This window comes from Sphaeramia orbicularis, chromosome 17 (assembly GCF_902148855.1).
Source record: "Sphaeramia orbicularis chromosome 17, fSphaOr1.1, whole genome shotgun sequence".
Lineage (NCBI taxonomy): Eukaryota > Metazoa > Chordata > Actinopteri > Kurtiformes > Apogonidae > Sphaeramia > Sphaeramia orbicularis.
The window spans coordinates 23,904,553-24,048,731 of NC_043973.1; the positions used below are offsets into that span (position 1 = coordinate 23,904,553).

The following is a 144,179-nucleotide window of genomic DNA, read 5'->3' on the forward strand; positions in this document are numbered from 1 at the left end:
ACATGCCCAAGGAATAATTTAGTTCGGAATTAAAAGGGGATTAAACCAGTGACTTTATTTGGATTTAAATTTATTCTGAACAATTCTTTTTCAACTGGAATAAGGTGTTTACATGGGCATCTTAAATAGAATCTAACGTTTATTCAGATTAAACCAGGAATAAAAGTTGTCATGTAAACGCACGGAGTGTTGGGATCCAAATACTAGTTGCTTGTAGGAACTGAGGCACTCAGAGTAGGGCTGAGATTAAAAAGCCTTTATTTCAGCATGGCCAAACAAGTGAAAAACTATAGCCGACACGTTGCGGCCTATGGGCCTTCATCAGGGCTGATATATAATAATCTGTTGAAGTGTCCTTGGGCAAAACGTTGAACTCTATGTCACTTGTAGAAGCTGCTCTGTTGCCTCGAGCTGGTGTTTATGTGCATGTACGGTATATGGCGAATAAAGCTCCATAAAGTTTGAGCACCAATAAGAAAGAAAAGTGCCGTTCATTTACAATTTACATCTAAATGTGACATTCCTAAAAGAGTTAACAACGGGACTTGTGTTTGTCATGGTGTTTATCTGAGATTTCAAAGCAGATGTCCTTAAATGACGCTTTGGGCGTTAAGACACACTAACAGTTTTTTAAATGAATAATTCCCTTTGTGACAGTTTCTTTCTCTGCGTGGATTGCTCCAGGCCTATTGTGCAAATAAAACCATTTCTAAAAGTACCGACTGAAACAATCCATTATCTGTCAAATGACTCCTAGCTTTGGTGTTACTACCAGTAACTGTAGATGATTCAGCTGTGAGATATGTTAATGGTTGCAACTCAAGGCCTGAGTGTGTCTGCTGACACACAAAGGCCCTATTGTGTTGAGTAAAAGAAGGTCATTGTCTTATTTTATACAGAAAGTCTATTTTTAAGGCTAGAGAGGGGGGATATATCTATTCTGAGATGAATTCAGAGATACAGAACAGAAAACAAAAATCATTTGAACCAGTTAATGAGAAGTCAGACTGTGTATTGACCTGGATAGATAAAGTGGTCAGAGGATCAGCTGTGTCTGCTAGTTGTACGCAAAATCTCTCTATTATCTTGTAATTTGTCCAAATTGACACTGAAGCAATGGTGTAATTGTTTGATTTAGAAACCTTTCATAATCTTCACTTGGTTTCATGAACGCCAAAGCTGTCCAAGCATCATTGACAGAGAACATCTGTCTGCGTGTCTGATTTACAGCTTTAGTTGGTGACTTTTATTTCAGAAAATAAATTATGATCAACATCCTTTTCTTATCTCAAAAGCCTCTTTTGTCTAGTTTAGTGGTGTGGCCTCAGTTACATTACATTTGTTACACTTTTTAACCCATAAAGACCCAGTGTTATTTTTGTTGCGCTTCCAAAATATTTTTTTCCCCTATATTTGACTTTTCTTAAGTGATTTATCACCATTTATTAGAATATCCTCTGTTTTTTTTGTGTTTTTTCAGTGTAAATCATGTATTTTCCTATATTTAATTCAATGATAATGTATATGTTTATACAAGCTCAAATGAACCCTTTCATGTATAATGGTCACTACAGTGGACAGCTATTCTACAGCTCTTCTCTTGTATATTCATGGGTTTTGTTGTTTTGTTTTTTGCACGTATCTTTATTAAAGTTTTAACACATTACATATATTTTCTGCCATGAATTGGTAACATTGTATAGATCTCCCCTGAGCGTAATAGTTATAGTTTTCACGCAATTTATCAGTAAATACATGTTTCTTTGCTTCAAAAATTAAACACATGGTCTCCAGCCGAGTGGACATTTTTGCAACTTCATGAAAAATAGGTTCATAAGAATTTTTTTATTATTATTATTACTATATTTTTTATGTATTTTTTTTTACTTTTTAATTTTTTAAAAAATTTTTCATAGAAAATTTTCAATCGCATTGTTTTTTTCATGCATAAAGAGGAATAAAAATACTCAGGAAAAAAATCTTGATTAAGGTTCTCATAATTCGTGCATGAAAGGGTTAAATTTGAGAGTTATATCAAAACCAGAGAGAACTAAAAAAAAAAAAAAAAAGTGACATTTTCAGCAAAGATATCAACGACTGAATGCAAAAACAAGCATCTCCATCTAAAGTCACTGATCCAACTCCATGGGTTTTACCTGTGAATAAATGTTGTAGAAGATGACTGTGTTTCCACGTTCACTATGGAACCCCTGAACGTCCAAATGGGTCATATGTGATGACCATGAAAAGATGACAAACTGCATTTTACACCAATTATTTACATGGATTGATAGGATTAGTGGATCAACAGTAATTAAACAGTTTAGATCAGTAGATGGTTTGGGTCGACGATAGATGTTTGGGTCTTTATGGGTTAAATTCATTTGGAACAAATCTATTCAGAGAAACAAAATCATCCACATACAGAACTGATTTACAGATGTATCATGACACTAACGACACCTTTATACTGACATGACCCTATCTCAGCTCCCATTATATGAATATAGGCAAACATTAGTTTAATAAAACCATCTGCCGAAGAGGTTTAAGAGTACAGTGAGAGGTAAAATGAAAAGACTCAGACTAAAACAAGCAGTGAAAAAATAATTTTATTCAGTTAAATAAATTTATAACAAAAAGTTTCAATGAACAATGCAACACAAACTAAAACAAAACAGAATTACAGGTTTACTAGTGTTGTTTAAATGTTGTCTAATGGTTGATGTTGTGTAAGACTAAAATTTTTTTACACAACATGGAGGCCTTAACCCTTTCATGCATAGCGGTCACTACAGTGGACAGCGATTCAAATCTGTTTCACTTGTTCCATTAGCAGATTTTTCTTTTTTACTTAATTCAAGATTTTTTGCTTAATTTAAACAAAAAAAATCTGCCAATGGAACAAGTGAAAACGATCTTGGTAAGAGTTCTTGAAATAACATTTTCAAGATCTATGGTCTAAAAATCAGTTCTTATATCTCACTGAAAAGTTACTCTTTAGGTGATTATGTCTTATTTTAAGTGTGATGAGGTATTTGGAATTGAGAAAAATACACTTGGTATGATTTAGATTTTTACAGTGAGGTGCATTATTCCTACACTGACATTCACACCATTACTGTAACTTTGCTGCTCTTGATAAATCGGATCTGCACTAACATATTTGTGTGTAAATCAAATGCTAATTGTTATTAGAGTGTAATTAAGAAGTTTTTGTTTTTTTTTTTTTTTTTAACAAGAACTTTTTTTTTTTCATACTATCTGACTAATAACTAGTATTATAGTATAGTATGTTAAAATGTGAGAAAACACATCATGCATGTCATAGTCTTCACACTGTATGCCAGTAAATGCATGTTTTTTGTGCTTCAAAAATTAAATGTGTGATATCCAGCTGAGTGGATATTTTTGTAACTTCATGAAAAATAACTTCATAAAAAATGATCAATCACATTGTTTTTTTCATGCCTAAAGAGAAATAAAAATTCTCAGGTAAAAAAATCTTGATTAAGATTCTTATAATTTATGCACGAAAGGGTTAATAAACAGTGTATATATGTAATCATGAAAATAACTACTTTATAAACCACAGTCAGAAAGCAAACCAAATCAATATAATAAGTCTAGTGAAAGCAAACTACAACAAAAGCTGAAACGCTCAAGATTTCTTTGGCTTAGTTCGACCATTAGACTCTTTTTATAATAAACATACACACTTAGTCATTTGTTTACAGCAGCACATTTATTATAGTAGCTTTAAAAAGTTTATATGAACAACCTTTGTATGTTTATACTCAAATCTGTTATATTATACGATCACATCAGATATGAGACTGTAGAAAAAAAGAGCATACAACCACAGTCAGTGTCACATAAGAGGTAAAAACTGTGTGAAACTGCTGATGTACCTGCATGTGACAGGACTGTCCAGTTCACAGCACGGTGAGGAATGCTCCACATCTGCTGGCTTTCATTCCCCTCATATAATTCTCACTCAGGACAGGGCCATGATCACAGGCAGTGCTGTTAGCGCCGCTGTCCCAAAGGAAGAATGCAAACACCAGAGGAGCTCTTCCAAGAATTCCCAGTTGAGGATCTTTCTGGAATGTCCTAACGAGCCTCCTCTGCTGTGTTTACAGTCCCAGACCGACGGCAACCCTGCAATCTGCCCTGGCAGCGTATCATTATCTGACCTCCTCAGGGGACACAGAGGGAAACAGTGAGAGTCAGAGGACTTTTCTACTCCCTAAACAGTTAGTCTTCAGAGCTGACCGTATTAACTTTAAACAGGCCGAAAGACGAGGCAAGAGACAGGAGGCGACCACAGACAGTGACCTCATGAGTTTTAATAAATTGCAGCAAACCACATCAAATTAGTGAGACGTCTAGACAAATAGCACAATGCAGGGGAGCCTCTGTCTTGTTAGATTAAGATCATTGCTGGGTGGTTGATCATTACGTTAGCCCCTGCTTTGTTTCTCAGTGGAAAGGGTGTTGATTCCTTAGAAAGCTGAGTAAAAGTCAGCATAGTTTTGGCATAAACCCAGAGTTAGCTTACAAAACCACAGGTGGTAAGTGACAAACTACAAAAAACTTTGTAGATTTTTTTTGCGTAACTCTGCTTAATGTGTTTTTGTTTTTTTGTTTTTTTTGTTTTTTTTGGGAAAACGTTGGACTTTCACCCCTTTATTTACAACACAGGTGTCAAACATGTGGCCCGGGGGCCAAATCAGGCCCGCCAAAGGATCCAGTCTGGCCCGTGGGATGGATTTGTGAAATACAAAAATTACACTGAAGATATTAACAATCAAGAATGTCAAAATAATTTTAATTCTGATTCTACATGACCCATTAGATCTCAAGTGGGTCAGACCAGTAAAAATACTTTCATGTTAAACCTATAAATAAGGAAAACAGCAAATTTTTTATCTTTGCTTCAGTGTAAAAAAATTACATGAAAAATGTTTATAATAAAAAAAAAACTGATATTTTACAAAAAATGTGAAAAAACCTGAAATGTCTTAAGATAAGTAAATGCAATTTTACCAATATTCTGCCTGTTATTAAATGTTTTGTGAATTTGTAATTGTAATATAAGTTGTAATGCACATGTGTAAAGGATAAACTAATAATCTGAGGCATAATATTGTTAAAATTGCACTTGTTTTTCTGAAGACATTTCCAGTTGTTCATGTTATTCAGATTTTTGTAGATGTTAAAATTATCATAATATAATTTTACTTTTTTCACTATTATTATTTTACTGGTCCGGCCCGCTTGAGATCATACTGGGCTGAATGTGGCCTGATTTACAACATAACACAAATAATATGTACTTTCTACCCCTTATATTTCCAAAATGGGCTCATTATATCAGGGAGGATTACAAATCATTTTTATTTTGCATCCTTCTCAACACTAATTTCAGCCTAAACTGATGTGACATGGAGATAATCTATCTGTGTTTCCATCAGTGCATATCAATCATCAAAAGTGTAAGTCAAAACAGTGGTGAAAGGGAAGTTAGCTCGCACTGTGTCGTAATGTTTTGAGATCTGTTGTGGACACTTCACATCTGAGTGAAATAAAGGTTCGATTTTATTTCAGTATGTTCTTATTCTTTTAATTTTATTAGAAGTTGGTCTAAAAGTCTTGCATTATTTTAATATGATGTAAATTTCAGTTAGTTTCTCCCTTTGAGGCCTAATTATTTTCATTCATAGTAGCGCTATACAAAACTCTCAGGCCACCTTTGTTTTGTGTGATATCTGCAGGGTTGTAGCATACGAATTGATTTAAATGAATTTAAAACAACTGAAAAACATTAAAACTAACCAACTCCTCCACATCACCGTGTATATACACCCCCATTTGGCACAATCCAGACTTCCGCATCCACACCATCCTTCTTCACTATCACATGGGAAAAAAGGCATCAATCACCTACTATTAATTCAATAATGACAAATTCATAACATTCACACGGGTAACAGAACAATACAAAATTAACAGTAATAACAGCTTCTAATTTGTACAAATTAAATCCATAATCTAAAGTAAAATAATAAATTCAAATTTAATTAAGTAACAAGAAAATACAAACAAAATCACTCTTCACAGACAACAAAATGTGAACAAATGGGAAAAAGTTAGTTTTTATTGTGACCTGACAAAAAGTGACGTGAAACAAGAAGTAGTAGAACAATATGATAATAGTCTACTAAAAGAGTTACCAACATGTTAAGTGCAAAGGCAGGTCACATTAAATACTTCACACTTCATGTAAAATTCAATATAAATATATAAATGATAAAATGTATATATATAATATAATACCAGGAGCGTAACAGTGCATTTCAGTTCATTTAAAATAACTTTATTTATCTGCAATACATTGGTGCAACCACAAAAAACACACAACTTTCACATCGTATTTGCATACATATGTGCATCTAAAAGAGACATCTCCAACATCGTACTGTGCAAAGAACAAATTTCACTTTTTACTCTTACTGCAGTGAAGAATCAGTACTTCAGTCCAGTACTGTGTAAAGCAGGGCTCTCAAACTCATTTTCTTTCAGGAGACACATGCAGTCCGATTTGATCTCAACTGGGCTGGACCAGTAAAATAATAACATAATAACTCCAAATTTTTGTCTGTGTTTTAGTGTAAACACCCCCCTCCATTAAATTATGAAAATACTTACTTTTATAAACTATAAAAAAAAAAAAAAAATCCTAAAAAAACTGAAATTTATACAAAAAAAATGTTTAAATAACCTGAGAAAAAAAAAAGACATTTCTTGAGAAAAATAAGTACAATTTTAACAATATTCTGCCTCAACTTATCATTTCTCCACATCAGATCTACAAAGACTCTAAACACTGAGTAACAGGCAGAAAATAGTTCAAATTGTGCTTAATTTTCTTTAGACATTTCAGGTTGTTCATATTTGTTCAGGTTATTCACATTTTATTGTTACAGGATAGTTTGTAAATGTAAATATTTTCATAATTTAATGTTATTTTTTGCACTAAAACAAAGACAAAAATTGGAAGTTGTTAATTCTAGATTATTTTTGGCTCAATTCAAGATTTTTTTTACTTAACTGAAGATTTTTTTTTACTTAATTGAAGATTTTTTTTTGGCTTAATTGAAGATTTTTTCCTTAATTCAAGCTATTTTTTTTTTTTTTTTTTTGCTTAATTCGATTCAAGACTGTGGAATTTTTGCACTTGGCAGGGGCCAGATTTGAACCTTTGTCCCCCGGGCCGCATGTTTGAGACCCCTGGTGTAAAGGTTTAAGTCCACCTTTAGCTTTATTGTTTTTGCAGGTTTGAGATGAGCACACAAATTTATTTTTCATTCTTTTTCCTTCAAATATAACAAAAAAATACAGTCAATATGTGCATAGTCTTAGAAGACACAAAAAAGCTCCGAACTTCATGAAAGGTTAAAGTTACTATTTAGTGTGACCCCTGACCCCATGACAAGAAGTAGCTCAAATAATTACAAACATCTGACATTTGAACAAAACCAGCTATAAACCATCAGAAAGTTAATGCATTAAAACTCATAAGTCACACTAAATATGACCATTTTGGTTTATAGAAGCTGTTTTTTTCCTTGAAACTTTAGTTTTTAGTGCTGTACATACTTCACATATATCCAGATCGTTAATACAAGCAAACTTAATGTTGGCCTGAGACTTTTCCACAGTACTGTATTTGTACTTCTGCTTGAGTAGGGAATGTACTTCTGTCACCTCTGTTCAAACAAATCCCTGACACCAACATTTTTCTAAAAGTGGAAACTTCTTGTCAGGAGAAAGACGAGGGGGGGTAAATGTTTCTGGTAGAATGAGAAAAGCATGTGACACAGCTGTGTTGTTGGTGGTGGTAGTGTGTGGGTCGGGGGTTGGTGTGTGTGTGTGTGTGTGTGTGTGTGTGTGTGTGTGTGTGTGTGGTGTGTGTGCTGGCAGTGTGCTCACCTCCATCTCACAATATGTTCTGATCCACTTCAGTGCGATCAGCAACACAAATAAGAAGTCAGACTGAGTTGCCTTCAGGATTCTCTTATGCAACTCTGGAATGTTGGAACGGGACCATCGCGCTAAACGTTACAAAAAAAAAGCACACGTTACAGCAGTAAAAGTGATCTATCAAAGTGGTGGGTGGGCAAAACAAAAGATGACACCGTATTGAATCCATTTCATACTGAAGTAAAAACTGATTTACCCCTTTGAGGAAAGTTATTGTTTATTATTTTCAGTATATTGTTTCTGTATTGTATGAATTTGTTTATTTGAAGTTTTAATGGTCGCATAATCTTTCATTGTCTCAGGTTCAGGCAGTCTTCTGTAAAAAAAGACAATAGAAATATCCTTTGAAGGGCAGGTTTTTTTTTTTTTACTTTTTTGCTTTGACTATTTCAGAACCTTTACATCTTTTACTGTACCAGAGAGGTTTGATCAGTTCTGCTCTTATCCGAACAAACATATGTGCTTTTTTTATGTTATCTTGTCTCTCAGTAATATAGATATAAACTTTTTTTATGTGAAGCGTCACCTGTTGGCAGCCAGTATACGCTCCTGCATATTCTCAAAGATGAAACAATTCTAAACTAAAAATGGATGAATGGCTAAAATGATTTTTTTTTACTTTAAAGTTGATGGAAAGTCAGACTGTGCATTGACCCAGATAGATAAAACAGTCAGTGGACGAGCTTTTGTCACTGATACACCAAGACATGCCGTAATTTTTTGACTTAAAACATACTGATAATCTTCGCTTTTTATCGTCATAACTGAACACAATTGGCCTATGCATTTGTGTTATGGGGAAAATGTATCCATATCAAAATAAATCATCCATGGCTTGTGTCTCACTGTAGTGTTTTTATTAGATATGATAGTGACAAAGAAAGACACTTAAAGGAGTATGATGTATGTATATTTCTACTTTCAGATGTGGAAAAATGACCTAAAATCATCGAGTGTTTAGAACATGGGTGTCAACCATGTGGCCCACCAAAGGTTCCAGTCCAGCCCGCGACATGAATTTGCAAAGCGCAAAAATTACACTTAAGATATTAACAATCAAGGATGTCAATCTTGTATTAGTTGAGGTTTCACATACAGAACAATGTGATCGCAACTAAAATAATAGCATAATAACATAATAAGTTTAATGTGAAAAACATAATACTACATTACACCTATAAAAAATGAACTCCAAATTTTTCTGTTAGTTTTAGTGTAAAAACTTAAATTAATTAAATTATGAAAATATTAACATTTACAAACTATCCATTAACAATAAAATGTGAAAAACCTAAACTTTTGAAAGTCAAATTTTAACATTATTCTTCCTGTTAATAAATATTTTGTGCCTTTGTAGATCCAATCTGTAAAATGCATGTATAAATGGTAAGTTGAGGTGTAATATTGTTAAAATTGCACTTATTTTTCTCAAGAAATTTCATTTTTTTCAGGTTATTCACATCATTTTGTTTGGATAGTTTGTAAATGTACATATTTTCATAATTTAATTTGGATTGCAGTAAAACAAACAGAAAATTAGAGGTCGTCATTATTTATAGGTTATTATGCTACTGTTTTATTGGTCTGGCTCACTGGAGATCAATTTGGGCTTAATGTGGCCCCTGAACTAAAATGAGTTTGACACCCCTGGTTTAGAATAAAGAGCTTTGATGCAATGCTAAAGACACCAGTGGGTTTGGCCATAGAGATATGAACTGAATATACTCAATTGTGCCATTCAAACTGTCTTTAACAGATCAGATACAGGTCACATATGGGAAAAAAAAAAATGTGGGCCACATTTGCCTGCGGTCCTGAACGTAACCTTAGCGTCAAAGAAAGTAATAAAGTTGTAAAAGCTTGAAGCGCTGTTGTTGTTTTCACCACTGGGCATGGCTCTAAATGAAAAGAATGGGTTTGTACATAGAGATATAAACTGAATATACTCATTGTGGTCAGATGGAGTAATGTGACCACTAGAGGGAGTAGTGAGTCACTTTGCTGGTCTTCCATGGTGAGGAAAACTAACACTACAGGGCCTTTGACCAAAACTTCAGAGAGTAAGCAGATAGGACGAGAACCGCCAAGAAACAACTTTTAGGCTACATTCAGACAGCAAGTCATAATGCACAATTCGGATTTTTTGGTGAAATCCGATTTTTTTGTGTGCTTGTTCATATTACACATTAAAGGTGAATTTTATCAGTTTTGAGGATGAACTGTATGTGACCCTGAAGTGACCCACATGCACAAAAGTGGTCCTGATGTAACACGTGACTATGCAGGCATGTACAGGGGTTGGACAAAATAATGGAAACACCTTCACCTCAAGATGATAATGCCCCAATCCATACAGCTAGAATTGTTAAAGAATGGCATGATGAACATTCTAATGAAGTTGAGCATCTCGTATGGCCGGCACAGTCCCCAGACCTCAACATTATTGAGCATTTATGGTCAGTTTTAGAGATTCATGTAAGACGTCGATTTCCACCACCATCGTCTCTAAAAGAGTTGGAGGGTATTCTAACTGAAGAATGGCTTAAAGTTCCTTTGGAAACAATTCACAAGTTGTATGAATCAATACCTCGGAGAATTGAGGCTGTAATTGCCGCAAAAGGTGGACCTACACCATATTAAATTATATTTTGTTGATGTTTTAAGGTGTTTCCATTATTTTGTCCAACCCCTGTACTGTGATTATAATAATAATAATGGGTTGGATTTATATAGCACCTTTCTAGACACCCAAAGCGCTTTACATTATTGATCCATTATTCATTTGCTCTCACATTCACACTCTGGTGGTGGTAAACTACATTTGTAGCTACAGCTGCCGTGGGACAGGCTGACAGAAGCATGGCTGCCAATTTGCGCCTATGGTCCCTCCGACCACCACCAAACATTCATATACCAGTGTGGGTGGCACTGGAGGCAGGGAGGGTGAAGTGTCTTGCCCAAGGACACAATGGACTTACTAGGACAGAGCGGGATTCGTACCGTCAACCCTTCGGTTATTGGACGACCCGCTCTGCCACCTGAGCCACAGCTGCTCCCGGTAGTAAATATATTTTTCCCACTGCTCCTCCTCCTGGGATGGAGAATTGTGATGTTTGTCACATTTCAATGACATAAAGGTCAGATAAGTGTGACCTTCTCATTCAGACTGAAGTGGCATTGCAAAATATCAGATACGTATTGGATTTAGGGCCACATATGAAAGTGGCCTGGGTCAGATGTAAAAAAATCGGACTGGTGCTGTTCAAACTGTCTTTAACTGATCGGATGCAGGTTACATATGGGAACAAAAATCGGATTTGGGCCACATTTGCCTGCAGTCCTGAATGTAGCCTTAGAGCACAGGTGTCAAACATGCGGCCCAGGGGCCAAAACCGGCCCGTCAAAAGGTTCCAATGCGGCCCGTGGGATGAATTTGCAAAGTGCAAGTTAGGGCATCAAACTCAAAAAAAATATTGTAATAATCTATAAATAATGACAACTCCAAATTGTTTTAGTGCAAAAAATAATGTTCAATTATGAAAATGTTTACATTTACAAACTATCCAAACAAAAAGGATGTGAATAACCTGAAAAAAACAGAATTTTTCAAGAAATGTATGTGCAATTTTAACAATTGTCTGCCTGTTACTAAATGTTTTGTGCATATGTAGTAATGATAAGTTGAGGCATAATACTGATAAAATTGTACTTATATTTCCTAACAAATTCTGTTTTTTTCAGGTTATTCACATCCTTTTTGTTTGGATAGCTTGTAAATGTAAATATTGGCATAACTGAACGTTATTTTTTGGACTAAAACAATTTGAAGTTGTCATTATTTATTGGTTATGATGCTATTATTTTACTGGTCCAGCCCACTTCAGATTAAATTGGGCTGAATGTGGCCCCCCGGAAGAAAATGAGTTTGACACCCCTGCCTTAGAGTCAAAGAAAGAAAGTGATAAAGTTGTAAAAGCTTGAAGCGCTGTTGTTGTTTTCACCACTGGACATGGCTCTAAATGAAAAGAATGGAGTTTGATGTTGAAATTACAGTGTTTCTTCTACATGGGTGAGTCTAATTATGAGGCTTATGAAGATCTAATATTATTACACAATGTTTTTACATTTGCTATGTTCACTGTTTGTTGATCTACAGTTCAGACTAAACTCTGACAGTTCTGACTTTGTCTTTGTTTAGTGCAGTTATTGACAAAAAAACCCAAAAACAAAACTATACTTAAAACAGAGGTGATCTGTGGTTTTACTCTGGCTGTTTTCTGTCTAAAATGGGAAGTAAGCTAACAGAGCAATAATGTAAGCTATCATCTGATGCAGCGTGTGAAGATTATAAGACACTGTTATTTTTACCAGCTGTCAGAATGACCAGCTAAGAGTTTTTGTTTGAAGAAGAAAACTTAATGATACCATGATACAAATGTATGTTTGAAAAGTCAATATAACACATAACCCCTTTATCTAATTTAATAAATAAATTGCAATTGTGACCTTAAATCTTTGAAAGTGAGGCCTCAAGTCATGTAAAATTTCATAAAACAATATGTTGTATGAACAAAGACCTTTAGCAATGCAACACAAATGTCTGTTAAGTGTAAAATCTTCAGAATGATGTCCGCATGTCAAAAAAAAAAGACAAAGTATGAGGTAATATATCTGATGAATTCAATATAACAAGATAAAAGTAATTGGTATGTGTCATGTACAGTTTACATTTAGGAGGATTTAAGTGCAGAAATGGTATATAATATTGATCATTTGTTTTAATTAGAATATACTGACCTGAAAATATCAGTAGTTGTGCTTTCATTACTTTACAATAAGCCACTGCAGGTGAGGGGGTTGTGGATGTTATGATCTGCAACTTCACCACTAGATGTCACTAAATTTCATACAGTGAAAGTTTAACCCTTTCATGCATGAATCATGAGAACCTTAGTCAATATTTTTTTCTTGAGTGTTTTTATTCCTCTTTAGGCATGAAAAAAACAATGCAATTGATTTTTTTTTATGAACCTATTTTTCGTGGAGTTACAAAAATGTCCACTCAACTGGACACCATGCGTTTCATTTTTGAAGCAAAGAAACATGTATTTAAAACTCATCGTCAGAAAGTGATATACTGTGTGAAAACTATGAGATAAAAACATTTTTAATGCCGCTAATCTGATGTTGTCTCACATTTTATCCTACTCGGATACTAGTTATTACTCATTTCATGGAGATGATATCCTCTGAGACCCAGGAAATTGACAATTTTAGCTTTTTTACACTAAAAAATTGTCTTGATTGGAAACTGCATAATGCAAGTTTTTTCAGATACATTTTTAAAATAATTTTTATTGATTGATTGATTTTTTTTAATGGAATGTCCTTTGCAATGGACTGCATTTTTTTCAGTAAAACTGTTAAACTTTTGTCCCCTACAGAGGACACATTGCATTGCTGGGTCTCAGGAAGATATGCAAAAAAACAAAACAAAAACAACTTTTTGTTTCAGAAAATGGTTAATTACAGTGTCATAACAATTATAAATTGATTTCCACTCAAACATGTTACTGCAGATCAGATTTATCAAGAACAGCAAAGTTACAGTAATGGTCTGAATTGCAGTGTATAGGATGATGCATAAGTGTCCACTGTGTTGGCTGATATGGAACTAAAACAACAAAAACTATGAATATACAAGAGAACAGCTGTAGAATAACTGTCCATTGGAGTGACCATTATGCATGAAAGGGTTAAAGGAAAGTCGTGCTGGTAAAGCGAGGAAAGAAAATATATCACATGTTTGAACACTACTGGTAGAGAAGAAATATTTTATTAAAGTCATTCTGAGTGGGTTGTACAGTTTCGATGGTGTGTTAACAGTCAGACCAGTTTTCCCTGATGCTCAAAAGCCTGTGCCAGACTTTATCCACAGTGACTTTAAATCTGCTTTTGTAATAAAAGTCTGTTCGACTGCCAGTTATTAGAGTGAATAGGAAAATAATCAACACTTAAATACAGAAAAAGGTTTCTGTTTCTTGTTCATACCACAACAAAACTAAAATACACTTTTATTGTCATCCATAAAGGTTGTAAATTGTTGTAAAAATTATATTATCAGCCCTTAAAAAGTCAAGGAAAACATCTGAAATGTCTATAAAAAAGCGTGGGAACCCTGAACATACTTCCAGTGCAATAAAGCAACCCATGTGTTGTTAAATCCTTGTGTTTAAAACATTTCAAACATTCTGTGAAGCCTCATGTGACGACAGTGCAGGCTCCTCAGTATTTCCTGCTGACAACAATAGCATAAAGAGAGAGTGACTGGAAGTTATACAAGTTTAACTTCCTTAGATACTCTCAGACCAGCTAATGGTCGAGCAGGAGCATGCTTTGGAACCTGGCCCACAATTATGAAGTGCCAAAATATGCGAAAAGAGGATGCCCAAAGCGTGGGAATTTCACCTACCTTAATTTTCCAAGAATTCCAAGACTGTGACCAGTAGAGTCGTAACAGGATGTGTGTGTGTGTGTTTGAGGAATTTCATCCTGTGATTTCACATTGACACAGAAAACTGAATGTTATGAATGTGCATGTATATTTGTGTAATTTTTTTTTTTTTAATACTCTTTCTCTAAACCTCTAGCTATGTGATAAACTCTCAAAGATAACAGAGATAAGCTAGTTTTCATTTTAGATTTTAACTCAGGTGAACTTTTTACCAGTCACCTAATCCTTTATGTGAAGTGTTAAGTACATTTCAGTTTTATGTCATAATGTTGGCATACGTTGAAATGAGTGTCATTTACCCTGACTCTATAATCTAATAATACATTTCACTGGTCTTCATATCTTATCATACTTCACTAGTCACTAAGATTTAAAAGGACTCAGTAAAATATTGCCTGATTCACATGTTGACTGTTTACTGCATTCATCTCAGCTGGGTGCCACCTAGTGGGAATAAAAAGGGTCTGCATTTTTAGACATGATGTGTTGATCAGTTTTTCCATGTGGTCTCTCATGTGGTATGCAACTAAAAACAGGAGACAGCATTTTAGAGACACTGAAGCAGAAGTCAGTATACTAACATGTAGAATTAAATTAAATATACTTCATATGCAGGATATTTCTTTTATAATGAAATGAGTCATAGTTACCATGTTAAAAAGTTAAAAACTAATGTTAAAAAGTTAATAACTAATGTAGATATTTTATGCAAGTTTTTGCATTTAATCACTTTCTGATAGCATTTTCTGTTTTTGTTTTTGTTTTTCTTTTTTTTTTTTCCCAGTGTTTGTTCAGAAAATACCTTTACCAACATAGAGATAGTTCCTCAAACTATCTTACACTTGATTTTGTTGCAACTGCTCTTGTTTGGCTTTGATGACCCACATTTTCTAGAATTCTGCCAAAAGAAGCTGTTACTGCACAGTGAAGAGATGCAAAGGAATGAAATATTATGTAGTGCATACATTTAAGCATCATATATTCGGACATAACTCCTTTGTAATCATCAACATTGTCTGGTATTTGGTCTTTGGTTTATATTTATATTTTTGATGTCTTATAAGCCCATGTAAGGGCTGGGCATATTCTTATGCAGGACACAATAATAAAAATGCATCCATCCATCCATCAGTCAACATTTGAATCAGTAACTGTTCTTTGGGGTTTTCTCAGTAATAGGAAAAAAATTACAATTAAATCCAGTTTCTTAATTAAAAAATGCTGTTGCATGTAATTCCTGTCCATGGCCTCTCAGCTGATAGTAAGTATTCTGTGCAAACATTGACTGAGTTATGGGTGATTGTGTTTTGAGTATCCCCTCAGAGCCTGAAATGCTCATTAATTTTTCTTGATGATAATTTCCTAAAGCTGTCTAGATGTTCCTTTGCCTGGAAGGATACAAAGCCCCCGAGCATGCAAAATGTCTCATGAACCATTTAAAAAATGGCTTCATAAATAAACAGACACACATGCATGGATACTCTTATTGGAACGAGTGTGTTTCTCATCCTCTGTTTTGGGCCTGTAGGAGCAGGGTGTCATGGCAACCGAATACCAAGGGGAGAAAAATCTGTGTGCAGCCTGGACGAACTCCATCCCTCTGGCAGTCATGCTAAAACTCTCGAATCCCATGACAAAAACAACATTCCACATCTAAGTGATAGTCTTCAAGGAATTCCTGTTAAACAGAGGCATTTCTCAGTGTGCATGCCTCATTGTATTGAAACCATCTGGTGAGACGTGTGAATTCTTCTCCAGATCCACACACTATGTCAGAGACATGAAGAAATTATGCTCATGTGGACACTTTTATTGTTTCTTTTTACTGCTATACATTTCTGCATTTCCTGTGATGGGATCTTCCCGGTTTCTCATCTTCTGCCCTGATCAGGTGAACAGCATACTCCATTATCCCAAATAACAAGGTTTTAAGAGATGTAAACCCATACACAAAAGAAACACAAGAAGAAAACGTCTACCTGGATCACACTGACTTCATTTTATTAAGTGTCCATATGTTGACTCATTGCACCACATGAGCAAACTTTTTTTTTTCCGAAAAGAGCCATCCATTAGACTCAACCAGATTTTCCACATCCTAGCTGGTACATCATGGGCTGTGGGGGTTCATGAGTTCTGGAAGTATTATTCTTGGTAGCACAGACTGAATATTACCAAAAAGTATTACTTGGAAAATTTGCACCAACTTCTCCTTTAACCCATAAAGTCCCAAACATCCACCAACAACCAAAAGCATCTATTGATCTAAACTGTTTAATAACTGTTGATCCACTAATTCAGTCAATACATGTAAATAATTGGCATAAAATACAGTTTCATGGTCATCAGATATGACCCATTTGGAAGTTCAGAGGCTCCATAGTGAACGTGGAAACGCCATTGTCTTCTACAACAATGTTTTCCCAGTAAAACCCATGGAGTTTAATTAATGACAGTGGATAAAGACACTTGTTTTATGTTCAGTTATTGTTATCTTTGCTGAAAAAGTCACTTTTTTCTTCAGTTTTATCTTTTTCTGACATAATAACCCTCAACTTTAATCTGAGCTTTAAGGAAAAATCTATGTGATCAGTGAATTAAATATAGATAAATATCTGATTTTCACTGAGACAAATCAAATGCAAAATACAGAAGATAATTATATAATAAATGGTGACAAATCACTTAACCCTTTCATGCATAGTGGTCACTACAGTGGACAGTTATTCTACAGCTGTTCTCTTGTATATTCATGGATTTTGTTGTTTTACTTGCATATCAACCAACACAGTAGATACTTATGCACCATCCCATCAGACACTGCAATTCATACCATTACTGTAACATTACTGTTCTTTATAAACCTGATCTGCAACAACATATTTGAGTATAAATCAATTGCTAATTGTTATTAGACTGTAATTAACAGTTTTGTTTTTGGTTTTTTTTTTTAAGTTGTTGTGTTTTGTTGTTTTTTGCATATTATTTGAGTGAGTAATAACTACTATTATAGTATGTTAAAATGTGAGAAAACATTAGATTAGCAACATTAAAAAAGTATTTATTTCATAGTTTTCACACAGTACGACAGTAAATGCATGTTTCTTTGCTTCAAAAATGAAATGCATGGTGTCCAACTGAGTGGACATTTTTGCAACTCCATGAAAAATAGGTTCATTAAGAAAAAAAAAAAAAATCAATCACATTGTTTTTTTCATGCCTAAAGAGGAATAAAAACACTCAGGAAAAAAATCTTGATTAAGGTTCTCATAATTCATGCATGAAAGGGTTAAGAAAGGGTCAATATAGAGAAAAATTAATTTAAGAGCTGCCACAAAAGTAGTACTGGGTCTATAAGGGTTCAATTTCAGTTAATGTCAATAATACAGTTGTAGAAAAACAGGTTTGGGACACCCTTAAAATTCTGCAGTCTTAAATATTATCATTAAATATTTGTGGAAACATATTTTTTGTGTTTCAAAAGTTATGGTTGGATCAGACAGACACAAACAAATGTAAATGTTATTTTCTTTTTTTGTTCTTAACAAGAAAAAAAAAAAAAAAATTCTTGACAGTTTGATCATGCAATGGCCTGAATGTGTTTCAAGGGACACAATCTTTGGCAGAATTCAGCGACTTCATGTGTGTGAGTGATTCATGCAATATATCCCAAATCCATGGGGTGTCTAAAAACTTAACAAATTAGCAAATTTGTCTCAATATGATACATGAACAATTTTGCTGATGTACTTATGTTTGTCACCCTTTTATGTCACAATGAATGAGCATAAACTCAATCAGACAAATTAATGAAACAACCTTTGAAATAAATAAAATGACAGATCAGCCAGTTTCATCATGTGAGCGTCTGAGAGTCTATGGCATATAAATCCACACGTGCATGTTGATTTCTGCACCTGTGTGTTCACCTTGTCGACCTTCACAGTGAAAATACAACAGACAGGTTGTGTAATACATGCTCTGTCATTGATTTCTGTGCATTCTATCAAATTATCACAAGAATAGAAATCAACTTAGGCCAGTGCACTAATACCATTTTGCAGCTGTTATATACAGGGTGGGGAAGCAAAATTTACAATGAACATTTAGTTGTTTTTTCTCAGCAGGCACTACATCAATTTTTTTGAAACCAAACATATATTGATGTCATAATCATACCTAACACTATTATCCATACCTTTTCAGAAACTTTTGCCCATATGAGTAATCAGGAAAGCAAACGTCAAAGAGTGTGTGATTTGCTGAATGTGCTCGTCACACCAAAGAAGATTTTAAAAATAGTTGGAGTGTCCATAAAGACTGTTTATAATGTAAAGAAGAGAATGACTATGAGCAAAACTATTATGAGAAAGTCTGGAAGATACTATTAAAGAAGAATGGGAGAAGTTGTCACCCCAATATTTGAGGAACACTTGCGCACGTTTCAGGAAGCGTGTGAAGGCAGTTATTGAGAAAGAAGGAGGACACATAGAATAAAAACATTTTCTATTATGTCAGTTTTCTTGTGGCAAATAAATTCTCATGACTTTCAATAAACTAATTGGTCATACACTGTCTTTCAATCCCTGCCTCAAAATATTGTAAATTTTGCTTCCCCACCCTGTAAGGCAAGGAAAGTTTATTTATATAGAGCATTTCATACACTAAGTGCGCTTTACCAGAAGAAGATAAAAACAAAATGCTTAAAAATAAAAGATCACAGCATTATTAACCTTTTCATGCATGAATTTTGAGACCCTTAGCGAAGATTTTTTTCCTGAGTGTTTTTATTCCTCTTTAGGCATGAAAAAAGAATGTGATTGAATATCTTTTAATGGACCTATTTTTTGTGGAGTTACAAAAATATCCACTCATTTGGCCACCATGTGTTTAATTTTTGAAGCAAAGTAATGTATTTAAATCACAATATCAGAAAGTGATATACTGTGTGAAAACTATGAAATAAAAACATGTTTAATGCCACTAATCTGATATTTTCTCACCTTTTATCATACTCTAATACTAGTTATTACTCACTTCATGGAGATGATATGCAAAAAAAATATTTTGTTTAAGAAAACTGTTAATTACAGTCTAAAAACAATTAGCAATTGATTTACACTCAAACATGTTACTGCAGATCAGGTTCACTAAGAACAGCAAAGTTACAGTAATGGTATGAATTGCAGCGTATGGGATGGTGCTGTGTTGGTTGATATGGAACTAAAACAACAAAACCCAGGAACATATAAGAGAACAGCTGGAGAATAGGTGTCCACTAGTATGCATGAAAAGGTTACGAGGGAGTACAAGATACATAAACTCATAATAGAAAGGAATAAAGGTTAAAATAAAGCATTAAAGCTATAACCTCACTAGAAACCACGATGTACAGAGGAAAAAAAAACAGTAATAATAATAGTCTGCTCTTAGCTTTATGTATTCGGGATGCTAGTGGTCGAAGTTGAATTGAGGTAATGCTTTTACAAAGTATTCAAGCCCGGTTGTTAGTCACTGGTAGCACCCTTGAGAGTCAGGAAGAGGCCGAGAGATGCTGTGGAAAGCCCACTGTAAGACGCTGTCAAAGGAACCCTGCCGGGATAGAAAGAGCAGAAATTACACACAAACTGTGGGGTCAGTCCATAGAGGATTTGTGATGCATTTTGTTAACGTGTGGACAATGATATCACACAGCAACAACCTTCAATGAAGTCTTATCGCACTTATCCAATGAATTATTCATCATTTGAGGGCATTTTTGTCATTTTATTCTCTCAGGAGTCAAACAATAAACTAAATAAACTTAAATCCGACTGCAGTTCAGAAAGGTACTCATTTTATGCAGCAATTAATTAAACACTAATACAGACACAATCCAAAGGTAAATATAAGAATTCCCTGAGTTGTTCTTATAATAGTGACTCATAAATATTCATCGTACTACTTTAGTGCATATGTGGTTTCCCCATACATTCAAAAAACAGAGGTTTCACTGCCTAAATTGTCTTAGATTATGTAAAATGTCTAAATCTGACAGAAAAATTTAACAAAAAAGAAAACTATTTAAGCGAGTTGTGTTGATGCAAGTGTTTAATACACAGTTATTTAACCTCCTAGGACCCAGCTATGGGTTTCCTGTCCTCATTTGTGGACAAGAGTTTCACAACTTTATACAAAAAAAAAGATAAGAAAACTGTCCACCACCAAGGACATTCCATAAAAATTTCAAAAACTGCATCTGAAAAAACTGTTGCATCATGACGTTTCCAATATAGGCACTTATTTAATAAGAAAAAACAAAAAAGCTTGTACTTTGCTGACATTTCCTGGGTCTCAGGAGATTAAGAGAAACGTATACGTCTTGAACTAACAGGTTGTGAGTGATCTCACTCGGAATAAGAAAAACAAACCTGTTATTTTCTGAGACATCATATAAATAACTTTTAGCTTGATACAGTTACATTTACATGAATATTAGCTGGAAAATCAAAACAATGGTATGGATATTTTCATAAAATTGGATTACTTTTGTCATTATATTTTTGTGAAAATCCTTTATGGAGTGTACATAAATATAATCAAAGTGAGGTAAATCTTTAAGTAGAACACACACAGAGTCACACACAGAAAATACACAATTACACGCTGGTCTGTGTCAGCTAATATTTCATCCTGAAGCCTGGGTATGATCATGGTAACTCAGTCCTTGTCCGTGTGATGATAAGTGAAGTCATTATTGACATGTAACTGAGCCCCACTCACGTCTCCCAGGATGGAGTCCAGTTCGTCTTTATGGGGGACGGGTTCAGGGACAGAGGAGCTCTGGTCATGGATGTGTGTGTTTTGAACCACAGGGGCGAGCTGGAGTGACACACACCGAAAAACAGAAAACACACCCAGGACACAGGGGACACACATGGAGACACTTTACTCAATAAGATAATAAACTTCACTTTTTCTTTTGTTTATTTACACAGGATACTAGAATCATGTCTGTGCTGACACACCTGCAAACATTCGGCCTCCCTCTCTGCAGAACTGCCCCAGGACCTGGAGCAGGACGAGCAGACTGATCTGCTTCTGGAAAACACAGATATATGGATGCTCAGACTATTCCTGTGGCGTATAAAGTTACTGTCAGTCAGAGTTGGTTTGGATGAAAATATCAATACACTTGAGTATTATGATTTTATGTTTTATGATACTGTAATGATTAAAATAAACCGTTTATGTTTAATTAAAGCAGGGGTGTCAAACTCCATATTCAGCTAAATTTGAGCTGAAGTGGGCCGACCCAGTGAATTAATAACACAATAAAATATAAATAATGTCAACTCCAAACTTTTCTCCATGTTTAAGAGCGAAAAAAATAAATTTGCATTCTGAAAAGGTTTACATCTACAAACTATCCTTTCAAACAATGTGAATAACATGAACAAACTGAAAAAATAAGTGTAATTTTAACAATATTATGCCTCAGTTTATCATTTACACATGTACATTATAACTTACAGATCACAGCGGATCTACAAACACACAAAACATTTAGTAACAGGCAGAAAATTGTTAAACTTGTACTTACTTCTCTTAAGACATTTCAGGTTGTTCATATAGGTTATTCACATTTTTTTTTTGTGAAATTATACTTCGTTTTAGTGTAAATACATAAAAAATATTTACAATTACAAAGAGAAGAATTTGGATTTGTCAGTATTTATATGTTATTATGATAGTATTTTACCGATGTGACCCACTTGAGATTGAATTGGTTTGAATGTGGAACCTGAACTAAAAGGATTGTTAATGTCTTCAGTGTAATTTTTGTATTTCACATTGCATTTGTTGTTGTTGTTTTTTTTTTTTACACTTTTTCATCTTATTGTAAATCAGTTTATCTGAGAGGGAACTGGACTTCTGGGCCTCTTCTTATTGTTTTCAGGCTGTAGAAAATCTAACTCATAATAGATTTTGGCCAATCAGAGGTGTCTTTTCAGACCAGGCGATTAAAAAACATTAATGGTGAATGGCCTGACACACAAGCAACATGGCAGCAGCTCAGACAGTGATATTATGGCTTTACTTTTCCACAGTGGAATGAAATGATGTCATATGATCGAGTGTATCTTCATATCTAGTCTATGACTGAAACAGAGAGGAGTTGATGCCACTCTTACTGACTGTCAGAAAAAAAATGTTCCAGAATTCTGAGAAAAAAATCTTAATTCTGACTTTTTTCCTCAGAATTCTGACTTTTTTTCTCATAATAATAATAATAATAAAAAATATACTGGACCTTAATTTAATTTTTTTTTTTCTCAGTGGCCCTAACCCTCTTCTGTACCCTTATGTAATACATACAACACAAAAATCTCGCATATTTTGTAGCTCATGTGACACTAAAACATTGAAATAAACTGGCATCTATGCTGTAAATCTTATCTCCAGAGCAGAAAAACTTGCTGTTACATGCCTGAGCCTGTATGTCTAGAGCCATTTTGTAAAAGGGATGATCCTCACTAACACTTAATGTGTATTACTCTGTGGCAGGGGTCCATTTACAATCCATTAGTCACCATTAGCAAGACACGATGACCAAAAGCTCACCCTTAATGCATAGCAGTGATCAATACTAACAGTGATCCACAGGAAGTTCTTGGCAGTAGGAGCATATCCTCATACTCTGGGATGTGTCTTTACATCAGCCATTGAACGTGAAGCTAAAGTCAGGGCTCAGCTAGAACACCTCTGCATGTGGGATTATGTCTGATTATCTGTCATTTTATGCAAATATCTCATAATCAGTGACAGTCAGAGAAGTGAGAAGATGCCTTACTTGGAGAAATGGCATTGTAGGTGGTAGCGCTTCAGACACTGGCGGCAGTGAGTCAGGTCTCCTCCACCGAGGCGACAAACGTCACAAACCTCCTTCACACTGACCACGTCTCCACCTGAGAACTGATCATATTTCACACAGAAAAATATAAAGTGTGCCAAACAACTCTAAGTCAGTAATTATCAAAAGATAAAGGAATACAAAATGATAGAGGAAGAGCTCATCAGGATGCTCTTTATCATTTTTTTTTTTTTTTTTACCTGATTTCTTCCATTTATGGAGGCTGTGACACCAGGAAGAGACGATGATGACAGGGGGGAGAAGTAGGAAACATTTAAGACGGTGTTGGTGGAGCTTGTGTTTGTCTGCTCAGGCTGGGACATAAGTGTCTGGAATATTATAATCATTATAGAATTAGAAAGTACAGAACATCACTCAGACCTACTAAAAACAAAACAGGTCAGAGATCGAAAAAAGCAGCACAACAGCCATTTATACAAATAACCATACATTAATGTTTTAGTGTTATTTTTGTTAAACTGTTTTATTGCCTTTATTTATCACCTCTTAACTATGATATTGCCTATGACAGCCAACTTGAAGACCTTTTTATTAATCGTGCACATTTGGTTTTGTGTTTACAATGGTGACATTACAAATAAGAAACTCTTTTTTTATGCCTCGTCTGGTAAAAGGAAAGTTAAGCAGTAAAAATACCACTAGATATATGACTGAATCTGCACACTGACCTAATAATGACACAGAAAATAATAATAATAATAATAATAATAATAATAATAATAATAATAATAATAATAATAATAATAATAATAATAATACCACTACTACTACTACTACTACTACTACTAATACCACTATTATGACTACTACTACTACTACTACTACTACTACCACTACTACTACTACCACTACCACTACTACTACTACTACTACTACTACTACTACTACTACTACTACTACGACTACTACTACTACTACAACTACTTCTACTACTACTACTACTACTACTACTACTACTACTTCTACTACTACTACTACTACTACTACTACTACTACTACTACTACTAATAATAATAATAATAATAATAATAATAATACCACTACTACTACTACTACTACTACTACTACTACTACTAATAATAATAATAATGGATTCGATTTCTACAGCTCACCCAAAGCGCTTTACATTATTGATCCATTATTCATTTGCTCTCATATTCATACTCTGGTGGTAAACTACATAATAACCAACCATGTGCAAATACATCCAATTTACATGAATATCCACCAAAGTCAAACTAAATTCTTTTAGCTTCTTACTTGTAGTGGTTGTAGAGCTTTCTCTTTTTTCACTTTGTTTCCACAGCACCCCTCACACTGCCATGAGCCACTGCAGATTAGAAATGTACTGAATGAAAAACAAGCAATAAAACAAAAATAAGATTCCACTCACTAAAAAATAAATCAAAGTTATTAATTAGAAAGACTATATCAGAATTAGGTGATTTTTGTCTCCAACCACAAAGTGTTTGGGGTTCATTGAAAGATAGTGATTACATTTTTTTGTGCTGTGTACCTTGGTATGGATGTGAGAGGAGGATTCAGGCAGGTTAGATGAAAAGCACGAGGACAGCCATCACAACATATCAGCTCCCCTCCGTCCTTACACACTGCACATTCATCATCATTATAGTGGATCTGAACACACACACACACACACACACACACACACACACACACACACACACACACACACACACACACACACACACACACACACACTGAGTACACACAAAAGCTGACACACACAATCCCAGAGGTAAAACTATGTGGCTTAAGTCAGAGTGAACACAGATAGGACCTCTACCATTCCTTTTACTGTCTCCTCCTTGTGGTGAGTTGTAGTGCTTGCAGTTTTGCTCTCTCCACTTGTCTCCACTGAAGGGCCACATGAGTAATACTCCCCACCAACTTTAATGTATTTTCTGGCAGTTCCTGCAGAATAAATTTAGTATATATCCTCTTGAGACCAGGGGAAGTTTTGACTTTTTTACAATAAATAATTTTTGTGTATGAAAACAGCATACCGAAGCAGTTTTTTCAGATACAATTTATATTTTTTGCTGTAATGTTTTTTTTTAAGTAAAGTTATGAAACGTTTGTTCTCCTACAGAGGACAAAAATGCATTGTTAGGTCTCAAAAGGATATATTATTATTATTATTATTATTATTATTATTATTATTATTATTATTATCATTATGTTTGTGCATTGACATATTTTAGATCAGTGTTTCCATGATGAGCCTGCTTCACCGTCTGATCCAAACGTATTTTCTCGGGCTTCTTGGCTGGATGGCTGTTCAGCAGAGGAGGCTGAAGAAGACGAATGGACTGAGGATGACACTGCCTGCACACCTGTAACAGAATACAGGGATTAAAGAATCGTAGCATGATTAAATTAAAAGATGCATTTAATTTAATTGTCGATTTGTCCGTATTTACTATTTCCAGACGAAAGATGTGGAACTGATGCTTCACTTTTTACCCTGTACAACTTCACTTTACCCCCTGGAACAAACCGAAAAGAACAGATTTTACTGTTATGTTACGTTACGTTACGTTACGTTATGTTATGAAATTAATCCATTTTTACTCATATCCTAAGAGAAAAAAGCAAATGTGTTAAAAGACATAACCTGATGTACCACTTGTCTTGGCATGATACTGTGAATGTAAGTTGTGGGAGTTTGTTTTTCTGTCCTCATGACTCCTTTTCTTGTTGTGAAAAATTTTGTGACCTCCAGGTGATGTCTCCTTAACTCTGGCACCTGCCGCATCTCTTCCTGTCAAAAAGTCAAATCAGTAACACATTAAAATAAAAGCTTAGGTTAAAAAGTAAACTGTGACATGTCGCATTGAAAGATTGTGCGCTAAAATTTAATGCTCAGGACTGTGGGGATGAGATTAAAGTCTCAGTGTTGGCTCCCTGAACAGTCACAGATTTACCTGAAATCGACTAAAGAATGAGGATGGTGGAATATTATAGGAAAAAAAGTACAAAGGTTTCCAACACTGTTGCTTACTGCTCAGAAAATGTAGATAATGTAGTAAATTTAAACCTGAAATAATTGGAATTCTGAGAAAGGCAAGAATAGGATAAAAAAGGTGACAGGTTAATTAATATCTATTTGGGGTATATATAAAAATACAGTCATAAATGTAAAGACCCCCTAGATAACACAATATCAAAAAATTCTAAATAATCATCTTTTACTGCCATGTATTGTCAAATGTCTTTTATCATCACATACGAGCATGCAGTTTCCTGAGCAGCGTCTGCAGCTTTGGGTAGCTGTCCACATTATAATCTTTAGTCAAGTTACTCCAGAATGCCTGGATGGTGGATCTGTCCTGCTCCAGGACCCAGGTCAGGAGACAGTATATGGCCTTGTGGATCCCTTCCCTGCCCTCCTTCTCCAGAGTTTCCTACAAATCCACACAAACAGCAATGAAATTTTAGCAGTCTATAGTCCTAACCCTAGATTCTCCGACATCTCTGTCTGTATTTTTGATTTAATTTTTTTATTTCTGCAGAAAACGCTTGCTAATATCTCAGTAACTCACCTGTAGTTGTTGGTCGGTGATGACATTTTTGTCTGCCAAACCATAGACAAGAGGAAAAGGATCGTCCACAGACATGGCGATGTCAGTGCGGAACTCCCTCAACAGGGAACGAAAGTTTGTGTCTCTAAAAGCCTCCACTCTGGACATGATTTAGTTTTTTTTGCAAATGACTAAAATGACTGTGCACTTGCGATCATATTAATGGGATTTTGGATGGAGGAGGTGTGTCCTCCTCAGGTAATTATAATGTAAATATTGTACAGTTACACTGTTTCTTGCAGACTGGACGTTTTATAGTATCAACAATAACATGTACAGGTATCACCATGCCTTCTCTTAAATATCCCTGTTTTTTGTTTATACAAGCACAATCATATTTGCAAAATTTCAAACTATCACATCTTGTACTGTACACGAACTGTCACCTCCACCCTTGAGGAAACCCAATAGAGGCCCCCACACGACCTCTAGTCTCTGAGGGGTTCAGATGTCCAGCATTAACTGCCTGTGTCCGTCCTTTGACCCTCAGTTGGATCAAATGACATGCTGTCCATGCAGGGGAATACCTGTTCTCTTACATCAGGTAAGCTGAGTCAAAGCAAACTGGCACATGACAGTTTTTCCTCTTAAAAGGTTCTTTCCACTTCAACTTCCCCTGAACTTTCAGGTTTTCAGATGCTGAGTCACTGCAGGCAGGTCGTGATTAGAGTGACAATTATGACTTAGCAACAGACATGAGGAAATGAACAGCACAAACAATGGACTGACTGACAGTTTGATTATAGTCACAAACTCAGCCCGCTTTCTTTAGCTGTGGTTCTTGTGTCAGAATTTGTCACTGAATAGACTGCAGTCTTGTCAAGTCGTCTCATTAAAAAGATTGAATAAGCAACCACATCTGGGCTTAAAACATATAGTTAGTTTTGCTGTAGCCTGTTAATCTACAACCTACATTAAAAAATAAACTGTCAAACTGATTAATGAGACTTGGTTTTAATTCTAAACGTATCAGTGTTTCTTTGACAACTACAAGAGCACTATACCACTCTCATAAAAGTTCCTACACTACAGTGGACTGTATATACAGCCATGGAAAATTAAGAGACCACTCCAAACCTCCAGACCTGAACCCCATTGAAAACCTCTTTAATATAATTACTGGGAAGATAAATGGTCACAAACCATTAAACAAAGTTGAGCTGCTCACATTTTTGCATCATGAGTGCCTGCAGTGTCAAACACTAATGGACAAAATGCCAAAACTATGATTGATAATCAGTGTTATCCACCACATATTTATTTATGAGGTCCTCCTCTGAGTTAATGCATTAGTATTCTGATGTTTAAAAATGAATGTGAACTTGTTTTCTATTCAAGGTCTGAGAACAAACGTTTTCTGCAAATAAGAAGAAAAAACTCATAGTGGTCTTTTGAAATTCTTCCAAGGCTGTACAACATCGCAGCAATCTTTTTGAACACTTATTTCTCAACTGTTTGAGAGAAAAATAACAAAATGACATCTTTTATCTCTTACTGCTGTCTAGTAATCATCTGTTACTGACATTTTACTCTCTTCAATTTTATTTTCCCAATAGAATAAATCTATATTTATATTCACGTCTTAAAAGAAGCTTTTTTTATATATATATATTAATTCAGTAAAATGACCATAGAGTAGACCATTTTGCTACCAGGTAAGTGTTGATGGTTAGGAGAGTGAAGCCCTTTAATCTGTAATTTATTAATCATTAAACATTATTACATTTTTCATACTGGTGAACAAGGACCACTTCTACAGAGGGACGTTCACAACATACATATTACATTATTATATACAGTGCAGTGCATTACAGTGGATCATTATATGTGTATTACCGGGATGGAGGGGTGGGAAGACTGAAGGAGAAAGGTAAAGAAGGAAGAGAGGGGAAGAGAGGAGCGGTTTCGAGGGAGGGAGAGTTGTGTGATAGTAAGTTGTCTTTTTTATTACTTCTTTTTTTAACCACAGTACAGTTTGTTCTATAAAAGTTAAACCCATAGAGAGATAGAGTGCCACATTTTCACAGCTACTGTTAGGTGAACCTACTGGAAGTTGACTCTTGTGGGAATATCAAATGAGATACGTTTGTCATGAGATGCTATAGAGAGATGCTATAAAACATTCTAAGATACTCAACCTCCGCCCAGAGTGCAGACACCCTGGAGGGCAGGTCAAAGGTCAAAGATCAGATCAGCGTGCATGCGTGCTGTAGACATTCAGACGTGTTTGGCCACCTAGAAAAATGGCTGACCCCCCCCCCTCCCCCCACTATTTCTCCTTCTATGTTTAGGCATCATTTTTGGTGCTTTCCCTTTTTATATAAAAAAAATACAAAACATAACAGCGAAAAGAATTCTGTTGGTTGTCTTGGTTTTCTCTCTTTTTCGTTTTTCCAAAGCTTTTTTTTTTTTTGTTCGTCTGCATTTCGACTGTGTCCCCCCTTTTCTCCTCAAGTCACTTACATATTGACAAAGTATACAATATTTTACAACTGAACAAGACTGAAAGATAACATTTGATTTGTCCAATCAGATACAAGGCCCAGATCCTATATCCAATTAGAGAAGTCAACTGGAAGCTAACCAGTAGTAAGCAACACAACAAGCCTATGGTGTGAAGGGAGCTGTCCATTTGCAGCTCTGCATTAACATGAGCACCCGCCTTCGGGCACAGTGGGCTCTGCTGGTTTGTCCAGCTTGATGTCAATCACTGGGAAGTGTCCAGTTAAGGAAAAGGTGATGTCTTACTAGCCTTCACATCTCACACTCAAACAACAATTACTATTATTAAAAACAAACAAACAAACAAACAAAAACAACCTCACATCTCATAGTTTTCTTACATTTCTTTTCTCAGCTACTGTAAACATTAAGGATCTCCATTACTGAGCCTGACATGAAACACTCAATTCATTAAAGATACACAAGAAGCAACTGACAGTGCAATATGATGCAATTCACCTCTAATGCAGCTCAATGAAATTTAACATCATTTAATTCAACATAATGTGATTCAGTGTGATGCCAAATAATATGATGCTGTGAAATTCAATATTGTTCAGATAGTTTGATATCTCTGGTTCTGGGTCAGACAGTAAACCATACATAAACCATACACCAACAAAACATACATAAAGTTACAGTTTCACCTCTCAGATTTGCTTCATATTTATGCTGGTTTTGTCTAACTTAAAAAAAAATCAGTGATTAATGAAAGCCTGGACTTCAGCTTGATCCAGTATTCCCTTCCTGTGGTGCAAGGTTATAATAGTTTTGGATTTTTCATTATAGTTTAGCTTTATTTAGTTTTGACTTTTTTCTTCTCTAATTCAGTTAGTTTTAATTCATTTTTAGAGCAAGTTTACTAGTTTTTATTAGTTTTTGTTATTTTTTAAATGCTTAGTTTTAGTTTAGTTTTTTTTTTTTTTTTTTAATATATCTTTTCTCTTCTTCTTCGTTGTATTCAAATAAATCCCAGACAGGACTCTACTGCTTTCTCCTAACTTTAGTCTCCATATTTCCAGGTAGAGTGGGGATGAGAAGACGACTGTAAACAACTAGTGACGACAAGTGACGGACCATTAAATATAATACAGTGCCAGCAGCTAAAATTGCTTGAGGGAAATAAATTGCTTTAATATCAATCCGACATTGACAAAGACGAAAACGAAGGGAATTTTATCCATAACTTTTATCTGTTTTAGTTAGTTTTGTAAGCACACAATACAGTTTCAGTTAGTTATCGTTTTTTTTTTTCGTTTAATTATAGTTTTTATTTATTTCAGTAAACGAAAATGTTTTTACAATTCTAGTTTTTGTCATTTCATTAGTTTTCGTTAATGATAATAACCTTGCTGTGGTGTCACCTGTTAAAATGCTACGACACACCTCAGCCGAAAGCTTTTTTATATGACGGGAATGGGCCAGTGACAGCAGCAACAATGAGGTGGATGAGGGTAACAATCAACCAATTGGTTTGTAATATAAAATTATTAATCATAAATTATCCGTTTCTCCTTGAACATAGAGTTTCTACTTGTAATTACACATAAATTAATTAAATTAGCCCTAGAGCAAAAAAATATATATATTAATAATTTTGTCAAGCCAAACTGCATTTTATTTTTTATTAGGGAGCTTACATGTTGTATTTCTCCCTTTTTGCGAAACATCATCTTCCACTTCACATCCTCAGCCCTTGTCATCTCCCAGACGGCCACTAGGTGGTGCTGTAGCTGTGCATCCATTCTACCTCCCTTGCTCAGAGCTTCTCCTCTCTATTAAGCAAAAGAGGTTTAATGGCTGATGTCTCAGCTGACAGTAGGTTGGCATGTCTGTTTGTCCTAACGCCAACAACCACTAAGAGATTAAAAATAAGCTTCCTATTTCTCGGTTGTTTGGCTCATGACATGGTGAGTCACGGTAGCTGTAAAGGATACTGCCTTCAGGATTTGCATCGTCCAAGCTTTCCATTCCAGGTAGGGCTGCTGCAACCCGACGAAACAGCTAGGCAGAGAGAAAAAGAAGAGGGTAGGTGTCATGGGAGGAGAGGTAAAAAAGATGTACAGAAAAATATGGGAGAGCATTCAAAAGCAGCTGTAAACCAGAGGGACAAAAGGTACAACCAAACCACTTCCCAACACTCATTTCAGATTTAGTGGGTCATTTCTGTGACTCCTTGAAGGGATACTGAATGGCTGACACTCTGAGAGCCGCTGACACTCAAAATGCTGTAAAATATGGTGAAACTGCAGGTATCACCTGTTTGACATTGCAGCCCGTCTTGGCACTGGTCTCGATGAACATGACGTTCAGCTCTTTGGCTCTCTGCTCTCCTTCCTCGATCGTGATTTGCCTACAGGAAAATCAGACCAGACTCAGCATCTCATTTTGAAAGATAAATTATTCAGGACTGACATGTTGCTCCTAGTTTTTAACTCAGTTTAAATGTATTCACATGATGAAGACTAGCTTTATATGACAGTTCTATGTGATTTGATGAACTGTGCTCACCTCTTTTCCTCCAGATCTGTCTTGTTGCCGACTAACATAATGATGACATCACTTCCTCTCTCTGTCCTGACATCATCAATCCATTTACAAGTCTGCTGGAATGAGTTCACATCTGTGGAGGCCAAACATTTCATGTTTTTTTTTTTCTTTTTTCAATTAAAAAAAAACATCTAGTGGTTGTCTTTGAGCACATTCTAAATTCACTTTATGACATTCAGCTAGTAAAAATGTCTGCAATGCCTAGGCATAAGCATTTAATTCTGAACCACAATATATATTATATTTTGTTGAGTGTTTACGTTTTATTTTACTGTTATATGTTCCACAAGTATGATCATATCTGCAGTTCAATACCTATTTGTGTGTGCATTAAACTTACAAAACTTGGAATGTGACTCTAGTACACCATATGTGACTATGATGAGCCTTGTAACATAGAAGAATAATATGTTAATCCAGCGAGAAAAACAAAGACAAAACCAAGAAAAAAGGGTGAAAAAACAACAATGTGATTTACCACCACTAATATGCACTGAATATTTCTGTTACAAAACTTACAAAGTTACAAAACTAATCTAATTGATGCCTTTTGTCAAAGTAATGGTAGATTTTTCTTCTTTTGGAGCTATTAAAAGGGTCTTGAAATGCATTAAATGTGTACTTTACAGCATGCAGAAAGACTGGAATTAAACACTGCTCACTTGTAATGTCATAGACGACCACAGCTACTGTCGAGTCTCGTATGTAACTGGGAATGAGGCTCCTGAAACGCTCCTGTCCAGCTGTATCCCACAGCTGCAGCCTTACCTACATTTTCACACACAGAGGAACACACACAAACCTTCATCATCTGATTCAACTTCATACAACACACAAACTATACAGACAAAACGCTTTGTAAGTACACTTGCAAAGGGATAAACTCATATCAGCTGGTGTGCAGACTCACAGAGCATAATATCTTAACAATGTAATGGTATTAATATTAGCTAAAGGAGATGATCCAGGGAAAGGCTTTAACTTCTTACAGGGTTAGAAAAGCCAAAGCTATTACTACCAGAAATAACCTTAGGATAATCATGTTAGTCTGTGAAGAGAGCAGTAATTAAGCAAATCAAATCAGGGATTAGTCAAAACAGGCTGGAAATTGGGACATTTCTTACATAGGACGCTGGCTAAAATGAATCAAGTTGTGTCTCTATGTGTGAATTCAACTAAATGACAATCAAGCCGTCTTACTGTTCGGTCCTCCAGGTACATTGTCTTTGATAGGAAGTCAATTCCAATGGTCGCCTGTGTTGAAAAAAAGGAGTGAAAAAATCATCAGTGTAGCCCGGATGTCGGAAGCTAAAATGATTTTCTGCATCATCTGTTGTTTCCAGCAGAGTGGCTATTGTTTAAGTGAAGGAAAGGACAAAAAGCTGATGGGAAAAAAAAAAAACAACAGACAATCAGGGCTGAAATTGAATTGGACTAATTTAATTTGTGTCGCCCTCGGGACTCAACCATTCTGACTTGTAACATTTGTAAGTTCTAAGAAGGCAAGGGGCAAACGTTATTTATGCCCTAAAGGTAGGAGAATCTTTCTGCGGTGACATTTATTTTAACAATAGTGAAATGACATTATGCAAATTTTAACGTACATGCAAACCCTGATTAGAATTTCTTATCAAGCAAGTGTTTTTTTTTTTTTACAACAGCACTGAAATTATTCCATTATAAATCAATCACTATTACACCACAAAAGGCCTAATATACTGTATATTGTAGGCAAAAATAATGCTATTACAGAACAGTGGAAAGAAAAATGTTAACAATCAAAGATTTTCCATGATATAATAATAAATAGCTGTAAGTTAGGGATAACAGCTATGAAGGATAAGTGGGATTAAAGCTGTTCTTAATGTCCTAAGGTTTCAGGTTTGCTGATGATTTTATCCTCACCTGATATGTGTTGTCAAAGCTGTCATACATAAATCTAGTGATGAGAGATGTTTTCCCCACTGTAAGAAAACACACAGACGGTAATATTCATTAGTGTTAGTTCAGGAAAAAATAAATAAAAATAGTGTGTCATGATGAAAACGTCGAATCTGGTTATTTGTTTTGCCAGTCTGGTAATGACAAGTCAAGAGTGGAACATTGATCTACAGACACTTTTCCATCACTGTCAAAACAAGAACAATCAGAATTGGACAGGGAAATAGAAAAATACATATTTAAACAGGAGACTGACATTTCAGGTGTAGGAACATAAGCCTTGGAATGAAATGTGTCTGAGTGAAAAGCACTGAAATGTGAAAAAGTGGTTTAAAATCTTAAGCCAAAGAATAATGAAACATAATGGGTATTCTATGTTAATTTGTCACTATGGAAACACACTAAAACTAACATCAGTATCTAACACTAATTTTCATTTGTCGAACATGACACAATTGGATCAAATGTAGTATCAGCACTTTCTTTTAGAATCACTAAATGTACCAGGATGCAATTTGAAGATTTACATCATTTTTTTACTTTCGGAAATGGATGCCGATTCCTGAAAAGCTGCAGGAAAAGATCACATTGAGGGAGAATGTTTTTAGTGACTAGCTGAGATGACAAAAGGCCATACAAATACATGAAGATTTGAGAATGTGAGTGGTTTTCTGGCTTGAAGGTGAAGCCTGGTGAGCTCCATTTTTTTTATTTACATCCCACCCAGCACCATCTTTGGTCAATTTTACTCCAAATATAAACACAAGTGAGGACAGGACTTTGTTTGGTTGTTCTGTCCTGCACACAACATGGTTCTTCTGAAGCCTGGGGTGTCTGCTGCCAGCGATGGGCAGTGGCCACACCAGGCCTCCATTCAGCACCATGGACAGCAACATTGAAAAGCACTGAAATGTGAATAAGTGGTTTAAAATCTTAAGCCAAATGAAACATAATGGGTATTCTATGTTAATTTGTTACTATAGAAACATATTAAAACTAACATAAGTATCTAACACTAATTTTCATTTGTCAGACATGACACAACTGGATCAAATGTAGTATCAGCAGTTTCTTTTAGAATCACTAAATGTACCAGGATGCAATTTGAAGATTTTAATCATCTGTTTGCTTTCGGAAATGGATGCCGATTCTTGAAAAGCTGCAGGAAAAGATCACATTGAGGGAGAATGTTTTTAGTGACTAGCTGAGATGACGAAAGGCCATACAAATACATGAAGATTTGAGAGCGTGAGTGGTTTTCTGGCTTGAAGGTGAAGCCTGGTGAGCTCCATTTTTTTTATTTACATCCCACCCAGCACCATCTTGGTCAGTTTTACCCCAAATATAAACACAAGTGAGGACAGGACTTTGTTTGGTTGCTCTGTCCTGCACACAACATGGTTCTTCTGAAGCCTGGGGTGTCTGCTGCCAGCGATGGGCAGTGGCCACACCAGGCCTCCATTCAGCACCATGGACAGCAACATTGCAGTACAGGCCACACAAATACACACACAGGAGGCGAAGGAGAAGACACGCACACACACATACACACACACATTCAGCCATCATGATGTGACACACAAGCACCAGCTTTTCTCATATCAGGCCTTAATGTTTGTATTCTGCTGCATTTTATGGGATATTGGATCCTGTGCTGCCACTCTGGATGTCAGATGTCTGAACACGTATCCAAGCTCTGCTCCACAGCGCTAAACCATTATCGATCAGCACCTCCTGAATTTGTGCCATCACATCAAAGCACATACACAGTCATTCTCCCACCAAACAAATGGATTATTGAATATATAGTATAACGTTGTGGTGCTGTCATGGCCGTTTATATTTGTTTATTTATGGGACGGAACCGGAGACTGCGAGGTTTTAGAGACGCTACAGACATCGCCAGCCTAGGGTGTGTCCCGAACTGACACATGGGGGACTGTTTGTTATCTCCGCCAATAACACGAACAGCGGAAAAATAAAGAACATATTGCATGTTTTTGCGATAGATGAAGGTTCAAATCAGAAATTGGCAATCCAAGTGGAATAAAGCCGTTATCTGTAAACAGACCGGAGCATATTTGTCGGTCACTGCAGCACATCAAAACATCTCAATTCACAGCGCCTGCTCCGATGCCAGTCATGACAATTTAGAATAAAGAATAAATAATGCACAAATGATATCCACTAGAATTAGCTTTTGATTCTGTGTATTCACATGTGTGCTATTTAATCCAAGGGTGGAATTTATGTGCATGCGTCTTTTTTTTTTTCCCCTTCCTCGACTAATCAAATTTTCTACAGCTACAGATATGTGCCAAGAGCTACATGGGCGTCAAAAATACACCAAAGCAAGCCAAAACATCCTCTGGATTGACTTAAAACTTTAAAAAATCAACAAGGATTACATACTTGGCCTTCAACATATGCGCATGTTTTGGCATTAGGGGAGGATAACCAAACCTCTCCAATACTCACCGCTCTGTTCTCCCAGAAACACGAGTTTAAATTTCCTCAGGGGGTTCCCTAAATCTCCTCCAGCTGACATGGTCGCAGATAAAGAGCTCAACTTGGATTATTTTATAGATATTCTTATGGTTCGGCGTCTCCTCCGTTGTGGGTGCGCAGGGGGATCTTCCTCACAGAATGATGGGAATGCAGCTCAGCATCCTCCTGTCAATTTAAGCAGCGTGTGCGCCTGCGCGACCTCACCTATTTCAATCCCTCACCTTTATATTAGACCCGGACCTAAGCGATGGTTTTATGTTTCAGGTGAAATAAAATTCATGACTCTAGGGAAAAGATGAATATATAAGGTGTGTCGATTTATAGTTGAAGTCGACCTACAGTACCTGCAACATGAGGTCTTCGGCCAGGGGTCTCAAACTCATTTTCTTTCAGGGGCCACATTCAGCCCGATTTGATCTCAAGTGGGCCGGACCAGTAAAATAATAGCATAATAACCTATAGATAATGACAACTCCAAATTTTTGTCTTTGTTTTAGTGCAAAAAAACCTATTAAATTATGAAAATACTTACTTTTATAAACTATTCAAAAAAAAGATGTGAATAACCTGAAAAAAAACTTACATTTCTTAAGAAAAAATAAGTTCAATTTTAACAATATTATGCCTCAACTTATCATTTCTACATGTGCATTATGGATCAGATCTACAAAGACACTAAACACTTAGTAACAGGCAGAAAATAGTTAAAATTGTGCTTAATTTTCTTTAGATGTTTCAGGTTGTTCATATTTGTTCAGGTTATTCACATTTTATTGTTACAGGATAGTTTGTAAATGTAAATATTTTCATAATTTAATGTTAATTTTTGTAGTAAAACAAAGACAAAAATTTGAAGTTGTCATAATTTATAGACATAATGTAATATTTTTTTGACATCAAACCCAGAAGAAACTAGAAGCACTCGGAGAGCGCAGACCTCCGCCGAGGCTGATCAGTGGCCACCCCCGTGGGCCCCCCCACCCCCGATCACTACCAAAATTTAATCATTTCTTCCTTATCCCATTTCCAACAAACCCTGAAAATTTCATCCAAATCTGTCCATAACTTTTTGAGTTATGTTGCACACTAACGGACAGACAAACAAACAAACAAACAGACAAACAAACAAACAAACCCTGGCAAAAACATAACCTCCTTGGCGGAGGTAAATATGGAATCATTATTTTTTGTAGGTTATTTTACTTGAGATCATATTGGTCTGTATGTGGAACCTGAACGATAATGAATCTGTGGAAATTTTGCACTTTGCAAATTCATCCCACGGGCCAGATTGAAACTTTTGGCGGGCCACATTTGGCCCCCAGTCCGCATGTTTGAGACCCCTGTCTTAGGCCAACATTAGGTTTGTTGGTTTACATATGTGTTTCTCATTTTCTGTATTAAGGTCAAATCTGGATACCTGAGAGGTATGTACAGTGTTAAAAACAAAAAAAATTCAGAGAAAAAAATCAGCTTTAAAAAATCAAAGTGGTATTCAGTCTGACCTTCCTTTGCATTTAACATGTCTTTAACCCTTTTGTTCAAACAATATGACATTTTTTGCATTGATTTTCTGATGTTTTATCCCAGATTTCATTCAACACATGTTTCCAACTGTTTGTTCTGCTTCGTCATATAATGTCGGGGATCATACTAAATAGTGACTTTATTTAGTACACATTCATACTGTTGCCTATAAAATTGGGCTGAGTTTGTTTTTGAGGTGAGGCAGATTTATTTGTATATAGAGCTGCAACCGATTAATTGATTAGGTTCTTGAAGCCGATTCAAAAATTCCCAATTTGATTAATCGACTTGAACTGATTGAAGGGGGATATTCCATTGCAGTTTTCCTGAATTGAAGCTTCTTTGTGTGTCACAATAAGCATCCATGTGAAACACAACAGTGGAACCAATCTTTAACAGCAGAGAAATGAAGGAAACAAAGCTTTGATTCAGGAGAATTGTGGTTGAATGATTTTTTTGGATCACTTTAAGTCGATTAATCGGTTGCCGCTCTATTTGTATAGCACAATTCATACACAGGGGAATTCACAGTGCTTTACAAAAATGGGGAAAAAAAGACAGGTTAAAAACACACAATTACAATTAAAACATAATCAATTAAAAAAAAAGAAAAATCAATTAAAATAAAGTAAAAGGTCAGAGTGCAGATAGAACCCTTTCAGTTGTTCTATGCACAGTTAAACAGAACTCATTCACGCTTTCATAACATCTTGTTTGGACTATTGTAATGCTCTCCTTTCAGGATTACCTAAAAAAAGTTTCCGAGTCCTGCAGATGGTGCAAAATGCTGCAGCTCGGGTTCTGACTGGAGCTGGGAAATATGATCATATTACCCCAGTGTTGGCCTCTCTTCACTGGCTTCCATGTCAGGTTCGCGCTGATTTTAAGGTGCTTTTATTGACTTATAAAATTTTAAATGGAGTGGCACCTTCTTACTTGATGGAGCTGGTTAGACTGTATGCACCTTCTCGTGCCCTTCGCTCACAAGGATCTGGCCTCCTGACTGTGCCTAAAGTCAGGAAAAAGACTGTTGGTGAGCGAGCCTTTTCTTTCTGTGCGCCAACACTCTGGAACAGTCTTCCTCTGGACATAAGGCAGGCATGCTCTGTGGATGTTTTTAAAGCAAAGCTCAAGACCCACTTGTTTACTCTGTGTTTTATGTCTTGATTTGTTTTTACTGTTAATGTTTTTAGTTTTTATGTTTTATTGTGATTGATTTTATATCTGCACAGCACTTTGATTGAAAGCACTTTACAAATAAATTATTATTATTATTATTATTATTATTATTATTATTATTATTATTATTATTATTATTATTATTATTATTATTATTATAACTGTTTTCATTCTGGACTTAAACATTGTCAGAGTGGAGGTCTGTCTCACATCATCCGGAAGACTATTCCAGAGTTTAGGTGAATGGAACTGAAACCCAGCTGTTTAGTCCTGACTCTGGGCACCAGCAAAAGACCAGTCCCTGAGGTTCTCAGGGTCCCAGATGGTTCATATGGGACCAACATATCAGAGATGTACTTTGGTGCTAGACCATGGACAGACTTATACCCAAGCAGAGCTGTTTTAAAGTCTATTCTCTGAGCCACAGGAAGCTGGTGCACAGACCTGAGCAAAGGACTAATACGGTCGTACTTCCTGGTTCTAGTCAGGACCCGAGCAGCAGCGTTCTGGATGCACTGCAGCTGTCTGACAGCTCGTTTAGAGAGTCCAGTGAGAAGGCCGTTACAGTAGTCTAACCTACTAAAGATAAATGTATGGATAAGTCTGTCTAAGTCTGGTTTAGACAGTAGACCTTTGACTCTAGCAATGTTTTTGAGATGGTAAAAGGCTGATGATGTTATTGATCTAATGTGGCTGTTAAAGTTTAGGTCTGAGTCCATTGTTACCCCTAGATTTCTAACCTGATTTTTAGCTTTTAACCCATGAAGTCCCAAACATCTACTTGCAACCAGAACCATACTGATCTAAAATGTTTAATAGCTGTTGATCCACTAATCCTATCAATACATATGAATAATTGGTGTAAAATGAAGTTTGTCATCTTTTCATGCTCATCAAATATGACCCATTTGGACATTCAGAGGCTCTGTAGTGAACATGGAAACACTGTCATCTTCTACAGTATTGATTCAGCAGTAAAACCCATGGAGTTGGATCAATGACAGTGGATGGGGACACTGGGTTTTATGTTCAGTTAAGGACTGAAATAGTCACTTTTCTTCAGGTTTCTGTTTTTTATATAATAACCCTCAACTTTAATCAGAATTTTTATGAGCATTTACATGATCAGTAAATTAATTATAGGAAAATACCTGATGTTCACTAAAAAAACCACAAAATACAGAGGATAATATTACAAAAAAATGGAGATAAATCACTAAAGAAAAGTTAAATATTGAGAAAAAAAAAATACTTTGAAACTGCCACAAAAGTAGCTCTAGGTCTTTATGGGTTAAAATATGAGATTCAGGATGACTGCTGACACTATCTTGGATTTTGTGGGCCAAAGACAATGACTTCAGTCTTGTTACACAGACACATTCCTCCTTTTATTCCTATTTTTACACATCAGTAATCACTTTTAACCAAGGGAAATGATTACATACTGAGTCCCAGATATACTTTATTTAACAAGAATAAATCACATCATCACAATCATTTCATGAGAAGATGTACAATATCTTATTCCAGCTTTATGAGCAACAGTGTAGTTCAGTTTTTATGTGTCTTTTAAGGTTGTACACAAATTTCCTGAATTGTCTTGTATTTGAAGAAAAGAGAATGAGAAATAAATATATATACACATTTCAACTCTATAAAAACAGTAAAACCAAAGGTGGCCTAAGACATTTGCATAGTAATGTGTGTGTGTGTGTGTGTGTGTGTGTGTGTTTATATATTGGACTTTTAACATTTAGATGCAGTTGAAAATACTCTATTAATCAAAGGTGTCAGGGCTGATATTTTCCTGCAAAATACAGATGTTTTCCCCCAGAACATATTTTGGCAAATTAAATTTAAAGGTTTACATCAGCTATTTATCGCTGCCTTTTCAGACAGTGTCAAAGAGATATACTGCATCTCCCATAATGCATTGCACTTGTGCCTGTCATTAGAAACTCAGACAGTGGATTAAATACAAAGTTATTCTCCAGTTATTCTTTTTTTTTTTTTTTTTTTTTTTTTTGCTAAAAATGTAAAATATAATCTGAAACTTCATTATAGAAATATCTTAAATAAAGAAACATCTTCATTGATCTTCTTCACCTTTATGTGGCTAAACTCAGTGTCCTCCACAATCACAGAAAATGCATATTTTGACAGACTGAGTAGTTCTCTCTGGGTGAATTGCTGTTGAGCTCCAATAAAACCCTACCTAATGATCAACAACCCACTGAGATGTTAAGATTTAATGGACTCATCCTCAGCAATTCCTGTTATGTAGAAGGTGTATAAAATGTCTCTTTGGCTCTGTTGGGAGATTACAAACATTATAACATGCGGCTTTTGGAAGTATCAGTTTCTACTTGCAGTGGCTTTGGGTCCGTCATATGGAACTTGAGATGAGGGGAGGTGTGGATGTGGACAGGGCAGAATGTGAAGTTGGAGGGTTTTATGTGGAAGTGAGAGTGCTGCAAAAAAAAGCATTTTTTTAATAACAGTGCATCAATAATCCATTCATTCAACAGTATTTTATTTTGCTGCTGTCCATCTGCCAAAAATCAACACATTAACATGTCATTTTCTGCCAAATTGTCCCATTTAACCTTTAGATGAAGGGTCAAAGTCAAACAGCTCTGCCTCCTTCTCTTTCCAGAAAGCAAAGCTGCGATCAATATATTTACAAATGTCTTCGTTGTTGAAACATGAGAAGTCTGTGTCACTCACACACTCATCTGGAGTAGCAGTTTGAACTATTACCTTGGGTACTAATCTGGAGTCCTGCAACAACAGCGGGGATGATGATGATGGGGATGATGATGGGCAGCAGCGTGGTTTCGAGTTACCAAAGAAATGAGCTTTGATGTCCTCAAAACCATCGCTCCACTGTCGCCTTCCGGCCTGAATTTCCTTGAGAACTGCTTTGTGAAAGTCTCTTACTGTTTCCCAGGGGAAACTTCCAACATGGTCAAAAACTTCAAAGCATAAAAGATGCCTCATTTTTCTCTCTTCAGGTGTCAACTGCTGCTCTAAGATGTGAAAGTATCCCAGCATGAATAGATCAAGGGTTAGGCTTTCATAGGTCGCTGCAACACCGTCCACTTCTGGAAGGAATTGCTCTGGGGAGTAAACCACTTGTGTGAAGTCAGAGGGGGGCACACTTGAGTTTTCTGTTTCTTTAAGTTCTAATTTAGTCTTCCAGGAGTTTAACATCCTGTCTACAGCTCCTTTTTGTTGGCAGAACTGAAACATGGAGGTGATTTTCTGCTGTGGTGATGCCGCTGTTGATCTTCCGGACACTCCCTGATGTCCCTGTTTCAGTCTGGCTGTTTTCAACGAAATAGCATATGCGGACTTCTTCCAGTGGCTCAGAAACAGAACCACAATGCGCTCTTTCCTTAAGCTGGTGGTCTCCATCACAGATTTGTTGGGAGTGTTGCAGTGGTTCATTTCACCTGTGTTCAGGTTATTAACAACTACCTGGTTCTTCAACATGTGGCCTTCTTTGAGAATACCAGCGAAGGGGTAAATACCACCAATCTGACTCTCAAAGTTGGATCTAAGACTCCTTACTGATACGCCTGACTGTTGGATCTCCTTTTCTACCCTCTCCCTTCGAGCTCTGCTGTAACTGTTGGTCTCCAGACGATGGCTGAAAGCTGATGCCATCCCTATGTGCGGTATCCTACACCCACTTGAAGTCCCCACATCTGCTCTCATTGTCTCTTGTCTGTCTTGTGTCAAATCCTGGCTTGAATCAATTCCTAATCTGTCTCTTATGCCTTGCAGTCCCTTCATGCCCTCCACCATGCCTTCTACCATCTGTATCTCATGACCTTCTTCTGTGGTTTGGGTCAAATTAGACACAAGCAGCGACATATTCTTGACCATCTCCGAGAAACGACTGCACCACATTTGTAAAGTCAGGCGTCCTTCTGCGTCCATCTCCTGCAGGATTTCTTTGTTCAGGGAAATGTTTACGATAGGGTCGGGTAAAATGGCCCTCAGCTCCTCTGTCAGCCTGGTTAGCTCCAGCTCATAGGCCTGGCAGCGTTTCTGCAGGGAGACGCTCTCGATCTGCTTCTGCAGGTAAATTAAGTCCTCTTCGGTTAGTAGTTCACCAAAAGGCCCCAAAACTGCATTGTGGGTCTGGGAATATCTCCAACCATCTACTGACGAGTAGCCATTAGTCATGTTCTACAAGCAGGACAAAACAACACAAACTTTACACTCATGCACTTATCGTCACATACAAACTGCAGAAGTGTAGATGAAGAGTACCTGTCTCCTCTGCTCCTCTTCATCCTGCAGTCTGACCTGCAGCTGCCGCACCATCACCTGACGCTTCCACTCTGCTATTGGCCGACCACCTTCATCATGAGTGGGAACCAGGGAGTCAATGTCGGCCAGAATCACATCCATAATCGGCACCTCCTCCTGCACCTCCTCAAACTCAGGCCTCTGTCAGTGTGTAACAATGTGTTGGTCATTATCACTGTAGAAGGTAACACTTCATATGAAGGCTAACGTTTACTAATAACCAGTTGCACGTTAATAGGAATATTAGCTCTTTATTTGTCATTGCAAAGCATTTATTGATTCCATATTCTGCAACCATGAGATCATTAACTAACAGTTTCCCCTCAGTAACATCTTAATTACAGCTTAATTAGTTGGAAAATATGGAAGTTACTGTCCCTTAACCCTTTCATGTATACTGGCCACTACAGTGGACATATGTTCTCCAGCTGTTCTCTTATACATTCATGGGTTTTGTTGTTTTAGTTCCATATTAGCTGACACAGTGAGTGGACACATATGCACCATCCCATAATACACTGACATTCATACCATTACTGTCACTTTGCTGTTCTTGATTAACCTGATCTGCAGTAACATGTTTGAGTGTAAATCAATTGCTGATTGTTATTAGACTGTAATTAACAGTTTTGTTTTGTTTTTTACAAAATGTGTGTGGGTTTTTTTTTTTTTTCATATTATCTCCATGAAGTGAGTAATAACTAGTATTAGAGTATGTTAAAATATGTCAAAACATCAGATTAGCACCATGAAAAATGTTTTTATGTCACAGTTTCATAGTAACTACATGTTTCTTTGCTTCAAAAATTAAATGCATGGTGTCCAGCTGAGTGGACATTTGTGCAAATCCATGAAAAATAGGTTCATAAAAAAATTTCAATCACATTTTTTTTCATGCCTAAAGAAGAATAAAAACACTCAAGGAAAAAAATCTTTTAAGCTTAAGCTTCTCATCATTCATACATGAAAGGGTTAATTATAATAATACTCCATGATATGGGTTCAAATTGCCAAACTGAAAGTGTAATAATGTCTGAATAACTTTCAGTCAAGCTGAAAATAGTTGTGGGAATCATTTGGACACCATTACCGCTTTACATTTTGTGCTTTGTTACATAAGAATAGAACATATTTATTAAGTATTAGTAGTGGAGAAAGAGTATCCTGTTATAAAAAACAAAAAATAATACTGTGCAAAGTATTAAGATTGCACAACTTCCTTAATCTCTATTAATAAGAAAAAATTTGAGAGTTACAAATAGCTAGTTTTATAGCTCTAATAGATGTGGAACATGGTCAGAGAGATTATATTGCAATAAAAACAATAACTTATGCTTATCATATTTACATAATAAATTCATGTGTATCATATTTATTAAAAAAGCCTTTTATTTTTACTTATTAATATTTCCGTTACTATAAATTCAGTGGACTTAAGCAATTCTTTACCATTTTTTATGAATGAATTCAGTTAATATACGGTACGAGGAGCTTTGAATCTTTTATATATCTGATTCATAGATACATATTCATGATTTTAACAATTATTAATGTATTAAGTATGTTTTATAGTCGCATTAGCATATGTTTATTAGCTTTACAGGGTGGGGAAGCAAAATTTACAATGAACATTTAGTTGTTTTTTCTCAGCAGGCACTACATCAATTGTTTTGAAACCAAACATATATTGATGTCATAATCATACCTAACACTATTATCCATACCTTTTCAGAAACTTTTGCCCATATGAGTAATCAGGAAAGCAAACGTCAAAGAGTGTGTGATTTGCTGAATGCACTCGTCACACCAAAGGAGATTTCAAAAATAGTTGGAGTGTCCATAAAGACTGTTTATAATGTAAAGAAGAGAATGACTATGAGCAAAACTATTACAAGAAAGTCTGGAAGTGGAGGAAGCAACAAAAAACGTACCAAAGCTTTTATTAAAGCTCTCAAATCCAAAATCCTAAAGGATCCAACCAAATCCATGAGAAAAATGGCAATTGAACTTGAGTTAGACAACAAGACCATTAGAAATGCAGTAAAATATGATTTGAAGTTAAAATCTTACACAAGAACACCAAAACACTTGACAACAGCAACAAATCCAACTTTAGCAATTTTTGGTAATCATGTTTATGTCCGCCTTCTAGCCCAGATCTAAGCCCTCTGGATTCTGCTATTTGGGGCGTTTTAGAACATGCTACCAATAGAACATCACACAGCAATGTCGACTTTCTTAAAGATACTATTAAAGAAGAATGGGAGAAATTGTCACCCGAATATTTGAGGAACACTTGCGCAAGTTTCAGGAAGCCTGTGAAGGCAGTTATTGAGAAAGAAGGAGGACACATAGAATAAAAACATTTTCTATTATGTCAATGTTCTTGTGGCAAATAAATTCTCATGACTTTCAATAAACTAATTGGTCATACACTGTCTTTCAATCCCTGCCTCAAAATATTGTAAATTTTGCTTCCCCACCCTGTATATTGTATATAAAAAAAGTAATTCTTCATCTTTTGTTTGAATACGTGGATTCTGGTAAACCAACACTTTGCATGTAAAGATGCAGTATAGTGGTATAAATATTTACCATAATACAAAAGTATATTCACCAGAGATAACGATATATGCACATTTATGCTAATCAGAAGCTAGGTGATGGTGAATAAAGTGCCCTCTTGTTAAATGTTTTACATAGTCAGAAGGGTTACATTAATTATTTTCTGTTGTTTATCTCAAACACCATGTAGGTTGTAAAAGTCAGGGCAAAATAAATAATTACAATACAGTACATTAAAATTAAATAAGCAACAATTAAAAGGTTTGACGCAGCCAGGTGGTTTTATCTCTCTTGTCTTGTTTCATTTCATCGCCTCGTCACACTGTTTGCTAACCGTCTGCACCAAATACTGATTTCCAATCAGTTCTAAGCAACCATAAATAAGCAGGTGTCAGACACAGACACAACTGTCAATCTTCAGATCCAGAAACATGTCAAAGCAGAATACATCAATATGTCAAGTCAATAAATTACTGAGGGGGTGGAACTCAAGAAAGGGTCATTTATCCAGAATAAATGAGGACACTTGCACATGTAACCTTTCCCTGCTTGTCCTTGGGGCAGTATTAACTGCCTTTATAGTGTGAAAATAATTATGTGCATATCATATGGGTCTAGTGTTGGTCTCCGAGCTTGTGTTTTAACTCACATTTTGTCCAGTGAAAACTGCGGTGAAGCCAGCGTGTCTCAGAGATTTGATCGACTTCATGTGGGATGTCAGTGTGAGATCTCTGTCCGGAGGCTTCAGATAGTTGAACGATGACACCACTGTTAATGTAAAAAAAAAAAAAGGTCAGACATATAGAAGATAACCACTTTTAGATATAATTATTCAACTATTTTCTGTACAGCCCTTCAACATGACCTTGTGATGTCCCTTTCTTGGAATAAGAAAAGGCTGGATAAGTTGGATAAGTTGAGTTTACTTACAAAAATTGAGAAAACTGGTTGCCTTTAAAAATATTAAGTAATAATTAATAAGTACATTTAACTTACATTTTTACTAAGATTTTAATTACTTATCTGGGCTTACAGTCTTGCCCACTGGGAGTAGAGAAAATGTCCGTGGAACTGGTTGACAATAAAACAAAACACTCCTCTCAAGGTTAAAACAAACAATCGTTGATAGCTGACAGCTGCTTAGAACTTTTTGAGTTGTATCTTGAATGATAAGCACGAAAACTCCTATAGCAGCTACTCTTTGAATGAAAGCACTGAGACTGACATGTCGGTGACAGTTTACATCAGGGGTGTCAAACTCATTTTAGTTCAGGGGCCACATGCAGCTTAATATGATCTAAAGTGGGTCGGACCAGTAAAATAATATAAATAATAGCATAATAACTGATAAATAATGTCAACTCCAAAGTTTTTTCTATGTTTTTGAGTGAAAAAAGTCAAATTCTGTCATGAAAATGTTTACATCTACGAACTGTACTTGAACATAACATGAACAAATATGAGCAACCTGAAAATTCTGAAGAAAAATAAGTGCAATTTTAACAATATTACGCCTTAGTTTATCATTTATACATGTACGTTACAACTTACAGATCACAGTGGATCTACAAATAAACAAAACATTTAGTAACAGGCAGAATATTGTTAAAATTCCACATACTTTTATTTAGACATTTCGGGTTGTTCGTATGTGTTCAGGTTTTTCACATTTTTTGTAAAAGGCTAGTCTGTCAACATTTTTGTGTAATCTAATTTTTTCTTTTTTTTTTTTTTTACACTAAAACCAAGAAAATAGTTTGTAGTTTTCATTATTTATAGTTTATTCTGATAGTATTTTACTGGTCTGACCCACTATAGATTGAATCAACCTAAAATGATTTGAACATCCTTGATTGTTAATATCTTCAGTGTAATTTTTGCATTTCACAAATTCATCCCAAGGGCCGGATTGGATACTTTGGCTTTGACTTTGGTTTTGGCCCCCAGGCCACATGTTTGACACCTGTGATTTACATGGTCAAAAGAAAAAGAGGTGTGGCCATAACTAAAACTTATTAATTTAAATCCATCTAACTTAAATTTATTCACATATTCGATGATATCTACAAATGAGTTGAACATACTTTTTTAAGTCTGGGCTCACAGTGTTTTAATTATTTCTGGATAGTTCAGATGGTCTGAACTTATAGGTTACATGAGATACAGAAAATTGTTTTTGGTGACATAAATTAAACAGTTGATTTTTGCGTTAAATATGAAAAGTAAAGAATGTTTTGCTTTACATTTACACACAAGAAAACTCTCAATCCTTTACAAATCATATTATGACAAATGATGATACTTCACTGCTTCTCATTGCATTTGACACAACTGGTTATCATCACCAATCCTCCTGTAATGTTGATGAAATTGCTTGTACATTGTATAACTAAATGAATGCCTCTTTCAGACACATTATAATGTATGTTCCAGGGTTAAACACACCTGAGGAGGCCACCTGTACATGCTGAATGGAGCCTGGGGTGGGTTTTTTTGAAGCCGCTGCAGGGGTCACAGGATGTTGGGCAGGAGGTCGAGGCAGGGGGAGCACCTCCTTCACTGGCTGCTGGGGACACACACACATACACACAGCATGGGGGAGTCACCTTTAAAGGGACAGTTCACCAAATTAAATAGGTTTTACATTTTCTTCAGAGCAAATGGAATCAAACTGATCCCTGTTTTCTGTGCTCTCTACAGCTGCCTTTCCCAAAATGCAACTTAAGTAACTATTACTTAACTTAAGTGACAATTTTTACATCTCTCCACAAGTAAATAAGCTGAATACCATCTCTGTGATCTTTTTTGGTGAACTCATCTTTTCCTCACAGTGGAAGAGTCAGTGAAAATAATAGTGCAGTGGAAGTTCGTAATGAGTTTTTGCAAGTTTGGGTCCAGAGGAGACTGAATGCTCACCTTGCTGCTCTCCATGTCGACTCTGCCCTGGTTATACGATGATTCAAAGCAGCAGATTCTCCTCGTTCTGAAACTGACCACAACCACAAAGTAATGCAACAACAGAAGGAAGATAAAAGCAGCAAAAGGGGGCCCCACCGATGGGGAAATGTGACACAGAAGATCACCAGGAGTGAGTGTTCACAGTAATTTTCTAATAGACTGAGACCCCCCTGATGCAAACACACATGCAAGCACGCACGCACGCACACACACAAACACACACATATATGTTCAGTGTACACAGCACAATCAACAGTCTGTAGTACTTGGAGCAAAAACAAGAAGTGGTGAAACAGGAGCCTGGTCAGTGAATGTAGCGTAGCCCACACAGAGTGCAGGAGAAAGCATGTTTGAGTTTGGAGAGACCTGATATCTTGCTTCAGGTAACCTGACAGATTCACAGGATTTTTTAACAAAGCTCTGTGCCATTTAGTAACCTAAGTACTATGCACTAAACTGGTGTTTTTACTAATTAAATGCATGCCGTAGTAAAAGAGATTAAAGCTTCATACCTTCAGAGTGGCGCCCTTTTAAATGCTTTACATCTAACACTTAAAATCATTTGGGGTTTTTTAAGCCTTAAGTATATCATGAATTTGTTCAATTAATATTGTTAATTATCTAACAACTTCCATGTATTTGTAATTATGGCTAGTAATATGTATAGTTCACATTACTATGATTACATCTATCATAGATAACAGTTTGCTACATATTTTAGAATCCATAAAAGGAGTAAAGCAACAACATGTGACACATATAGAACACATAAAAATGATTTTTTTTTTCATAAATACAAATGTATTTAATCATTCATTCAAAAGTTGTTTGATAAATACAAATATTTTTTAGTATATAGTTCAGTTATATAGTACATTTCTAATTAAATAACATTTCCAAACATCATTACTGAAACAAACACAGTACTTACGATATTTTCATGCAGCGACATCAGCTGTATGAAGGGAAATGAATAGTGAGTGAATGAGCAAAAAATAACTATAGAAGAAAAACATATAAATATAAGGTTGAAAATCCAGGAGGTGTTGCTTCGCTTTACCTGGAAGCAGCTAAAAACACCAAGACTAAGGAGCAGAATCATCTGGATCCAAACCACAGGTGGGGGTCCTTCTTAGTGTGCATAATTAAAGAGGTGGGATAGGGTGACCCACACCTGGAAGTATAGAACGATGACTCTGTGAATGTATGTAGGAGACAACGTACTGTTAGCCTGTGTGGGGGTGAGGGACACTTTTACAACACATGATACATGCCATTTAGTTTATCTCATGATGTACTGTGTCAGATGAAAGTTCGCTGTTGTCTTACTTTTTTATTATAAGTAACAAAGTGAATGAGTGATGCATTCATATTAAACTGCTGCCTAGAGTGAACTGAGAAGTTATTCTGAATGTATAAGTATATGAATGCTTATGTAAAGAAAAGAAAAGAAAAGAAAAGAAAAGAAAAGAAAAGAAAAGAAAAGAAAAGAAAAGAAACTAATTTTTCCTTGACCTTTTGTTTTCAAGTTGTAAGTGAAAAACAGTAAAGACTGATGCAAAAATAGGTATGTTGATTCATAGCCCCATAGAAGAACATTGTTTTTATTTAGTTTCTGAGGCCTATCTTGTTTGAAATGAAATTCTTAATATACAAAATGGCCCCAGAAAAGGCATTGTTTACCTTCTGTTTTCACAGTGAGAAATAAGTGAATAAATCTAATATTGGCTTTTGCAGGGGTTTGATGAGAAATAATAATGTGGTTCAGATTTCAGACTAAATAAAGCAGACTTTAAGACATCTGATGACTTCAAGAATGTAAGTCTATGCTAAATACTATGACTTTAATTGTAAAAACAACTAAATACAGTATCTTCTTCTGAACATGTGATGTATGTCATGTTTTCTCAGATGCTCAGATCTACGGTGGGTTCATATTTACAAGTCACCAGGTTTTTGTGATACAGAATTTTCCATGCATAATTTGGTTTAATGTTCGTGATGTAATGAAAGTTGGTATAAAACAGCCCTGTTAACATGACCAGACGTCTCAAACTGCTGAAGTGGGCTTTAACCCCATTGTCTGACAGAAGACCGCCGCCCCTCACTCAGTCCAGAGCCTTTGTGTCAACCACAGTATTTCTGCCTCTGTTATTAGAGGATTAGCCTGACTGGCCCTGCTCCAGCTGAGCACATGGTGAGTGCATAATCAATAATGGAAGGCTGTGCAATTGGTGCAGAACAACCTCATACAGGCAAGCATGAGCACAAACTGTCAGAACAGACACATAAAGACCATTCAGTTACATAATATTAGAGGTTTATTGTGTTCTTCTCTCTCGTCAGGTCCATGTTGTTTCTCTTTGCTAAACATGTTGAGGTTGAGCAGAACAAGTGCTCTGTTATCTCATATTTGGACATGAAAAGGGATGAGAAAGGCTTTGGATTTAGAATACAATGGATTTGTGTGGACTATTAATTTCTCATGTGCTTTTATGTCGGTGCTTGAACGGCCTATGTCTCCTCTGAGGCTCTTTCCATGGTTTCTTCCATTTTTTCTTCTCCCTTAACGGTGTTTTCAGGGGAGTCTTTCCTTCCTTGAACTAAGGGTCAAATGAAAGCGGTTGTTTTATGTTGTGCAGACCTTGAAGTCTCCTAAGGCAAAATTGTGATTTGTGATATTTGGATGTAAATAAAATCAACCTGTTTTTCAGACAGTTTATTTTACGCATGAACATCATTCTCATGTGCGTATGCAGTGACCTATATTTTCATATTTTATTGGGATTTTCTGTTTTTAACGCTATAACGGCAAACGTATCATATTTGATACATGAGTTTTGAAGCCCTCTACATGATCAGTGCGATATTTGTTTGTCTTGAAAAACCTGATGTATACAATTGAGTACATACAAAACACAGATAATCCACCAGGGGGGAGGAATTCATTCACCAGAGGCCATTAATGACAAGACTGTCATTAATGAGGAAGGAGGCAGAACTTTGCCAGTTTTGAAAAGGAATTACCAATTTGTTTGACATGTCTGTTTTATGTTATGTTTCTTTGTTCAAAAATAATAATATTTGAGCATTGAGACCCGATGTATCAAATATGATACAAAATATGATGGAAATTGATAGTTGAAAAAACTTTTTTTTGATTGTTCAGAAGGACCAATAAACGCTCCAGTTTCAAAGAACTGGAATTTTCTGTCAATGATTTAATGGTTTAGGCTTTACAGGGTTAAATGACTTTTACTGTTAATCCAGCTGAATTGTTTCTTTCATGTAAGATGGTTTATCGTAATATTGAAACTACACACAGTGTGTTATGGTGGTGCAGTGAACACTGTCACTTCACACAAACAAGGTCTGGGGAGTGAAGTTTGCATGATTTCCCCATGTGTTTGTTTTGTCCAGGTAACCAGTTTCCTCATGTACTCCCAAAGCAGGCTCTGTAATAGGATAATGAGTCACTCTGAATTGCTTGTAGGTGTAAATGGTTGTCTCTTTGTATTAGACCTGTGATGAACTACAACAGACCCATATGTCAGCCCACAGTCCTACAGTGGATGGAGAAGTTACATAAAATGAATGACGAAAATTATGCTGAACTGTACATATCATACATTTTAACATTGAATCTATTATTATTTATTATTATTTACAATGACAGCTCAAAACATCACACTTAGCTGCTGCTTAAGTTTCAACACTCATTTATTTATTCGCCTTATTTTTTTCTTGACAACTTTTGTTACGTGTCCACAGACATGAGAAAGAACTCCAGAACACTCAAAAGATAAACGTGAGCACTGAGATTAAGATTTCATCACAGGCTGGGGCCTGTTTCTGTTTCTGTCAAGCAGCGCAGAGCTCCGAGTGCAGACTTGGGATCAACGACCCGGTCCGTGTCAACCACCTCGACCACACTGAGCTGAAATGTGCAAAACTGAACCCAGATCAGCACTCGTAACGCTTCAAGTGACACTTGACAAAGCAGCAGGCCAGTTTCTTATCATCATGGTATAGAGAGGAAGAGAGAGTTAATATCATCTGTGTGATGAGACCCAACACAGAAATCTCCATTTATATACAAGACAGAGCCAAGAGGAAGGTTTCCAGTTAGTCATTACAAGGATCATGGATGATAATACTTTACAAGTAGCACTTCAGGGGGGGAAAGCTGTTGTCATTAGCAAGCGGTAAGGCAGGAGAGAGGGACAGAGGCAAAATCAGTACAGTAGAAGAGAAGAGGACCTGCATGCTTCGATCCAAAGCTATGACAGTTAAAAAGCAGCCAAATATAAAATAATCAACTCATTTGCCTTTCAACAATTATTGGCCAATGCACTATAACTGTCTCACAAAGTATTTTTTAAACGTGATACCCTTGGGCTGGAAGCATTGTAAGTCATCTGCTAGTTGTGAAAAAAAAAAAAAAAAATCTATGTAATTCGGTGCAGTGGTTTGATTGCTGAAGCAAAAATGGCACCGGAATATAATCTTCTCCTCCCTTCATATCTTACTGTTAAACTCACCAGTCTTTTCCTTACATTCTTTAAACATGAGCATAGAAAATCATAAAAAATAAAAATGCTTTGTACATAATATGAACTTAAATAAACAGTGCAATATATTGTAGAAACATAATCCATCTGTCAGGACTCAAATAAATAAAACTTTCCATTTTGTCTTCTGTTCCAGCAGGCAACTCACAGATTTTATCTACAAGCATTTTATAACACAAACAGAAAGAGAATACACCAAGATGACCCAAAACATTCAGATGTCATCAATATTGCATTACACATTCATTTTACAAGGACACACACACACAAAAAAGCACAACCAAAAAGCCCTAACATCACATTTAAAACATAACTTTGGGTTTGCTTTGTAATATTTAGATAAAGCAGATTTTCTCAGTATCAAGCTGCATTGCTCAGCAGGTTGGCTGGCCTGTGGCTTACAGTCCTGCATACTAAATCTCCACTCATCATAACCAGTTAGAAAACAAGAGGAAATAGGAAAGACAAATTGGCTGGTTGGCCAAGTCTTAAACCTATGATTGAAACCACTTAAATCTATTAAAATGAAAAAGCACAAAACAAAGCCTCATATTTTCACTTAAACAAAAGTGAGGCAGGGCTTTTTTTATTCAATTTACCACTCTGATAAAGTGATTAAATTATTTTCACACCAGTTTTGGGTCATCCTGGTACAGTGTAGACAGGTACAAACAATTATAAACCATCCTTGAACATAAATGCCATAATAACACCGAGCTTTACTTGTTTCTGTCACAAGCGTCAGGCAGTCAAATATCTAGCAGCTACAGTACAAAAAGCAAGGAGGGAAATTGCTTTTAAGTAATGAGAGAGACGCTGTACTGTACCGTTACAAACTACATAACATCAGTGATAATACTCACTCTCCAAAACGTTAAGAACATAGATCAATCAATATAAAAAAGATAACATCTACTTTTTCCTCTACGTGAAAGCTTCAGTTTGTAACTAAATGCTATGGTGACGATAAGACGGTGATATATATATATATATATAGATACACGAGAAAGAAGAGACAGAGGTGAAGAAAGGGAGGCACTATCCGGTGCATGGACAACACACTTGCCCACTCAAAGCAATTGCTCTCATAACGACTGGAGGTCCACGATCTCTTACAACTTTCCATTTAGCTACTAGAGGAGCAAAGACTTAAACAGTAAACTCATAAAATGCAATGCAGCAACTCTGCTCGCCCATAACGGACACAATAAGTGCTTTGTCAACTGAAAGAACAGGTCCGTTCATCATGTAAAACATCTTAAGTCAATTTAGGTTGACTACTTAAGCTCATTTTCTAATATTCTGCAATGTCTGGTAACACAACTGCACAGTGGAAACAAGTGAAACAAGGAAACAATGCTTTGGTTAAAAACAACTGAGTAAATGATACAACACATTAACTCAATACAATAAAGTGCCATGCAACAAAACTGGTCGGTGGTCCTGTCACAAATAATAATGCAGAAATCCTACAAGAGCAACAATAAATAAGTTTATCCGTTTTATATACACACACACACACACACGTTGGATTATGTAAAAAATACAGAAACGGAGGCGAGAACACGAGTTACATTTTTGACAGTGGATTATTTTTGCCAATGTACTCAGTTTTCAGAGAAAGCAGTTAAAAAATTACACAGACACAGGTACGACAACTTTTACCCTTAAGTCCTAGCAATTCCCTCATGCTACTTTTATGTTAAAATGACGAGCTGTCTGGTTGCTATCTGAAACCTCTGCAGTGAAACAAATACTCTATGCTGTAGAGCACCAAGCCATTACAAACTGAGGTAACGGTAGATGATGGATGTAGGAGGAATGCGGCGCTATTATCCCTGCACTTAACACACTTGTGCACAGAGAAACATCTGGTTTGATGGCAACAAGCCAGATGTTTTCATTTTCCACCTCCACTGATGGCATTGTTTAGGAATACATGGATGGTTGGTCTACAACTGGGCCTTATGAAGGAGGGACTCATCAACTGTTTACCACTATATTTCTACAGGAAAAGATCTACATGTACATGAAAACCTAAGACTAATCCGAGCTATAGTCCCGTAGCCCAGCAGAGGAGCGTTCCTTAACAGGTTTTGGGTGGTTAGTTTGTCTTATGTGTTCTTCTAAGGGTTAAGGAGGGAGCACACCATGCAGGGGTTTAAGGTGGCTACTGAGAGCGACTGCAAAAAGAGAGATATGACGGTTTTCTTGGGTTTCAGGATGAGCAATCACGTGATGTTTGGGACTGGGGCTGGACTCGTCATATACAAGGTTATTTAAATGATTTTATGTACGAGTTTGTATATGTTCATTAGAGCAGGATGGTAAGTTGTGGAGCTTTAAGATTGGATTGTTTTGCTTTTGTTTGAAGTTTTCCACCAGTTTCACATCCTCTGAGCAGACGGCACAGACTGGACCGACTGGACAGACTGGATCGACTTTCTTCTCGACAGTTTTGACCTAAGAACGACACAAAAAAGAAGAGAGAAGGGAAATGTAAGCATTGTGTTTGTAATGTTTATGTGCTGTACTCCTTATCACACAGATATTGCAACACAGTACTGTAAATATGCAGCTAAATAAATGACAGACTCTGATTTTGGAAATACTTTCTTAATATACAGTCACAGAAAAAATTATTAGACCATCAAAAGTCAACAAAAACAATGATTATACAATCAAGTACTAACTCCTGTGTGTATCATGTGACTAAAACAGACAGAAAAGAAAACACGGGATGCCTAAAACCACTGTTTTTGTCAGTACAATGCCATAGCCAATGATGTAAGAATTAAAGTGATTTTGGTTATTATCAAGAAAACATGGAAAATGTCTACACATAAGCTCTTAAATTAAACTCTTATGAGCTATTTTTTGTTGTTATCATGATATTTGTCCAAACAAATGTACCTTTAGTTGTACCAGGCATTAAAATGAACAAGAAATTGAAGAAAACAAGGGGTGGTCTTATACTTTTTTTCCGCGACCATATAGTGTGTGAAGAAAATGAAAAAGGAACAATCTTGTTTTTGCTGATATCAGCCAATATCAGTATCAACATGCAAGTCTTTTCACCAATGGCAGCAAAAGATACTTATCTAAAATGTTATATTAAAGAATTTTTCATATATTTTTATGTTTCAGTCTATGTCCATTCAAAAATAATGTGACGGAGGGCTGAAATGCCTTAAAATAGTAACTATTTTTTATCCTTAAGAGCGATTAACAACAGGAACAAGAAAGTAAAGAAACAGAAAATAACACTGGTATGATGTTATCTTAAAATTAGTATCGATAAAGACAAGAATTTTGCGATCTGTGCATCCCTAGTCTTTTTCAAGGGAAGAATTCAAGTAACATGCAGGATTTAGAAGGTATAAATCATAGGCCCTTGTTATAACAATTCAGATTATTCAGTTGCTTTAGAGAAGATGGGGGATTAAAATATGAGAGCGTCCATTTTGCAGCCACACACTGCAGTACTGAAATGCTCAATTCCAGTATCGTTTAAATGTTGACTTTTATTTTAATGTGTTCATGCCCTGATGATAAGACACACAGTATTTAACCAAAGAGGCTTTTTAACAAACACATCACTTTATATTTGTGACAATAATGAGCCATTTTCAGCTGAAAATGTGCAGCTCACAGAGATGTTGTTCAGCTGTATTTGGGATGAATCACTGCAGAAAGGAGCTCAACAAACTCTGCAGAACAGGCTGTTTGAAAAGGACCAATCAAACAAAATGTATTTGACAGATTGCCTGAAAACTCAGGATTGAAATGGGGCTACTGGATCAAGATTGAGATGCCTAATAAAATAGGAATGTTCTGGTTGAATGGTCGTCTTTTGTCTGCCTGATAATCAGCACCTGTTGCTCTAAATCAGGAAATAAACACTGTTATCAAAAGCTATATATAAGAGAAATTGGACATAGTAATTGGGGTATCACTTTCTGTGTACAGTTGCAAAACAGAGGGTGGGTCACATTATAATGCCCCCTTCTGTACAGAAGACACTGAAAGATCCATTTTTCTTTTTTTAAAGGAAACACCTAATATACTTTGCATGTTGCTATTTTTCTTATCCTGCAGTCTTCTTGAAAAATAAAAAAAATAGATGCCCTGTATAAGGGAGTTCAGATTTACCTACTTGTACTAATCAGTGAAGAAGTAGTCATCTCTGTATGTATATTCAAAGTATTGACGAGTGAATCATAACTGAAGTGAATCATGAAGCCAGTGAAGATTCACACCTCTAAAAAATACTGCATCTCATTTTCTGGAAGCATATTATCTAACAGATTGCATATTTACTAATCGTCACCTGATATACTTGGCTGCACATTCATACCAATTAAAGAAAAATGTTTGAGAGACTGAAAGTTGTTTGTTTTACTGATTGGATGTAAAAAAAAAACAAAACAAAAAAAAAACAGAGCCTCTGCCTAAATGACTTTCTATAAGTCTATATGTTTTAATGCATGAATAAAAATAAACTGTGATTTACCAGTGCTGTTTGTAATATATAACACTGGTCTACAAGGAAATTCCTACTGAATAAAAATAATGAATTTTTACCACATGAGAGTCACTGATAAAGAAAAATCAAGTAAAAAATGCTGGTTGGCTGAACTTTCCAAGATACAGCCTTGGGTCAAAATGTGAAATTCAAGAATTAACGAGAGAATGGGTTTGACTCAAAAGGAATATTTGTCTCAGAGCTACAAGATCTACTTCAAAACACTGTCTGCACATTAGAATACATTCACTTTACAGGTTCTGTTTAATGGAAGATTTATAAAACTATTATATAAATGTACATAAACCAATATATATGTGTAATAACACTTAATCATATACCTTGAAAACATCAGCAAACCGGCACTTTTGTCATTTATTTTCCAATTAATCTTATTAAAATATGTAACATTTAGCACATTTAATCTCTGAACCAAATCATTTCTAAAAAAAATTGTAGACCAGTGTAATCTACTTGAATATTTAAAATAATGATATAAGCTGAGTTCGAAAGAGCAGCAAAATTGTTCAGAACCAGCAATTTATGCACAAATCCATTCTTTTATGATAATAGATTAAGGCCTATTGAGAACTGGGTCGCTATCATTTGTCATTTCTAAAAAGTAGGTCCAGAGAAACAAAGCTTGGGAAACACTGGTCTAGGAAATTAGAAAATAATACAGTTCAGACTTTACCACATTTATATTTTGAAGCTGATTTGACAGCTTTTGCTTGAGGGTGGAATTGACTTACCTGATGGTACCAGCTAAGAGAGGGTTAAAAGCGTACAGCCAGTCATGCATCTCTTTGTCATTGGTGGCCTGGAGCAGTATCCCACGATGCTCGGTGCACACAGCAAACGTGTTAGGGGTCTGGAGACATAAAGGTAACTTAAATTCATCCTCATGCATGGTAATATTGTTTGTTCATTTAATAATATTAGAAAAAGACTCATACCCGCAGTAGGGTCTGTTTGTCTTCGCTGTATTCCACCTTAGCAGATGACAGGTTGATGACGGCTCTCTCCACGCTGTCCCTCTCACTGCGGTACAGGTAGACGTAGGGCCGCCGCACCACCACGTAGCGCTTCACCCAGCCGCTGGTGTGGGGCTCCAGGAAGTGTAGGTAGCCTTTCTTTGACACGATAGGGCTGCAGATAAAAACACATGAATAAGAAAAAGGATCATATGAATGAATATCCAAAAATCAAGGAATTTTGGAGAGAAGTTAGAGGTATGTTACTAGGGCTGTGTATTGGCAAGAACCTGGTGATACGATACATATCACAATACTAAGATCTCGATACAATATATCATGATATATCATGATACTGTTAAAACGGCAATTTTTTGTTTGTTTCTTTTTTTATATATGATTATTTCCTTGAAGAATTTAATTACACCAGAAATACGCACATATACTAAACACATTTTTATTTGATCAGAACAGGATCTAATGCTACATCGCAAAATGTTCCTGTGTTCACACTTAAATTATGTTTTATAGACATTACAGTTTAAGATCCTGTTCAAATTTTCATATTCTATTAGTTCATAACTAACATCATTACATTATTTTTGTGCAATCCCAACAAAGGAATGAACATTATTTAATAAAAGAGTATTAAATAATAATAAATAAAATAGAAATAAAAAAGAAAAACAAAATAACAAAAATGAACCTCCACAATTTCTGCATTTGCATAAATACCTAAAATATCAATACAGTACTTTTTAATATCGATACAGTACTGTGAAATGAAATATCACGATATATTGCAGAACCGATATTTTCTTACACCCCTATATGTTACAGGAGATTTTATCAGTGAAACTAGTGCTGGAACCCCAAGTTTTTTATAGTGGAATTATACCCTGAAGAAATTAACGTAAATCGCTATGAGAAAATCCTCATAAACCTGGAAATATTACAAGCAAAGAGAGTGGCCGCTCTGTCATGGAAAGAAATGGTTAAACCGAGCAGAGCAAAACGACTCAAAGAATTGTCTTTATGTTTACCACTTGAAAATATCACATACACTTTAAAAGACAAACAAGACACTTTTGAAAAAGTGTGGGGCCGTTTCATTAATTAAGAACAAAGATTTGACTTATCTGTTGTGGGTATCTGGTACATCCTAATTATTCCCCGTACAGGTCCACAATCATATGCTGTATTCTGACAATTCTACTCATCATCTGGAAGAACTATCATAGATTCAAGCATTCATTTTAAATGTGTCTTTTGTTTGTTTTTTTGAATGTTTATATGTTTCTATTTTGTATATATAGCCTGTAAAAATCTCAATCTCGATATAATATATAAAAATGAATGAATATGCCTCACAAACCCTCTTCCTCTGATAGAAAGAAAGAGCTTGCAGGGTTTTCTGACAAAAACTTTAAACCTTTATAGTCTCATATTTCCAGACAATGTATGTTAGACATCTGAGTACAGATTTATTATTTTGTAACGTAAACAATCTAAATGTTATGTGTTAGATGTTATATGTTAATATAATGCCATATAATAGCTGTATATCTTAGGCAATATAATTATCTAGTTTCCCATTACTTTACCTGTGGTTTTTCTTGTTTAAGCTGATTCAGTTTCTTTTAATTTCAGTTAACATTTAACACTTCTACCGTTTTATTGAATTGCCTCTATTAGCTTTCCTCAAGTGTCTTGTTGTAATTCAAATTATTTTTTTTTATTATGTTTTGTTATCACGGCTGCGTTCTGAATTTTTAGGATATATTTACCTCAGTATATTCCCAGATTAAATAATTGTTGCTTTTGTAAATCCATATACTGTATCTTACAACTGTCACCTCCCCAATGATGACGTTAAACAATTTTACACCTTTCTGTTTTCATTTGGGATCCTTAACCAACTAGGTTTTGTTGTCAACCCAGTGCTTGGAAAATCTGCATTCACCCATGGCCGAGGCTGCTACGTCCATACTTTTACACAGAAGGTTGTATTATGTTCAGGTATCTCTACATAAGAGTGTGTCTATGGTCAGACACCACACTTGCTGGTATGACTGATTTATTCAAAGAAATTCTGAATGTTAAATTTTAGAGAACAGAAAAAAAAAAAACAATAGGAATGACTATAAAAAAAAAAATCAAAACATTTCCCTTCCACACTGTGTAGCAACCCTGTAAATACGTAACTTTACCTACATAAAGTGATTTCAGACATATTCATCTGCAAAGTGAGTGTGATCTGACCTGACGCGGATCTCCTGTATGTCAGGAACAAACGTGCATCCCCTGAGGGTTTTCTTTCTGTCCACAGGGCTGTAAGGGTCCAGATCTGGAGTGGACGCTCCTGAACTGGGCTCAGTGTGTCTTTAAATTATCAAGAAAACAACAAAAACACAATTTTAATGTGACAACAAAGGTGGAAATGTTCACTTGACTAATAATACTTTCACTCAGTCACTTGAGATTATTATATTTCCACAGAAAGCAGAAAGGTACATGTGTGAGAATGCAAGTATACATAAGTTTAGTATTTTTTTTTGTATAGTTGTGTACCAGAATTTCTAAACACTTGAAATGCATCCCATGGAACAATAAAGTCAATTATGAGGAGTAAGTGTAAAAAAAACTTTGCATGTGTTGAGCACCATCCTTCACGTGAGAAGGAATAATTCAAAAAACAACACATCAGATTACAACTCATACTAAATACTCTTGTCACACACAGTGGTGCAGACAGCTTTAAAGGAGTGATATGTTGCTTTTTTTTAAAAACAATACATTTCCTTGTGGTCTACATAAACTGTAAATGCTATGCTTGGGTCTGAATTCTTCATTAATTCAACTCCACACGTCCATTTTCAACACTATTTCTGACTAATGACACGAGAAAGGTGGTTTTGAGTGCTGGCACTTTAAATGCAAATGAACCACTTCACACCCCACCCCCTCCAGGTTGCTCTGCTGCTCTGTCCTATTCAGCCACTTGTGTTCGTTAATACAACCATCAACTGAACATTTCAGGTAATTGGCTCAAAGTTTGGACATATTTTCAGTTTTTACTACAACCGCTGCTGCTGACAAACAATTATGTCGTACTCGGAGAAATGTTCGTCGGAAGTCTTGAACATATATGTGCAAATGTCGTGACGTAACTAGTTATAGACGTAACAAATTAAGCAGGAATTAAAATGGGTTGTAGAAATCCACACGATTTGTTGCCAAAATGAATATAAAGATAGCTTTGCAGCACCTGGAGGCTTCAAATTCAAACTTTTTGAACTATTAGGGTCCAAATACACAAATAAATGTACCAAAGACTAATAAAAGTGGGTTTAGCAGAATATGACCCCTTTAAGTGAATAGATGCAGTTACACACCTGATGTCATAGTGTCCCTCGATCAGTGAGGGGCATGTGGAGGACGGAGTGAGCGAGCTCAGAGCAGAGGAGGACGAATCTCTCATTAGCGATGCCGACATCTCCGAAAGCTAAAACACATACACGCACACACGCATCACACGTGGACAAACACACAAACACACACACACAAGACCGAACAGAAGGACGAATACAGATACAGACAAAACAAACCAGCAAACAATTGAGCACGTACAACACAGACATGCATTCAGAGAACACTTCAATCAGACGATGTGTATTTTTTCTAGCATTGTATTGTAGACCATCTCTGAACAACACAAATCCTTATCATGTCTAAGAGCCCCTTGCTGATTAACATGTTAAAAAGGACATGCAGGAGTAACAGTAGGGAAAAGGAAGCCTTGCAGTTTCTAAACAGGTGGGAAAGTGATGGATGAAGGTTTAAGAAGAGGAAAGTAAATATGTATTAAGGAGGAAAGTGTGGGTGCATGTGTGTTTTAGGCAGAAGACTTGGGTCAATAGGATGAAGAAGTCATCTGGAATGTACAGGGCCTGTCAAAACTCTGGAAATCCCTATTTTTTTTAGCATTTTTGAGAGACACATCATGTTCCTATTTTTCAGATTTTGAGCATTTATTAGTGCATGTATTCACTATATATCACTTGGTCAAAATGAATCTTCATAGTGTTAATTGACACAGCTTATTGTATATAAATACTAGTAACATGCGTGTGTCTCTCAAAAACTATACAATAGTGGGTGTTTCCAAACTTTTGACAGTACTGTGTATGATGTATTTACGCAGACTGAGGAAGAACACTGCATTTTTTATAAAATAACCCAGGTCCACTGTTGTTAATACGACAAAAAAACATAAGATGAACTGACTTTTGGGCCAATTAACACCACAAATGTCTTAAGGAAATGTTAAAAAGAAAAGCAATCTGTACAGGAGAAATGAAAGAATGCTGAAAATGTAAAGTGGAGGAGAGAGGGGCTTGAAAACTTTGTAAATTTACAAAGGGCTGCAGGTTCACAAGGATTAACGGGCCGGGTTAGAGGGCCTAGGCTGGGGCTCACCTTGCTCTCACTGGCACTGCTGCTCACCTGGCTGTACTCCCTGTTGAAGGTGTGCATCAGCAGACGCAGACACTGCAAGCGACAAGAGAGTAGAAACAAGCTTTTAGATGATGTAAGAAATTCAAACAAAAGCTAAGAAAGCTAAACACTGAGATGAAGATGATCAGGAGGTGCTGTAGCCTAGCAGTCACCTTGGCAGCCAGCTCCCTCTGCCTCTGGTTGGGGCTCTCAGGGACAGGGCTGCTGCCAGGACTGTGGCTCAGGACAGGACTCTTTGCAAAGTCGCTGATATCATTGTTCTTGTAGAGCGCGTCCTGTCCAGCCTGAAGAGTGGCCTCCAGCTTCTCCCTCAGTAGCAGGTAATGTCTGGTCTTCTCCACCTGAACACAAAAGATCAAGCAATGTTGTCATGTAGCTCAGCAGACATTTACTGTCAAAAAGTGACTCATATGTCACCTATTCTGCTAAACTCAGGGGTGGACAATCCTGGTCCTTGAGGGCCGGTATCCTGCATATTTTAGATGCTTCCCTCTTCCGACACACCTGGTTCACATGATAAGCCCATCATCAAGCTCTGCAGAAGCCTGATAATGACCTTCAGGTGTGTTGGAAGAGGGAAACATCTAAAACATGCAGGATACCGGCCCTCGAGGACCAGGATTGCCCACCCCTGTACTAATAGATAATGAAAATATTGCACTACGGGTAAAAGCTGGGCATTCCAAACCTTATGTTTCATCTAAAATATGATACTATCTGTGTGCATTGTGCAATAAAAAGGTCCCTGTCAGTGTTTTACTATTATATCTGATGTTTTGGATTCAACCTACTGCTGCATTTGAACTATTTTATAACATGAAAATGACTCAGTACAAAGTACAGAGTTGTTGATCAATCGTCATTTAAAATGACATAAAAATTGCATGAAATCGGATCTGATTGTTCAGACTAAAGTTACAATTAAAAAGATCGGTTCTGAATCTGATTCAGGACCATGGATGTGGACCAGATCAGACTTGAAAACTGACCTCCTGCAGTAAACTGAGTTTCTCCAGCTCCCACTGGTGGTCGAGGATGAGGCTGTCACTGCGGGGCCTCCATCCAGCCAGGTTCTCCTCTCCTCGGACGTACGCCACAGAGGTGTCCAGCACACGTCTGCGGCGACGCTGCATTCCTGAGGAAGACACAAAAAAAGAACTCTTGTAAGAAAAAAACCCTTTTTGGCAAAACCTCTGAAACCTGATGAAAGCATAGGGCATGGGTCAATTAGACCAAATTTGGAGCAGATCCATAGAAAGGGGCAAATCCTGGACATGATTTTCACTTTGAGAGCTTAAAGGTGGGATAGGAGATATTTTCCTGGAGCATTTTTTACTATATTGCTTAAAATCCAGCTCACACCCTGATGGCAACCAATTAGTGGAGGAGAATGAATGAGGTATGCATTCATGGACGGGGGCGACAAGCATTGCGCGTTCTGGTACTCTGGAGGCATGGCTTTGGGGGGAAGTCTGAAATAAAGAGGTTTGGACTTTTGAATTGTGTATTTTCAAAATGTAACTTGCTCGAATCATTTTTCCAGGATCTCCTACCGCACCTTTAATTCAAGGTTCAAGATACAATATTCAGTGTATCTTTATTATCCCTTTATAACAACTAAGTAGCAAGTCCACCACCAACAACAAATATTAACACAATTACACTTACACGGTGTCATTTACAAGGCTAAAAGCAACAGGAACAAATGACTTTCTTTCTGTTCTGTATCAAACCAGACTGTATTTGTCTAAGTTAAGAGTCTGTGTCTATACTGTGGAATGAAAAGACAGCAGTTCTAGTTTTTAATCATTATTCTATGTACATCGTCTTCAGTTCTCACCTGGACTGCCATTGTCGGCCACGTGGCAGAGAGTGACCTCATAGACTCCTGTGACACGGTTACTGAGAAAAAAATAGAAACAAACTGATTATAAATGATTTTACTTTGGTGTGAAAGCAGTTGTGTCCTCACTTAAGAGCAAGAGAATCAGACTAGATGAATCCGTCCGTCTGTACCTCTCAGATGGCCTGAAGCAGCCGGTGCTGAAGAGGTTTCTGATGGAGCGGGAGGCTGGAAGCTTGGTGTCCCGGGAGTAAAACACCATGCAGAAATCTTTGGTGATCACCGTTGGCTGAGTGCAGTTCTCCATCTAGTTCAAAAATATGTAATGCGATCAAATCAGAACCATAGTGTTTTAGTTAGAGGGCAGCTTAAGTTCTCTCAGAATCCTTCTTCAGTACCTCTAGGTAAGCAGAGAGGGTGATGTAGATCTTTTCCCCATAGGGAGTGACTCTGTTCAGGAGGAGAGAGTTGTGCATGGAGCTGTCCCATGCCGCCTCAAATCGGTAGAAAGTTCTGCAGCATTAAAAACAAAATCATCATCTATATGAACCTTCTTAAAAGTTATAACCTCATGAAAAGCCTGTGAGGAAGCAATCATTGAGTTGTGAGAGAAAGTAATTAAAATGATAGAAAAAAAAATGATTGTCTTTATACCTATGGTCAACTCCCAAGGAGACGCTGCCATTAATGAAGGATAAAGAGAAACAAGAGATGAGTTAGAAAACTTTTAACTGTAGCTGTTAAAAGCTCAAATTTAGCAAACAGAAGTGATCTATGCGAACTGCAAAATGAAGCAAAATTGCGTGTGATTATAAAAAGCTGTTTATGTTTCTATGTAATGAAAAAAACTAGTTTTCTAATAAAAGCAGTGAATATACAGAAAAATAATATTATTGAGTAAATTAAAATCAGCCCGTGTCACATACTTGTCGTCATGTTTTGGCCAAAAATATCCAGAAGACAGGATGTTGAGAGACAGGATGTTTGGATCTACGATAGTCTCATCAGCCTCTGGAGTGTTTCGAATACGACCTGACGACAAACAGGATGCAGAAGTGAGATCAGTCAGGTGATAAATGACACTGATTTGGCCAAAAATGCTTTTAAAGGCTGGCTCATTACTCACCGATAACCAGCTCCTTCACCTCCTTCCACTCAATATCGTTTCCGGTTTCATGAGCAATGGTAACTGTAATCCTCCGCTGAATGCCCTGTGGAGGTTTGTTAAAGTTTAGTTACTGATTGCATTGCAGGTACATCATCATATGTGGCTACTGAAGTTGTGTAACTACAACATATGCAACAATTATTAGAATTAAATAAAAAAAAAAATAAAATAAAAAAATAGATCAAGCAACTGATGCCAGACCTGATGTAACAGGAACGTCCCGTGGCAGGGCATCCCCCCTCGGTGGTCAACAACAGCTGGGATGTAGCTGTGGAGGGGAAAATAAACCCCACATTGACTGACAATACTTCATATATTTTAATATATCAACGCAACCTGTCAAAACCAGCACCAAGAAATATAATCTCTGCATATGTGGCCACTCACTCTCCATTTGCCTCCAGCTCACAGATCTCAAAGAAAACCATGAGGTCATATTTGGCGTGACAAGGCCCGGCGGTGGAGCGGGTCAGGGTGCTGAGTTTAGTGGCGGGGACTGAAAGAAAGTGAAGAGTTAGAAGTAAATACGGTATTTAAGTGGAATCATAAAGACACATGATGGTATACAGAACTGGGCTGACATGCAAATCATTTAAACTGCAATTATTAGAGAGTAATAATTTCATTTATCACTTAATAATTATAAAAAGGTTTATTTTAATATTTAGCACAGCTGATCTGGAAAATATGAAGATTCTTCTTATTTTTTATAACATCTGAGTTTCAGATTTCTTTTCCATTTCTGCATTACTTTCAGTTCAGTTTGTCAGCCGAAAAATTCACCAATCTTATTTTTAGGGGGAATTTTATAACTAAAATAACTATCAATTAATGACTTGAGTCATTAATGATTAAATCAACCAATACAGTTTTGTTTCATTTGAAATAAATAACACATAACTTAACAATAATTTCTAATTGTCATAGATGAATATAACCTAAAAATTCAAAGGACAGGTTTGCATAATTTTTAAGTTTGGGAGTATCATGAAAAAATACTAATCATGTTATGTGCAGTATATATATTTTTACACACCTGGTTTGGATAAAGGCATCACTCTGGGGAACTGTCTCCTCGAAGGCCTAAGTGGACTAGACACAATGACAAAGAAAACGTGAATATTTAATTTAGAGGAAATTTCCATCCACCACTATTGAATAATCACTACTCCTCATGTGGTGAAAAGTTGTTGCATTCTTCCTGACCTGATCAGGTCTTTGCAGAGCGGAGGGAATGGTTGTTTCTGATAGTGACCGAACACCTCGAAGACGATGGGCTGAGTCTTGATGTACTCCACAAATGACTTGGTCACTTCCACTGTGATCTAACAGTCAAGAGAAGGGATATTTACACATGAAGTAGTCAGTATGAGTCATAAATATTCAGTCTCAGCAGTAGTGGTCCTTCAGGGACAGCAAGGCCTTATCTGCCTGCCTAAAGAATCACAATCACGGACCTACATTTAGACTCTACATTTGTATATTTGTTCCATGAAGATGTATCAAATCATTCCCAACAGTCTGGGTTTTTTTTAATATTTCATAGCTTTTTCTCTTGGTTGCACTGCTTCCAGTAGTGTCTGTGTATGTTAGAGCATTTGTCCAATCATATTTCAGCCATCATCTGTTGCCGGGTGAATACAGATCTGCCTTGAGGCCTTCAGAAACAACAGTGCAGTCTCTGGAGCTGAAAATAAATGGAATGAGCATATTGCTTTAACATGTTAGAGTTCATGTTGGCCACACGGGGTCGACCTAGCAGGCGTATAATAACATCTGCGTCACAAACAGCATACTAATCAGAGCAATACTGGGTAGCAACCATATCTGCAGCTCCTTGCATATGCTAAAATAACATGGTTTAGATTTAACAGGTGTTTTCCCAGCACACAATGGCAGACAGAGAAGAAATGGATTTGGCCACAGACACAGTAAAAAATGAGCTGTAGTTTAGGCGATTACAATGCATTTCTTTAACATTTTTTAATGATTTTGTCATTTTATTAATGATTTTGCTTGAAATAATGTCTATGGTGTGCTTGTTTTAGTGAAAGGTGTTGCTGTAACATGCTGAGTTGTGTTAATTGTTTCTTGCTTTAGCACTTGGCATTCATTTTTGCAATGTGTAATACCTGTCTGTGATGCAACGCCCTGTTATATTGCATTTTTCTCTATAGTATTGATATTAAATGGTGGATTGAGCCAGGTAGAACACCACTGAAAGCCTAGATGTGAAATACACGTCCCACCTCTGTATCTCAGGTTACTGTTCGGTATATTTGGTGCTTACATTTTGTACATGGTAGAAGCCCAGAGGTGGTCCTCTGCCTGTGTTCTTCAGCGGTTCAGTGGAGAAAGCTTCATCATGACGATGGATGAAGCTGAAATGACAGAAGTTGAAGATTTTGATATATTCCTCAGTATGTTTTCCAGAAAATGTCAGGAAATGGTGAAAAATATTGATTAGTGTATTAAAAGCACATGATGATTTCCTCAAAGGTCATGTTTAGTTCAGAGTCCTTACATATTGAATTTACATTTATAAAGATTCAAGAAACCAGAAAATATTTTAAATTAAGGAAGTGCAGTCAGAGAATGTTAGTCTTTTTTCTGTAAAAAAAAAAAAAAGTCAAACAGATTACCTGATTATAATAGTTAACATCAGCTTATCTATATGCATACATTACCTGTTAAATATCACTTACTGCCTCTGAGAAGTTTTGTTAAAATCAGAATTACATCTTATATGAGCTGTGGACATAGAATATTATTCACAAGATTTTGTTGGAGAAATTAAATACTGTTGTTGTGTGACACTTGACTCACTTGAACTGGCAGAAGATGTCAGCGTACTCTGCAGAGATACTGGACGCCTGCAGGACTGTGACCCTGAAGGTGAATGTGCTGCCGATCTTCAGGTGGGACAGAGCTTTCTCGGGGGACAGATCCAGAGGAAGGTCCAGACCTAAACCTAAGGTCTTCACAGGGCTGTTTGGAGCCTCCTGAGTGGCTTCAAGACAAATAAGACGTTTGGTGTCTTTGTAAAATTATTATTCTACCACTGAAATGGAGAATTATTCCCACACTTCATCTAGTTTAAGATGTACAGGGTGGAGAAATAATATTTACTTTGTGGATTTCTCACCTAGATTTCAACTGATGTACATCCTCTCAACTTAAAGCTGTAATATTTACAATTTCTGCATAAAATGATCTGAAAACAACAAAGCTTCAGATATTTTGTTTACCTATCCTCTTGCATTATATTACAGCTTGCAACAACGTTAATCCATTAAGCATCAAAGTCACAATATTGCAACAAGCAACATAACTGAATAAAACAGACCATAGCTCCAAATAGAGCTGCCAAATCTTGTTACCACCTCCCACCAATGAATGGCTGACATGTGCCCCTTCAGTCCTAACACCATTTCAGGGCATGTTTCTATTCAAAGTGAAGAAGAAAATCCAGTTTAAAAGGTGTGGTCCCAAGCTGGTTTAGTAAGTAAATAAATAAAGTTTGTATAGTTTTAGTTTTGACAGATAAGGACAGACTTGGCTACTCTGCTGCTTGGCTAAAAAGCAGCTAAAACTTACTGTATTTTACTTTTCACTAATGTTTAAGTTCATTTATTTTAAGGATAAGATGACAAAAAAATCAAAAACACAAGAAAACTTAAATATGTTCACAATTCAATTTTACTAAAAGTTACACAATCCAATATGGTCGCCGCCTTGTCGCGTCACACTATGTAAATTAGATGAGTACATTTACTCCTATCATAAACTTTGTGTCTTACCAAATATTTTTCTCTTTACAGTATGCCTTTATCTCTAACCACTTCCAAACTAAAGCTTTTTGAAATCTTGATATCAAAATTGAATTTTTTTTTTTTTTTTTTTTTTTTTTTTTAAACTCCAACACCTAAAGGCTTAAAATTCAGTGAAATATGTCATTTTAGTCAATATTTAACTACTGTTATTGTAGTTTTAAGATTTTGTTGTACAGGATAACACTAATCCCTTTACTTTTAAAAACAGTGTTTTTTGCTAAGTGTATTCCATCTCTGTTACAAATACACAATGTTTTATTATGACATACTCTAGTTTTACATTCTCATGAGTCCTCACTGTCACAAACACAATTTTTCACATTCAAGTTGTTTCATCTTTACTAAGCTACTATTCACACATTAGTCATATTTTTAAGCTCTCGTCTCACCTGCACAGGTGTTGTTGTTGACTTCATCTGCAGATATTCCCATCTCAGCGTTCTGTCCTTCTCCCTCGACGATTCGCAGCTCCTCTTGAGAGGTGTTGGAGTGCGACAGACCACCAGGGCACGACTCCGTCTGGAACTGAAACAGGGAATCAGACCATCAGCTTTGTCCTCAGTTACACTTGACATTACCAACCAAAGCATATTGTATCTCAACACTTTTTTCCACTCTTTTCTTAAATGATAAGTGTTACAACCCTGACACTATGTCTGACTTTGATTTGTTGTTGAGGGGAAAAAGAGCTCCAGGGTAACACAATGGTAAGGTTTTTTTTTTCTTCTTCCTTCCTTTGTCTTTTCCCCACCCCTTCATTTAAATTCTTATACAGCGCAAATTATAATTTTAATTGATTCTGTTGGTTTTGTTACTGTTTGTTTGTTCTTGTTAAATAGAGAAAAGGAACATGTCTGCTAGAGAACAAAAACCTTTTCAACTACAAACTAGAACTGATGGTTTTTCATGTGTTTGTTCACCTAGTTGTTTCCTCTGTATGTTCACCACTTAGTCTCATCATATTGCAATGATGTAAAAATAACCTGAACGTACCTTTTCAAACTGTTTATCTTCAAATGAGATCTTGGCAGTGCCTGACTGCCTCACACCAGAACCATAATCAGGAGCCTCTTCATCAGCTGCAAATGAGACAAAATGAGGACAAGCTGCTAAACCACAGTGTCATAATTATTGCTCATATACATAATGAAAAACAGAAAAATCACTTTAAACAAATGGAATTAGAATTAGAACAGAGGTAAAAGGCCCATATAATAATGAGAGCTGTGAGCAGGAAATGAACAATTAATCACTAACATCCTTAACACACAGATCCACGACTGTATGAGACAGTGGATACCTGTTGAAATGAATATTGAAGTGAAATTATGACTGTAAGCACACAGATATGTTTTTAAAGAGAGGAAGAAAATATAAGATTGTTCTTATTTCTGTTCCTTTTCATTCAAAATGTGCACATGTTAAAGCCAAATTTATTTTTCTGTGTCTTTCTCTTATTTTATGAATGAAATAAACTAAACTTAAATGACGGTAATAAAGACATACATGAAGATAAAACTGAAAACCAAATCCAAAGTAACTCAAATCATGTTTTTCTGACCTATGCAAAGAAAGATTTAACCCCTCAAGACTGATGAGCATGGGCATAAAAATCCAAAATTTCTTTGTGGAAAAAAAAGAAAGAAAAATGTACTATTTTATGGGTGAAAACAGCTCAACTTCCTGTTTCTAAATCTTCTTGAGCCTTCACACCTCAATGATGATGTAAAGTCATCTTTACGCAATGAAATGTGTATTTAAAAAAATCAATATTACTGTCTCTAATCAGAGGTTTGGAGTTCGTCTGAGTTAGTCTTGTGATTCTTTGTTATACACACGTCACTGAACTCCTATCACACATGCATATTGTACATTCACACACTTAACCCCATGGTCTCAGCCTGTTTATGACTTTTCAGAGCAGTGTAGTGGGTAGAGTTAAAACAGGGGTATAGTTACGCTTAAACACTTTACTAAAAAAAAAAAAAAATTAAATCCAGTGCTAAATACACACTAACCATTAGCTACCAGTAAAGCCAAGTTCTGCCAATACGATACCTTCTAACATCTGCTTAGATCAGGGGTGTCAAACTCATTTTAGTTCAGAGGCCAGATTCAGCTAAATTTGATCTGCAGTGGGCCAAACCAATGTTATAATAACATAATAATATATAAATAATGTCACCTCCAAACTTTTCTCTATGTTTTAGAGCGAAAAAAGTAAATTTACATTATGAAAAGTTTGCATCTACAAACTATCCTTTCAAAAGATGTGAATAGCATAAACAAACTGAAAAAATAAGTGTAATTTTAAAAATATTCTGCCTCAGTTTATCATTTATACATGTACATTATAACTTACAGATCACAGTGGATCTACAAAGACACAAAATATTAAAATAATACTTACTTCTCTTAAGAAATTTCAGGTTATTCACATTTTTTTTTGCAGAATTATACTTTGTTTTAGTGGGAATACATGAAAAAATTTACATTTACAAAGAGAAACATTTGAAGCTGACATTATTTATATGTTATTATGATAGTATTTTATCAAATGCTGCCCACTTTAGATTGAATTATTATGAATGTGGAACCTGAACTAAAAGGACTGTTAATATTTTGGTGTTATTTTTGCCTTTCACAAACTCATCCCAAGGGCCGGATTGGACCCTTTGGCAGGCCGGATTTGGCCCCCGGGCCGCATGTTTGACGCCTATGGCTGAGATGAACCATCCATAATCTGTCCCTCTTTATGATAGATATTTTTTATACTAGACAATAATGAGAAGACACAAGAGCACAGAGAGGGAAATGACATGCAACAAAACAACAAATCCTTCTTCCACTGAACTCTGTGGTTCATGTAGTCAGTAGTACCTGAGATGGCCTGCACAGCCACTCTGAGGAAGCCTTTCACTTCTCCTTTTTCACTGACGATGGCCACACGATGCACCAAAGGCACCGGGTACAGCAGGTTACTCAGATACACAAAAGCCCTGAGGAACAACAGAGCAGGGTAGAGCTTTTAACAAACCTATATTATCCAAAACGGAATCATATTCTAACTCAGAATAGCTGTTTTTGTCTGACTGTGACTGACCTGCCGACCAGGCGGAACCAGGGGAAGCGGTCGTAGAAGGGGTCTCCTCCTGTGAGGGCGTGGTCACAGTCCTCCACTGCACTGCTGGGCAGCTCAGCAGCTCGATCGTACATTTCCCTCATCAGGTCCAGCCTCTGCCTGCAGGGGGCAGCATGCAAACAACAAAAGCAGTAAGGGTCTGCATACAAATGGATCAAAACAGGGGCAAAACGCATGTGAGGGGCAGATAAGGTCCCAAAGATAAGGCTCAAAGGGTGATATTAATGTTTCTCTAATATGTAGTTTAGAACAAACTCATGATAAGATTCATTGTCATTTAATCATGTTCATGTGCATCTCTCACTGTTTTTAAGCAAAACTTGGAACAAATTTTAGTTGACTGTTGCACCTGTTGAGTATTTGTCTTTTACATGTCTCACTGTCATTGTTGTAAAGTATTTATTTATTAACTATTTGTTTTTGTAATTGTTTAACCTTGTTTTTACTTTTTACTTTTAGCCTCCTCACCCCCTTCCCCTCAAGGAGCCATTGCTCTTTGATCAGGCTGCATTTGTAAATAAGAATCTGTTCTTAATTGCTTGCCTGGGTAAATAAAGGTCAAATAAATAAAATAAATAAAATGCTTTGTTTATTTTTATTTTTTTTGAACAAATGGATTAATCCCAGAGAAAATGTAATTGTAATGTTTTAAACAGTGTTTGATTTTACTAATCTATTGAGCAACCAAAATCCAAAACAGTATTAAAGTCACAAAACAAAGAAAACCAGCGAAATCTCACATTTGTGAAGCTGAAACCAGCATTTGAGCATTTTTGCTTTAAACAGTTTACTGACTATCGAAGTGGGAGCAGCTTAATTTTGGATTAATAGACTCATTTTGATCTATTAATCCTAACAGTTATTAACCTCCATAACTCCACCACATGAACGGATTAATAGTTAAAATAAATCTGCCTATCATTAGTATAGCACATGATGTTGGATTTTTCTATCTCTATGGTGTATTTTACAGGTTTTTGAATACCAGTCATATTTGTGTATAAATGTGTTTGTTCTTCTTATTCTTAATTTTAAATATCCATACAGATCTGTGGTTCATGTAGGAATGTGTTTCAGGTCTTTTAAAAAACAGCCTGTTACCTGAGTTTCTCCAGAGTCCAGTAATGTGTGGCTCCATTCTTTTGATCCTGTACTTCAACTGCTACAATCGTCCGTGGGAAAGGTCGTCTCTCCCTCTCTTTGGCCACACTGGGGGGCAGCAGGTCGGGGGGTAGTGGAGAGTAGAGAGTGTCTGTCAACAGGACGAACTGGAACTGAACCTGTGGACGACATGAGAATAAAACGTGAAACACAGTGTCAAGAACCTTCAACAGAGTATGATCCGCTGACTGGACTCAAACACTGTGAGGCTCCAAGGGTTTGAAAAGCAGCCAAATGATACCTGTTTATGTGCATAAACCTTTTATTAACTGGATAGTTAAACAGACTGACTAAGACAGCAGGTCTTAATGCACAATTTGGATTTTTTGGTGAAATCTGATTTTTTTTGTGTGCTCATTAAATGCAACTTCTACCAGTTTTGAGTTTGAACTGAATGTGACCCTGAAGTGGCCCGCATGACCATGCAGGCACGCACCGTGTTTACGGAAGTAAATATGTTTTTTCCACTGCTCCTCCACCTGGGATGCAGAATTGTGACATTTGTCGCATTTCAATGACATTAAAGTCGGATAAATGTGATCTAGCAGTTCAGACTGGAGTTACATTGCAGAATATCGGATATGTATCAGATTTAGGACCACATATGAAAGTGGCCTGGGTCAGATTGGAAAAAATTGGATTTGTGCTGTTCAAACTGTCTTTAACAAATCGGATACAGGTCACGTCTGGGTAAAAAAAAATCAGATTTGGCCACATTTGCCTGCAGTCTGAATGTAGCCTTAGTTTCTTCATGTAATGTCTCACAGCTGTACATTACTGTCATGTCCAGACTAATAATGATTTTTAAAGAGACTCAAACAGATACAAATGTAATTAAATTCACTAAAGTCAATAGCCACTGGCAGACACTTCACTGCCACTAGTCTGGACTGAAGAGCCGACCGTTCATCACATCACAATCACATAAAAATAAAAAGGTATTCTAACAGCAACTACTGCTAACAGCAACAACAGACAACTTCAGACGTTTTGTTAGTCGTTAAAATTCACATACAGATTAAACAATACATGAAACATGATGCATGAAAACATAGACACATTCATGTATCATATCAGGTTTCAAGTGCTAAATGACGAAAATGTTTTTAATATCTCACCTTCTTCTTCAGCTCGACACTGATAGCATTGGCTTCTTTAAGAAAGATGGCGTTGCCCCACAGAAGGTCCCTAAGAGAGGTGAACTGGTAGAAACGCCACTTTCGGAAAGCCCACAGAGCCAGCTCAGTCTCACGTTTGGTCCATGGGACTGGAGGGTTAGAAACAGGAAAGGTGAGTACTCTTTAAAGCAGTGGTTTCCAGCCTTTTTTGGCTCGTGACCCCATTGTAATGTCACAAATTTCTGGCGACCCCAGACATTCAAAACGGAGACATTTTTTTGCTAAAATTAATTTGTTTTTGATCATGTAATAGTTTGTTATACTATGTTGCAAATAAACGTTAATTTCAGACAACATTTAGTCTATATAATGTAGATTATTATGGACGGAGGCAGAAAAGCCAGGTGTAGATTACTGCACAAAGGGAGAATTTTATTTTCCTTGGTCAGGATATGTACAGTCAGTCCAGTTTGCATTTGCAAGGCTGACAATTAACACTGAACAAACAATAACTCAAACTATGAATTATGAAAGAGCTGCAGCATCTGAAACCGACCACAATGAACATTTGAAAGATAAACAGTACCACAGTGCTTCAGTTTCAGACTCACAGTTTGTCATGTCTTTTATGTATTGGGATTGTCTCTCTCAACTCACCATATATTTTTTATTAATATGGTTTTTTTTAAATTTTTTAATCATTACTAGAAATTTCAGGCAACCCCATTTGAATTCCAGGCAACCCCACATGGGGTCCCAACCCCAAGGATGAAAAACACTGCTTTAAAGGGATACAGTGAAAACAGACAGCTGCCTCCTCAATATAAAAGATGAGGTTCAAAGCTACACTGACCTTCCTCTTCAGGCTCCTCCTCTTCCTCTGGTGACTCCAGGTATCGAGAATCCACTTGTTTCTGAAGTGCTTCCAGTTTACTCTCATAGTCCTATGAGCAAACAAATCAAACAGTGAGCTCATGCTGCTTTTTCTTACCAGTAATTAAAGGAATCGTCTTCTTAGATGTTATTAAATATTGTTCCTCTCACCAGTCTCTGCTGTTCCAGCAGGTTACTGGCTTCTTCTCTTTCTTTTCTGTACTGATCCTCAAGCTCCTGAAGTCTGAAGGGCAATATGATTTATTTTTAGTCTGTGTCAATATTCTGTTCTTATAATAACAGAAAATGTCAAGTAGGAATAACAATCTTCATAAATTTAATATCCCTTCCCACACACCTCTGCTCCATCTCCTGTTTCATGTCGATGCCTTGTTTCTCCAGCAGCTCCCTCTGAGCGAAGGCCCAGTCCACAGGCTCCACCGGCGTCTCAGCACACGGCGTCCTCTCACGCTCCAGCCGAGCCTGCTCAGGGTCGTTGAAACGGAACACGTGGCTCTTGCCCATAATGATACGGTTTCCTTTAAAAACAGACAAACAACATAAATGTTTACTGAAGGTCTTATTGATGATTTTATCCTATAAAGATGACACAGACTTTCACTTACCTGACCGCAGAATAATTGGTGAAGTGACCCTCTTCCCGTTGACATATGTCTCCGACCCCTCACATGGCTCCAACACGACACATCCTGTTAGAGAACAGAATAGATTTTTAACATACACACTATTAGCCTCTGCATTTTTCCACTAGTTTTCCTTCAGAGCAGCCGTCCTTTACCTTCTCCATGTGGACCTGTGGTGCTGCTAAAGGTGCAGTGTTCGTCTCTGATAAAATGGCCACTGAGAACAATGTCTTGGCGAGTCTTTGCATTTTCACGGCCAACTCTGAGAAAAGGTAATCAAAGTTAGAAAGAAATCTATCTAAAAAAGTTTTCAAAATGTAAAAAGTAGAGCAAACCCATACTTGGTAATGCCATCTTTAATGTAGTAGAGCAGACACTCAGACATCAGTGGGTCCTCATTCAGATTTACCAGATGAGGAGTCTACAAGAAAAATAACAAGAATATGATGTTTTTACTTAATCATAGCCATTTGTGATGTACATATTCTAAACTACTGTGCAACGTATTTACATGTTACCTTCTTGGGAGAGAAAACACCCACAGTTCCTCCATCTTCTCTCATGGCAACACCCATCTCTGCCAGCAGGGCCTCCCTGCAGAGAACACATAAGGTTCACCGTCTCCATGTTGTAGGCATGTTTCAGTATTTTATTTACTCTTCAAAATGTTTATTTCCTACTAACAGCTTGAGAGGACAGTATTATTTTGGCACGGCTGGACAGAAAATCTGTAATATCCTTCTGTCATAGTGTAATTCAGACTGTCTGAAACTAGATTTCTGCACCTCCACCTGACTCTTTTTTCAGGTTTTACAAAAAATATGGATCAAAACAGAATATTTTTTGGCATAGATGCAGGTCAATGAAAGGTGTAATGACCAATCACTATTAAATGAGTGATAGTTTGCTAATTTAAAAAAAAAAAAAAATGTAATTATGCATTTTAAAACATTTCCCTGTGGTCTACATAAACTGCAAATGCTATGCTTGGGTCTGAATTCTTCATTAATTAGACTCCGTAGGCCCATCTTCAACCCTATTTCTGAGTAAATGCACATGAGCCACTTCACACCAGGTTGTTGGCTGTGCTGCTCTGTCCCGTTCAACCAACAACTGAACATTTTAGGTAATCAGCTCGAAGTTTGGACATATTTTCAGGTTTTACTACAACTGCTGCGCCTGACAAGCAAATATGTCGTACTCAGAGAAAGTTTCGTTGAAAGTCTTGACCTAATATGCGCAAATGTTGCGATGTAACTAGTTATAAAACGTAACAAATTAAGAAGAAATTGAAACGGGTTGTAGAAATCCACTCAATTTTTGCCAAAATGAATATAAAGATAGCTTTGCAGCACCTGGAGGGTTCAAATTCAAACTTTTTGAACTGTTAGGGTCCCCAAATACACAAATAAATGTACCAAAGACTAATAAAAGTGGGTTTAGCAAAGTATAACCCCTTTGAGACACCATCAGACGTGCCTCTACTGTACAGCCTTCATGATTCCTAAATAAAGGCAACATGGAGGCTCCCATAGTCGACATATTTTGGCTTCACTTTTCCATAGTGACATGAAATCTGTCTTGTACATCTGTTCACTCATAACATATGCATATAACATAATGCATACCTTTCCATACGAATTGCTTCAGTACGTCGCAGTTTCTCTTCCCAAGTTTCATTGAGCTCTGCAATGATTTTCTCTGTTTCCTGTTGGCAAAGGTAAACACATATCTAAAAACTGCGCAAATACATTTTTTTTAAATCATTTTCCTCATTAGATGCCTACACTGATTCAATCATCCACCTTCCTATCACCTCTTACTTCATCATCATTATCTTTATTTAGGTGGGACAGTGCACATTAATGAACACATTTATACATTTCATTTCAGTATAAACATGTAAATATGCCAGAGTTAGCGCCAATGCTAATTTTCATCCGCAGTCCCCACATAATAAATAACAGAGATCCGTGGAATACAAAACAAAACAAAAACAACACAGTGTAATAAGTGCATTTATCATCATTATATACCAACAGGCTCTATTTTTGTCCACTAATAACATATTTTTAATACAGGGATCTCAAATCTCTGGTACCTTGAGCCTCTCAATGGCTTCTTCGCTGGCTGGGCTGAAGATGCGGTCGTGAAGGTTGGTGATGGAACCGGCGCGACTGGACAGGGCCGAGAGCGAGGGGGAGGGGCTCATTCCCGTCATGGCATTGGTCACTGTGGAGAGATCACCCCTTTGATTGACAGCCTGGCGATTATTCACAAAGTTCTTGTAATCGCACAGGTCTGCCAGAGAGAGAGGCGTCGAATGGAGGTAAGCAAGAGAGAGGGAAGAACAGGAAGGAAGGAAGGAAGGAAGGACAGAAGACGAAATGGTAGGAGTAGACGCCAGGTAATTAAGGTGAGACATCAGGGATTGAGAGAAACACGCAGAAAAACGTATAAAAAGGAAAAAAAAAAGGGGGAACAACAGGGAGGAATACAAAAAAAGAAGAGAAAGCTCAAATGATGGGTCAAAGAAGCAGTCATTTGCTTACCAAAGCCATCACAGACAGAGAGAGAAGAGCAACGCAAACTGATGAGCACAAAATGCCAAAAGACTGAAAGTTTAAAGCTTTTTCTGATATTTAAAGAGACACACATTCAACAAGCTTGCAAGCATGAGAGAGAAAACAAAAAAGTACATCACTACAATGCATCTAGACCAGTTCAGGCTTAGGATTTGTTTTTTCGAGGCATGTCCTCATATCTATGAGCTGTTTAGCACAGCCTCAGTGTTTCTCCTGGCAGTGCAGGCGTCTAAGCACCTGACTCATAGCTTCAATCAGCTCCACACACAGAGAACCAGGAGGCTAAAACACAAGCGCTCCTCAGCAATCTAAAATGGCGTCCTCACAGTCAGTCCTTTCTTCCATGATTACTAATTTTCTGGATCAAATCGAGCCATTCAACCTGCTTTTTTTGCAAGCTCTGCCTTTGGATTCCTAATGGATCACAGTGCAAAGCAGCAAATGCTAGTCAATTTAACATTATCAGGATTATCGGGTTTACAGCATCGAGACGAAGCTTATATTACCGTGGAAACTGGAACTAATGGAAAGAAAAAGGAGGCCATTTTACAGGCTATGAGAACAAGGTGAACAATTAAAGGTGATTTTTGTCTTCTTTTAACCAATATAAGGTTTATAGTTTGTCATTTAACGTATACTGTCTGATTTTACAAATGGTCTCCTGAGGTTAGTTTCTCTGGTGTGGTGGAGGAGGGAGGCCGGCTTGAGGTTCATTACTATTAGTTGCAAAGCGCAGGCTTGCAAGAATTATCATACACACATTTCAAACCAGTGATGACGGGGCCAGTGCAGCGATACGCTGATAGGACAGAGGAGAAAAGAGAATGTGTGTGAGACACACCCACACTCCATCCTCTGTTTTGAATGTGCAAAGAGTAAAAACCTGTATAAATGACATTAATGCAGGTTTGTTTGGGTGTAAATATACATCTCACTAAACTTGAGAGAGATTCTGTGTGACACTCACTCTCTATGATGTCTCCCAGTCCCTGTGCGTACAGTAGGTCTTTGAGGCGAGCCACTTCCTCCTTCAGCTCACGCACCAGGCGGTTGTTGGGGTCCTCATTGATCACAGCGTTGCAACGGATCTGTTTGGCGCGGTCAGCGTACCTGGAAATACAAAAGTCACTGAAGTCAGAAACCATGATGACAAAATGCTAAAAAAGAGAGGAATCAGAAAAAGGGGGTGTGCTACAAACATGTCATTGCATTCAAAAATATGAGACTCAGTCTTTGCAATGAGTAAAAGATAACAAGGCATACGGAGGTACAATTCATCCCCAAGACCAAGAACATCATATGTGGATAAAATGGCTTTTTCCTCAAAAATGTTCAATAATTTTTGAACAATTAATCCTGCCCATATTCTTTAAAAATGGTAACACATATGTCCTATTTGCACATTCAGAGGCTTCACAGCAAATGTGTTCAAGCTCTAATACTCTGCAGAATTAATTCATCAGAATTTGAAAACATGGTACATTATGGTAAATGGGTCCATTCTCAAACTAAGTACGTGTAAAATTGTAACATTAAATGAACCAGAAGAATTTTGATGTTGTCTTGAATCATATGATGTTAGACACTTGATGCAGCCTCTCTACAGAAGACAAAACAACAAAATAAGGAAAATATGGCTCAGACAGAACATCTGTCCAATGTTTCAGAGGGTTAACATAATGGAACTGAGCTATAGTTGAGGCTGAAAATTTACAGCCTCAGCATACCCTTCTGCCCCTGCAATATAATGAAATGAAACCTTCTGGCTTCTTTTACTCTGAAATTTCACATAATCCAAATAAAATAGTTGTTCTAACTGAACTAGAAGAAGAAGAAAAAGGAATGTGTATTGAAATAAAATCTTCATATTTGTGACAAGTTGCAACTACTGCAATGTTAGTCTGTGCTAATATAGTCATAAAAGTCTAAATTTTTTTTTTTAAATGTACAATAAAAAAAGAAAAGAGAAATGATCTGTCAGACACTGTTTATGGGGTGAAGTTTGTGTCAACATGAAGTTCTTCTCAATTTTTCACTTCCTCGACGCCTCAATCCTCAACTGTGACCTATAAATCAATCTTGTTATGCCATCAAGAGGGATGTCTAAAATGCACATTGCACTGAAGACAGCGGAAGTTTGCTAATTGGCATATGAAGGAGGATACACAGCTGTATCCATAACGGATCTTTTCAGCAACTGGATCCTTGACGCATCAAAAGATGTGCAATAAGCATATGGTTTATACAAATCAAACCACAGCAGGAGCAAAAAAATTATTTTTTTTTCCTCAGTCTGATGCATGATATTTAAAGTGATGCTATTAAACTTGTGTGTGTTAAATTAAAAAAAATCTATGACACCCCTGCATCACCTACTGTACATTATGCCACATTGTGAACTGAATTAAAATCAATCATCAGTCATCAATCATAAACACTCATCTGACAGTGATCATTAAATGTAAACAGTCACAGTTAGATAAGATGATGCAGCTGTTGAACACGTCATATTTAAATAACATTTCTTTAAATTGATAGCTCTGAGGCAAGGATTTCCTTAAATGTCTATTGTCTCAGCTCTCCTCTACTCGCATCTCACATACAAGGGACAAAGACATGAGGCGAGGACTCGAGATAAACTACAATTAGACAATTGAGAAGAAGAGCGAGGGAAATTCATCAGGCCATAGATGAGCTGGTTGATAAAAAGCTAAAAAGGACCACTGTTGTACAGTATTATGTTACATTCAATGACCCTGACTTTGATAAACAACCCCTATATTCCCCTCACTTGCAAATTAAAATATTGTCAATATGATTTTTTTCAACAAAATGCAGCTCCAGATTGAATTCATTTTGTTGAGGTGAATTTAATTTAATCTAACATCAACCATACACAGTACATGAAGCTAATTTTACTTATGAATATGCAAAATAATGCAGCAAAGTGTTTCAGCATCTAATTGGTTCATCTTTCCTACAGGGAGACACTGTGGAAAACGAGTGTTCACATCTTCATCCTCCTATTCCTGTAACACTTCTAAAAAGCGGTCATTGACATTAGTCTCACCGGAGGGTACTGAGGGTCTCATCATAGTTAATATCTGCAGGGCTGAGAGCAGCAACCATAGCTGTGCGAGAGTTTCCTCCTAAAAGATAAAAATAAATAAAATGAGTGATACATTTATCGCTGCTGGATCATTTTATTGTGGAAAAAGTGGTTTATTATTATGTTAGCATACCCAAGTTTTCCCTCAGTAGCCAAGTCAGGACTGAGTCTCTGTATGGAATAAAACTCTCCACCTTCTTCTTTTTCTTGTTCTGGACATGAAATAATGACAATTTACTTGCCTGTCAAGTCTGTAAATGGGATTTTGTCCTTTAAAATCTGGGATAATTACTGTAACTAACCTTGTTTGGTGCTGAGTCCTAAAAGGTGAAAACATAAATGCAAATATTAGTTATTTTTGATAGCAGGAAATCACATTTTGTAACAGGACATGTTTGTTCAGACAAGTGCTAAAATCTTACCAGTTCAGCCAGAGCAGAAATAACTTTTCCTAATGTGGTCAGAGATTTGTTGATGTTTGCTCCTTCCTGAAAAACATATAGGAGTCAGTGATATGGAGTGCTTGTCCATTTATTCATGAGGATTTTCCCTTTATCCTATTTTTTTTCAAATATTTATTTAGTTTTGTATATTAACATGTACAAGAAATATTATCCAAAATGAACAAACAACTAAAAAAAGGGGGAAAGGAAGAAAGATGGGGCAGAAATAGTCATGCAGTTGAGTGAGCACTGTCCATGTCTTTGAATAGTGTCCATTTCCTCGATTTTTATTCAAAACCACCTGCTTTGATTCACAGGTAGAAAGTCATTTTCTCCATACTGTAGATGTTGTCCATAATGTCCATCCATTGCATTTGGTTTGGAGCATCACTTTTTAACCAGTTTCTGGTAATGACCTTCATAATGGCCACAATCATTATTTTGAAGTGATACATGTCATATTTCATAATTAACCCTTCTGGGATCAATCCTAGAAACAAGATCTGGGGATCAATAGGAACTTTATGCCCTCCAGAGTTCTGATAATGTTGTTCCAAAACGGCTGTAGTTTGATACACACCCATAAAATCTGACTGTGACTGGCATCCATGTGACTGTTGTTGTGTTCCCATCTGTTGACTTTTTATTTGAGGTGTAACAAAGACACGTGTTAAATTCTTCCAAACAAATTCTCTCCAGTGTCTGGAGCTTGTACTGCAATGTTGAATTTTACACATTAAATGCCAATCACACTCTGAGACTTCAGTCTGTAATTTTTCTTCCCATTTCAATTTAATATATAATGAAGTATTACCATTGCATTTCTGTAGCCCTGCATACGATTTAGAAACAATCTTGGTAGGCTAGTGCGCCAATAAGGGGGGGTAAACATGACAAATTCATGGGGCCCAGCATTTGTGGGGGGCCTATAGAGTAGTGGAGGGGGTCCAGTGGATACAGGTTAGAAGTTGTGAAAATTTTGGGTAAGATCCAGTGTATAAGAGAGGTGTAGAACTCGATAATCGGATGTTAAAAGTATGTTAAGTTTCAGTTTTGTTTCACGCTAGCATAAGTGACGGTTTGTGAGGACCACAGCCCCACCTTCCTGCTCCGACAGATCGACAAGATACTGAATTTTATGAAAGGTCCACAACGTTTACCTTTCATGGGGCCCACAATTGGTAAGTATTTGCTTATAGGCTTCCGGCAACATCTTCAGCAGCACATTACATTCTGCTCCCTTTATCCTATTTACATTAACATTAAACTACAGATTCCTCTCACCTTCAGTCGGGTTCCTTTGGCTCCTGTTGAGTCGGCCCTCTCGCTGCCAGCCAAGTCCACAAGACTGATTTTGCTGACCTATGATGAGACACCATATTTTTAACTAAATTGCTCTGTATTAATAGAATAAACACCCACAGCTCACATTATTCACCAAGTTCTGTACTGGGAAAACAGCAGCAACACTTAGCAATTCATTATTCAGTACATTTATCATGCAACCACAACTGTAATTTGCCTGACTGAAACGACCTTCAACTCAAGAAAACGATGTCTGATATTGATTTGTGGAGGATCATCATTGCAGTGACATTTTAGGAACCTTTTCTGATGTGTTGTCTGTCTCCATGTCGTGTTTCTTCTGTGTGAAGATGATATTGAAGACGGCGTGCGAGCGACTGCTGGTCTCATTCATGTTGGTTGCAGCCACCGTCCTGGAAAAGGCAACAATTTAAATATAATAAATACACAAACAACTTCTATTAAGCAGAAAAATGTGCTATTTGCAGAAAATTTTGAATATAAATTTGCTAATAGGATTCAGCAACCATGGTCTAATTTGTGGAAAGTATAAATTGTGGCTGCTGAAAGATTATAAATTACGAAAAGTAGGAAAAAAATGCCAAAATGTAAGAAAGTAATGCTTCTTGTGAGCAATCTAAACACTTTACTTTAGGTAGACTTACAATTCCTAAACTAAAAAGCTGCACAAAAATCTCACTCTTGAAATATGCAAAACAATCTTCTTTCTCAGCTAAGACATGATGCAAATTATTATTTTAACTAATTATTGGTTAAATCTGGTTATTGGTAAGAACTAGTTAAAACTGGCTCAATGTAATGTTCTTATTAAGGACAAGTTCTGACATTTAGATTACTTTTCTATTTTTTTTTTCCAGGCTTAAAAAAAAGTAAATTACTTATCTTAAGAAAACATATTGGACTTGATCACTTTCCCAGAAATAAGCCTTTTCTTAACCTCCTTTTCTTTCTTCGGTTCTGTTACCTGGCTTTGTTTCCAGAGTCCATCAGGTCCTGGATGTCGTTGTAGGAGGTGACAGCCAGTTTGGACAGGTCTTCAACGTAGGGTCCCATCAGAGGGTGCTCCCTGACGCGCAGGTTTCCTTTGTTTTTGGGGTTCAACAGATCACGAACACGTTCACAGTAGATCTCCATGTAACTCACCTGGAAGACGCAAAGAGACAGTAAAAGAATATTTTCATATCCTTATTAATCATCGGTTATGTTAATGGTTTAATCAATATTCAGTCTAACTTTATAGTTGTGATGGCATAAGGCCAAATTCTATTCTGCACTTTTGCACTGTTTTTATTTTGTGTATCATTTTGATTCATGTGTTTAAGACTTGTCTGTTTATGTTGAGTCACTAAAACTATTTGGCAGGTATTATATTATTAATCCATCTATTCACTCATTCATTCACGTTTCATGTTAGCACTGTAGTAGAGCTTTCCTTTTATATCCTGCACTTTCCTTTAACTGTTTTTATACCACTCATTCATAATTTTCTCTGAGTAACCATAATAATAAACTTGATAACTTAATGTTTTTGCCCAACAAACTACAATTTATGCTTCTTGGATTAAAAAAAAATCATTTATAGGCTTGTTTCTAGATTGAGACATGTAGCATGAAAAAGCCTAAAAATACCATATGAAAATACACTATATTTAGAGAAGTCTGACTCACCTCCACAGAGTACGACATGCTGTTATCATTATTGCTGTCATTGATTTTGGTGAAAAGGTCCTCACACAACTGTAAAAAAAAAAAAATGCCACTGTCACTGTCACAGTACAGGTTTTTCACAATAAATAAAAAGAGTTCTGCAACCAACTCTTTACATTATGTACATTTTCTGTTGCAATTTAAAAGATGCTCTTCATTTCTTGCATAATGTATTTGCATAATAACTATTTGTGAGTCCAGTTTTACCAGGGGTATGATCCCCTGCTGGTCCTTTTCCTGTCGTCCCATCATGGTGTAGCTTTTGCCTGCTCCTGTCTGACCATATGCAAATATGCAAACGTTGTATCCTTCAAATGCGTGAAGCAGCATCTCCTCTCCGATGTCTTTGTACACCTGCATCTGGGACGCATAGTTGATGTCCTCAGGCTAGAGACAAGGAGTAGGAATAGAGAAAAAAAACAAGAGAAAAACAAGAATAAGAGAGTTAGAAAGTCATATTTTTCTGCATGAATCCGTTCTATCTATTAATATTGGATAACTTTATTCTAGATGCTTGAAAACATGTTTTAAAATGTTACAACATAAAAATGCAATTAAAAATACATGAGTCATATGTATTACTTTGATTTCAGCAACCAGTTGTTTAAATAAATAAATATAGAAAAATATCTTTGGGGTTTCTTGGATTTTCAGTACAAAGTTCAATGCAATCAAATGAAAAACAGGCACAAAATAGTAATGAAATTAAGCTCTGAAATCTTTTGAGATTTAGAGTCAACGTCCCATACATTGTTATGTAAGGTAATAGTTCAGGTTTTCAGCTGTTGAAATCTTACCGTTGTGTGTGACCAATAAGAAAAGTCAAAGTTGAAGCTCTTGTTTTCCTTTGGCTGTTTAGGGTTGAGAATCGCTAAAATAAAACATAACAGACACAAGGAAATTAGAGAAATCAAAATACACTTATTCTCACTGTGAGACATTCACAAATGCACGACTATTTACTGCTACATACCAGCTGGAAGATGCAAACCCTGTAAATACCTAAAATAGAGCTGAGCAATATGGCTAAAAACATAAATCTGTATTTTCATCAATGTTATGGATGATTGATGTCTGGCTACATGCAGTGAAGACAAAACCTGATTCAAGAATACACTTTAGTAAAACTATATACCATATCTGACAGGATTCACAGTTAATATATTAGAAGAAGGAACAGGTTGCAGTTAAATTTTGCAATTTAAGCACTTATCTTGATTGTCAAAGCCAGCTCTAACCTAAAGTCTAATTAAGGCAATCTTTCTCTTTGTGATTAACTTTCTCTGTGTACACATGCACACTCACTTCAGATATGTAAATAAATCAATGTCAGTTTGATCCAGTGGTGTTTTATTTGGCTATTGTGATGTAATACCATCACCTAACATAAACTCAGTTAGCATCATGTTAATCTATCAGACATATACTGTATACTGTAAACAGGCCGTTGACAGATCCCATCACTCAATTGCTGTTACCTCTCAAATAAAGACAAAATGCACCAAACATCTACAATCTGTCATGAAATACTGTCTAAAAAAGGAACCATGCCCTACAGCTCAAATGCTGCCTCAACCTTTTATACCACGGTTAAAATTTACTTAGGGGGTCAAATGAGTGGCCACTTTTGTAAAAAAACAAAAAAAACAAAAAAAAAGTTGTAAGAAATGCATAGAACTGTGTTGAAATAATGCTAATACATTTGTGCACAGACTACTGATATTATTTGACAGTGGAAGCTATATTTTCAGAAATATTGGATTTTGAATAGCACGTGTATGTGAAAACTTTTGCTGGTGGACGGACGTGACATTACCCATGATGATCTGGTCAGTACCAGTACTTTATCAGTAATAAACTTATAGACTTACTATTGCTAATTATCCTCTTATTTATAAATGTTAGTATTGTGGATCTAAAACAATAACAGCTGACACAAAAACACAAAATGTGTCAGTGGACGGATGTGACATGGTTGTTACAGATCCCATCATACTGATGCTCGGCAGCCATGTCACCGTTTCCACAAATGATCCCTGTGCAAAAACTAGGATCATAATTATTTATTGTATAGTTTATCATCATACTAAAGAGTAAAGAACAATATAGAATGATTATTTCTTTAAAAAAATGCTTATTATTAGAAAACTGTTGATTTAAAAAGCGACGTGTGACATTCTTAATGTATGTATTGGCGTAACATAAGCAGGATGGATCAGCACCATACTCCATACTGAACCTGTAAAAATAAAACATGTGATATGTAGTATATAATCTTGTAAGAAAAACTGAGGAATCTAAAAGAATAGATTATTTGGTTTTCACGTAAATTCAGTTAAAATATAATTTGGCCATTTGTGACATGAAAATATAGCATTAATGGTGATTAAATTGGACATTTTTGACCTGAAAACATAGTTCATATGACCATCAACATGTTGCAACAGAACTGAAATCCTGCAAATTTGCAGAACTTGCATTTACCAACACAAAGTTCCTTTGGGGATTCACTTATATTGATTTCTTATGCACGAAGACATAAATAAGACCTCTAAGCAAATTTTAGCCGACCAGCACTAAAGCAAATGCATTAACATATAATGTGTGAAAAACCGCAGCATGTATGGCCTTCACTTTGAAATGATTTCACCTCTGACTAAAAAACAGAATCAGAGAGGACTTTGTAGATCAGAGTTCGCATCAAAAGCAACAGTTCTGAATTCAACACTCATGCTTTTTCAAGACAGGAGGGGTGTTTTCAATTGGAATATGAAACAGGAACTGAGCAGGTGCATTTGCTCTTTATGGGTGTAAATTTAGCCCACTGCATCACCCCCCGTGAACAGATTCAAAACAGCAGCAGCAGTGGCAGCCTGCTGATGTCTGTATCAAGCGCAGCCGATGAAATATGCACTCAGCCAGAACATAATGTGACTATAATGAATAAAAATAAAGGAGAATGAGAAGGGTCTGACAATATTGAGGGTTCACAATCAAATGCAGTGAAAATAACACAAAGAAATAATAAAACATTAAGCCCTAATGGGGTTCTTCAAAAAAAATACCGACAGGCACAACAGGCCAACATTCCCCTTCTATAAACTTAGATCAGCTGACCCCTGTGTCTGGGCTCGACTAGAACAAGGGGCTCTTTCTGGTTCGTGCAGCTCGTATGATGAGGAAAGAGAGAAGCGGCGGCGTCTCTCCATCCCACACACACTGCCAGGCTTCAGTCGCCGGGTCTGACTGGAGCTTTTGTCTCCTTCCTCAGCCGACATGAAGCTGCATGCCTCCTTGCCTACTGTCTTGTTGCTAAAGGGGAAAGCTGCCTGCAGGGAGAAGAACTGAAGTGGAATGCTAAACTTGCCTAAATGTAGGTCACAGGAATTTGTGGCCAAAAATCACTGCATTTCTGGGTTTTACTCCTTACAGACACAATGATGTTGTTATTATTGCTATTATAAGGCTAAAAAATATGTCCAAAAAAATTAAATCTCAATTTTTTTTATCAATGTTATTTCTGCAAGAGCTGAAGACAAAACATGATTGAAAAATACTAATACATACTAGATAAAACTATCTGTCATACATAGAGGTGTAAAACAATATCGGTTCTGTAATATATTGCGATATTTCATTTTACAATACTGTATCGATATTAAAAAGTACTGTATCGATATTTTTAGGTATTTATTAAAATACAGATATTGTGGAGGTTCATTTTCGTTTTTCTTTTTTTTTTTCATTATTATTTAACACTCTTTTTTTAAATAATGTTAGTTCCTTTGTTGGGATTGCACAGAAATAATGTTATGATGTAGTTATGAACCAATAGAATATGAACATTTGAACAAAATCTTAAACTGTCATGTCTGTAAAACATAGTTTAACTTTTAACACAGGAAGATTTTGTGATATAGCATTAGATCCTGTTCTGATCAAATAAAAATGTGTTTAGTATTTGTACATATTTCTGGTGTAATTCAATTCTTAAGGAAATAATCATTTAAAAAAAGAAACAAACAAAAATTGCCTTTTTAACAGTATCGTGACATATCGTGATACATCCTATTGTGATCCTAGTATTGTGATTTATATCGTATCGCCAGATTCTTGCCAATACACACCCCTAGTCATATATGACTGGACAAGCATGAACACAATTAAAATTATCACAGAAAGCAAACAGGTTGCATTGTAAATTTTTGTAGCGCATGAAAGGATAATCTCATCTTTGCCATTTTGGCCTTTTTCACTGTTTTCAGAAAATAATACCTCAACACCTATATTTCCCAACCTAATATCAGACTGTAAAATATCTGTCATATTCCAGCAATCAGTTCAGAATCTTAACTGTACATGTCTCCTTCGTAGGTGTGGTGCGAAAAGAATAATATCACACATAGAAATCATTCTCTGCAGTATTTTACAGACTTAACTGCATGTATATCACTGAGATTATGATACTAATCATTTTAAATTTAAGTATACAATAAAGTAGGTGAAAAGAGGGCTTCCTAGACTCAACATGGATTTATTGATTATATATTTATTTAATGAAAAGCCAAAGCTTTCCTTTTAATATAGCAAATACTTTTACTGACAAGTATGATGAAAAAAAAAAAAAAAGATATTCAACTATTTTGGTAATTTAGTATGACATGTGTGACAATAAAGATCTTGTATGCTTGTCAGTGAAACATAAAATAACAATGAATTGCATTTTCTTTTGAGCAGACACATGTAGATTTTTAACAAGTTCCTGTGGTGAGTTTTATATCATTCTGTATGCATATGTTTGTTTTTAACAGAAACATTAAAGAATTCAGTTTCAGGTTGTTATAGGATGTCTGCTCAGACCAGTAATCATGCATTAATCACAGCTGACAAATTCATCCCAAAGTGGCTTTAGTTGAATTATAAAAAGTGCTATTTTGAGTAAGCAGTTAGACAGCAGAAATGTCGGAGGGAATGTGGAGAATTTGATGTAGATCACACACGTTTTTTGGAAATGTGATGAAATAACTGGGTTCTGGGAGATGGTGTGTGGAGTATGACAACAAATAATAAAGTATGAGATTCCAATGTGCTGTGATGTTCTGTATTTGTGTAACTTATCTGATGGAAATGTAGCAGAAACGACTTGGTTAAGGTACTTTGAGTGGCTTGCAAAAAAGCAATTACAAGGAACTGGGGAAAGACAGAACCACCAACACAGGACCAATGGATCACAATTATTGAAGGAATATATACAATGGAAAGAGTGACTCACAGACTGCGACTACAGGAAGCTCAAATGGACAAAAAGTGGAATAAATGGACTGTTTACAGAGCTCGGAATGGTGGAAAGTTTGGATAACGTGAATGTAATGAAATGTGTGTAATGTACCCAAGCAATGTTGGATTGTTTGTTTTTTGTTGTTTTTGTTAAATATGTAGAAAATTAAAAAAACAAACAAACATAACTTAAGTGAAAAAAAAGCGCTGTTTTGCCACAAATATAAGAACACAAGGCGCTGGTTAAAGTATAAAATGACAGATCTCTGAATACCATGTAAACATTCAAGTGCACATCCATCAGAGTTCATTTATTATCATGCCCAAACATTCTGAAGTCACATCAGCTTCATAACCCGTCACACTCACTTGTGGTGTTTCCTGACATCTGAATGATGCACTTGCTCTCCTTGCCGATCTCTCTGGAGTTGAAGGGTCTGACCCTCACCGCCACCTTCACCGAAGCCCCTGCCATGCTGCCGGTGGCCGAGCGTATGAGCAGAAGAGCTGGAGATCTGTGTGGTTATACGGGCACACACCTGTCACCTGCACACACACACAGTAAAAAATGACTGTAGAATTAACATCAAAAAGTTGTAAAATTGCAACATAAAAAAACTGTAAGGGACAATACAATGCAAAGTTGTTTATTTGAAAAGATTTTTGTGTTAACGATTAAATCAAATATAGCTATAGTTCTGACAGGAACAGTGTGTGAACAAAACCAGATTTGGATGTAGAAATAATGTATTTCTATTGTTTTTAGAAAATAAAACTGTAAATTGAAATACAATGTGGTCCCGTTTAAATTGCTAAGACTGTAATGTTGAAATAACAGCGTATTTGCTTTTTTTTAATGTATATAAAAAAGTTATAAAAAAGTAAACGTTTAACAATGTAACATTTTAAACTTGTGAACTAATGGGTTGGTAGAGTTGGTAGAGCGGCTCGTCCTGTAACCAAAAGGTTGGTGGTTCGAATCCTGGCTCTGACTATCCATATGTCAAAGTGTCCATGGAAGACACTGAACACTAAATTGTTCCCAGTTGGACCTGGTGGCTTCATAAAGTACTTTGGACACCATGAAGGTGTAGGAAATATTTTAAATAAGTGCAGTCCATTTGCCATTTAAATCTACATGTTTAAAATGTTAAATCTACAAGTTACTCTGTAAATATGTTTACAGTTGGATGTGTTTTTTACAGTATTGATCTGGAACCCACATCTGCCAGTTTTTTCCATAAAAACAACAGGATATTTTTTACAGTGCACACATACACAGAAGATGCCAGTTTGTTTTGGGCTGTGTGTGAACCCCAGAAAAGACATTTTAATACCATCACGTGAATCAATTCTTGGCCTCAGCTTCAGGAAGAGCTGCACAGCCACTAAAACATGCTGAGTAAATAGATGATCCATCATTTGGCAGGAGGATCAACAGCATCCTTCCTTGCTATTCTACAGTAAAATGGCTGCTTATTCTCCGGGCATCAACCCCTCGCCTCAGCTATCACAGCAGAAGGCCTTATGATGAAAAACTGCTTCACACCACCGAATAAAACAACACATTCATGGACGTCTAGGTTGACTCATCCATCCATACAGCATCTTTGAGCTAATTTGGCTATGACGGATGCTGTTAACCCCTTAAGAGTGTTTTGGTTTTTCTATGATCAGATCATGTAGGTCGTTTTGAAACCCATCTCATCCATTTTCTCAGCATCACCGAATGAAAAACACACACCACTGACTATGACTTTAAATAAAACACAGAGTCAGGGCTTTGAGGACAAAGAATTGGCCCAAAATTCAATAACTGGACACGACTTTGTGCTATTGGCTGCAAATATTAATAATAATCCCTGTAAATATTATCTCCTCCATCTTGCTTTGCCTGCCGCACCTCAAAAACAGGCCGCGTAAACAGAAACGACACAAACACCAAATCATCTAACACTGCGTCAGAAAGGAGGTCAGCGCACAGGAACACAGCTCATTGACTTATTATTGACTTCATATATTTATAACATCCTCACACGTTTAACACATTGATCCTGACAGTAATCTTTTTCTTAGAATATATGGCGTTTAAGACAATTGTTGACAGCAGAGGAATCATCCATCCAACATCCTGACGCAGCGTCCTTATTTACCACCTCACATAGACAGAAGGCCTCCAAACCTCTCTAAGGCGTGACACCCAAATGGTGCTGATGCTGTTCCATGAAAAACATCTCATCACAAAGCACAGGATGTGTTTCTTACCTCAGCAACTCAGACTCAACGACCGCAGAGGCTGAATCCTCTGGCCATTCAAAGCAGCGCCAGGATCCTCCGCTGCCTCCTCTGCTTCAATCTCCTCTACAGCCTAGATTTTTTTGCTTTTCACTCCGTCTCCGGGCAGCCTACAGCATCGCTCCACTTGGCGCATCCATACATGGAGCATCCGCCGGGGAAAAGCGTGGCAGAGTGGTTCAGAATCACCAGCGCTGGGGTGGGCTCAGCGCGCAACAGAAACGGTGCGTCCGTTACGCACAAGGACAGGGAGAAAGGAGGGGGGTGGGGGTGGGGGGGCAGGCAGACAGATAGATGAACGGAAGGATGGGTGCGGGATGCTCCAGCGGCCCCCCCGTCGTCACTCAGTCCGTCAGTCACTCACTCTGAAAATATAACGAAAATGGCGGAGCTGCTGTGCCAGGGATGCTGGGAGGCGGCGGTGACATCAGCATCAGCATCATCACAGCCCTGTTGGCAGAGAGCGGCCATGAAGCACAGCGATGCAGCAGAAACAGCAGAGGAGAGAGAGAGAGAGAGAGAGAGAGAGAGAGGAAGGGAGGGAGGGAGGAGGATCACAATAGGCCTCAGACTCACGCAGGAAAACAGGAAAAGAAGACAGACTAATATAATAAGACTGAAACTGGACTGCACTGTAAAAAATGACTGTAGATCTAACACCAAAGAGTTGTAAAATTACAACTTAAAAAATTGTCACCCCAGATAGCAAATATTTTGGCAGTATTATGGCATACATTTGGCATTTTTGGCTTTCTTTTGGCATTATGAAAACCTTTAGGCTTAACTGTGGTATGATTAAGGTTATCCATCATAGATATGGAGGCACCAGCAATATATGGCTGAGTTATGGCATATGTCTGGGCAAAGAGTGGGATCAAGTATAGGGATGGTATGGCATGCTTATGGTAAGCCAGAAGGTTGGTTTAAGAGCGGCAACATCTTATTCCATATATGGATGTGTTTTGGCATATTTCTGTAAAGCCTAAGAATGGGAATTTCTACCCAGAAGAAAACCCCACTTCATTTTAAAAGCATGATCAACACAAATTTTGGGTGAATTTTGGCCTCCTTTTGGGTCAGATTTGGCTACTTTTTGGCTGGATTATGGGGATTTGGGGCTTTTCTGTGACAATTATGGCTATATTTTGGAAGTCCGCAATTAGTTTTGGGTGAATTTTGGCTTCCTTCTGTTTTGATTTTGGCTTGCCTGTTTTGGGCCATTTAGGGCCCATACATCTGCCCAGAACTTTGCCAAAATGGCATGCCAGTTTTGGGCTTAATGTGAGCCATAATGATTTTGCTATCTGGGGAGTGACAATACAATGCAAAGTTGTTTATTTGAAAAATTTTTTGTGTTAACGATTGAATCAAATATACCTGTAGTTTTTATAGGAAGAGTATGTGAACAAAACCAGATTTGTATGTAGAAATTATGTATTTCTATTGTTTTATTGTTGAAATAACGGCATATTTTCTTTTTGTTTTGTTTTTTTATAAAAAAGTTATTAAAAAAAAGTAAACATTTAACAATGTAACATTTTAAATTTGTAAATGAATGGGTTGGTAGAGTTGGTAGAGTTGGCAGAGCGGCTCGTCCAATAACTGAAGGGTTGGTGGTTTGAATCCTGGCTCTGACTGTCCATATGTTAAAGTGTCCATGGCAGACACTGAAGCCTAAATTGCTCCCACTTGGACCTGGTGGTTTTGGAAAGAGCTTTGGACACCATGAAGGTGTAGAAAATGTGCTAAATAAGTGCAGTTCATTTACCATTTAAATCCCGTGTTAAATCTACATGTTTAAAATGTTAAATCTAGATGTTTAAAATGTTAAATCTACATATTTAAAATGTCAAATCTACATGTTTAAAATGTTAAATCTAGGTGTTTAAAATGTTAAATCTACATGTCACTCCGTAAATATGTTTACATTTACAGTTTACATATGAAGATAAAAACAAACACTATAAATAACACAGATTGTAAGGTTTTATAATATACGTCAGACCTCTTAGGAGAATCTTTCCATGTTGTTTTTCTACATTTTTTGGATTATTCAGCACATTTTTAAAGTCAGTCAGCACGTATACATGGAAACCATTGTAAGTACTTTAATTATCATATATATATTAATGTATATCTATATTATAAAAGCCAAGTGGCCTCTGTGTGCATGCGTGCTTGTATGTGTGTCCGGGGATTCCCACAAAATCTGGAAAGAGCTGACTGCTGCAGTTTGGCATACTTATGTATTTCTGGACAACAAACAGACTAGCAAAAATGGCAAGTTGATCGGTCCAATATTTTGGGAGATTTTAGTAATTTTGGAATACAATAGCCCTACAATCACGTTGCTATGACCAGAATGCTTTGGCAGTGACTGCTGGACAAATGCAGTACAGCATGCACAAATACACAATAACATAAAAACTACCACATCTAGAACCCGTGGATCCCCACAAGTCAACGTTCTAGTAAGAAATTAAGCTGACAGTTAGATTTACTGATGGTTTCATTGGAAATGCCCATATTGTTTTATTAACAAACACACTTGATATGATAATTTGAGTATTATATGATAAGGTTCTCAGTTCTGTGACTGCCTGTTGAGGGATTTCTAAACATGTCTCCCTGTTATCCTGTTATCCCTCCCCAGCTCCTCCTCCCTCTCTGTTTGGGTAGAATTTTACTTTTCAGTCCAGTGCAAAGGTCAGTGAGATGGTAACACAGAGTCACATGTATTTACGCATGGTGCAATCATTTACCCAACCATACTGAGAGATCAACACCTTTTGAGCCTGTTACATAACCATTAAAAAGGTAGAAATATAACATCCCACTCAACTGCAATACAAAGAATGAATAATAAGAAGCCATTTTTTAGTTAAAAAATAAAACAACATGCTTCATTTTCTGACCAGGCTTTTTATTAAGTGAAAAAAAATCCACTTTAATGATACAAAACTAAACTGTAAATGTTTGACAAAAATGTTATGAATAGCAAAGTTTATGCTGAGTGTCTGATGAACATTAATCTTTAACTGTATAAGTTCTCATTTGCCCAGGTCATTGTTCTTCTTGGGTCAACTTGAAAACATTTTGTCTCTCATTCAAGAGACCTGAAGAATTCTCTTGGATGAGAGACGTTTTCAAAAGAGCTAAACCAGTCCAGCTGAACTGAGAAGAAGAAAAATTAATCTTTAATATCTCTAAATAAAAAAAATAAAGACTGTAATGATCTACCATTTTGATGTCATGTTTACAAATCCATTAAGTCTAAAACTTGATATAAAAATATCTGAACATTTGGTCACTGGTTTACTATCTTCTGCAGCTGAAAGGTAAGTTCATAACCTACAGTGTTTGAAAATCACAGAACACTACAGCTCCACTATTATTAATATTAGGGCTTGTCTTGAGTATAAAGGCTCTAAACACAGACAGGGACATGCGACCACATTGACAAACTGCATTTATATACATATTAATTCAGTCACACCACTTAAACTTTCCTATTTTAATAGAGAGGTGAGAAATGATCCAATGACATCCACTGAGATCAGTTATCAGAACATACTAATGTCAGAATTTAGATAGATACTTTTGATGTAACCATATGTACAACTGTAAATCTGAAAAAAAAAAAAAAAAAAACCTGCACTGTGTATGATGTGTCTGTTCTGTGTGTGTGACTTAACATGGGCCTGCCCCTGTCTTTCTCTGAGAAAGCAGATTGGCTCTTTGAGAGGAGGCACCTCTCCAACAACCTGATGTGACTGAATCCATGGACAAAATCAATAAAGGACCTGTAACTAACCTGAACCAGTTCAAAGCTGCCACATGCAGGTCCTGCCAACCAGTGCTCAAGAGACAAAACTTATACATCTGTGAGTCACAAACACCAGCCTGATGGATCCATAATAAGTTTAACAAAACACATATGTGTACTGATGAGGTTCTGTATTAAATATATATTCATCATGAGTTTATATACAGGAGATTATGTTGTTATTAAGGAATAAAACAAAACCAAGACCTCTCCCTGCACATTTCTTCTGGAAGAGTTGCACACACATTTTTATGTACTGTATAAATATATGTTTTATGTATTTGTATACGTTTATATATTCATAAAGGAGCTCATCATACACCATGAACAAAAACTGATGGATTACAAAGCAGGTAACAAAGTAAATTTTAATTAAATATAGAAAATCAATTATCTATCAAATACAAACATCTACTTCACTTGTTAAAACGACATTTGGTCTAATGATAACACAGTGGCCAAGTGACGCACACCACCCCCTACCCAACAGGTCAAAGACCTGTTTATCTTCAATCTTCACCTAAAACTCCCAGTCAGGCTCAGTCTCTCCCTCTGTCTGTAGTAGCCTCACTAGGTGCAGGATTCTCAGGACACCAGCCGTGATGCAGCGGGCTTTGTTTAGGCGGAGCGCGCTGCTTTCCCAGCATGCAGCAGCGGCCCTCGACGGGCCCCTGGCAGCCAGGAGCGCGCCTCTGCTGCAGCGACTGGAGCGCTCCATGTCCTCTGTCACTATTCCGCCTCCACCATGCATGCTCCGGCCACTCGAGGCGCCTCTGCGTTACCTTTTCGGACCGGGACCCTCAAACGTCCCTCCACGCATCTTAACTGCAGGGGGCAGACCTATTATAGGTCACCTGCACCCAGAAATGTATGAGGTAAATGCGCAAGACCCACTTACTCTTACGTTCAAAGTGTTTTATGGTGGAAAAACTCTACTTTTTGAACACGTTCTCAGGGTGGAGGTGACTTTTGTACGTTGAAGTTAATTTTAGAAGACAAAATAATCGCCTTTTTATAGAATATTTTTGTCTGTACACTCAAGTGTTTTTTTTTTTTTTTTACCAATTTTCCTCTCATTCCTTACTTGTTACTTTTGGATTTTTTTTTAAATAGAAAAATCGATGTTTTTTTCGTACCTGCATACAACTTTCAATGTTCACCCTCACTTAAATAACTTTACAGAGCTTCATCCTTACAAAAAGACACTTGGGTTAAAAGTTCTTTGCGTTTATAATTGTAGATCATGAATGACATCAAGCAAGGGATCCAGTACGCCTTTCAAACGGAGAACAACATGACCATAGCTATGAGCGGCTCCGGTCACGCAGCTATGGAGTGTGCGGTTTTCAACACGGTGGAGCCCGGGGAGAGCGTCCTCGTAGCCATAAACGGAATCTGGGGAGAACGCGTCGCAGAAATAGCCGAAAGAATGGGTACGTGTTTACGCACGGTTTTACGCACGCAGCCAGCCAGTACAGTCACGCTGATTTTCTTTGTTTCTATGATTTTCTGGAGTCATCCTTTGATTATCTTATCAACTAACAAATATGCTTTCTCATCACAGGTGCCAATGTACATACGATGGTAAAAACACCTGGAGGATATTTCAGCAATAAAGAAATTGAACAGGTCAGTAACTGATCCACATGGGTAATGCAATTTGTTAAGACCTGTTTGGCATAACTGATGAATAAGTTTTGGAGAGATCATCTTTTTCTTATTCAAGCACTGCAAGTAAATATGGAGTTAAGTATGGGTTTCATGTAGGAAAATGGAAAATAAATTTATTAAATTTTAAGACAGTATTAGTTTCAGTGGTAGATTTTTTTTTTTATATCAGAAATGTGAAGTTGGCTCACATTGATAAATAATTAAAGGTGGCAGTAAAAACCTCCCACATTCAAAAGTAGTTTATGACCTCTAAGGTTAATAGACCAAAAAGAGAATTAAACAGCTCCTTCGTCCTCTTTTTAGGCCATGGAAAAATACAAACCTGTCCTGTTTTTCCTCACACATGGAGAGTCGTCTGCTGGTCTCTGCCACCCAGTAGATGGTATTGGAGACATCTGCAGAAAGTAAGGCCACGACTATGTCTGTCTTTGATCCTTAAAATAATAATAACTGTAAAATATGGTATTATGTCACACTTTTGTCCGTTATATCCCCACAGACACAACTGCCTCTTCCTGGTTGACACAGTCGCATCTCTTGGAGCAGCACCTATTTTTATGGACAAACAAAGTAAGATGATGATAAAAGGCTAATACACTTCTGCTCCCTCTGCTTTGTTTTTGTGTTTAATACAATGTGTCTGATTATTGTGCTCTCAGACATCGACATCCTGTACACTGGTTCTCAGAAGGCTTTGAATGCTCCTCCTGGCACTGCACCCATCTCCTTTAATGACAGAGCATGGTAAGAGGGGGAGGCTGTGGTCTGTGTGGAGCACATGTATGTTTCATAAAACCTAAGAGCTAAGCTATGAACTAATGCCTTTTTTCCTCTATTATTCTTTTCTGTGTTTTGTCTTGGTTTCATCACACAGCCACAAGATGTTTAACAGGAAAACCAAACCAGTGTCCTACCTCTTTGACATGACACATTTGTCAAACTACTGGGGCTGTGATGGAAAACCGGCCAGAGTGTAGGTCCAAATATGTTTGTATATCCATGTATATGTTACTTAAAACTTTATACAAATATGACAGGCACTGTACCTTCTTGCAGTTTTCACTTCAAATAAAAGTCTTATCAAGGCTTTTAAAACCTGAAAGTTGCATAAGAGTAATGATTTTATCTGTGCATTATAGATACCACCACACTGGTCCAGTGTCTGGATTTTTTGCCCTGAGAGAAAGTCTAGCGATTCTTGCTGAGAAGGTAAAGAAAAACTTATTGACATGAGAAGTTACTGCTACTGAAGGGGTTTGGACAGTGATAAAAAGTAGCATAATCTAAAAATGTGGGAATCAAAATACAGTTTCAGCCTAATAATTAAGAAATTATTCTTTAATGTTGAATGATTCACTCAAAACTTTTAAAGACATCACTAATTCCCATAAGTTCCTGTTTTAAAACAAAAATCAAGCATTTTCCTGTACTGTATAAAATGATGACACAGTCCACACATGAAATATAGGATGGGATTACAATGTACAATCAAAAAACATGTTAGATTAATTAGTCAATTAACATTATGAAAATTAATAGTTATCTGACGTGGTAAGAAATACCTTTTGTGGATCAGTGGAAAATAGGGACAGGCATTTTAATAACTTTTTCAAGTCTAATAATCAAGTCTTGATATTACTGCGAACATGTGCCATCCACTCAAAGGAAAAAAAAAACATGGATAATAATAATAATAATAATAATAATAATAATAATAATAATGATAATAAGAATAATAATAATAATAATAATAAACAGAGTAAACAAGGAGTGGGTGAAACAAAAACATACCATTTTATTTAATGCTTAACAGAGCTTTTCAGACTTTATTTTACATATGCATTATTCAAGCAGAACTAGTGCCATAACCATTAGCTCTGCATCCCTTTGAGGTAAAACATTATCTCCTTTCACCCTGAATAAAAAATGAATGGTGTATGGCTAGTAGCAAAACAAAAAAAACTAATAAACTAAGCAAAAATGACATATTGTACTACGAATCTTTAAATTTGCAAAGTTTTATTTTTTATCCTCTCTACTGGTTTTCATTTCAATTTGATAGTGTGGAAAATAAAAGGTTAGATGCAGTAAAAATGAGAGACAATAATGAACTAAATTTGATTTGAATGGAACAGTGTAACACATTTTAATTATCAATTTGAGCATCTAATGCAATTTAGAGTGTACAGAGGCGGATTAACTGTTTTTAATGTATTGTTGCAGCATAAATAATCCGTATTGATGTGTTCCTCAGTGGAAATAGGTTGCAAATATATTTAAGCTGATGAATAATGTGTAATGAAATGCATTTTACAAGTAAGCTTCCCATATATATAAGTCATTGAGTTATCTGGCTGAACAGGAAAAGCCTCCAATTGAAGATGATCACAGAACATCGATCTCTGTCTCCCTCTAGGGGCTGGAAGAGTCCTGGAGGAAACATAAAGAGGTGGCTGCCTACCTGTACAGGGGACTGGAGGATTTAGGCCTCAAGCTCTTCATCCCTGAAAGGGTGAGACACAGAGACACAATAAAACATTATGCTGGAGTAGGGGCCCGAAGACTTGCAACTTAACAACAACAAACGATATTGAAGAACAATAACCGTGCATGTTAAAGATAACAGCCCCATGTACAGTATGTGTTACACTGCATCAGTCTGTGTTTGGCTGTGTTACTTAGTGTTGGTGCCCTGTTGTAAACGCAGACATTTTAATATTATGTCCCACAGGATTTGAGGCTTCCCTCTGTCACTACTATTGCCATCCCTGAAGGCTACAACTGGAGGGAGCTACTGGCCTACATCATGAAACACCACCAGATGGAGATGACTGGAGGCCTGGGCCCGTCCATCGGCATGGTGAGTTACTGCTGGAGAATTAAGTCTGTGACAGCAGACCCATTTTACCCCAACACTCTAACACAGTCACTGACCCTAACCCCTGGCCATAAGACTGTTAAACAGCCAAAGAAAATAGGACTTGTTCCAAACCTGCTGCTGCCCTGTTAGTGCAATAATTTGAAGCACTTTATTGCACTACGCACTTTAGTTTTTAGTCTTCTAGTCTTTTAAATTTTTATACCTATACATATATATTTAAAATGTTTACAGTATTTTAGGCTACTTTTATATTTCCCAAGTTGTGTTTTTATTTATTTTTCTATAAACTGACACTGTGGTGAGCCAAGCACCAACATTTCGTTTAATAAGGTACTGATGGTGCATTTATTGAATGATAATAAAGCAAGTCTGAAGTCTGAACTGATGATAGACAAAAAAAATCATGAACTAATTTTTGTTTTCTATTTCTGTGGCCTTGTTAGTTTATAATTCAAAATGTTATATAAATCAACCCTTTCCAACGACCAGAAATAATGTTCTAACTTATATTGTAGCTGCTAATATTGAGTTTCACACCAAATTAAACCATATATCCAGAGTGAATTCATGTCTACACTTAAAATAAGCTCAGTCTCATCAGTTTGTGGTTTTTACAGTGTTCTGAATCATCCTGCTGAGTCACTGCAGACTCTCTTTCACTCACAGCTTTCTGATGCCCTGTTCTTTTCACCACTCTTCATTAGGTGATGCGGATCGGACTGATGGGATACAACTGTGAGAAGACTAATGCTGACATGGCACTGCACGCCCTGGCAGACGCTCTCAAGAACTGCAAAAAGAGCAAAGCTTGAGAGACTGGATTCCCGGACAGAAATAAAAAGGAGAGAAAAAAAAAAACATTGTTTCCAGTCTCACAGGATGTCTGGACCAGGGTGTTTTAGGAATTTAGATTATCTGTACTGAAATTTTGTAAAGGTTGGGCCATGTGGCTTCCCTGTTGTCAGTTACACTGCCATATGGTCAAAGAGTACACTGAAAGAATAAAATGTGCATTTATTTTACCAAACTACATCCAAGAGTTTTTTTTTGTTTGTTTTGTTTTTTTAAGAATAGCTCAAGCGTTCACACTACATTTCCCAGGATCCCCTTGTGTTTTACGTCATCACTAAAAGTACGTCACATAGGTCAATACTGTCGCAGTTATAAATAGTACAACATCTAATTCAGTGCCTTTAATTTCTTGTATTTCAGTGATTCCAAGCCAATCCCGATTTATTCCAGGTTTATGTAACAATGACGTGTCCTGTAAATCACACAGGTAGGACAACAGCTGGAAAAAAAAAAAACAGATTTTTGTGACATTGTGACTTTTGGTAGCGTAGCTGTATTAATATATGCATGGTTAGTAGCTGCATGTTGTATTCACAAACACAGCATTAACGTATCTCTGTGAAGAATTTGACCTTAAAGCGTTTTTGCTTAATCGTTAAACAATATGAACGTAAAACGGGCCGTTTCGCTAACACTTTTCACAGTACCTAGCAGATGAGTTTAATGAAAACACAGATGTAACGTTAGCTTAATATTTTTAATTTAGCTTAGCTTAGAAAACGAAAGGAACCTAGCGTCCTTGACGAGTTGCTGCATATTTTGCAAATGCTGGATCTTAGAAATGACTTATTCTTTTTTAATTTCATTCTAAAAATTTCTTTTCGACTTGTGCTATTTTAACCAGCATATCCATTGCCATAAAAAAAAAAAAAAACAAATTTCACCTTGCTCTGTCTTCTGCAACTTACGGATATGCTTGCACATCACTGCCACCTACAGTTGAAGAATAGACATAACACAATGCACTTCAGTCCTTTTGACTTCATTCACTGTTTATTTCATTTTAAAAAAAAGTTGCATGCACATTAGTACTCCTTAGATACTCGCTTCAGTCATGTTGTAAGATAAGATAAGGCAAGGCAGGTTTATTTATAAAGCACATTTCATGTACAAGACAATTCAAAGTGCTTTACGTAAAACATTTAAAGCATTACAGCAGAAGCAATAAAATGTATAGGCATAAGAAAAACAAACAAACAAATTAAAACAAAATTAGGTAAATAGATAAAACAGATAAAAACTTTAATCTTAAAAGAATAAAAACTACTCAAATGCAGCTGAGAACAGGTGGGTCTTTAACCTGGATTTAAATAAACTGAGTGTTTCAGCTGATCTGAGGCTTTCTGGGCGTTTGTTCCAGACATGTGAAGCATAGAAGCTGAATGCAGCTTCTCCATGTCTGGTTCTGACTCTGGGAACTGACAACAGACCGGATCCAGATGACCTGAGGGGTCTGGTGGGTTCATACTGGGTCAGGAGATCGCTGATGTATTTTGGTCCTAAACCCTTCAGAGCTTTAAAGGCCAGCAACAGAACTTTAAAGTCTATCCTCTGATGGACAGGCAGCCAGTGGAAGGACCACAGAGTTGGACAAATGTGGTCTGTTTTTTTGGTATTCGTGAGGACTCTAGCAGCAGAGTTCTGAATGAGCTGCAGTTGTCTAATGGATTTTTTAGGCAGACCTGTAAAGACACTGTTACAATAATCAAGCCGACTGAAGATGAACGCATGGACTAGTTTTTCCAGGTCCTGCTGAGACATCCGATGTTTTACCCTTGAGATGTTCTTAAGGTGATAGTAGTCTGATTTTGTGACTTCTTTGATGTGTTTTTCAAAATTTAGGTCTGAGTCCATCACTACACCTAGATTTCTGGTGTGGTTGGTGGTTTTTAGGTCTATAGACTAAAGCACCGTGGTAAGATAATAATAATAATAATAATAATAATAATAATAATAATAATAATAAAAAATAAAATACTTTGCTCTGAAAAACAATTTGAAATAATACCCCATTAAAAATGGTTAAATTGGCTTTTGCTGGTAAGAACAGGGAAACTTAAGCGGATACATGTGATGAAACACTCAAAAATTTACACCTACATCATTTTTTACAGTGAACGTCAATGATTGCAGTGAATAAATGTTTAAAAAAAATTATTACAGTAGTGAAGACTTTAAAATACCGCACAGTTTTGTTTGTTTAACTTCCGAACTGTGCAGTTTTCATTTTAGGAGAAACTCTTTCTTCCTTAATTACAAATTTAATGTTAATGAAAACTTAGGGTGGTATATTCAATACATACTTGGTAATGTATTAAGCCAAAATTTATGGTATTGCACCAAAACTACTGATCATTAACTGTGCTTTAATGTTGCAGCTGTATGAACTGTGTGTGTTTGTTTTGCTTTCAGTGGAGCTGAACCCAGTCCTACTCCCACTAGACTGGCTGCTGGGTACATGGGAATCAGACGAGCCTGGGGAGGGCTGCTTCCCCACCATTCAACCTTTTCGTTACACAGAGATACTGCACTTCAGTCATGTAGGACAACCTGTCATCAACTTCACGTAGGTTAATACCAAAGCACTGAGGCTACCAAAAGCCCACTTTCTGACACTGTAATGTTACATTTCTCAAGTTAATGTTTGTCAACAGTAGAATAAAAAGTGTTCCTGATTCCTGTCATTTATAAACCACATCGACAGACTTCCTGGTTCCTCACCTGATTCCTTATTGATACTGTACTTAACAGGTTTAGTGCCTTTCAAGCAGAAACAAAGAAGCCTCTTCACAGGGAGTGTGGTTTCATTCGAATGCAGCCAGGCACCAACAGAGTGGCATTCATCATTGCACAAAACTCAGGTGGTTACATTATATCACTTGGCAATACTACATTAATTGTCTACATGAGTAGAAGTATAGATACATGTGTGCATAAAAAGATTGATAAAATGTTAATTAAGTTTCAGTCAATCAAGAATTAAGAAAAATGAAGAAATAAAGGGTCTGAAGTCAGATTATTGAAATCAGACTATATCACCATTCTAACGTTAAATAAAAAAAAGGCAATGTGCTTGAGGAAACTAACAGTAACTTAGGTCTAAAGTGCAAATCAATTTTCCATGTCAGCAGCAGATCTTGAAACTTTATGATTATTCCTTTCTGTTTCTATCCCCATCTATTCCATTTTTTTTCTTGTGACATTTGTTTTGTGTGAATATTCACTGATGGATTCAGCATTGTCTTTTTTTTATGTGTTGTCCCATGTGTTGAGTCTAAATTTAGTCTTGATGTTGAGAAGATGTGCGATAATACATATAAATGTAGGGAGTACAAGTACAAGATGTGAGATTAATTGTTTCTACTATAATTAGAAGATTGGAAACTTTGACATTTTAATGCAACAAATTAAAACATATTAACTTGACTTCATTAAACAAAGACAGACAAAAATATACATAGCACACAGATGCACATCTTTATTTCTCTACCTCTTTCACTTATGTGTATTGTCTTATGTCTTTGCAGAAGTGATTCAAATAAAACTCAATGTATCTTTGAAGAACTAAACCATAACTGTTTGTTGGCCTTACATACATGTATTCATACATTCACAAGCTTCATGTCTCTGTCAGGTCTGGTAGAGATTGAGGAGGGAGAGTTGACAGACAAGCAGCTGGACTTGCAGACTTCTTCTCTGGCCAGAATCTCTTTTGCTAAAGAGCCACATGTGCAGCAGGTAAAACTGATGCCTGTGAAGCTGCGTCATCCATTAATCATCTAACACTAATCATCATTTACTGAGATTATGAATATGTTTTTTTTTAAGCAACAAAATAACACATTTATTGCCTTTCAGATTCATAGAGTGTTTCAGCTCCGAGCAGATGGGAAGCTGGAACAGACAGTTTCCATGGCAACAAATAATCAGCCACTGATGCAGCACTTGCACATCACATACCGCCGGTCATCTTGACCCAACAGCCTGGCAGGTGTTTGATACTGACAAATATCTTGGTCTGTAACAACAAATGCTTCTTCTAAAGGACCATCATAACAGCTGAGTCAAATGACCTATAACCATAAAACATCTACAGCTAATCTGTAATAGTCAGAACCCATGTGTTTCATATCATTTAAGTCTTCAACAATCTTACAGTAAACTATGCAGCATAGTAAGCATTTGTTGAACTAGATTGGCATGGTTTAGCCGCTACCATGGATTGATGTTACATTTTTTGCTGCATTTCTCAGTCATCATGCAGTGAGAGCAGCTGCTTTGTTTAAAATGTTTGAGCTGTAAAACTTAATAAACTATTATGAAGGACAGATCATTTCTGTTTGCAATTGTACTCAAACTGAAAGAGAAAGTTGTTCTAGACTTGTCCTTCAGAGAGATTTTTCCTTTTCACAGTTTGGTGAATGTGTTGGTGTTTTTCACTCTCCTTTTAATTAGTAAATTTTACATCTTTATAGTTTGAGGTCCCTTCACACCTTACATAGTTTGGTTTATGCTTTCATTTATGATAAGTAAACACTTGTATGTATGTTCCTGTACTGAATGTATTGAATCTTATAAAACTGTCACCACTTTTTAATTGTCTTAAACATATAACAGAATATAAAAAAGGCAAATGTTTTTATGAGTTGATACTTTACTCTTGTAGGAAGCTGCTTCTCTGTCTTGAATGTCCAGTATTTGGTCATTTTTTTTTGCAACTGCATCATTTAATTAATGAAAAGGAAAAGTGTATGCTTAGCAGTGGACACTGGGTTTTATTTTATTTACCCTAAGAAAAGTTATGTCAAAATCAGAAACTATCAATAAATGAAGAAACCGTTGAATATTCTGGTAAGTTTATTGTGGATTTTAAAAAAAAAAGTCCAGACACACATGTATAAATTAACAGTGAAAAGGAACACCCACAGACGTACAGCACAATCATTCTGAGGAGCCCTTAGTGGCTGCCTATACCGCAGTGGCATCTTTGCAGAAATAATGGTCAGAATACAAAAATAAAATCATAAATAAAGTATTTACACGTTAAAAACAAAGTCTGCATCGTCAAAATCTGCTCATACTTCGTGTATCATTCAAACCTCTTCAAGTTCTTCGGCCAGAAGTCACCGTGAGACTCAACATTCCCTTATCAATCAAGTCTTGAATCAGAGCACAAAGTTCTCAACTGGCGCCATTGTTTTTGGATCGCACAGAAAGACACCATTTGTGCTTTAGTCAAGTACAAAAGTGTGAATGAAACCCTTAAAAAGTGTAACTTGTTGAAACCCCCTGATATTGCCATTACTCCCGCCTCGCCTAGGTAGAAAATGTCTCTGCATCACCATCTGACGTCAGTCCCTTTCAGACTGAGGTGTGGACAGTGAACACAGAGATCACAGCTCCATCTACTTCATTCACAGGAAAATTCAAGATATAAAACTCAGAGGACGCATCCAGTCGAGTGGATTTCATTCGTTTACTTTCATAACTCTGCCTTAAACTATATTCACTGAGATTAACACAGTGTCAAAGCATCGTACGGTTTATCTCAGGAGCTTCAACGGCTTCTCCAAGGTCCCACTGAGCCTCGACTTCATCACACATTACAGGTACATCACAGAAAAGCCCTCACTGACAACACTGATGAAAGCAGAGGGAAATGGATGAAAGTAGAGCTGGAGTGACACAAAACTGTTCCATTGCAATAAAACATCATTAGGAGTACCCTTTGGATGAAGAGACTCATCTGACACCAAGATAACACAGATGTGATGCTGATGAAACATTTTCTGAGGGGTGTTCAGCGACAGCCCACCAGCTATCCCTCACTCCATCTTTTATTGACAAAGTCTGAGATTTCAGTCTCATATCAAACATAATTCCTGTGCATGTCGTCTGTGGCCTCTCACGGTTCCTTCATGATGTAGACGTACACCGTGGTAAGAAAGTACTTGAGGGATTCGATGATGGAGGTCAGCCAGTGGTGTTCAGGGACCAGTTCCTTCTTCACCACACACTTAGTGATTTCCATCTGAAGAAGAGAAACAAATACGTATTAAACAGGGTTCCTACAGGTTTATAGACCTTAAATTTAAGTATTTTTAACCCATAAAGCCCCAAACATCCACTAGCGACCAAAATTATTTACTGAAATACAATGTTAAATCTAACTCTATATATAAAGTGTCATGAGATAACTTTTTTTGTTGTGATCTGGCGCTATATAAAAAAAATTTGATTGATTGAGTGATTTGATTGGTTTTCCCCTGTAAGTCGCTTTGGAAAAAAGCATCTGCCAAATGCATAAACATAAACATAAATAACTGTTGAGCCACTAATAATAATATAATAATAATAATTGGTGTAAAATGCAGTTTGTCGTCTTTTCATGGTCATCAGATATAACCCATTTGGAAGTTCAGAGGCTGCGTAATGAACCTGGAAACACCGTCATCTTCTAAAACATTGATTCACCAGTAAAACCTATGGAGTTGGATCAATGACAGTGGATGGAAACACTTATTTTAATGATAGATTTGACTGAAAAAGACACTTTTTCTTCAGTTTTCTCTGTTTTGATATAATAACCTTTGGATTTACTCTAAGCTTTCATGAACATCTACATGATCAGTGAATTAAATGTCGTAAAATACCTGATGTTGACTTAAAAATGCAAAATACAGAGCATAATATTAGAGTAAAGGGTGATAAATCGCTTAAGAAATGTTAAAAATACAGAGAAAAAAATCATTTGGGAACTGCCACAAAAGTAGCACTGGGTCTTTATGCGTTAAGACCCTTTTAAGACTGCTTAGAACAGAATTTAGTCCCTATTTCACGGCCATACTGGCAATAATTTGTGGCGCCTAGAATTTAGCAAAACTCATGTCAACCAGGTCAAGAATAATCTTTTCTCTAACCAGGCATTATTAAACTTGCAGTTCCTCATATTTACTTTTTGCTTGTGAGTTGTCCCTTAACGTTCCTAAAATCAGCTTTCTCGGCTGCACGTGTTGGGCTGAATGTTCTATGATCATTTCTCACTGGGGACTTCAAAGTTAGCGATAATTGGTTTCTAATTTCAATATAAATAGTAGGGTTCGAACGGGTGGAACTGAGTCGACTAATGTTACTTTCTTTGCAGGTTGGACATTTAACAGACACATTTAAACACAATACAGTGAACAAGTTAATGGGAACATAACTTAAGACCTACTGTATCAAATTTAATACCTTTTAAAGACTTTTTAAAGGTATTAAATGCAAATTTGTAAATTAAAGACTTAAGACATTTTAGGACCCCCTGAGAATCCTGATTAAATGACTGAAATAAATCAAGATCTACTGTAAGGTACTGCACACACTGAAACATCATTTTTGACCTGTAAACTAAAATTAAGACTCATGTTAATGAAATTACATGGATTAATTCCACTACATTAAACCTGCTGCCATCATTTCATTTCATTTATTAAGATCCCCATTAGCAACTGGTAATTCAGTTGCTATTCTTCCTGGGGTCTCCTCTACATTACATTACAATTTTAATTATTTTACATTAATCTTACACCATTCATGCCCACACACACACAAACAGGACATATACAACAGCCCAATGCAATTAAAATAAATAAACAAACAAAATAAGTACTATACATTTGTACTCCTTCACCAACCAATAGCTGTCTGATACAAATCTTAAGACACCTTTCAATATTAGCGATACACATTCCATTTCATGCCTGCCATGTAAACAAAAAAAGTTTTAATTTCTTTTGAAAACATTTTCTATTATTTTTCAACAACAAAAACCCTGGCAATCCATTCATAATGTAATGTAATCAGCAGAGCCACAGCATCTTCACCTCTGACATCTGGAAATGCGCCACAGAACTCTACACTTGGTTCTCACACATTTTTACAAACAAAACTACAGTTCTTTTCCATGGCTTTTCAAGGATTGATAATGTAATTTCATTGGTACTTTTTGTAAGTGTACTTTTACTTTTCGTTTTCTGTAAGAAGAATGAACAGCAACCCTTTACATTCTCTGACTGTTTTAAATTTTATTTACTTCCAATAATCCAAACAACTGCTGTAATTGCATTGCTCTGCATTATAGAAAAAGTCACACTTTCTGCAGTTTTAATAAGTGACATTAGAGGCATATATCATATAGTCTGTATGGAAAACTAAATTTACTTACAAAGCAAATAACCTTATCAAAATTTTATTTTTCTCATTTGAATATAATGTTGACATTGCACAATTTGAATAAGGGCTTCTTGGTTCCATGTCTTTTGTAATGATCAAATTTTACATTAATCCCCTTAAGAAAGAAGACTGAAGTTGAAGCAGTTTTATAAAAGTGAGGTTAACTTAATCAAATTTTAAGATGAAACCAAATGTAAGACATTTAAGACATTTAATAATCAGATGATCAACTGACACAAAGACTGCACTGAATGTCAGAGGTCAAGGAAAACTGAACAGATTTAACATTAAAGTGGCGCAATAATAATAATGATAATAATAATAATAATAATAATAATAATAATAATAATAATAATAATAATAATAATAATAATAATAGTAATAATAATCAACATCATCATCATCATAAACAAATGAAATAAATACAATAGGGCTGAGCCTGCACAAGGTGAGAGAGAAACACTACCTCAATTGTCTGTATATTATCTATCTATCTATCTATCTATCTATCTATCTATCTATCTATCTATCTATCTATCTATCTATCTATCTATCTATCTATCTATCTATCTATCTATCTATCTATCTATCTATCTCTAGTGAAGTGACAATAAAGAATCTTTGAATCTTAAAAATAAAACAGGCTTCAACAAAAAAAAAAACAAAAAAACAAACAAAAAAAAACCATCAGATGTGATGTAATTGCTGGAGCAAATTATAGTGGATTTGTACACAAATTCCATGACATTTCCAAAACTTTACACGATTTTACTTAATTTAGTGATTTTTCCAAGCACAGAAAAATGAGATTTTAAAGTTCCATGATTTTTTCCATGTTTTTCTATGACTGTGGGAACTGATTAAATCTCTGAGCAGCCAAGTTAAATTACAGCTGTCACACTACTGAACACATCGTAACATGTTTTACTGTAACCATTTCATGTGACTGATAATCAAACTGACTCAACTCCACCTACGAGAGCAATCATTTTTTTCCTCATTCTGGGTGCAATAAATGCAGCAGCAGCATTTCCCTGTAGGAACAAGAGCAGCAGTCAAAATGCTCTAAATAGTTAGATTTTTTTTTTTTTTTAGATGTCTAAGATACATTTTGCTGCCGTTTGTCTTCACGCCCATCTGACTGAATAGGTGCTTGACGTTTCTGTCGTTCTAGGTTCTCCTCTACCCTGGAGATGCCAGTGAACATCTCTTCTCTCACACAGCCTTTCAACAACTTTTTAGGACCTTTCATAATCATTCAGTAGGATGCCAGGTGGATTTAGCCTCAATAAAACACATTTGTTGATTTTTATTTATACTAGAATCAATCCTTCAGTGGAGACCTTCAAAAATCCATGGATCTGTTGCTATTTTATCAATAAAAATGACCAAATAGTACAACTTAGTGCATTTTGTATTATTTTTATCCAAATGAGGGCCATAAAAACAAATATTACTATTGTTGATCTTTGGATCAGAATAGCCAAAAGGAAACTATGTTAAGAATTTTCACATAACTGCTCTTTTTCTGCCATTTGACTCCATGCGTCAGATATCAACTTATAAATAGAAACCAAGTTCTGATTCATAAAGCAAGTAATGTTATTATAATTTCAACTTCTGCATTAGCAGTGTTGATGAGGGGAATACCCTCCTGAGACCCAGGAAAGTAAATGTTTGGCTTTTTTACATTAAATGATTGTCATGGTTGGAAAAAGCATAATGCATCAGTTTTTCAGGTATAATTTTTATTTTATTTCTTTATGGAATGTCCTTTGCAGTGGACAAGATTTTTTTTTTCTAAGTAAAGCTGTGAAACTCTTGTCCCCTACAGAGGACAAAAATGCGTTGCTGGGTCTCAGGTGGATCCTTGATAAAACAACATGCATTTAGGTGCACACTAAAAACTGACAAATACAATGCAAAAAACTTAAATATTGTATTGTAATGTTGGTCATGCATGCTGGGAAATTATCATCAGTCACTCACCCATCCTCCATGCCTCTTCAGCCAAGGAACCAGGAACTTGCGGACGAATTGTCCCAAACTGTCCACTAAGATGTGAACTGTGGTCAGATGTCCCTGTCTCACACAGTCCACTGCCAGGGCTCCTGCTACTGCATACATGGACACCACCTTCCCCCATGTTATACCTACAACGACAAAAAACACAGCACTTTGTATCATTCTGTGAATAAACATGCAAACACTGACCTTCGTTAATAATGTGTCGAAGAAGAAGCTAATTTCTTATGGTTTGTCTTGTAGAATTCAAACTGAATTCCACTCAGAGGGTTTTATTTACACGAATAAAGCAAGTAAAAATTTAATTGAATTTTATCCACATAACCCAAGGTTTCAGAACATAGGTCAAGCTCAGTATTCATCCCAGCATAAAAAGCCCTTTCCTGGTCTCTTTTGAATCAGTTTTGAGTGCAAACACTCATCTGCGTCAGGGTTCCTGTGTCCTCGGATGCTGCTACCTATTCTGTGACCCGACACAAAGCAGTCAGTGGACCTTGTACTGAAATAAACGGTAAATACCAGGTTTAAGTCAACAAACCAGTGCACTAGTGTTCATGCGGCTGATAAGATGTCTTACTGTGATATACAGGCTGGTTTTAAAATCAAACAGGGTGAGGCCACAGTGTGGAGGTGGTGCGAATCATTGACGCAGTTTTCCCTGTGAGGAGGTCAGCAGCCTCAGAGAAAGGGCAAAATCATGTTCCGCTTTTCTGCGTAAAGTCATATAACTGAGAGAAGACTGATCCAGACTGATAATTAAGGGCATCCAGCCATTTCCAGGTAACATTTCCGGGCCAGGAGGGATTGTTATAATAAGCGTCAGTGAAGCAGCGGAGAGCCTAATGGCATTAACCTCCTTCGGGCCAAGATGTTTTGTTAAACCCGTTCCCGTGCTCTGACCTACAGCGTCTGACTGTGGCTACTGTATAAGGGGATAGAGCTTAGATGAGATAACTGTCCATGAAAGCTGACAGGCAACGTCATGTCTCACTCCCTACTGAGAAGCAGGCCAAGAATAGACAAGATTGTCAAGGATAAAGGAGGAGGAGGAGGAGGAGGAGGAGGAAAGGAAGGAGAAAGAACAGAAGTGGGAGGCTGAGATAGATGGAGGAGAGACAAGCCGTGTTGATGTTAGCGAGGGAGACCATAGCACAGATGGCCACTTAACCACTTCAAAAACATATACAGTCATGTTACACCCTGATGTCGGATTCAGCAAACATCATTTATAATGTGTGGGAATAGTATCATTCCTCTGCAATCATTAAATTCATGTTAAACACTTGGAATGACCAGAGATAAGAAAAAGCCATGAAACTAATTCTGGACAGCAGGAAAAACAAACTTCCATGCATTTTTCTATTTTTACACAGTATTTAACCCGCCTCAGATGACAGGGCAGCCTGGGTTCAACAGTTTGTTTTTCCTTGGAGAGGAATCCCACGGTGTTTCTAAAAATGAGACTCTAGTGACGTCAAAACAAGCGCATGTGAAGTCCGAACACGGGCATGGAAATTATGTTAAAGCAGCCCATTTTTGATGTTTCCTTCAAGAGGTCGTCTGAACATCACACTGTGTCCAGACTAAAGTATTCAGTCCCAAAGGTTCCTTCAGAAAACATACAGTCAGTCTTTATTTGGAAAACACAAAATATGGCATACCGTTTGATGCCAGGACTCAAGATCCTCCAGTCCACATATTTATTTAGGTTTTTTTTTGGGTTTTTTTTTTAACCATTTTTAGGAACGGCAAATTGTCACTGATGGTCACTTTTCTCTCCTAATTTTCTCTTCTATTTACGCCCCAGTGAATACAGGTTACAGACTTGACTTCTTCCCCAGAGTCTCTGTGCTTTATCACCTCACAGGTTTTCCCTGGATCATCACAGGTTTTCCCAGGATCATCTCTGAACCTGCTGCTGTGGTCCTGCCTCTCTCCTGCCTTCCTCGTCATCACTCACTTATCCATATAGTTACAATAGTGTTTGTTATATAGTTCCATAGATGTTCTAGTTCAGTTATCTGTGCATCAACTGCATCCATGTGTCTCCCCCTACTTCCCCCCTCTCCCCCAGTCTCCCTCTATCTCTATCGCTCTCTCTTTTTCTCCTCCTTTACTCTCTCTCTCTGACCCCAACTGGTCAAGGCAGACGCCCAACCTTCAGGAGTCTGGGTCTGCTCCAGGTTTCTGCCTGTTAAAAGGAAGTTTTCCCTCACCACTGTCACCAGTCACTAGTGTTTGCTCCTGGAGGATTCTGTTGGGTTTCTGTAAACTGGCTTAGAGTCTGGTTCTGACCAACTCTATATGTAAAGTGTCACGAGATAACTTTTGTTATGATTTGGCGCTATATAAATAAAATTTGATTTGATTTGTATTAACACAGAAACCTAATTACATTAACTGCTTGATACCAGACTGAATACACTGTAAAGAATTAGAAACAGACCTGTTAATATGAACCAGTTGGATGTTTTATACACTATCAGCATCAGTAAATGCCTCTCCACTAGAATTTCTGACTTTGAAGAAAACTAGTTGCTAGATTTTAGATGTTCAGTTTATTGATTGATTGATAAAACAATTTTAACTTGATGTTCAGTTAAGCCATTGTCCAGTTTTTAACAAAGTCAAACCTAGTTGTTACTATAGTTAATATTTATTCCAGCACTGAGGTCATACTGGTACATTAATTAGCTGCTCCAAAATATCACTATTACGTTGAAAAAAAAAAAAAAAAGTTGATCTCAATGAGAAACTAGAAAAGCACTTGGAGAGCACAGACCTCCACCAAGGCAGATAAGTGCCCCCCGCCCCATGTTTGTCTGTCTGTCTGTCCGTCCATCTGTCTGTCTGTCCGTGTGCAAGATAACTCTAAAAGTTATAGATGAATTTGGATGAAAATTTCAGGAAATATTGATACTGGCACAAGGAACAAATGATTAAATTTTGGTGGTGATCGGGGGAGGGGTGGGGCACTGATCTGCCTTGGCGGAGGTCTGCGCTCTCTTTTCTAGAAAAGCACTCGTAGAGCACAGACCTCCGCCAAGGCAGATCAATGGCCCCCCCACCCCCGATCACCACCAAAATTTAATCATTTGTTCCTTGTGCCAGTATCAACATTTCCTGAAATTTTCATCCAAATCCGTCCATAACTTTTTGAGTTATCTTGCACACAGACAGACAAACCAGCGCCGACAAAAACATAACCTCCTTGGCGGAGGTAATTACAAGAAATTAGGAATGGACACTCTATTGAATAAACTTGATGTATTACCACCGTTCTACATGTGACATATTTACTGACTATCCTGCAACATAAGACTTGCTTTGTTATTTTGTTTTTCTTGCTTTCTTCATAGACCTCTCCCTCCCACACACATTAATTGTTAATGGTGCAAGTACCAGGGAGTGTACAGACAGCACAGCATTGTGGGACGTTTATCTGGCAGCACTACAAGTGTTCAGTTAACCCACTTTAATCTGTAGGAATCTATAAAACATGTTAGACTGACACTATACAGTCAGTGTTTTTGTGACATCTTTACAAAAGAAAATTTAACCCACACTAAATAAAATAAAGATAAATATTGCCACTTAGACAAACTATATTGAGATGTGATTTCGCGTTCATATTACTCACCTCTACAACAAACATAAACAACTTGATCACTTCAGGTCAAACCCTCATTATCTGAAATATATTCTGGCGCATTTAACTGCATCCCGCAATCCTCCACTGCAAACTGAATACTTCTGAGAGTTTTCAGTCTGAAAAACCACAAGTATGTCTACAAATTTGCCAAAAATAACCTGCTAAAGATCCACACTGGGCTTGGCAGTGACAAACTTAAAAATTAAGACATCAAGACCAGATTCACAACCTGGAGAAGTGTAAACAGATGGAAAAGGAGAGAGCCTGACCTGAAGATATATTTTCACATCTGTGCTTATTCATTATGATTAAATACAGGAAAATAAACTGGAATGTGCTAGGAAGGCATTTCCAATTACCATTGCTCATTCCTTTTCCCTCTTTTCTTCTTTTCATTTCACTAAACAGAAGTTTTTATTTATATCTCGTGGAGCTTTGGCATGGACTCAGAGTTAAAATAAAGAATATGCTCTGGTAATTGTAATTAATGAGCCCATACCAAAACTTTAACATACTGTAAGCTATCAGATTTAGAAATAGCTTTGTTTAAACCCAGCGCTTGCAGTTTGCGTAGAATTAATTATGTTTCAGAAAAGTCTCACTCCACCTACGTATGATTTTCGCTCACTGAAAGCATCACTAAGCCAAAAGGGTCTGATGAAAAACTGCAGAGGTACAACTGATTCATCGCAGTATGTGCCTCCATCAATATTCAGAGACACTGTGTGAGTGTAAATCACTTCCTGTACTGAACTGGCAGATCTCCTTTGGCTGAAAACCACACGTTTAGTTTAGTTTCCAGCAAGGACATTGGATAGAAACGTGCTTCATCATTATCAACGCCCCCAGGTTCAGAACAGACCTGTTGAGAAGATCTCCGTTGCCACACCGATAAAGGCATCTGATACCATGTGCTCCATGGCAACAGAGATGTTGAGCTGCCGCGCCACGTTCCTGTACAGACTGGGCTGTATACACTCCAGCTCGTCACCTAGGCAACAGAGGGAGAGGATAAGCAAAATGAAAGAGTGAAACAACAAAAGTCCACTGTGAATGACATTAAAAACAGATAAATGTGAAAAGAATCTGAAATCTAAACACAGATGCAGTTTAAGACCATTCTTTAAGCATTCAGAGTGTTAAGTAATTCAACCAAATCATAGTTTATTCTATTCAGAGGGTACAGATGTCGGCAAATGACAATAAAACATCCACATCAGTTGAGCAAACAACAGGCTTTGCAGACATCTCAGATGAGTCATGTCTTCCAGATGTAATCGCTTGGTTCAAGCAGATCTACTGAGGATAATCCTCTGTCATCATCAGCTCTATTATACACGTACCGTCCCAGACAGTAGTCTGATCTGATCAACACTCCTTTAAATTGTTGTCTTGTGCTCAGAGCAAAGCATGCACCCTGGAAGTCTTAAAAATATAATTATTATGTTTTTTTAGAGAACATCAGAGAGCACCTCCTGTCCTAGCACTTTCAAACATTTCATTTTAAATGTATTATTATGTTTATTCTCTTGTTTTACCTGGTGTTTTAAATTGTACAGCAGCTTTTATGTCTTTTTAATCTATTCTTGTATTTTAGTCTATCATTTTGCTTTTTATTCTTCTGTACGACACTGTTTTAATTTACAGCTGTTCTATGTTTTTAATCTATTCTTGTTTTTTTTTTTTTCTCATTATTGGTTTTTCCCCTGTAAGTCACTTTGGAAAAAAGCATCTGCCAAATGCATAAATGTAAATGTAACATCAATCAGTCTGTGTTTTGAAGAGCTGCAGGAAGACTTTACTTGCTAATAATTTGTTCTTTCCTACTTCCTATCAATTCCTCCAGTGAGAAGTTTGATTATTTATTAGAGTGACATCTCAAACCGTACATAATTCAATAACATGTAACACATAACTATACTGTGATTTTTTGGCAACACATATTGGTCCTTCTTTGGCTGCACTTATTTACATAGTGGTGTACTGCACTGCACACGTAAATACATTACAACATAGACCCAAAGAACATCAGAGTGGGCCAAAACTGTCTTTTATTTAAATCAATGACACCACAGATATTCAAGAGAATTGTGAAGATCATGGAGTATAGGCAAACTGAAGGAGAGCAGCTAACAATTATTTCCAATGAAAATGTTCTCAGTTACTGGTTTCATTTGTCTGCTCTATAAAATGTCAGAACACAATGAAAAATGTCAACAAGTGTGTCCCAAGATGACATCCTCAAATGCACAGTTAAGCTGAAGATATTCCATTTGCTTTCAGCGCAATAAAGAAACGAGAAAATGATCTGTCTGTTTATCTATGGCTGATGCCAAGTTATCAAGGAGACCGCTAATCAATATGAAACTAAAATATATTTGCAGTAACAGCCTATATTTTGTTGTTGTTTTGATAATATGTACAGCTGACTGTCAAATTAAATAAAGAAAGAATGTCAATTTAATGAACTGCAATAACTAAAATAATAAGTGATAAATAAATGTCCATTTTTCCTATCAGTGTTGATAGGGTACAATATGTGACTGTTCATCTAGTGCTGTCGGTGGGACTTTGTCTTTAAACCGATAAACAGAAAAACTTGAATGTCAGCTCAAATAACATGTATTTTATATATTACTGAGCTCTGTAGTGCATATAGGGCTAAGAAACTGTATAAAAACAGGCAAATGGGAGGAAATCAACACTTAAATGAAGAAATGTGATGCAAATGAGGCCAGTAATCATTCTTAAACTCTCCTGAGGTTGGCAGGAGCAGTAAGTCCAACTCAGGTTCAAAGTTCAACAGATGATGGGAAAGACTGTGAATGTGACGCGTGATGGTGGAAGACGTCATGGTTGTCTCTTCAACCATTTTACAGTTTTCTAGAGTAGGACAGGTCACAGATTGACTTACCGAGACAGAGGAGCACCAGAGACACCTCAGACAGCGATGCATTCGAAGGAGATAGATTGAGGTCGCTTTTAGACCACCCCAGCCCGTTCTGGTTCAGCTTGGACAGGATGTAGTCTCTGCACAACGCTCTGGACTGGGACACCAGTTCTTTATCAGTCAAAGACCGGTCAAACACATCTAGGACTTCTGCTGCAAAGACAGAAGACTTCCGCAGGACCTCCATGTCCTCCTGCTGGGGATGTGGGCCAGGGAGTGACTGACCTCTATGGATCAGCTGTGCCTCTGTGTGTCCCTCTTGAAGTGTTAACAGTTAAGACAATATGGCAGCTGTGAGGGGACAAAAAAAACTTATTAGAGACAGGCAGAGATGACTGGTGTGTTGAAGCTTTCAAAATGGAAGCAGGATGATACAAAAGTGCAAAAATACAATAAGCAGCTTGTGTGATTTTATTAATAACCACTGCATTTCCTCAAGCATGTGGGTGTTTTAAAACATTCAGAGGCTAAATCTGACCAAAAACTTACATAAGATTATGATGGAGGCGTTATTGTTGTGAGTCACATGGTGGGACAGTCAAGATATTGCTACACTTCTTCGATTATGCAACAGTGATAATCACAAGATAACAAGGAAAATATTTTGCTACCAAGGAAGCAACAGTCCAGGTTGGATAGAAAATTAAACAGACAACTTTTTTTTCTTTATGATGTTAGATAAGTGATATATTAACAAAAAGTCTGATTGCCAGTTCTGATTCTATCCCATTAAAACGTCAAACACTTACCATTTTATTCAGTGAGATGTCCCCGCTTCTCTTAGATAAGGTGCCTCCTCCTGTGATTATTTCCAATTAACAATCAAAAAAAAAAAAAACCTCACAGCTGCTCCTCATGAGAAATTACCAGCCCGATGAGTCCGACTTTGACAAGTGTTAAAAATCACTGAGAGAACATTTAAACCCCGATGAGTGAAGTTCTGGGTCCATACGAGCTCCGGGTTTGGGAAAGATCCGGCCCTCTCCAAGAAGAGCGCAGACTGAGAGCGCACAGGGACGCAGTCAGAGGACGCCTACCTGTTGTTCCACCTTCCCACCGACGCTCAGTGGGTGCGTTGGATGCATAGTCAGTAAACGCCCGGAGGAGGAGTTATCAGTGTGCGTCGCAGCCACTGGATGGAAAACTCTTCTACCGATGCACAAATCAAGCGCATCCAGATTTCATTCAAAAATCAGGGCTTAACAGACTCCCATTGATCTGCTCTGCCTTGAATTATTCGTATACTTTGCATAGTTTCCTGTGCGTAAAAGCCAGTATGGATTTACCTTTACTGAACTTCAATCAGCAAATACAGGTGTAGTTTTTTATTGAAATGGGTTTTCCCTGCACAGGTGGTCATGCACACTGTAAAAAAAAATCTGTAATTTAACAGAATTTTCACCGTTTATTTTACAGATTTTTCCTGTATTTTCAAGATGCAGGAAAATATCAATGAAATGAAAAAAATAGACTGTGATTTTACATGTCAAATGTAAAATAACATGCAAAAACTATAACTGTGAATAACCATAAAATATTTTTTAAAGAATTTTTTTCTTTTTTCACAGAAAAATACAGTGAAAATACATTTGCAAATGAATCGTAATTTCACAAATATTTCTTTTCTATTTATACGATTACACTGTTAATTTAAAGTATAATCCTGTAAAAAAAAAAAAAAAAAAAAAAAGATAAAATGACTGACAATTAACTGTAAAAGAAGTATTTGTTCTGTGAGTTTAAAAAGACTTGTTTGTTAATTGACAAATATCTTGTGTAATTACGGGAGGTTTCACAACAAAAATTTTGAATAAATGTATTTTTGTGAATGTACAACATGTATAAGCACTGATAAACTGTCCAAATATGTTTTTATCAGTGGATTGTACAACTTAGTCTCATTGAAAATTACACATACAGTTATTTATTTATTTATTTATTTATAGGTAATTTGATTGTTTTAGTACATGAAAATATTCTTTATTGAACATGAAAAACTTTTTTTAAAAATATGCAAAATCTCATGTAAAGTTAGGGCAAAAAACTGTATTTTAATTATGGAAAATTACTGTATTGTTATGAGATGGTTATTTTCCGTTATTTAACAGTATTTTTTCGGCACCCCTGCTGCCGGAATATTACCTTTTTTTTCTTTTGTTTTGTTTTGTTTTGTTTTTTTTTTACAGTGTAGGTGCCATAGGCTCCAGAAGCTGACCTGAAGTTTATGTAAGTGTGCCTTGGTGAGGCCAAAAGTGTCGCACTTCTAATCCCATTCAGATAAATATAGACATCCAAGTATCGCATCCACAGCACTAAGACGCACTGGGCTTTACATTTAGTGTCCCCTCTGAATTAAACGGAATATTTATTATTATAGACACTTTTATCATTATACCAGGATACCAGGTGATAGAGTTGCTGTTTTACCTGTGGCGGCTCTGACATTTAAGACCTTGTTTTAATTTTTACGCGTCAATGGCGCCGAGACATTTATTTATGTACTCTGTGTTTCTGCAAAATTAGGAAAATAAAGTCATGCAGAGGTTACATCTGACTAACCATGGAGCACATCAGACGCTTATCTGTTAATTTCTCCCAGCTTCACTTTTTATCACCATTTCTTAACCTGTTATTAATGATGTGAATATTATTTTTACTGGAACAGACTCAATACCGAAATCACACTTTAATATGTAAGTGAATTAAGAGTCATTCATGGCTTTAGGGGGGTAATAATAGGAGTTTATGAAAAACATATTCTTCTTTTACTCGTTTGGCCGCTAAGTGTCGCTGTTTTTCATTTTGTTTTGCGTTCACATTATTTCTCTCCTTTATGAGACTGAGGCTTTGATGCAAAAATGATGTTGATTTATTCTTGTAAATACAGCACAAAATTTTACATTAAATAAATATTTAATATCTATTGTAATTAGTTTAAGTAATCTACCACGTGCAAAATTGCATTTATACATTTCTTGTTAATAGCAATATGAAATTGATGCAATACATGTTTGTTCTACACTGTAATGCCAATTATTTGACCTTAAACCTTTCTGTAATTGTCTGCACCACATATTAAAAATATTTTCTGTTTTTTCATCTTTTACACATAAAAAAAAAAAAAAAAGCACTCCTTACAAAAATATGGCATACAGTTATTGTTAAAATGAATTGCATTAGATGGTTTGATTGATGATTTGATTAATTGATTTATTTATAGTTTGTATAAAAAAACATGGTTAGATTAATAGCTGGCAACTTATTTATCTGAAAGTAAAAATAATCATTGATACACATGATCATTAGATAGTTGAACTTTAACCCTTACATGCATAGTGGTCACTACAGTGGACAGTTATTCTACAGCTGTTCTCTTGTAAATTCATGGGTTTTGTTGTTTTAGTTCCATACGAGCCGACATAGTGGATGCTTGTGCATCATCCCATAAACTGTAATTCATTCCGTTACTGTAACTTTGCTGTTTTTGATAAACCTGATCTGCACGAACATGTGTTAAACCAATTGATAAATTTTATTAGCCTGTAATTAACAGTTTTCTTCATCAAAAAGGTTTTTTTTTTTTGTTTTTTTTTGCGTATTGTCTGCATGAAGTTAGTAATAACTAGTATTAGAGTATGTTAAAATGTGAGAAAACATCAGATTAGCAGCATGAGAAATGTTTTTATTTCATAGTTTTCACACTGTATATCACTTTCTGATGATGGGTTTTAAATACATGTTTGTTTGTTTTTTGCTTCAAAAATGGTGTCCAGCTGAGTGGACATTTTTGTAACTCCATGAAAAATAGGTTCATAAAAAAATTTCAATTGCATTGTTTTTTTCATGCCTAAAGAGGAGTAAAAACACTCAGGGAAAAAACTCAACTAAGGTTCTCATAATTCATGCATGAAAGGGTTAAAGTAACCCCCCTGAACTTGTACCTGTACTCAATAAGGGTTAAGTTTTATACTGAAAAGGACTCAGGCCCAAACTTTACTCTACTTCTCTGCCAAAACCACCATGGGAAAGACCAAAATTAATGAACTGCTGTGAAACCAAATTCAGAAGATTATAAATAACCTTGTAAAGTTGGCCTGCACAGAACAGATGTCCTGTATTTTTCCGTTCCAGTGAGACTGTTTCAGTAATTAACATAACAGTGGGTGAGTTTTAAAGTGATCCAGTTGGCCCTATTGATAACCATGGGGAGGTTTTCACATTCATTGTTCAGAGGAGAAACCTGAAATTCCAAATATGACTCTAACAGGTTGCCATACCTATGCGTCATCAGAATGGGAGTAAAAAGTTACTATATTCATTGGGCAGATAGAGTTGCCATGATTGGAATGAAGCGTTGCGATGTTAAACTAATATTATGACACAATGTACTTAACCATGATTACTGTGTCAAACTACGTAGCAAACCACATATGGAATCCAGTCTTGTTCCATTACAAACAACAGTTATGAAGTAACTAGATTCCAACAGTGTCAGAAAAGTGAATTTATGAGCTGGTACCATGTGACTCTCACATTATCCTCATTCTGATTTCATAAGCTACCACAGTGAAAAATGCATGCTCACCTTTATGTTCATTCAGTTCATTCATTCAAGGTATGTCAAGCATCTATGGCTTACATCCAGAGGCATTCACCTTGTCTGTTTTTTTATAACTGGTTAATTGAGGACCATGAGGATGTCTTGAGGACACTGGCTATTCTCTGGTAGCAGACAACATCATGTTGTTGTGTTGTTTGTGTGTTTCTATGTATTAAATCTGGCTACTGGGCAAAACCTGGACCTAAATCAACTCTGAATGGTCACAAGACGCTTATGAATAGGGAGTGTGTTGTAATGTGTAGTAATATGTCCTCTATGAAAACAGCTGACCATGTGATTAGACTGACTCTGCGGACAATGACAATCTGTCACATTCATATCCAGTTTGTGGTTGGATTCAACATTTTGTATCCATGTCAGTGCAGCGAGGAGAATCAGGGAGTATAGGACAAAATTCAGGGCCTTAAACTGTCTGTTAATTCGTGTCTTGATATCTTTCATTTTTTTCTTAACCCTATAAAATCATTTGTATCATATTTGCTAAGTCTGGTTCTGAGACCATTATCTTATTAACAAGATGAACACATTCCTTAAAAACTTGTACAGTGGCGGAAAAAATTCTTAGACCATCAAAAGTCGTCAAAAATAATGGTTATGCAATCAAGTACTAACTCCTGTGTGTATCATGTGACTAAAACAGACCGAAAATAATTGATTGATACATCACATTTCTTCATTTAAGTATTGATGTAAGAACGGAGGTGATTTTGGTCATTATCAAGAAAATCATGGAAAATGGCTAAATATCAGCTCTTAAAATAAACTCTTCTGAGCTATTTTTGTTGTTATCATTGTATTTGTCCAAACAAATGTACCTTTAGTTGTGCCAGGCCTTAAAATGAACAAGAAATTAAAGAAAACAAGGGTGGTCTAATAATCTTTTCCACGACTGTATATGACCCGATGCATGTTTTATGTCTCCTGGTGGATGATCATGCCACTACAACCAATGGAAGGGCTTGTTTTTTTGCCCCTTTCAACACGGCCACTATCATTAAATCATCCAACACACATTTTGTAGGAAAGTCTTTGGTAATTTTCAAAAATGTACGCTAAAAAAACCATTTCTATTGTTATTTGGTTGAAAATTTAAAAAATATTGAAAAATATTGAAAATTTGGTGCCATTCAAGGGAAATAAAAAGGCTGTGAAAAGTTTTATGTAAAAAAAAAAAAAAAAAAAAAAGAAAGGAACTACCTGTAATGTCCTATATTTTCAAATGTTACTGGTAAAATGTATTTTTGGATCTAAAGTTAATGTTGTGAGCAAAAAGTTGCCAAAAATGCCCAATGTATCAAATGTGATACAAAAAAAAATATATAATGAACAAAATAATATGGCAATATTTTTTGGTTGTATTATGTTAATAGGGCTAATAAACATTCCAATTCCAAAGAAATAGAATTTTATGGCTAGTTTTTAATGGGTCAGGTTTGACAGTGTTAATAACTGACTCAGCAACACCATGACTCTGTACTGGTTATTAGCTTAGTTAGAACAGAAAGGTTCTTCAATAATCTGTGATATGTGCTTATGTCTGCATAGTTTGAGATCTCAACACATCTCAGGCCTCCTTTACACAGTGTAGCCTGTAATTACTATGACACTTTTACTGTGGTTAAATACAGTTTGCTTAGCGAAAACAACATTTTGTAAGGAGCAAGAGTGGTCACAGAAAACCTCAACGATTTTTTAAAGCCAATTTTAATTTGATTATGACACAAAACTGCAAACTACAAAGTTTTAATTCCATGCTTTTCAAGGGTCCTCCCTCCATTGGTGCTCTGGTCATCACACATACTTTTCCGTCATTACAACACTCGTGTAAAATAAAACATTTGAAACTCTCAGAGAACACTTTGTCTAGACTCTAGAGTTTTTGTATGATATGAAGGTGGTTTTATTTTCAGTAAAGTTTCATATCATCTCGAGAGTGATATTTCCATTTATGTTCGTCCAAGTGGTTGTTTTTGACTGTTCCCGGAGTTCTGGCAGACTTTAGAAAAACAGAATTTTCCTACCATGCACCATGGTCGTGGAATAATCTTCAAAAAACTGTAAAACTACATACATTCATTTCTATTAATGATGTTAAAAGTATCATGGAGAATGCAGTGAAGGAAGAATGTCACTGTTTTTCTTGATGCCTTTATGGTTGAACAGCTGATATTGTTCTCTATTGTTAATTGTGTATCGTGTATGTGTTTTATGTTGTTGGACTTTGTATGGCTGCTACCTTGGCCAGGTCTCCCTTGCAAAAGAGATTCCTAATCTCAATGGGACCTCCTAGTTAAATAAAGGTAACATAAATAAATAAGTAAAAACATATTATTGGCCGTAAAAGAAGCCGCTGTTAAATAAATGCTTCAGCGTGCCTTTCTTTTTTTTTTTTTTTTCTTTTTTCTTTTTTTTAACTTGTCTTGTCCAGTATCCGAACAGCAGAATGGTAGTCTGGCTGCCTTTTGGTGCTGAACAAATTTGCTTTGCCAAGGGTAACTTCATAAAGTATATGAAGCTCCCCTTAATATTCTACTGTGTTTATTATGAGTTTTGTTGAACCACATTTTGATGCCGGACCTGACATGGGGGGGGGGGGGGGGGGGGGGTACACAAGAAAATATCAACAACACAAACAGCAACAACCATGGTGATAATTACAATGGTAACAATAACTACAACCAGAACTGAGTAAACTGGGCAGAAGAGAGAGAATAAAACAAAACAAAACAAATAAATAAAACTACAATAAAATACATAAGACCTATTAAATGATGAATATAAGAAAAGAAAGCGTCAACAGAATATCGTATACCACGTTCACACAAATAATACCAGTAACAAATAATACCAGTGACAACAGTGTGTAACAGTAACAGTGTGTCTTTCTGCAGTGTAAACTACCGCATTAAAGATCAGTGAGGATTAGTGATGCTTTCAGATAGACACCAGTGAGTGAAACTAGGCAATAAAATATGCTAAAGACTTTCTTTGGGGATTTTTGTGACCTGAGGCTGGTGAGACACACCTTTAAATGGCACAGCAGGTCAAGTTTTAGCATATTCCACTGAAGTAATTGAATCCCTGCATTCTACTAGGTAATGTCCTGGCTTAACCCTTTCATGCGTAGTGGTCACTCCAGTGGACAGTTCTTCTCCAGCTGTTCTCTTGTATTTTCATGGGTTTTGATGTTTTAGTTCCATATCAGCCAACACAGTGAACACTTACGCACCATCCCATACACTGACATTCAGACCATTACTGTACCTTTGCTTTTCTTGATAAACCTGATCTGCAGTAACATGTTTAAGTGTAAATCAATTGTTATTTGTTAGACAAGGGTTTTTTTTGCATATTATCTCCATGAAATGAGTAATTACTGGCATTAGAATATGTTAAAATGTGAGAAGACATCAGATTAGCAGCATTAAAAATGTTTTTTATTTCATTGTTTTCATATCACTTTCTGATATTGGGTTTTAAACACATTTCTTTACTTCAAAAATTAAATGCATGGATATTTTTGTAACTCCATAGAAAAAAAAAAACTCAGTTGTATTGTTTTTTTCATGCCTAAGGAGGCATAAAAACACTGAAGAAAAAAATCTTGACTAAGGTTCTCACAATTCATGCATGAAAGGGTTAATAAAACTCTTAAAAATAGTTTTCATTTTGAGTCCAAACCATTATGCCTTTAATGATTTAATATCTGTAGTTTATTATCTGTACTTCAATAAAAAAAAATCTCAGTATGCTGACGTGTGAAAACATATGTAAACAGATGATGACGTTTCCTCCTGTCTCTGTCTCTGTCACTCTCTCGTTCTTTCTCGTGTACAGATTCCATTCATTCCATTCAACGTTTCCATCTAACGTTCAGGTCGAGGCCCAGATTTCAAAGTGCCATCCAGGCTACACACATACACACACACCCATCATCAGTGGTACTTGGGAAACAGGTAAAACCAGAGGCACAGGAGAGCTTGTCATAGCAGCGTGGGTTGGACCAGCCCCAGTGCCATAGGGTAGGGAGGGATGGGCAAAATATGACGTTAGGTTTGAGAGAGTACGATCATTTATTTCACCTTTACCCTAAATAACACAGAAAACACACTGATTAATCATTTTTTGTTGGATCTGGAGGAACTACATAGTTTTCTGTCTGCTTATGACTTCATAGTAGTTTTATCTTTTACACTGAGTTATTTTTTAATCCTCATATACTGACTGACTGAATCTGTGTTTGCCAAACAATGGGACTATTCACCTCTGGGTCTTGGTTGCTTTAACTGACTGTTTCCATCTCTCTGACTCCATCCCATTGACTGATGAGGTACTCCAATCACAACCAGGCTATGTCAGGGCAGGAGGGTGGAGCCAAGCATTGAAACAGGGTGTGGTTGTGAAACTAGCCTGCTCTATAATAATGCCTTGCAGATTAAATTGACTTGAATGATTCCAGCCTCATAGTGGTCACAGCCACTTTCTCACCTTTACTCATCTTCCTCTTGCTTTCTTCATCTGCTTGTCTTTAGAGTTTTAAGCTACTGGTAGATTCTTGTTAAAAAAAAAAAAAACAAAAAAACTCATCTTTACATTACACGTTTGAGGACAGCTTGAGGATACCACCCACGGATTAGTGTTGCTTTTAACTTCTGATTTTCTTCTGCTCAGTCTCCTTGGTTTTTGCTGATCTGTTGGACCTTCTGGGTTGAGTACTGCCTGCCTGCTCTGGCTGTGCAGCTGCTCTCCTCTGAAACAGTGCTGAGGATTTGTGCTCAGCAGGTGAGTCATATACAACTGGAAAAGCACCAGATATTTCAGCAGTTTCAGGAATACTGCATCACTGGCTGAATTTTGGTTTAAAAAAAATGTCTTAAACCAAACAGATGTCTTTGAAATGTATGTGTTAGGCTGGAGTTCTTTACTAACTTCACCCTCTCATTTGTGGTGAACTTATCTGGTTCTGGATTTGTCAAAGAAAAGCTTAACCCTGCAGTTTTACATGTGCTCTTTTTTTGAGTTTAGTATCTGTGATCAGTTCATACCTTGATAGCTCAGTTGGTCGGCTAGGCTGGCCGTATGGGCCAAGATTTTTGCCTCACCTGTTTGACTTGCTCTGTTAGTCAGCAGGAGAGTATTTCATTGTTTTAACACTGACAGATGTTTCACAACCCTTCACAAAAGACTGATAGATTTTTTTTTTTTTTTTTAATGCAGAAGAGTTGTTTTCTTATGGATTCATTCAGAAAAATGAGTGTTTTAACATCAAACCAGTGATTATTTCTAGTATGGTACATGTTGCACTTCCATAGATGGAGCAGGTTACCTGTATACACACACACTATATGGTGTGTAACTTTGAAACACTGTACACAGAAACATCGGTGGTGGTTTGATGAGCCGCTGCAGCTGTCTCCTGTTTGTTCAGTCAGGAAAGCAGGTGGTCTTCTTGCTTTGTTACTCACCTGTCTTACTAAACTCACCTTTTAGAGCTGCTTCTTCTGCTGCTTTATGACTGTTTATCTTTAAATGTCTTTCAGGGGGTTTTGTGTAAAAGAAGCAAGCTGTCACCATGCTGCGAGACTTAGCATCAAACATTTTAACGTTCCACAACTATTTAAAGTCAAGAACCGGTGAGTTTTCCTTCTTTATAGATTTTTGTGTGTATTTGTTGTTTTTTTTTTTTTGTTTTTTTTTTACTGAAATGTGAATTTATCTCCAATGACACAGTGGATAAGAGACTTTTAATGTCTCATATTTTTAATCTTTTATGCACTAATGACCCTATTAATCTCCCTTACACAATATAAATGCTACATATGAGATAGGATTTTATTTATCCCACTGTGGGAAAATTCCACAGTTAACAGCAGCAACATACAACAAGCAAGCACAGAGAAAAACGACACAAACGAGTGGAAAATAAGAAATTTTGCATTTTTATAAATTTGAAATAAAACTAATCCCTTCATGCATAGTGGTAACTACACTGGACTGTTATTCTACAGCTGTTCTATTGTATATTCATGGGTTTTTGTTGTTTTAGTTCCATATCAGCCAACACAGTGGACACTTATGCATCGTCCCATACACTGACATTCACATTCAGACCATTACTGTAACTTTGCTGTTCTAGATAAATCTGATCTGCACTAACATGTTTAAGTGTAAATCAACTGTTATTTGTAAGACAAAAAGTTTTTTTTTTTTTTTTTGCATATTATCTACATGAAGTGAGTAATAACTAGCATTAGAATATGTTAAAATGTGAGAAAACATCAGATTAGCAGGATTAAAATATTTTTATTTCATTGTTTTTATCTCACTTTCTGATATTGGGTTTTAAACACATGTTTCTTTACTTCAAAAATTAAATGCATGGACATTTTTGTAACTATATGAAAAAAAACCTCAATTGCAATTTTTTTTTCCATGCCTAAGGAGGAATAAAAACACTCAAGAAAAAAATCTTGACGAAGGTTCTCATAATTCATGCATGAAAGGGTTAAATATTTACATATTAAATTGTGGTTGCACATGTACATGGTGTAATATGGGGGGTTTACTGAGAACAGTCCAGCCTTTTACATGCGTACCCCCACATCCCCACCCAGATGCCAGGGTCAGAGACTACCCGCTGATGCAGAGCCCTGTTGAGATGACCACCATCCTACTGGGTTATGTCTTCTTCACTGTATACGCCGGACCTCGCCTGATGGCCAACCGCAAGCCTTTCCGCTTAAACTCAGCCATGATTATCTATAACCTCAGTATGGTTTTACTGAATGCCTACATAGTGTATGAGGTAAGTGAGCAGCAGAAACAGATGACACGTGTAACAGACCTATGAGTCGACATATTCAAACAGCACCATGCTTGTGATGATTAGGATAACGCCTGATAATGTGTCAAATAACCTCTGCTAATCTCCAACCATGTCTAGTTCATGATGTCTGGATGGGCTACTACCTTTACGTGGAGATGTGACCTAATTGACACTTCAAGCAGCCCCCAGACTCTCAGGGTAAGCCTGTCAGTAGTTGCTCAATTTGTAAGAAGTTATCCTTTGCCACAGGGGTAAAGATGTTATCTTTTGGAGATTTGGACTGTTCCAAAGGCTTGAAAATCAAATAAGTGGGATTCTCCTCCATCTCCTGACAATAACTCCCTGCCTTTTTCACTGATGCATAACATGATTTCACTTTATTTCTTTTTCCCCAGATGATTCGAGTCAGTTGGATGTTTTATTTTTCAAAATATATTGAACTCCTTGACACAGTAAGGATGTTGTAATCTTACTCCAAACATTTTCACTCTCACTATTTTCTTCTATTGACTATTTTGGTCTTTACTCAAATATATCATCGACTTTTATTTCAGGTGTTCTTCGTGCTCAGGAAAAAACAGAGTCAGATCACATTTCTCCATGTATTCCATCACTCCTTCATGCCCTGGACATGGTGGTGGGGCATCACTCTGACTCCTGGTGAGGTTATTTTTGCATAACGTCTGTGCATACTTGCATTATATTGTGTCTGCTTTTATTTCACCTGAAAATAGTAGACCATGCATTAACTCAGAACTCATTCTTTAATTTTATTAAGTCTTGTACGTCATCATTTTTGGTTTGTATATTTCCTTTTTTGGTGCCACTTGTTAGTGTGGCTGAGCAGCTTGGGGTTCTGCACTGTTAAAGAACATTGAACAATTCAAGCCTCCACCCCTTTTTCTGGATCTGTTCCAAAGTTCAAGGAGTTCATCATTGGTCCTTGCCCTACCCTTCCTCTGAGTTTCATGAAAATCTCAGTTGTAATTTTTACATAACTCTGTTCAGAGGAGTTATCGTTTTACCTCCTGGATAAGGGTAAAGCAATGTGTCTAATGCAGTGGTTCCCAACATTTTTTGGCTCGTGACCCCATTTTAACATCACAAATTTCTGGCGACCCCAAACATTCAAAACAGAGAAATTTTTTTTTTTGCTAAAATTAATGTTTTTGATCATGTAATAGTTTGCTATACTATGGTTGCAAATAAACATTAATCTTAGATAACATTTAGTCTATATAATGTATATTATTATGGACGGAGGCAGAAAAGCCAGGTGTAGATTACTGCACAAAGTGAGAATTTTATTTTCCTTGGTCAGGATATGTACAGTCAGTCCAGCTTGGATTTATAAGGCTGACAATTAATACTGAACAAACAATAAAACTATGAATTATGAAAGAGCTGCAGCATCTGAAACCGACCACAATGAACATTTGACAGATAAACAGAACCACAGTGCTTCAGTTTCAGCTTCAGTTTGTCATGTCTTACATGTATTGTTATTGTCTCTCTCAGCTCACCATATATTTTTTATTAGTGGTTTTTTATTTTTATCAATTGCTAGAAGTCTCAGGCGACCCCACGTGGGGTCCCGACCCCAAGGTTGAAAAACACTGGTCTAATAAATGCATTATTTCCTTTGTCTTTCTCCTTTCTCAAGCTGGTGGAATGGGCTCCTTCCACGCCATGGTGAACGCCACAGTCCATGTCATCATGTACTTCTACTATGGCTTATCTGCAGCAGGACCTCGCTTTCAGAAATATCTGTGGTGGAAGAAATACATGACTGCCATCCAGCTTGTATGTCCTGTCTTTAAAAAAAATTCCTATACAACTACACTGGTAGACTGTATAAGTTAATTACTCAAAAACTGTACTGAAGAAAGCATTTGAGGTATTTTACTTTTATTACGCTTTCTACTTCAACTCTGCCACATCTCAGAGGCAAATGGAGGCATTTATTTGTCAGTTTTAGTTACATTTAAGATAAAGGTTTTACAAAATGCATGACGTAACAATTGTGTAAGATACAAAACCTAATATTAAACCAGTGATTTACAACTTTTAGCCAATGTACTCCCTCACATTTCAGGTATCTGAGTTGTCAACAGCTCCACCAAACAGTGATGTTTCCACTTAAACTTGTCTCATAATTTGATATCGGTAAATGTTCATGCCATCTCATCCTACAATCATGCATCTAACAAACCAGAACTTTTTTTTTTTTCAATACTTGAGCTACATTTTGCATCATGTTACTTACATACTTTGGGTTTTCATGCAGGATTTTTACTTGTAATGGAGTATTGTTACATTGCTGTATTGGTACTTTTACTTAGTACATGATTGTACTAGTGACTTATTACCTGATGACATTTGGTCCTTTTTGTCTTACTAAACGTTGTTGCTGTTTTGTTTTACAGACACAGTTTGTTCTGGTCTCTGTTCACATCAGCCAGTACTACTTCATGGAAAAGTGCGACTACCAGGTTCCCTTGTGGATCCACCTCATTTGGATGTACGGCACCTTCTTCTTCCTCCTTTTCTCAAACTTTTGGGTGCAGGCCTACATAAAGGGCAACCGCCTGCCGGAAACAGAGAATAAGTCAAAGCAGAATGGTTTGACCAATGAGGCCATTACTGTGGTGGCCAACGGTAAACACCTGGAGAATGGGAAAGCACACCATTACACTAACGGCAAAATCTTCATGGGCAAAGTAAAAGAAATTTAACCTTGTGACTGTGCTTGTTAGAAGGAGGCATTGAAGGAGGCTTTCTCGAGCCAGCTTGAATATGCCATTCATGTCTACTGGCATACTGGAATGGCATGTTTCAATATGCTTTTCCTAAACTACAGAATTTCCATGCCAGTCTAGTCCTTCTTTAAAATTATATGCTCACTTCTTGGGATGTGAATGGCATATTGTTGTTGCCGGTGATCTCTACTTGCCACTTTGTGTTTGTTTGTTGTGAAAACTATTAACTGTGATGCACATTTTATGACAAGTGGTGCTCCTTTTGTCACTGATAGTATTCCTCAACTTAGACTTGATCCACAGAAGCCTGACCTACACATTTTTTTTTGGCTGCATGGCCCCTGTTGCTTGGGAGAATCGCACCATTTCCACTGAAGACTAGCACATGTAAATAACTGCTACATATTTTATGCCAAAAGATTATTTTCATTGTTAAATGTTAAACATTTAGTTTTTTCCTGTTTTTATTTATCATTTGAAATAAAATAATTTTTAGATAAAGGTCTGTGTCATTTGGAAGGGAGCTATGGTGCACGCAATGTAAAAAAAAAAAAAAAAAAAACTGTTTAAAGGTTAAGAATTGTGGAGTTTTTATGCTGTATATTACAGTTTTGATTTTTGTATAACAAGGCAGTGACAAACTGAGTGAATATTACTTTACAAAACTGTATAATTCTGTTTTCTCAGCACACTGTGTGTGAACTAAAAAAGATAAAAAAGTTAAATGAATTAGTTAAAGTCCACCACTGACAGTCCTTTATAAATATCACTGCAGAAATATGTATGTGCCTTACTAAACTTCCAAGTATGTTGCTCACACATGCACTGACAAGTCCCTCTGGAAGAATGGTATCACTTGAACTGTAAGATTTGTTTGTATTGGCTTAGTTTATGTATGCATAGATTTAGTAATTGATTTCATGTTCAGCTCAAACTTTCCACAGAATAAATACAATAAACTGCTTTGTGTGTCTTCCCCTTCTCAACTTCAAAATACTGGTGTTTTGGCACAACAGAATCAGACCCTGCAGCAAAAATGCATCTAGGGCCTTGGAAGACATGTTCAGCTCTACCCACATACACAAGTATCTCTTAGGTGTTAGTTAAATATGGTTACTGGATTAAAATAAAATGCTTCTGATAACATGAGATTCCACACTTTAAGAATTTTCATCCGATTCCCCTGATATTTCACACTAGCCATAAGAGGAGTTTAGTAGATTTAATTTAAAAACAGTGTTTTTAAAAAAAAAACAACTTGGCTTTTGTTTATGTAAAGTCTTGAGTTCAGAAACACTGGAATAAAAGTACAGAAAAAAAAAACATTACACAAGCCATTTATTTACAACCCGGTCCTCTGCAGCAGTTGCACATGATAAAACTTCACTGTAGGTGTTGTATTATCTTTATTAGCAGACTAAACAGTTGCAATAAACCTTTTAAACCATGTACAGGAACAGTAAGTTACAGCTAAAACACTGGGTGTAGATCTTTAATGTGATTAAATAAAAGAATTAATTCAGAATCAGAACAAAAACTCCAAAAGCCACAGTAGATTATCTGATTGACTGGTGAATACCACCGCTGGTCGATTTGGCCACCCTGTCTTTAGCCTTCTTCTTCACAGGATCCAATTCGAAGCTCTTCCACATTCGAATGGTTTCATCTCCGGCAACAGTAGCGATGGTGGAGTTATCTGGACTCAGAACCAGGCTGAGAACTCTGTCCTCGTGACCTAAAATAAAGGGACATCACTCATTTAGATGTACAGAATAACGATAAGAAACAACTTCTACGTCGCTGCATGTTTCTCTTGAGAATAGTGTATGTGTGAACAGGTAGCTATGTACCATTGAGCTCTGCAATTTTAGTGAGGGAGGGGTACTTCCAAACAACAACATTATTGTGAGCATATCCATGTCCAGAAACAAGCTCTTTGTAGTTAGGTGCAAACACCAAGGAGGATATCTGAAAAGAAACCGCAGAAATGCAATCAGTCAAAAACAAAACCTGCAAAATTACATGCAGATAAGTGATTTTACATGAGTGAGTATTTAGGAGCAGTTACCTGGGACTGAGTATCAATTGAACTCACGCAGGAGCCACTGTTGACATTCCAGATGCGAATATGGCGGTCACTGGTACCACCTCCTGTTGCAAGGATATTTGGCTGCCAAGCACACCAACCTAAGGCCTACAGTGTCACAACACATGCACAAATTTAAGTCAGACACATGTTAAAAACCTACATAATACATCATGGGGGAAGACCGCAGTATTAAAACTACTTGCGATACATATTACAGTACCACTTAAACTTTAACAGAATATTCAATAGTTAACTTAAAGACTGAAGCTGCAGACCTTGACAGCTCCCTGATGTTCACTCCAGCAGCGGACTGCCTGACTTTCATTGCCAGCTCCACCCTCCTGCACACGGGGCCAAACATGCACCAAATTGTCATTGCCACCACTGGCCAGGTATCGCCCATCAGGGGACCACTTCAGCCCACACACCTCCTGTGTGTGACCAGTCAGTGTGGATATGTGATGCTCTGCCATCCTCACATCATGATGGTGGATGTGTCCGGATCTAGCACCACTGAAAGAGAGAAATAAAAGTTTGACATTGTATTCAAGCACAAAGGTGAAAAGACTAACCTCCAACTTCTCTGGGACTGTGATCCATTTGCACATTAGTATCTTATTGCACACAATTGTATCCTAACAGCACACACTGTTAATGCACTGGTCTGTACATACTGTATTTTACATTTCTTCAGTGTACATTGTCTTGATACACTAATCCTTTAGTGTTTCTCATTGTTGTACGTATTTGAGTGTTTGATATATTTTCTCTTCTGTTTGTAACTAGCTGAGAACTACCACTAAGAAAAAAGTTTAAGTGTACATAATGACATTAAGCATTCCTGAATCTTACATAAGCAATGAAAGAAAAATTGTACCTAGAAAGAATGTGATCATTCCAACTCAGGCTTCCAACTCGAGATGTGTGGCTGCCCATACTGCGCAGGCGCTTCTGCAGCTCAACATCCCACAACTTAAGAAAAAAAGTACCAACAAAAGAATAAGAAGCAGTTCTTTAGAGTCATGTGCATTATGAATCATCGAACCAAGTGAACCAATTCGTAAACTAACCTGAACTTTGCAGTCACTGGTTCCAACAGCAAGATAGTTTCCCTCTTTGGTCCAGGACAGTGAGCAGATATAATCCTCCTCACTTTCCATCTTCATAAGAAAAATTATGTCTCCTCGAGTCGCATCCCACAAGTACACATTGTTATGAAGAGCCACAGCAAGCATGTTGTTACTGCTCCAGTCAAGGATGTTTAAATCTGAAAGAAAAACACCATTCAATTCTTGATGACCATTTAATTCTTTTCATCATGTCATCCTTATCAGAACCAATATCCACACAGACAATACATTGGTAGTGATTCTTCTGCAAGTTTTATCAAAGAATAAGTAAATAAAACTAGAAGCACTTTGAGAGCGCAGACCTCCGACTAGGCACATCAGTGGGCCCCCCAACCCCGATCACCACCAAAACTCAATCATTTGTTCCTTGTGCCGGTATCAACATTTCCTGAAATTTTCATCCAAATCCATCCATAACTTTTTGAGTTATCTTACACATAGACAGACAAACAGAGACAAACCAACACCGGCAAAAACATAACCTTCTTGGTGGAGGTAACAAGTTTCTCATCTGTACAGGTATTCAGCTGGGTATAAACGTGACATCAGCCCATTTATGAATGTGATCATATGTCATTAGGATGTCATGCTTTGTCTGTTCAGATAGCCGATTATGTAATGCCATGTGTGCCAAGAAAACATTCCAGTCATAAGTCTTGATTCAGGATGTGGTCTAATGCAACTATTAATGCCTTACATCAGATCTAGTTAATAAGTCTAAATATGTTTTCCATCTTAGAATGCCTAAGCTAATCAAGTGTATGCCCAGCTATAGTAATGTTAATGTGAAGCTGGGGTTAGTGTTTTAAAAAGTTCCATCATTACCTTTAAAACATCTGGGCAACATGTACAGATAGAATTACAGCTAAAGTCTGTGTAGCAGTGACGATTTTGTTTTCGTGTGGTGCTACAATACTTGATTGAATAGGAATATAACAGAATGCGAATGGAGTCATCAACATTTACAAACTCACAAAAATCATTGCGAAGCTGAGGGGCATCCAAAATTCTGTCAGGAGTTGCAGATATGTATCTTGTCTTCTTGGAGGAGGCAGGGGTTGTAACCTGACTGTACAGGACTTTCAAGTTGTTCTGGTAACCTGTAAATTTCATCAGGAAAGTATTAATATTACTTTCACTTATAAAGCATTCATTTTGAGTGCCATAGCTTTTTTTTTCTCTCTATACCTTCTGGAGCATTCAGCGGCTTCCCTCCAAGGTGTAAGATCTTTGCATCTTCAATGTTGTATCCATTCAGTGACATAGACCAGGCTTTCTGGCTTTCCTGGAAAGTAGCAAGAGTCTGAAATATTGCAATTCTGATTGTTTTTAAAAATAGTGTTTCAGAAAAGAAGAACTCACGGATGATGCCGCTGTATTATTTGCTTCAACAGGGTCATTTTCTTTAGTGAGGAGGAAGCTTGCCACATCCATTTGTTTGCCGTTTCTTGTAGGAATGAAGCGGTCGCCTCCCATCTTGGACGGTGTTTGTTTTTTATTTTTGCCTGTAACACAATATTGCCAATCAAGGTTTGCTATAACTGAGCCACAACTTCCAGAAGCGTTGGATGGAGACGAAGGGCGTACAGTATACATTACCTGGGGTTTTACTCGGTGTTTTCGATGAACTCATGGATGCATTAGCAGACTTTCCAGGCGACAAAGCGCTCAAGGCGGACGTGTTTGAGGAGCTGGCCTTCCTCTGCCACCTCGCCATCGGAGCATTTGTGATGGGCATATCCAGTTTCAGGATACTATGGATGTCGTTCTCAAAGCCGAACTGTGCCATTTTATCCAAGTTCTCTCACACCTGGGCATAAAGACAAGAAATCTCTTTTTTTTTTCTTTTTTTTTTTTTAACCATGTGAAGGGATTTTCGGTTTGTCGATGGAGAAGCTACGCCCTGGTATTAGCTTAAACAAACAACGTGCTATGACTAAGTTACAAAAAACAAAACAAAAACAAACGTTACATACGCCATAGCTATTAGTAAAACAACTTCATTTCATTCTTAGAAAAGATAGTTTAGTTTATGTTGAACAGCTAGCGGTAACTTTAAATCTAGTACACCTAACAAATTAGCATAACCCACTTTTAGCTACCAAAACACAACATGCTAAAGTTATCTGTATTCGCACTAACCACGTTCAAAGTTCATTAACTGACATGTCGACAACTCCGTAAACTGTCTTAAAGGGTTTACAGACTTGTACAAATTTAAAATAAAACAAAATGTGTCACCTCTTCGAGAAAACGTGAACGTCCGTGAGCTCTACTCGCATCAGCTTCTCTGCTCTGAATTTTTGAATTCCGTGACGAAAACGCTACACGGTTTAAATGGCAGAATGCGCTCTCACGATTGGTTGGTTTCAGAGGTTGTTGCTCCGGTAACGTCTGCGAATGGGCTCCTGTGATTGGTGGAGAGAACTAACGCTCAGAATGACGCCTGAAAATAACCCCCTGTTAAAACTATAGCGCCATCTGTTGGTTAAAAGATTATACTCGCTCTACTAAATTAAAAATAACCCAAAACACAGAATTCTGACATCTTTTTTGTCAGCTTTTTTGTTTTTTAGTCAGACTTTGTTCTCAGAATTCTGACTTTAACCCTTTCATGCATTCTGGTCACTACAGTGGACTCTTATTCTACAGCTGTTCTCTTGTATATTCATGGGTTTTGTTGTTTTAATTCCATATCAGCCAACACAGTGGACCCTTATGCACCATCCCATAATACACTGCAATTCATACCATTACTGTAACTTTGCTGTTCTTGATAAACCTGATCTGCAGTAACATGTTTCAGTGTAAATCAATTATTTGTTTTTTGGTGTTTTTTTTTTGTTTTTTGTTTTGCATATTATCTCCATGAAAAGAGTAACAATTAGCCTTAGAATATGTTAAAATGTGAGAAAACATCAGATTTTATTTCATTGTTTTAATATCAATTTCTGATATTGGGTTTTAAACACGTTTCTTTACTTCAAAAATTAATGCATGGACATTTTTGTAACTCCATGAAAAAAAAAACAACTCGATTATGCTGTTTTTTTTCCATGTCTATGGAGGAATAAAAACACTCAAGAAAAAAATCTTAACTAAAGTTCTCAGAATTAATGCATGAAAGGGTTAAACTGAGAATTCTGACTTTAATCTCAGAATTCTGATTTTAACCCTTTCATGCATGAATTATGAGAACCTTGGTCAGTTTTTTTTTTTATTCCCCCTTAGGCATGAAAAAAACAATGCTATCAAGTTTTGTTTTTGTTTTTTTTCATGGAGTTACAAAAATGTCAGTGCATTTAATTTAACAATGAAATTAAAACATTTTTACTGCTGCTAATCTGATGTTTTCTCCCATTTTAACGTATTCTAATGCTAGTTATTACTCACTTCATGGAGATAATATGCCAAAAAAAAAAAAAAAAAAACTTTTGGTCTAACATATAACAATTGATTTACACTAAAACATGTTACTGCAAATCAGGTTTATCAAGAACAGAAATGTTACAGTAACAGTATGAATGTCGGTGTGTGGGATGATGCATAAGCGTCCACTGTGTTGGCTGATATGGAACTAAAACAACAAAACCCATGAATATATAAGAGAACAGCTGTAGAATAACTGTCCACTGGAGTGACCACTATGCATGAAAGGGTTAAACTGGGAATTCTGACTTTTTTTTCCCTCAGAATTCTGACTTTAAACTCAGAATTCTGTCTTTAATCTCAGAATTCTGACTTCTTTCTCATAATTCTATCTTTAATCTCATAATTCTGACTTTTTTTTCTCATAATAATAATAAAGAAATCTATATTGGACCTCAGTTTTTATTTTTTTCCCAGTGGCTCTTATCATCTTCCAGAGTATCATGCTCCGGGGGGGGGGGGGTGTCTTATCACTCTCAGTCTTATTACTTTGTTCAAATTTATCTAGTTTGATAGTTGTCTTTCTATCAGAATCAGAAAAGCCTTTATTTGCCAAGTATCTTTTAAAAATACAAGGAATTTGACATTTTTTGTTTTGTTTTTTTAAACTGTGCTCTCTGTGTACAACATAGTAAACAAGCACTAAAAACATAACTAAAACAGTTTAAATAAGTAAAAAACAACTTTTGTACAAAAGACTGTATAAACATTTAAGTTAAGTAGTCTGATTCAGAAGTGCAATGGAAAAAATGTGCAAGGAGAAAGAAGAGTAGTCAACAGGTTGAGGTTGTACATGAGGTATATAAATTATTGTTATATTGCAGGTTTAATTGTTCATCAGTGTGATGGCTGTTTTAGTAATGTAGAATTACTTTTTTCCTAGCAAATGCTACGTATGCATTATTTTTGCGGTTACAATTCCTTAGTATACTGTTTCAGTTTGTTATATTTTGTATTTGTTGGTATATTTTTCCACTTAGGAGATGTAAACTGAATAATCAATGTTTTCTACTTTTGAATTTCTGATGGAGCTGAATTGTCAGATCTAACCAATAGGCTGCATGCTGTAGGATATAATAAGCATTGTATTATGTGAGGGTAAATCATTTCCTCTGATTAATTAGATCTAAACACATGTAATAAACAGCACTTTAATATGAACAGAATTATCTGACTTGATGAAATAAACCTTCTCACCTCTTGACAAGCCGTTAACAGCTTGATAAAGTGGACCTTACATTGTTAAATGACCTAAGGCATGTGGTGAATGTGTGCCATTCATTATCTCACAGATGAATGCAAACAATGTATATCAAGTACTCCAGAATGATCAAAGCAAACGTGAGTAAGTGCCTTTAATTTATCATGTTATATTTAATAGGACAAAAACAAGAAATCTCATTGATGTACAGGAAATAAATATGAATATACAGTCCTGAACCACAAAAAATGACAATGAACATGGTATAATCACACACAAACTCTTTGGAAAACTGGACAAAACAGGTTTATCCAGTGTTTCATGAAGATCATTGCAGATTAAAAACAAACGTTTGACTTTAACAAGGTTTTATCAACAGCCAGTTGAGACGTCATGTCTTCAGTGCTCAAAACTGAACAATATATTAAACAATAGCTTAATTCATAGATTATGACTGGTGACAACATGTGCTCTTAGATTTATTCATTATTCTTATATAAACTAGAATATGACATTTTCCTGCAATGAAAGCACCAGTGTAAAGCACAATATGTACATTCATGCTTAAGTGCAAAAACATAATGAGGTCTAAAATACACACCACGTATAATTTTGATTGCAGTGCAGTATAGGCACAGTGGCACAGTTGTGGGTACATTTTTAGACACACAGTATGCATACAGAGAAGGAAATGAGCTACATCAACAAAGTGGACATTTAAGTCACAGGGAATGGCAAATCACAAGGTACGGTAACCATTGCCTTTTGTCTCTGAGGTCACTGCGGACATGTCCATAGGGTAGTGTATAACGGAGCCAATAACACCTGCAAGGAAATCAGAAAAGCAAAATTAGAATAACAATTCAGCATCTGACTGACGACAAAAAGTAGCAAGCTGAAATAATAGTATACAAAGTAAAATATAAAAAATTAAATCAGACAGAATAAATGTATTTGGTTCTACTTCCACCTGAAGTACAACAAAGCACAAAAATGGTTTTTTGTCTCTTTGAAATGTCTGTTTTATGAAATAGATGATTGTCAAAATATTTCACTGAAAAAGTGTAATATTTGGATGATATTTGGATCTTTCGTAAACCAAAAAATAATGAAACTCTAGACTGTACAACAAGGAGTGTGCCTACCTCCTGTCCTAGCACTGGCAGACATTCCATTTTAAATATTTTAATAAAGTTCTTCCCAGGATTATCACAGATTTTCCCAGGACTATCTCTGGACCTGCTGCGGTGGTCCTGCCTCTCTCCTGCCTTCATCATCATCACTCAGTTATCCTCAACTGCCTCCATGTGTCTCCCCCTACTCCCCCCTTCTCCCCCAGTCTCTATCTCTATCGCTCTCTCTTTCTCTCTTTCTTTACCCTCTCTCTTTAACCCCAACTGGTCAAGGCAGACGGCCATCCTCCAGGAGTCTGGGTCTGCTCCAGGTTTCTGCTGTTAAAGGGAAGTTTTTCCTTCCACTGTCACCAGTCACAAGTGTTTGCTCCTGGAGGATTCTGTTGGGTTTCTGTAAATTGGCTTAGAGTCTGGTTTTGATCAACTCTATATATAAAGTGTCATGAGATAACTCTTTTGTTGCGATCTGGCGCTATATAAATAAAATTTGATTGATTGAGTGATTTAATTGGTTTTCCCCTGTAAGTCGCTTTGGAAAAAGCATCTGCCAAATGCATAAACATAAACATCATAAACCTTGGGCTGCATTTCCACAGGCAGCTAATGCAACAGTGAAACTAACTTTAATGTCTCTGACTATTATAAATAAATGAATACAAAATGAATATAAGTGGAATGA

At 36.6% G+C, this 144,179-nt stretch overlaps 10 protein-coding genes across 17 annotated transcripts in view; 3 read left to right on the forward strand and 7 right to left on the reverse strand.

Annotated features, from left to right (window-relative positions):
* Positions 1–19,989: 19,989 nt before the first annotated feature.
* Positions 19,990–27,498, reverse strand: aire (autoimmune regulator). The gene is made up of 13 exons (XM_030161148.1): positions 27,041–27,498; positions 26,728–26,902; positions 26,113–26,259; positions 25,919–25,984; positions 25,730–25,831; positions 25,282–25,409; positions 24,991–25,112; positions 24,735–24,804; positions 23,654–23,782; positions 23,394–23,515; positions 21,568–21,640; positions 21,323–21,421; positions 19,990–20,152 (listed from the first exon to the last, which is right to left on the reverse strand). Exons 1-13 carry the CDS (start codon positions 27,185–27,187, stop codon positions 20,072–20,074), a joined length of 1,461 nt encoding a protein of 486 aa, XP_030017008.1. The 5' UTR covers positions 27,188–27,498; the 3' UTR covers positions 19,990–20,071.
* Positions 27,499–28,759: 1,261 nt separating this feature from the next.
* On the reverse strand, positions 28,760–36,739 carry rab6bb (RAB6B, member RAS oncogene family b). The gene is made up of 8 exons (XM_030161147.1): positions 36,551–36,739; positions 34,037–34,095; positions 33,332–33,385; positions 32,794–32,899; positions 32,093–32,204; positions 31,841–31,934; positions 31,519–31,585; positions 28,760–29,789 (listed from the first exon to the last, which is right to left on the reverse strand). The coding sequence occupies exons 1-8, from the start codon at positions 36,618–36,620 to the stop codon at positions 29,725–29,727; spliced, it is 627 nt and encodes a 208-aa protein (XP_030017007.1). The 5' UTR covers positions 36,621–36,739; the 3' UTR covers positions 28,760–29,724.
* A 5,110-nt stretch (positions 36,740–41,849) lies between these two features.
* LOC115437364 (espin-like protein) lies at positions 41,850–43,708 on the reverse strand. Its single transcript, XM_030160592.1, has 2 exons — positions 43,568–43,708; positions 41,850–43,483 (listed from the first exon to the last, which is right to left on the reverse strand). Exons 1-2 carry the CDS (start codon positions 43,706–43,708, stop codon positions 41,888–41,890), a joined length of 1,737 nt encoding a protein of 578 aa, XP_030016452.1. The 3' UTR covers positions 41,850–41,887.
* Positions 43,709–52,831: 9,123 nt separating this feature from the next.
* kif1ab (kinesin family member 1Ab) lies at positions 52,832–94,582 on the reverse strand. 8 transcript variants are annotated; one of them, XM_030159378.1, is made up of 49 exons: positions 94,212–94,580; positions 92,316–92,492; positions 87,467–87,540; positions 86,877–87,056; positions 86,631–86,699; positions 85,927–86,105; positions 85,243–85,354; positions 84,921–84,998; positions 83,616–83,681; positions 83,496–83,513; positions 83,327–83,405; positions 83,155–83,233; positions 81,052–81,194; positions 80,845–80,883; positions 79,601–79,731; positions 79,128–79,207; positions 78,018–78,093; positions 77,841–77,920; positions 77,655–77,761; positions 77,482–77,565; positions 77,214–77,394; positions 77,027–77,099; positions 76,836–76,926; positions 75,983–76,131; positions 74,805–74,983; positions 73,665–73,802; positions 73,442–73,560; positions 71,555–71,640; positions 70,951–71,086; positions 69,555–69,738; positions 69,019–69,109; positions 67,935–68,053; positions 67,765–67,820; positions 67,116–67,224; positions 66,930–66,996; positions 66,687–66,771; positions 66,487–66,592; positions 66,215–66,238; positions 65,959–66,073; positions 65,734–65,867; positions 65,558–65,619; positions 64,707–64,852; positions 63,870–64,058; positions 63,679–63,750; positions 62,595–62,704; positions 61,462–61,581; positions 59,182–59,374; positions 58,978–59,096; positions 52,832–56,163 (listed from the first exon to the last, which is right to left on the reverse strand). In XM_030159378.1, the coding sequence occupies exons 2-49, from the start codon at positions 92,419–92,421 to the stop codon at positions 56,088–56,090; spliced, it is 5,109 nt and encodes a 1,702-aa protein (XP_030015238.1). In that variant the 5' UTR covers positions 92,422–92,492; positions 94,212–94,580; the 3' UTR covers positions 52,832–56,087. The 8 variants fall into 8 exon arrangements, with proteins under 8 accessions (XP_030015238.1, XP_030015235.1, XP_030015232.1 ...); XM_030159375.1 differs by lacking the exon at positions 80,845–80,883 and having other exon boundaries at positions 69,555–69,765; positions 94,212–94,581; XM_030159372.1 differs by lacking the exon at positions 80,845–80,883 and having other exon boundaries at positions 69,555–69,765; positions 79,601–79,800; positions 94,212–94,581.
* Positions 94,583–98,600: 4,018 nt separating this feature from the next.
* agxtb (alanine--glyoxylate and serine--pyruvate aminotransferase b) lies at positions 98,601–103,460 on the forward strand. Its single transcript, XM_030159381.1, has 11 exons — positions 98,601–98,942; positions 99,308–99,500; positions 99,632–99,696; positions 100,042–100,142; positions 100,238–100,308; positions 100,398–100,482; positions 100,613–100,711; positions 100,878–100,947; positions 102,155–102,250; positions 102,470–102,598; positions 103,324–103,460. The coding sequence occupies exons 1-11, from the start codon at positions 98,670–98,672 to the stop codon at positions 103,429–103,431; spliced, it is 1,290 nt and encodes a 429-aa protein (XP_030015241.1). The 5' UTR covers positions 98,601–98,669; the 3' UTR covers positions 103,432–103,460.
* Positions 103,461–103,752: 292 nt separating this feature from the next.
* thap4 (THAP domain containing 4) lies at positions 103,753–109,176 on the forward strand. Its single transcript, XM_030160043.1, has 5 exons — positions 103,753–103,898; positions 105,884–106,037; positions 106,223–106,332; positions 107,106–107,209; positions 107,330–109,176. The coding sequence occupies exons 1-5, from the start codon at positions 103,874–103,876 to the stop codon at positions 107,444–107,446; spliced, it is 510 nt and encodes a 169-aa protein (XP_030015903.1). The 5' UTR covers positions 103,753–103,873; the 3' UTR covers positions 107,447–109,176.
* bokb (BCL2 family apoptosis regulator BOK b) lies at positions 108,311–121,399 on the reverse strand. The gene is made up of 5 exons (XM_030160042.1): positions 121,062–121,399; positions 120,277–120,603; positions 118,225–118,353; positions 113,675–113,838; positions 108,311–109,502 (listed from the first exon to the last, which is right to left on the reverse strand). Exons 2-5 carry the CDS (start codon positions 120,497–120,499, stop codon positions 109,377–109,379), a joined length of 642 nt encoding a protein of 213 aa, XP_030015902.1. The 5' UTR covers positions 120,500–120,603; positions 121,062–121,399; the 3' UTR covers positions 108,311–109,376.
* A 7,966-nt stretch (positions 121,400–129,365) lies between these two features.
* Positions 129,366–135,667, forward strand: elovl1a (ELOVL fatty acid elongase 1a). Its single transcript, XM_030160976.1, has 8 exons — positions 129,366–129,715; positions 130,475–130,566; positions 131,548–131,738; positions 131,877–131,957; positions 132,155–132,211; positions 132,314–132,419; positions 133,423–133,562; positions 134,186–135,667. Exons 2-8 carry the CDS (start codon positions 130,506–130,508, stop codon positions 134,492–134,494), a joined length of 945 nt encoding a protein of 314 aa, XP_030016836.1. The 5' UTR covers positions 129,366–129,715; positions 130,475–130,505; the 3' UTR covers positions 134,495–135,667.
* Positions 135,668–135,790: 123 nt separating this feature from the next.
* Positions 135,791–140,032, reverse strand: cdc20 (cell division cycle 20 homolog). The gene is made up of 11 exons (XM_030160974.1): positions 139,979–140,032; positions 139,337–139,547; positions 139,100–139,242; positions 138,926–139,022; positions 138,712–138,837; positions 137,678–137,874; positions 137,485–137,579; positions 136,883–137,120; positions 136,587–136,712; positions 136,369–136,486; positions 135,791–136,253 (listed from the first exon to the last, which is right to left on the reverse strand). The coding sequence occupies exons 2-11, from the start codon at positions 139,524–139,526 to the stop codon at positions 136,075–136,077; spliced, it is 1,509 nt and encodes a 502-aa protein (XP_030016834.1). The 5' UTR covers positions 139,527–139,547; positions 139,979–140,032; the 3' UTR covers positions 135,791–136,074.
* A 2,467-nt stretch (positions 140,033–142,499) lies between these two features.
* Positions 142,500–144,179, reverse strand: part of LOC115437670 (uncharacterized) — a 10,528-nt gene continuing 8,848 nt past the window's right edge. The window contains exon 6 of the mRNA XM_030160977.1: positions 142,500–143,192. Within this exon, the coding sequence (XP_030016837.1) occupies positions 143,107–143,192 (86 nt within the window). The 3' untranslated portion in view covers positions 142,500–143,106. The remainder of the gene's footprint in view (positions 143,193–144,179) is intronic.

What these genes read in the sequence shown, in the direction of transcription:
- kif1ab (XM_030159372.1), bottom strand. Translation starts at nt 92,421, where the DNA reads ATGGCAGGGGCTTCGGTGAAGGTGGCGGTGAGGGTCAGACCCTTCAAC. An exon ending in CTTATTGGTCACACACAACG is followed by an intron (nt 87,057 to 87,466) that starts GTAAGATTTCAA and finishes CCTTGTCTCTAG; the next exon opens with CCTGAGGACATCAACTATGC. An exon ending in GACATCTTCTGCCAGTTCAA is followed by an intron (nt 69,110 to 69,554) that starts GTGAGTCAAGTG and finishes CTGTCATTTCAG; the next exon opens with CTTCATCCATCGTCATGATG.
- LOC115437364 (XM_030160592.1), bottom strand. Translation starts at nt 43,708, where the DNA reads ATGGATGTGATTCTGGCCGACATTGACTCCCTGGTTCCCACTCATGAT. An exon ending in AAGAGGAGCAGAGGAGACAG is followed by an intron (nt 43,484 to 43,567) that starts GTACTCTTCATC and finishes TCCTGCTTGTAG; the next exon opens with AACATGACTAATGGCTACTC.
- rab6bb (XM_030161147.1), bottom strand. Translation starts at nt 36,620, where the DNA reads ATGTCAGCTGGAGGAGATTTAGGGAACCCCCTGAGGAAATTTAAACTC. An exon ending in TGTACCTGGAGGACCGAACA is followed by an intron (nt 32,900 to 33,331) that starts GTAAGACGGCTT and finishes GTGAAAATGTAG; the next exon opens with GTAAGGCTGCAGCTGTGGGA. An exon ending in ACAGATCTGGAGGAAAAGAG is followed by an intron (nt 31,935 to 32,092) that starts GTGAGCACAGTT and finishes ATTTTCCTGTAG; the next exon opens with GCAAATCACGATCGAGGAAG.
- agxtb (XM_030159381.1), top strand. Translation starts at nt 98,670, where the DNA reads ATGCAGCGGGCTTTGTTTAGGCGGAGCGCGCTGCTTTCCCAGCATGCA. An exon ending in GCAATAAAGAAATTGAACAG is followed by an intron (nt 99,697 to 100,041) that starts GTCAGTAACTGA and finishes TCCTCTTTTTAG; the next exon opens with GCCATGGAAAAATACAAACC. An exon ending in TGGGCCCGTCCATCGGCATG is followed by an intron (nt 102,599 to 103,323) that starts GTGAGTTACTGC and finishes ACTCTTCATTAG; the next exon opens with GTGATGCGGATCGGACTGAT.
- elovl1a (XM_030160976.1), top strand. Translation starts at nt 130,506, where the DNA reads ATGCTGCGAGACTTAGCATCAAACATTTTAACGTTCCACAACTATTTA. An exon ending in CTATTTAAAGTCAAGAACCG is followed by an intron (nt 130,567 to 131,547) that starts GTGAGTTTTCCT and finishes ATCCCCACCCAG; the next exon opens with ATGCCAGGGTCAGAGACTAC. An exon ending in ACATGACTGCCATCCAGCTT is followed by an intron (nt 133,563 to 134,185) that starts GTATGTCCTGTC and finishes TTTGTTTTACAG; the next exon opens with ACACAGTTTGTTCTGGTCTC.
- thap4 (XM_030160043.1), top strand. Translation starts at nt 103,874, where the DNA reads ATGACGTGTCCTGTAAATCACACAG. An exon ending in GTGTCCTGTAAATCACACAG is followed by an intron (nt 103,899 to 105,883) that starts GTAGGACAACAG and finishes TTTTGCTTTCAG; the next exon opens with TGGAGCTGAACCCAGTCCTA. An exon ending in CATCATTGCACAAAACTCAG is followed by an intron (nt 106,333 to 107,105) that starts GTGGTTACATTA and finishes TGTCTCTGTCAG; the next exon opens with GTCTGGTAGAGATTGAGGAG.
- aire (XM_030161148.1), bottom strand. Translation starts at nt 27,187, where the DNA reads ATGTCCAGAGTGGAGGCTTTTAGAGACACAAACTTTCGTTCCCTGTTG. An exon ending in ACATCTTTCGTCTGGAAATA is followed by an intron (nt 25,832 to 25,918) that starts GTAAATACGGAC and finishes ATTCTGTTACAG; the next exon opens with GTGTGCAGGCAGTGTCATCC. An exon ending in CTACAATGCCATTTCTCCAA is followed by an intron (nt 21,641 to 23,393) that starts GTAAGGCATCTT and finishes TGTGTTTTCCAG; the next exon opens with AAGCAGATCAGTCTGCTCGT.
- bokb (XM_030160042.1), bottom strand. Translation starts at nt 120,499, where the DNA reads ATGGAGGTCCTGCGGAAGTCTTCTGTCTTTGCAGCAGAAGTCCTAGAT. An exon ending in TCTGGTGCTCCTCTGTCTCG is followed by an intron (nt 118,354 to 120,276) that starts GTAAGTCAATCT and finishes TCTGTTGCCTAG; the next exon opens with GTGACGAGCTGGAGTGTATA. An exon ending in AACGGAGATCTTCTCAACAG is followed by an intron (nt 113,839 to 118,224) that starts GTCTGTTCTGAA and finishes TTGTCGTTGTAG; the next exon opens with GTATAACATGGGGGAAGGTG.
- cdc20 (XM_030160974.1), bottom strand. Translation starts at nt 139,526, where the DNA reads ATGGCACAGTTCGGCTTTGAGAACGACATCCATAGTATCCTGAAACTG. An exon ending in GCCGCTGAATGCTCCAGAAG is followed by an intron (nt 138,838 to 138,925) that starts GTATAGAGAGAA and finishes TGAAATTTACAG; the next exon opens with GTTACCAGAACAACTTGAAA. An exon ending in CAATTGATACTCAGTCCCAG is followed by an intron (nt 136,487 to 136,586) that starts GTAACTGCTCCT and finishes GTTTCTTTTCAG; the next exon opens with ATATCCTCCTTGGTGTTTGC.